We start from the raw sequence: 144,179 nt of genomic DNA on the forward strand, positions 1-144,179 counted from the left end.
GGTTGTGCCAATAGACAGCACCGTCGCATTGGGCCGGTTGCGCCAATCGACACCACCTTCGCCTCTGGCCGGATGCACCTATAGACACCACCATCACCTTAAGCCAGTTGTGCCAATAAACACCACCGTCACCAAGTCTCACATACACCACTACTATTCTTGTCTCGGGCTGGTTGCACCAATAGACACGAACGTCTCCTCGGGCCAGATGCACCTATAGACACCACCGTGGCCTCGGGCAGGTTGCGCCAATATAGACCACCATCACCTTAGGCCAGTCTCACATAAACCCATACTATGTTTGCCTCGGGCGGTTGCGCAAATAACCACAACCGTCGCCTCGGGCCGGATGCGCCAAAAGACACCACAGTTCCCTGGGGCCGGTTGCACCAATAGACACCACCGTCTCCAGGGCCGGTTGCACCTGTAGACACCATCGTCGCCTTCGGCCAGTCTCACATACACCCCTACTATGATTGCCTCGGGCCGGTTACGCCAATAGACACCACCGTTGCCTGGGGCCGGTTGCGCCAATAGACACCACCATCGCCTCTGGTCGGTTGCACCGATAAACACAACCGTTGCCTCAGGCAGGTTGCACCTATAGACACCACCGTCGTAAAGTCTCACATACACCCCTACTATATTTGCAACGGGCCAGTTGCAATAGTAGTCACCACCATCGCCTCGCACCGGTCGCGCTGATAGACACCACCATCGCCTCGGGCTGGTCACGCCAATAGACACCAACGTCACCTTGGGCCGGTCGCGCCAATAGACACCGCAGTCCTCTAGGGCCGGTTGCACCAATAGACACCACCGTCGCCTCAGGCCAGTTGTGCCAATAGACACCACTGTCGCCTCGGACCGGTTGCGCCAATAGACATTACTGACACCTTATGCCTACTGTGCCAATAGACACCACCGTCGCAAAGTCTCACATACACCACTACTATGTTTGCCTCCGCCTGGTTGCACCAATAGACACAACCGTCGCCTCGGCCCGGTTGCACCCATAGATACCCCCGTCTCCTTAGGCCGTTGTGCCAATAGACACCTTTGTCTTAAAGTCTCACATACACCAATACTATGTTTGCCTTGGGCAGGTTGCGCCAATAAACACCACCGTTGCCTCGGGCCGGTTGCGCCTATAGACACAACCGTCGCCTCAGACCGGTTGCACCAAAAGACACCACCGCCACCTCGGGGCGGTTGCGCCAATAGACACCACCGTCACCTGGGGCCGGTTGCTCCAATAGACACCACCGTCACCTGGGGCCGGTTGCGCCAATAGACACCACCGTCGCTTCGGGCTGGATGCGCCAATAGACACCACCGTCGCATTTAGCCAGTGTCATATACACCACTACTATATTTGCCTCGTGTCGGTTGCACAGACACCGTCACCTCGGGCTGGTTGTCCCAATAGACACCACCATCGTGCCTCGGGTCAGCTGCGCCAATAGACACGACCGTCGCCTTGGGCTGGTTGTGCCAATAAACAGCATCGTTGCAATCGGACCCAGGACACCACCATCGCGCCTTAGGCTGGTTGCGCCAATAGACACCATCATCACCTCGGGCCGGTTGCGCCTATAGACACCATCGTCGCCTTGGGCCAGTTGCGCCTATAGACACCAACGTCACCTTGGGCCGGTCGCGCCAATAGACACCGCAGTCCTCTAGGGCCGGTTGCACCAATAGACACCACCGTCGCCTCAGGCCAGTTGTGCCAATAGACACCACTGTCGCCTCGGACCGGTTGCGCCAATAGACATCACTGACACCTTATGCCTACTGTGCCAATAGACACCACCGTCGCAAAGTCTCACATACACCCCTACTATGTTTGCCTCCGCCTGGTTGCAGCAATAGACACCACCGTCGCCTCGGCCCGGTTGCACCCATAGATACCCCCGTCTCATTAGGCCGGCTGTGCCTATAGACACCCTCATCGCCTTTGGCCAGTCTCACATACACCCCTACTATGTTTGCCTTGGGTCGGTTGCGCCAATAGACAGCCCCGTCGCTTTGGGCCGGTTGCGCCAATAGACACCACCTTTGCCTCTGGCCGGATGCACCTATAGACACCACCATCGCCTTAAGCCAGTTGTGCCAATAGACACCACCGTCACCAGGTCTCACATACACCACTACTATTCTTGTCTCGGGCTGGTTGCACCAATAGACACGACCGTCTCCTCGGGCCAGTTGCACCTATAGACACCACCGTAGCCTCGGGCAGGTTGCGCCAATATACACCACCATCACCTTAGGCCAGTCTCACATAAACCCATACTATGTTTGCCTTGGGCGGTTGCGCAAATAACCACAACCGTCGCCTCGGGCCGGATGCGCCAAAAGACACCACAGTTCCCTGGGGCCGGTTGCGCCAATAAACACCACCGTCGCAAGTCTCACATACACCTCTACTATGCTTGCCTCGGGACGAATGCACCAATGGACACCACCGTCGCCAGGGCCGGTTGCACCTGTAGACACCATCGCCGCCTTCGGCCAGTCTCACATACACCCCTACTATGATTGCCTCGGGCCGGTTACGCCAATAGACACCACCGTTGCCTGGGGCCGGTTGCGCCAATAGACACCACCATCGCCTCTGGCCGCTTGCACCGATAAACACAACCGTTGCCTCAGGCAGGTTGCACCTATAGACATCACCGTCGTAAAGTCTCACATACACCCCTACTATGTTTGTCTCGGGCCGGTTGCGGCAATAGACACCACCGTCGGCTGGGGCCAGATGCACCAATCTACACCAATGTCGCCTGGGGCTGGTTGCGCCAATAGACACCATCGTCGCCTTTGGTCAGTGTCATATACACCCCTACTATATTTGCCTTGTGTCGGTTGCACCGACACCACTGTCGCCTCGTGTCAGTTGCACCAATAGACACCACCGTCGCCTTAGGCCGTTGTGCCAATAGACACCATCGTCGCAAAGTCTCACATACACCACTGCTATTTTTGCCTCGGGCCGGATGCACCAATAGACACCACTGGCGCCTATTGGCCGATTGCGGTACTCCCGCCAAACGTTGCTTCCTCCTGACGGGACACCAACAAGTAACCCCTTCAGCGCCAGGCAGAACAAGCGTTGTAGATAGAAGGGGGGTTGTCGCTGCACCGTAGCTGCATTGGCACTGTGGCTATCCGAAGCTTAGCTACACAGCGAGGCTACAGCCCACCCCAAACATCAGGCAACACTCATGTTTAGGTGAAAACAGGACTCATTTATTAAAACCAAAGACAGAGCTATATATACACAAGTAAGAAAAGGGGCAAGACAAATATCACATGATCTAATTACCATGTCAGGAAGGAAGTAATTAGATCAAATCCTGCAACACAATATCCAGAGGAAGGACAGGATGGCACAAGACATAAATAATTACATTAACTGGGGACGTAGACGTGGAATGATGATAGACATATAATTGGCTTGAGACAGACAATGGCCAGGACACAGGGATAACAGGAGCTCACAGGATTAACAGCTACCTGTTATGTAATTGATAATTAGGTATGCAGCAGTGACACCTAGTCATACCTACAGGGGGTCTTAAGACAAGGGGAAACACTTCACACCTATACAATTAACAATGCAAAGACAATCAGCCTTCTTCCTACCACAGGATGTCCAGCTGATGTTACAGTTTTGAGACACTGAGTGCTAAAACATGGGGAACATCAGCAGAAACTGAACCCCTGTATTCACACACAGAAGTCTCTACAAGGCCAGGGCCCATAGTCGATAGGGAGGAAGCTGGCTCTCAGGCCTCTCCAGGGGCCCCAGTGATGGAGGGTTCTGTCACAACCACCGTCGCGCCTGGGGCCGATAGTGCCAACAGACACCAACGTCGCCTCGGGCCGGTTGCAACTATAGACACCACCGTTGCCTTAGGCCGTTGTGCCAATAGACACCACCGTCACAAAGTCTCATACACCATTACTATGTGTAACTCGGGCCGGTTGCACCAATAGACACAACCTTTGCCTTTGGTCGGTTGTGCCTATAAACACCACCGTGGCCTTTGGGCAGTCTTACACACACCCCTACTAACTCGGGTCGGTTGCGCCAATAGACACCACCATTGCAAAGTTTCACATACACCACTGCTATGTTTGCCTCGGGCCGGTTGCACCAATAGATACCACCCTCGCCTGGGGCCGGTTGCACGAATAGACACCACGTCAACTTGGGCCAGTTGCACCTATAGACACCACCGTTGCCTTAGGCCAGTTGTGCCTATAGACACCACCATCGCCAAGTCTCACATACACACCTACTATGCTTGCCTCGGGACGATGGCACCAATAGACACCACCGTCGCCTCGGCCCGGTTGCACCTATAGACACCACCGTCGCCTTAGACCGGTTGCGCCTATAAACACCACTGTCGCCTTTAGGCAGTCTCACATACACCCCTACTAAGTTTGCCTTGGGCCGGTTGCGTCAATTGACACCACCGTTGCAAAGTCTCACATATACCACTGCTATGTTTGCCTTGGGCCGGTTGCACCAATAGACACCACCGTCACCTCGGGCTGGTTGCACCAATAGACACCACCGTCGCCTTTGGCCAGTGTCATATACACTATATTTGCCTTGTGTCAGTTGCACCCACACCCTCGCCTCGGGGTGGTTGTCCCAATAGACACCACCGTCGCCTGGGGCCAGTTGCGCCACTAGACATCAAGATCGCCATTGGTCGGTTGCACCTATAAACACCACCGTCGCCATTGGGCAGTCTTACATACACCTCTAAGTTTGCCTTAGGCCGTTGTGCCAATAGACACCACAGTTGCAAAGTCTCACATACATCTCTACTATGTTTGCCCTGGGTCGTTTGCACCAATAGACACCACCGTTGCCTGGGGCCGGTTGCGCCAATAGGCACCACCGTCGCCAAGTCTCACATAAACCCCTATTATGCGTGCCTCAGGCCGGTTGCACCAATAGACACGACCGTCGCCTCAGGCCGGTTGCACCAACAGACACGACGGTCGCCTCAGGCCGGTTGTGCCAACATACACCACTGTCGCCTGGGGCCGGTTGCGTCAGCCACCACCGTCGCCTCGGGCTGGTTGCGCCAATATATACCACCGTCGCCTTTGGCCAGTGTCATATACACCACTACTATGTTTGCCTCGGGACGGTTGCACCAATAGACACCAACGTGGCCTGGGGCCAGATGCGCCAATAGACACCTCCGTGGTCTGGGGCCAGTTGTGCCAATAGACACCACCCTCGCCTCGGGCCGGATGCACCAACAGACACCACCGTCGCCTCGGGCCGGTTGCACCAACAGACACCACCGTCACAAAGTCTCATACACCACTACTATGTTTGCCTCGGGCCGGTTGCACCAATAGACACCACCGTCACCTGGGGCCGTGTGACGGAACCCTCCATCACTGGGGCCATTGGAGAGGCCTGACTGCCAGCCTCCTCCCTATTGACCCTGGGTTTGTAAAGACTTCTGTGGCTACCCCCAGCAGTAGATCATCTCATCACTGGCTGAGGGGATTATCTCCGGCAGACAGCCAGGATCTGCAAGCAGGGAGTGACCACCATTGTTTTAATTTAATATCAGACCCCTCCACCCTATGGTGCATTATTATGTTGTATAAATCAGCCCCCCCCACATTGTATTGTTAATCCCGTTACTGCCCCTGTTGTCTCTGGGAGGCAGATTAAGGGGGCGGTTTGTATCCCAATATCTTGTTTTATGCAAATGTGTGTTTTGCTGGATATATCCAGCCCTGTGTGTCTAAAATAAATCAGTCTTCGTGTGGTATTACCCTACACTGAGTGTCGGCTAGTGACTGGGGAACTGGGGAAAGTGTGTTGTCCCAGGCTAATGGAGCACAAGTCAGCGGAGGTAGTCGGTCGGACTAGCCAGATCCGTGACAGCCGGTTGCTCCAATAGACACCACCATTGCCTTTGGTCGGTTGCACCTATAAACACCACCGTTGCAAAGTCTCACATACATCACTACTATGTTTGCCTCGGGCCGGTTTGCGCCAATAGACACCAACGTTGCAAAGTTTCACATACACCACTGCTATGTTTGTCTCAGGCCTGTTGCACCAATAGACACCACCGTCGCCTGGGGCTGGTTGCGCGAATAGACACCACCGTCGCTCAGGCCGGTTGCACCTATGGACACCACCATCGCCTTAGGCCTTTGTGCCAACAGATATCACCGTAGCAAAGTCTCACATACACCACTACTATGTTTGCCTCGGGCCAGATGAACCAATAGACACCACCGTCGCCTGGGGCCGGTTGCGGCCAATAGACACCACCGTCGCGCCTAGGGCCGGTTGCGCCAACAGACACCACCGTCGCTTCGGGCCGGTTGCAACTATAGACACCACCGTCGCCTTAGGCCATTGTGCCAATAGACACCACGGTCGACTTTTGCCACTGTCATATACACCACTACTATATTTTCCTTGTGTAAGTTGCACTGACACCGTCGCCTCCGGCTGGTTGTCCCCATATACACCACGGTCGCGCCTCGGGTCGGTTGCGCCAATAGACACCACCGGCGCCTAGGGCCAGTTGTACCTATAGACACCACCTTCGCCATAGGCTGTTGTGCCACTAGACACCACTGTCACAAAGTCCCACATACACCACTACTATGTTTGCCTCGGGCCGGAAATACCAATAGACACCACCATCGCCTGGGACCGGTTGCGCCACAAGACACCACTGTTGCAAAGTGTCACATACATCACTACTATGTTTGCCTTGGGCCTGTTGCAACAATAGACACGAACCGTCTCCTGGGGCCAGTTGCGCCAATAGACACCACCGTCGTCTGGGGCCGGTTGCGCCAATAGACACCACCGTTGCCTCAGACCGGTTGCGCCAATAGACACCACGTTACCTCGGGCCGGTTGCAACTATAGACACCACCATCGCCTTAGGCCTTTGTGCCAACAGATATCACCGTAGCAAAGTCTCACATACACCGCTACTATGTTTGCCTCGGGCCGGATGCACCAATAGACACGACCGTCTCCTGGGGCCGGTTGCGGCCAATAGACACCACCGTCGCGCCTCGGGCCTGTTGCGCCAACAGACACCACCGTCGCCTCAGGCCGGTTGCAACTATAGACACCATCGTCGCCTTTGGCCATTGTGCCAATAGACACCACCGTCACAAAGTCTCATACACCACTACTATGTTTGCCTCGGGCCGGTTGCACCAATAGACACCACCATCGCCTGGGGCCGGTTGCGCCACCTGACACCACCTTCACCTCGGGCCGGTTGCACCTATAGACACCACCGTCACCTTAGGCCGTTGTTCCAATAGACACCACCATTGCAAAGTCTCACATACATCACTACTATGTTTGCCTTGGGCCGGTTGCACCAGTAGACACCACCGTCGCCTGGGTCCGGTTGCGCCAATAGACACCACCGTTGCCTCAGGCCGGTTGCGCCAATAGACACCACCGTCACCTCGGGCCGGTTACAACTATAGACACCACCGTCGCCTTAGGCCGTTGTGCCAATAGACACAACGGTCGACTTTGGCCACTGTCATATACACCACTACGATATTTTCCTCGTGTCAGTTGCACCGACACCGTCGCCTCCGGCTGGTTGTCCCAATATACACCACGGTCACGCCTCGGGTCGGTTGCGCCAATAGACACCACCGGCGCCTAGGGCCGGTTGCACCTATAGACACTACCGTCGCCTTAGGCCGTTGTGCCACTAGACACCACTGTCACAAAGTCTCACATACACCACTACTATGTTTGCCTCGGGCTGGAAATACCAATAGACACCACCATCGCCTGGGAGTGGTTGCGCCACTAGACACCACTGTTGCAAAGTGTCACATACATCACTACTATGTTTGCCTTGGGCCTGTTGCACCAATATACACCACCGTCTCCTGGGGCCAGTTGCGCCAATAGACACCACCGTCGTCTGTGGCTGGTTGCGCCAATAGGCACCACCGTCGCCTCGGGCCGGTTGCGCCAATAGACACCACCGTTGCCTCAGGCCGGTTGCGCCAATAGACACCACTGTCACCTCGGACCGGTTGCGCCAATAGACACCACTGTCACCTTAGGCCTGTTGTGTCAATAGACACCACCATCGCAAACTCTCACATATATCCCCCACTAGGTTTGCCTCGGGCTGGTTGCACCAATAGACACCACCTTCGCCTCGGCCCAGTTGCACCCATAGATACCACCCGTCTCCTTAGGCCGGTTGCGCCAATAGACACCACCGTCGCCTTGGGCTGGTTGCACCAATAGACACCACCGTCGCCTCGGGCCGGTTGCACCTATAGACACCACCGTCGCCTTAGATCAGTTGTGCCAATAGACACCACCATCTCCAATTCTCACATACTTCGCCTCGGGCTGGTAGCACCTATAGACACCACCGTGGCCTCGGGCCGGTTGCGCCAATATACACCACCGTCGCCTTAGGCCATTCTCACATACATCCCTACTATGTTTGCCTCCGGCGGTTGCGCAAATAACCGCAACCGTCGAATGCACCAATAGACACCATCGTCGCCTCGGGCCGGTTGCGCCTATAAACACCACCTTCGCCTTCGGGCAGTCTCACATACACCCCTACTAAGTTTGCCTCAGGCCGGTTGCGCCAATAGACACCACCGTCACCTTAGGCCGTTGCGCCAATAGACACCACCATTGCAAAGTCTCACATACATCACTACTATGTTTGCCTTGGGCCTGTTGCACCAATAGACACCAGCGTCGCCTGGAGCCGGTTGCGCCAATAGACACCACCGTTGCCTCAGGCCAGTTGCGCCAATAGACACCACTGTCGCCTCGGACCGGTTGGGCCAATAGACACCACTGTCACCTTAGGCCTGTTGTGTCAATAGACACCACCATCGCAAACTCTCACATATATCCCCCACTAGGTTTGCCTCGGGCTGGTTGCACCAATAGACACCACCTTTGCCCCGGCCCAGTTGCACCTATAGATACCACCGTCTCCTTAGGCCGGTTGCGCCAATAGACACCACCGTCGCCTTGGGCCGGTTGCACCAATAGACACCACCGTCGCCTCGGGCCGGTTGCACCTATAGACACCACCGTCGCCTTAGACCAGTTATGCCAATAGACACCACCATCGCCAATTCTCACATACTTCGCCTCGGGCTGGTAGCACCTATAGACACCACCGTGGCCTCGGGCCGGTTGCGCCAATATACACCACCGTCGCCTTAGGCCATTCTCACATACATCCCTACGATGTTTGCCTCCGGCGGTTGCGCAAATAACCACAACCGTCGAATGCACCAATAGACAACACCGTCGCCTTAGGCCGGTTGCGCCTATAAACACCACCTTCGCCTTCGGGCAGTCTCACATACACCCCTACTAAGTTTGCGTCGGGACGGTTGCGCCAAGAGACACCACCGTTGCAAAGTCTCACATACGCCACTGCTATGTTTGCCTTGGGCCGGTTGCACCAATAGACACCACCGTCGCCTGGGGCCGGTTGCACCTATAGACACCACCATCGCCTTAAGCCGTTGTGCCAATAGACACCACCGTTGCAAAGTCTCACATACACCACTGCTATGTTTGCCTTGGGCCTGTTGCACCAATAGACACCAACGTCGCCTAGGGCCGGTTACGCCAATAGACACCACCGTCTCCTTTGGCCGGTTGCGCCAATAGACACCACCGTCGCCTCAGGCCGGTTGCGCCAATAGACACCACCATCGCAAAGTCTCACATATAGCCTCCGCTAGGTTTGCCTCGGGTTGGTTGCACCAATAGATACCACTGTCTCCTTAGGCCGGTTGCGCCTATAGACACCACCGTCGCCTTTGGCCAGTCTCACATACACCGCTACTATGATTGCCTCGGGCCGATTGCTCCAAAAGACACCACCGTCGCCTGGGGCCGGTTGCACAAATAGACATCACCATCGACTCTGGCCAGTTGTGCCAATAAACACCACCGTCACTTCAGGCTGGTTGCGCCAATAGACACCACCGTCGCCTTTGGCCGGTTGCGCCAATAAACACCACCGTCACCACCGTTGCGTCATACACACCACTACTATATTTTCCTCATGTCGGTTGCACCGTTGCGGCGGGCTGGTTGTCCCAATAGACACCACCGTCACGCCTCTGGACCGTTGCGGCAATAGACATCACCGTCGCCTGGGACAATAGACACCACCGTCGCCTGGGATAATAGACACCACTGTCGCAAAGTCTCACATACATCTCTACTATGTTTGCCCTGGGTCGGTTGCACCAATAGACACCATCGTTGCCTGGGGCCGGTTGTGCCAGTAGACACCACCGTCGTCTGGGGCCAGTTGCACCAACAGACACCACCGTCGCCTCGGGCCGGTTGCAACTACAGACACCACCGTCACAAACTCTCATACACCACTACTATATTTGCCTCGGGCCGGTTGCACCAATAGACACGACCGTCGCCTCAGGCCGGTTGTGCCAATATACACCACCGTCGCCTCAGGCCGGTTGTGCCAATATATACCACCGTCGATTAGGCCACTGTCATATACAGCACTACTATGTTTGCCTTGGGCCGGTTGCACCAATAGACACCACCGTGGCCTCGGGCCGGTTGCACCAACAGACACCACCGTCGCCTCGGGCCGGTTGCAACTACAGACACCACCGCCTTAGGCCGTTGTGTCAATAGACACCACCGTCACAAAGTCACATACACCACTACTTTGTTTGCCTCGGGCCGGTTGCACCAATAGACACCACCGTCGCCTGGGTGCGGTTGCGCCAATAGACACCACCATTGCCTTTGGTCGGTTGCGCCTATAAACACCACCGTCGCCTTTGGGCAGTCTTAGATACACCCCTACTAAGTTTGCCTAGGGCCGGTTGCGCCAATAGACACGACCGTCGCCTGGGGCCGGTTGCGGCCAATAGGCACCACCGTCGCGCCTCGGGCCGGTTGCGCCAACAGACACCACCGTCGCCTCAGGCCGGTTGCAACTATAGACACCACCGTCGCCTTTGGCCGTTGTGCCAATACACACCGTTGCAAAGTCTCACATACATCACTACTATGTTTGCCTCGGGCTGGTTTGCGTCAATAGACACCACCGTTGCAAAGTTTCACATACACCACTGCTATGTTTGCCTCAGGCCGGTTGCACCAATAGACACCACCGTCACCTGAGGCCGGTTTGCCTTGGGCCTGTTGCACCAATAGACACCAACTTCACCTGGGGCTGGTTGCGCCAGTAGACACCACCGTCGCCTGGGGCCGGTTGCGCCAATAGACACCACTGTTGCCTCAGGCCGGTTGCGCCAATAGACACCACTGTTGCCTCGGACCGGTTGCGCCAATAGACACCACTGTCACCTTAGGCCTGTTTTGTCAATAGACACCACCCTCGCAAAGTCTCACATATATCCCCCACTAGGTTTGCCTCGGGCTGGTTGCACCAATAGACACCACCTTCGCCTCGGCCCGGTTGCACCTATAGACACCACCATCGCCTTAGACCAGTGTGCCAATAGACACCACCATCGCCAGTTCTCACATACTTGGCCTCGGGCTGGTTGCACCTATAGACACCACCATGGCCTTGGGTCGGTTGCGCCACTACACACCACCGTCGCCTTAGGCCATTCTCACATACATCCCTACTATGTTCACCTCCAGCGGTTGCGCAAATAACCACAACCGTCGCCTCGGGCCGGATGCACCAAAAGACACCACAGTTCCTTTGGGCCGGTTGCGCCAATAAACACCACCTTCGCCTCAGGCCGGATGCACCAAAAGACACCACAGTTCCCTGGGGGCGGTTGCACCTATAGACACCACCGTTGCCTTAGGCCAGTTGTGCCTATACACACCACCATCTCCAAGTCTCACATACACCCCTACTATGCTTGCCTCGGAACGAATGCACCAATAGACACCATCGTCGCCTCGGCCCAATTGCACCTATAGACACCACTGTAGCCTTAGGCCGGTTGCGCCTATAAACACCACCTTCACCTTTGGGCAGTCTCACATACACCCCTACTAAGTTTGCCTCGGGCCGGTTGCGCCAATAGACACCACCGTTGCAAAGTCTCACATACACCACTGCAATGCTTGCCTCGGGCCAGTTGCACCAATAGACACGACCGTGGCCTCAGGCCGGTTGCGCCAATAGACACCACCGTCGTCTGGGGCCAGTTGCACCAACAGACATCAGCGTCGCCTCGGGCCGGTTGCAACTACAGACACCACCGTCACAAACTCTCATACACCACTACTATTTTTGCCTCGGGCTGGTTGCACCAATAGATACGACTGTCGCCTCAGGCCAGTTGCGCCAACATACACAACCGTCGCCTCAGGCCGGTTGCGCCAATAGCCACCACCGTCGCCTTGGGCTGGTTGTGCCAATATATACCACCGTCGCCTTTGGCCACTGTCATATACAGCACTACTATGTTTGCCTTGGGCCGGTTGCACCAATAGACACCACAGTCGCCTGGGGCCGGATGCGCCAATAGACACCACCGTCGCATCGGGCCGGTTGCACCAACAGACAACACCGTCGCCTCAGGCCGGTTGCAACTACAGACACCACCGTCGCCTTAGGCCGTTGTGCCAATAGACACCACCGTCACAAAGTCACATACACCACTACTATGTTTGCCTCAGGCCAGTTGCACCAATAGACACCACCGTCGCTTGGGGCCGGTTGCGCCAATAGACACCACCATTGCCTTTGGTCGGTTGCGCCTAAAAAACACCACCGTCGCCATTGGGCAGTCTTACATACACCCCTACTAAGTTTGCCAAGGGCCGGTTGCGCCAATAGACACCACCGTCGCATGGGGCCGGTTGCGCCAATAGACACCACCGTCGACTTTGGCCACTGTAATATACATCACTACTATGGCTGGTTGTCCCAATATACACCACGGTCGCGCCTCGGGTCAGTTGCGCCAATAGACACCACCGCCGCCTCGGGCCGATTGCACCTATAGACACCACCGTCTTCTTAGGCCGTTGTGCCAATAGACACCACCGTCACAAAGTCTCATACACCACTACTATGTATGTCTCGGGCCGGTTGCACCAATAGACACCCCCATCGTCTGGGGCCGGTTGCGCCAATAGACACCACTGTCACCTCGGGCCGGTTGCACCTATAAACACCACCACTGCCTTAGGCCGTTGTGCCAATAGACACCACCGTCACAAAGTCTCATACACCACTACTATGTTTGTCTCAGGTCGGTTGCACCAATAGACACCACCATTGCCTTAGGCCGTTGTGCCAATAGACACCACCGTCACAAAGTCTCATACACCACTACTATGTTTGTCTCGGGCCGGTTGCACCAATAGACACCACCGTCACCTGGGGCCGGTTGCGCCAATAGACACCACCGTCGCCTGGGGCCGGTTGCGCCAATAGACACCACCGTCGCCTCAGGCAGTTGTGCCAATAGACACCACCATCGCAAAGTCTCACATACATCACTACTATGTTTGCCTTGGGCCTGTTGCACCAATAGACACCAACGTCGCCTCATGCCGGTTGCGCCAATAGACACCACCGTTGCCTCAGGCAGTTGTGCCAATAGACACCACCATTGCAAAGTCTCACATACATCACTACGATGTTTGCCTTGGGCCAGTTGCGCCAATAGACACCACGGTCGCCTTGGGCCGGTTGCGCCAATAGACACCACCGTCGCCTCGGGCCGGTTGCGCCTATAGACACCACCGTCGCCTTAGACCAGTTGTGCCAAGAGACACCACCGTCGCCAAGTCTCACATACTTAGCCTTGGGCCGGTTGCACCTATAGACACCACCGTGGACTCGGGCCGGTTGCGCCAATATATACCACCGTCGCCTTAGGGCATTCTCACATACATCCCTACTATGTTTGCCACCGGCGGTTGCGCAAATAACCACAACCGTCGCCTCGGGCCGGATGCACCAAATGACACCTCAGTTCCCTCGGCCCGGTTGCACCTATAGACACCACCAATGCCTTTGGCCAGTGTCATATACACCACTACTATATTTGCCTTGTGTCGGTTGCACTGACACCGTCGCCTCGGGCTGGTTGAGAGAGATGGTTTCTCACTCCCCTCCCCGCGATCCCCCTGCACCGATCACACTGTGATCTCTATGCAGGTCCTCACAGCGTCACTGTGCCTCATCGGAGGGCAGGATATCCCCACAGGGGATATCCTGTCCTCCGATGACCTTCCGGGTTACGTCAGCAGTGACGCAACCCGGAAGGGAATGCCCGATCGCGCGTTTGCAACTGCGCGATCGGGCACTTTCAACTGTAACAGCTTACCGGCTTTCATGCTGGAAGCTGTTACGGGAGATCGGGCAGCAGAAAGCCGGCGATGCCGGCTTCTGCTGCCAGGGGGGAGTCCAGGCTGTCAAACGACAGCCTGGTCTCCCGTGCAGCGGCAGGGATGTGTCGCTGACGCTGCACGAAGGGCTGGACGTACCGGGACGTCCATAGGGGTTTCTTAGTGGCCGTTTTTTGGACGTCCCGGTACGTCTATACGTCTTACATTTTTTTTTATTTTTTATATTTTTTTTACACAGAAATGGTTAGAGGTCCTCCTAGGGACCTCCTGAACATGCCAGTGATGTCACAATGACATCACAGCTCACATTATAATTTTTTTGTGTATTATTTATATTATTATTTTAATGATTTACTTAATATTATTTTTTAAATGAATTAACTTTTTTTTTTTTTCTGCTTTTCTCTTTCAGGACGGGAGGGGGAGTGAGAGAGATGGTTTCTCACTCCCCTCCCCGCGATCCCCCTGCACCGATCACACTGTGATCTCTATGCAGGTCCTCACAGACCTGCATAGAGATCGCAGCGTCTCTGTGCCTCATCGGAGGGCAGGATATCCCCACAGGGGATATCCTGTCCTCCGATGACCTTCCGGGTTACGTCAGCAGTGATGCAACCCGGAAGGGAATGCCCGATTGCGCGTTTGCAACTGCGCGATCGGGCACTTTCAACTTAACAGCTTACCGGCTTTCATGCCGGAAGCTGTTACGGGAGATCGGGCAGCAGAAAGCCGGCGATGCCGGCTTCTGCTGCCAGGGGGGAGTCCAGGCTGGCCTGGTCTCCCGTGCAACGGCAGGGATGTGTCCCTGACGCTGCACGAAGGGCTGGACGTACCGGGACGTCCATAGGGGTTTCTTAGTGGGCGTTTTTTGGACGTCCCGGTACGTCTATAGGGGAATGAAGGGGTTAAGTGACAAAAATAATAACGCAATTAAAAAAGGGTAAATCTCCGGGTACTGATGGATATATCGCTGAATTTTTCAAACCTTAGATAGTAGTCTGACTCCTTATTTGTGCAATATGTTCAATGAAATAAAAAATCATCAAAAATATCTGCGAGAAATGTTACAAGCACAAATATGTCCTATTTTGAAACCTAATAAATCTGCAATAGCAAATAGGATTAGACCTAACCTAGAGGTATTAATACATAAAGACCAAACACGTTTTATAAAATCTAGATCTCCTAGCGACAATGTCAGGAAGATAATAGACATTTGTAATTATGGAAACATTACCCAGGGCCCCTTACTGGAGCAGTTGCCCCACGCGGCTCCATTGTCGGGCCGGCCCTGAACGTGGCTCTATAAATTTAGAATGATTCCGGATGTTTTACCTAAAGACTGGATAAATCTAATACAATCAAAACTAATGAAATTCATATGGCGTGATAGACATCCTAGAATCCAAAAAAACTCCTTGTTTCTACCTAGGAACCGAGGAGGACTGGGTCTTCCTAAAGTACTTAATTACTCGCAATCATCCATGCTATCTCATATATACAAGATGCAACTGTTGCAATCTAAGGAGTCTGACTGGCATTTAATTGAAAAATCTATCCTGGGCTTGAAAGTTCTAGAAATAGCCCTCTGGCTGCAGAAAAAAGATCTAAAGAAATATGTGAAACATCTCAAAGGGACATCACTTAACTCAATTTTATTATATTTAAGAGTTTTAAGAAAAAAATTGGCTTTAATGATCTCATAACCAAGAAGGCCCCGTTAGAGCTTCTAAATAAAAATATTTCAGATATAAATCTTAATGAATGGAAAAATTCCGGGTTAAACAGAATAGAGGAATTTATGATAGGAAAAAAACTTAAGGACTTTTCTACCTTGAATGCTGAATATGGTCTTACTAATAAAGAAATATTTAATTACATGAGAATAAAGAACTATTTATAATAATTAACTAATAATAATTTATTGATAATCAGACCAAACAGAAAGCCCTAAGACTCTGTACAGATTTAATTTTGGAGTTAGACGGCCTTAAATCCCCACTAGCTTGGAAAAAATGTGAGAGAGATTTAAATATAGATAACGCTTCCTTTATAGAAGACCGCTGGACAAAACCTTGGAATCAAGTTATGAAGAATATTCACTGTTTAAACTTACAGGAGATTTATTTTAAAATTGTAAATAGATGGTACATGATCCCAACAAGGCTCCATAAGATAAATCCAGCAAAACAAAATTTGTGTTGGAGATGCCAAGGAGCCGAGGGAACATGGATTCATATCTGCTGGTCATGCACTAAAATAGCTGAGTGCTGAGAAAAGATCTTTATTATTATATCTTGTTAAGTAGAGAAACAGATAGACAAGTCACCGACTAGAGCACTACTACTCCAAGATTGGGAGATGATCCCGATAAAACAAAAAAACGTAATAGATCATGTGATTCTAGCAATGTTGGTAGTTATAGCTGGAAACTGGAGGCAAAAAAGATAATTTCCTGGACATATGTTAAAAAACAGATTCTTAATCAAAAGATTATGGTTCTATAGAGCTAATGGACTTATGCACAAATTTTGGGAAATATGGGGAAGACTTACCCTATAAATACTTAGAAATTAGAGGAGAAGAGGATCACTTTGGAAATTTCTATCTGAATAATATCTTACAGATACCATATACCAGGGGCGTTCAACATGCGGCCCGCGGGACCTCGAGGTGGGCCCGCGTGAGATCGGCAGCCAGGATCACAAGAGCCCTGCTGCTTACTTGTGGGAGGGTCTATTGTACTGCACAGAGGAAGCGGGAGGCCACGCCCCCTGCTGAAGTCTGTAAGGGGCATCGAGAGCTGTAGTGCAGGTAAGGGGGTGGGGGAGGGTGTTTGAATGAGTATGCGTGATTGAGGGAATGAATCTGTGAATGAATGAATTTGTGTGTGTGTGATAGCATGGATGTGTAAGTGCTGGAACCTAGGCATGATGGGACGGTGATTGCTGTTAGCAATCACACTCCTATCCTGCCAAGTCAGCCAGTACATGCTGAAACCTGGCTAGCTGCCCCCTTGTGTATTGATGCTGCCAGCAGTATGGGGTCTGCACTTACAGCCACCCTGTACCAGCATGTACTGGCTGACTTGGAATGATAGGCGTGTGATTGCTAACAGCAATCTGCTAACAGCAATCACAGTCCCATCATGCCTAGGTTCCAGCATTTACCTGTTGTATGGGTATAAAAAGAGTGTGTTTGCTGTTAGCAATCACACTCCTATCATGCCAAGTCATATTGTTGATTTTTTTTGTCCAATTGCGATGTGTTAACGCACTAAAATTGGACAAAAAATACAATAACTATTAATTTATATATGATTGTTGACAGCAATCACACTCCTATCATGCCCAGCCAACCAGTACATGCTGGAATCTGGGTATGCCTGAGATTGCTGTTAACAATCATAATATATACCGTATTGGCTCGGATATAGGCCGCCCCCGTATATAGGCCCCACCCTAAAAGAAAGTTTTTCTTTAAAAAAGCACCAAAAAAACATGCTGCCACTCTGTCTCCCCCCCGAGATATGCTGCAACCCCCCCGAGATATGCTGCCACTGTCCCCCCCCGAGATATGCTGCCACTGTCCTCCCCCCCCGAGATATGCTGCCACTGTCCCCCCCCCCCGAGATATACTGCCACTGTCCCCCCCCCCGAGATATGCTGCCACTCTGCCCCCCTGACTTACCAGAGCAGACTCCCGGGTGTCTTGCGTGGCTGGCGGGGGACATCTACGCAATACGCGTATACAACTTCCGGTGCCGGCACTCAGCGGATGTGCCGGCACCGGAAGTTGTATACGCGTATTGCGTAGATGTCACCCGCCAGCCCCGCAAGACACCCGGGAGTCTGCTCTGGTAAGTCTTGGGGGCAGAGGTAAAACGCATCGTGCGGACGGTCACCGGTGACCATCCGCACGATGCCGGCACCCCCCCATGGAAAGTGCTGGCAGGGGAGGCTGTCTGAGCGTATCGGAGAGTAGGATACAGGTCCCCTGCACCGCTGCGGGGGATATGTATCCTAACCCCACTGCCTGCCCAGCACCCGGGACTGCATGGGCGTCGGGCGCTAGACCCCGAATATAGGCCGCACCCCCACTTTAGAGACTTAAAGTGGGGGAAAAAAGTGCGGCCTATATTCGAGCCAATACGGTAATTTTTTTGTACAATTTTGGTGTGTAACTTACTTTTATTAAAAGTGTGGGATTTTTTTTATTATTTTTAAAGGTGGGGGGGGTCATTTTCGGTTTCGGCTAAGTAAACCATGAATTTTCGGTTTTGGTCCAGAATTTTCATTTTAGTGCATCCCTAAAATAAATATAACAATTTCATTTTTACTTATCCAGAATCCTGAATTTGTAGTCACTAGGGTTGCAACTAACGATTATTTTCATAATCGATTAGTTGGCAGATTATTTTTTCGATTAATCGGGTAAAAAAAACCAATATGCACATTTTTTATTTATTTAAAATAAAAACATAATTTACAATGGCATTTCACGATTCGCCTTCTTATTTTATTGACATAATAATAAAAGCTATATTTTAACAAGAACCCAAAAAATACCAAAAAAAGCTTTACTAGTAAATATTCATGTAAACTATTTTTGCCCAGTCATGCACATCTCACCCCCAGCTTGCCTCTCTGTCCCAGAAATGCCTTATACCCCTATATGCTACTCTGCCCCTATATATATGCCTTATACCCTCCTATATGTCAGAGATGCCCCTGTGGCATATAGGGGGCTATAATGCATATCAGGAGGGGTATAAGGCATCTCAGGGGACAGAGTGGCATATAGGAGGTATAAGGGGATACCTCCTATATGCCACTCTGTCCCCTGATATGCCTTATACCCCTCCTGATATGCCTTATACCCCTCCTGATATGCCTTATAGCCCCCTATATGCCACTCTGTCCCCTAATATGCCACTGTGCCCCCTGATATGCCTTATAGCCCCATATATGCCACAGTGCCCCGATATGCCACTGTGCCCTCCTGATATGCCTTATAGCCCCCTATATGCCTTTTACCCTTGATATGCCACCATGCCCCGATATGCCTTTTACCCCCTATATGCCACTGTGCCCCCTGATATGCCTTATAGCGCCTTCATGCCACTGTGCCCCGATATGCCTTATAGCGCCTTCATGCCACTGTCCCCCCTGATATGCCTTATAGCCCCTTTATGCCACTGTCCCCCCTGATACACCTTATAGCCCCTTTATGCCACTGTCCCCCCTTATACACCTTATAGCCCCTTTATGCCACTGTCCCCCCTGATACGCCTTATAGCCCCTTTATGCCACTGTCCCCCCTGATACGCCTTATAGCCCCTTTATGCCACTGTCCCCCCTGATACACCTTATAGCCCCTTTATGCCACTGTCCCCCCTGATACACCTTATAGCCCCTTTATGCCACTGTCCCCCCTGATACGCCTTATAGCCCCTTTATGCCACTGTCCCCCCTGATATGCCTTATAGTCCCTTTATGCCACTGTGCCCCCTGATATGTCTTATGCCCCCCCGATATAAGAAAAACTGACATCACTAAAATAGTTTTTTTATATTTATATTTATTAAACATAGACAAAAAAAATACACAATACAATATAAATATATATAAATATATGGACAATAAATCAAATATTACAGACATCAAAAAAAACCAAAAAAACACAAATGCACATAATTAATAGATCCCGCAAAAATTCTACCTGCCCCACCAGGGGTTAATATATCTACAGAAGAAACACAGGGCAAATGAGCATAAAAATAAAGATAATACTTACCCAGTGCTGCTTACTTGTCCTGTTTTTCTTCTGTTGATAAATTAACCCCTGGTGGGGCAGGTGGAAGTGGCAGCGAGATGAAGTAGCGAGGTTGCGCACATCGCGCACTAAAATCCAAATTCCCTGCACCGCTGCACGGGACCTGGATCCTCTCCGGCAGCCGGTAGGGGTCTGTTCGATGCGCGCAGACAGCCGCTTCCGTTGGGGCTTCCATGATGGAAGCCGCACCGGAAGGTCACGTGACGCCGGGTTCAGTAATAGAAGCCCCGGCGGAAGTGGAGGGGAGAAGCGGAAAGGGAGGGGAGAAGCGGAGGATATCTGCGCGTTTTGCACAGACCCTCATCGGGTGGCAGAGAGGATCCAGGTCTCCTGCAGCTTTGCGGGGGGTCTGGATTCTACAGTTATAATCCGATCTCTATTTGAGATCGGATTATAGAAGGACGGGAGTTTTTCAGAGCGTTTACTCTGGAAAACATAATTTTATAAATCGATAAAAATCGATTCAACTAATCGATTATGAAAATCGTTGACAACGATTTTCATAATCGATTATTATCGATTCGTTGTTGCAGCCTAGAAAGAAAACTTTCTAGGCCCAGAAATCAGTGAGAGGAAAAGTAAAGGTTTTGTGTCATTTACTATATTTTAATCTGCATATTTTATTAAAGGCCATATTTTCTCACAGTGAAAAATGACTGCGGCCCTCGCACGTATACAATTCTGATGAAGCGGCCCACTGCAGAAAAAACTTGGACACCCCTGCCATATACTATATAAATGTTCATAACGTTGTCTGTATTTGTAATGTGCATGCATAGATAATTTGTAACCAGACTGGATTTAGAAGATCACATAGACCTCTATATATAAAGAGACCTATAGATGATCAGCAATATCCAATATCTCATGGTGCTATTGTATTGTAAGTTATTGCCCTTTATATGTTTTTTGTAAGATTTATGTATTAAAAAAAAAATTAAAAAAATACACCACTGCTATGTTTGCCTCGGGCCGGTTGCACCAGTGGACACCACCGTCACCTGGGGCCGGTTGCGCCAATAGACACCACTGTCACCTCGGGCCAGTTGCACCTATAGACACCAACGTTGCCTGGGGCCGGTTACGCCAATAAACACCACCGTCAGCCTCGGGCCATTTGCGCCAATAGACACCACCGTCGCCTCAGGCCAGTTGCACCAATAGACATCACTGTCGCCTCGGAACGGTTGCGCCAGTAGACACCACCGTCGCCTCGGACCGGTTGCGCCAATAGACACCACCATCGCAAAGTCTCACATATCCTCCACTAGGTTTGCCTTGGGCCAGTTGCGCCAATAGACACCACCGTCGCCTCTGTTACAGGGTTACCGTACCCAAGGCTGGATACCCCTGTTTTAAGGCTGAGGAATCACCAGTCAGTCCCTCATACGGATAGCTCCTGCTATCCACGGATCAGTCAGACCACCATTCGTAGTAAAACAAGAACTCTTTATTTACCAACACACAGAACTCATATATCCCCCTAATTCAATGTGCACGAAACCCAACCCACAATCCCATCACCCACATCCCATCACAAATCCCATCAGTATACAGGGGATGTATCAGGTGAGGGGATTAAGGAATACAATGGGTTCCCCCACCTGTGTTATTCCCCCTGTAGTGCGGGTGCCGTCTGGGCAGACAGGGCTGTGCTGGCTGATTAAGAACCCTAGCCAGGTTACAGGATTGTCTCTTTGAAGACTGTCGCCTTTGGCCAGTGTCATATACACCACTACTATATTTGCCTCCTGCCTGTTGCGCCTATAGACACCATTGTCGCCTCGGGCCTATTGCACCAGCAGACACCACCGTCACCTCGGGCCGGTTGCACCTATAGACATCACTGTCCCCTTAGGCCGTTGTTCCAATAGACACCACCGTTGCAATGCCTCACATATATCACTACTATGTTTGCCTTGGGCCGGTTGTACCTATAGACACCACTGTTGCCTTAGGCCGTTGTGCCAGTAGACACCACCGTTGCAAAATCTCACATATATGTCTACTATGTTTGCCTTGGGCCAGTTGCACCAATAGACACCACCGTTGCCTGGGGCCGGTTGCGCCAATAGACACCTGCGTCGCCTGGGGCCAGTTGCGCCAATAGACACCACCGTCGCCTTGGGCCGGTTGCGCCAATAGACACCACCATCGCCTTTGGTCTGTTGCGCCAATAAACAACACTGTCGCCTTTGGGTAGTCTTACATACACCCCTACCTAAGTTTGCCTCGGGCCGGATGCTCCAACCAGGAAATGCTGGAACCTAGGCATGATTGGACTGTGATTGCTGTTAGCAATCACACTCCTATCATGTCAAGTCAGCCAGCACATGCTGAAACCTGGCTAGCTGCCCCCTTGTGTATTAATGCTGCCAGCAGTATGGGGTCTGCACTTCACTTACAGCTACCCTGTACCGTGCCCCCCCCACTTACACATTCATGCTATCACACTCATTCATTCATATACTCATTCAAACACCCACCCCCTTTCCAGCACTGCAGCTCTCTGGATGCCGCTCACAGACTTCAGCAGGGGGCGCGGCCTCCCTCCGCATTCTCTTGTACTGCACAGAGGAAGGAGCAATGGAGTTGTGATGTCACTTACATTCATGTGACTCTGCTGGGTTCCACTTCCTCTGTGCAGTACAAAAGACACCTCCCACGGGTAAGCAGCAGGGCCCTTGTGATCTCGGTTGCTCTGGCTGCGGATCTCACGCGGGCTGCACCTCGAGGGCCCGCGGGCCGCATGTTGGATGCCCCTGGCTTAGACCATACGCTGCACACTGCATCAAATTGGTCTTCATGGCTGTGGTCCCAGAAGGAAACCTCTTCTAAAGATGATGCACAAGAAAGCCCACAAACAGTTTGCTGAAGACAAGCAGACTAAAGACATGTAAAGTTTAAATCTTCAGGCTGACAATCCTTGTAAATATGTACAGATATGCAGCCTGAAGATTGTGGGTATAGATCAAATAAAAAACACATGGAAACAGCTTTTCAGGTATTGATGAACTGAATAAGACAAACGCTGTATTTGCAGGTATACATAAATAATGTATAGAAACATAGCATAGCACATATGGATCAATAGAATAACACACAAACCCAGCTTTGCAGGTATAGATCAATTGGAATTTACATAAAAACTTAGCAGGTATAGATAAACCCCCTAAACTACAGGTATACCTCACAGACAGCACACCCCAAAGCCAGCCCTGGCATCCACACAGAATCTGACCAGCACCCAGATTACACACATAGGACTTGCCATCGTTGTCCCCAAACATCCCATCATGAGTTAACTTTGTCCCCAAACAGCCCACCCTGTGCCATCTTGGTCCCCAAGGCTCCAACAACCTGCTTGTGTGATCTTTGCCTTTCTATAAATCTATTATACAACTATGATACATACAAAACCTTTTACAGTCACTCACTAATTCAGACTTTCATTCACATAATTCATTCAAGCAATAATTATTCTTTTACTCATTCACACATTAATTCCTTCTCTCACTCACTCTTTATTTATTTCAGTATTCTTACGACCCCCTTTCTCTCTAGCTACCTCACCTCCCTTTTCTCACCATCTACACCTCTTTGTCTCACTATCTACCCCCTCTCCTCCCTTCTCACTATCTACATTCCATATATATATATATATATATATATATATATATATACATACATATATAGATATATAGATATATATAGATATATACAGTCCTTACAACCCTTTCTCCCTATGTCTTACCTTTGTCATCTCCTATCATCTTCCATCATCTTCTTTCTTCCATGCTGTCATGGAAGTGCGAGGTCTGTCACTCCAGGCGTCTGCTTTAGTGCTCCCTCATCATTATGCGCCGGCTATTGATGCAAAGCGCAGGCGTGACGTCATATCCCCGCGCTCTGCATCATTTGCTGGCGCGTAGTGGTTAGGGAGCACGGAAGCCGAGGTCTGAATTGACCCCGCGCTCCCTAATATTAGGGTTGCGACTAGTTCCTATCCGGTAGAAGGACCATGTCCTTTACAGGGATAGGAAATAGCTTGCTCAGTGTGTGTGAGCTATTTTCTATCCAGCAAAATTACCTTTTGCCCCCTAGTGGTCAGGTCCTGTACAGGGATAGGAACTATCCAACTCATGTAAAGAGAGCTAGTTTCTATCCCTGTAAAGGACCTTTTCCTCAATCGTGGCCAGGTCCTGTTAAAGGATAGGAACTAGATGGTTCATGGTGAGAAATCTAGTTACCATCCAGCTTAAGGACCCTTATCACTCCAGCTCACACAGGTCCCTTACAGGGATAGGAACTAGACGGTTCATAGTAAGAAATCTAGTTTCCATCCAGCCAAAGAACTTTTAGACCTTCAGCTCACACAGTTCCTTATACAACTAAGAGACAATTATACCTCCAGCTCACACAGGTCTCTTACAGGGATAGGAACTAGACGGTTCATAGTGAGAAATCTAGTTTCCATCCAGCTAAAGGACTTTCATACCTTCAGCTAACAATGGTCCTTTACAAGGATAACAATCCCTAGTTCTCATACTGCAAAGGGACTCATATCTCCAGCTCACACAGGTCCCTTACAGGGACAGGAACTAGACGCTTCATAGTGAGCAATCTAGTTTCCATCCAGCTAAAAGACTTTTATACCTTCAGGTAACAATGGTCCTTTACAAGGATAACAATCCCTGGTTCTTATACTTCAAAGGGACTCACATCTCTTGCTCACACAGGTCCCTTACAGGGAGGGAAACTAGACGGTTTACGGTGAGAAATCTAGTTTCTATCCAGCTAAAGGACTTTCATACCTCCCGCTCACACAGGTCCCTTACAGGAATAGGAACTAGACAGTTCATAGTGAGAAATCTTGTTTCCATAGTCTTGCCCATAGATATTCCTAATAATTGTTGCGTTAATGGGTACCGATGTGTCCTTTTTATGACTCCAATTGTCTTCCATCTGTCCTGGATTCACACCTTAACCCTGTGTGGTCCCTAATCACCTGAGCAGGAGAAAGACATAACCAATGGAGCCTTTCTTGGATATTCTCCCTTGTGTATGGCAGTCCGACGCACACAGCTGAGCTGTTCCCATTGCCTTTGCACTTGTCCGCTGCACAATACTCCATGGGCAACACCTTATGCCTGGCTCCTATTCCAAAAAGCCACCACCATGAGGACGTAATCTTAATCTACCCATGTCACTAAAAGGTTAATGTTTTGTGAGTGGATGAGATAGACTGTAGAAGAAGAAAACAGTATAAACATCTAGTTATGTTCATTTAATTATTCGTGAACATATATTATTATTACTATTATTTTGAAACATATACAGCTGTTGCTTTATTTTATCACATTCTCATATACATTGTGAAGGTCTCAATTACAGACATGGCATTTAGTCTATAACAAATGAGTCTATTCACAAAAAAATCTCCCTCTCGAGGCGAGCGCACACGCTCTCTCTCTCGATGTGCCAGTGAGTGTGTCTCTCTCTGGAGGTGCCAGGGAGTGTGTCTCTCTCTGGAGGTGCCAGTGAGTGTGTCTCTCTCTCTCTGGAGGTGCCAGTGAGTGTGTCTCTCTCTCGGTGCCAGTGAGTGTGTGTGTCTCTCTCTGTGCCAGTGAGTGTGTGTCTCTCTCGGTGCCAGTGAGTGTGTCTCTCTCTCTGTCTGTGCCAGTGAGCGTGTGTCTCTCTCTCTCTCTCTGTGCCAGTGAGCGTGTGTCTCTCTCTGTCTGTGCCAGTGAGCGTGTGTCTCTCTCTGTCTGTGCCAGTGAGTGTGTGTCTCTCTGTGCCAGTGAGTGTGTGTGTGTGTGTGTCTCTCTGTGCCAGTGAGTGTGTGTGTGTGTGTCTCTCTCTCTCTCTCTGGCACAGAGAGACACACACTCACTGGCACCGAGAGAAAGACACACACTCACTGGTACAGAGAGAGAGACACTCACTGGCACAGAGAGACACACACTGGCACAGAGAGAAAGATACACACACACTGGCACAGAGAGAGAGACACACAGACTGATGCAGAGAGAGAGACACACCACTCACTGGCACAGAGAGAGACATACACACTGACACAGAGAGAGAGACACACACACACTGACACAGAGAGAGAGAGAGACACACACACACTGACACAGAGAGAGAGACACACACACACACTGGCACAGAGAGAGAGACACACTCACTGGCATCGAGAGAGACACACACTCACTGGCATCGAGAGAGACACACACTCACTGGCATCGAGAGAGAGACACACACACTCACTGGCATCGAGAGAGAGACACACACACTCACTGGCACCGACAGAAAGACACACTCACTGGGACCGAGAGAGAGAGACACTGGCACAGAGAGAGAGAGAGACACTCACTGGCACAGAGAGAGAGAGAGAGAGACACACACTCACTGGCACTGAGAGAGAGACACACACACTCACTGGCACAGAGAGAGACAGAGACACTCACTGGCACGGAGAGAGACAGAGACACTCACTGGCACGGAGAGAGACAGAGACACTCACTGGCACAGAGAGAGACAGAGACACTCACTGGCACGGAGAGAGACAGACACTCACTGGCACAGAGAGAGACAGACACTCACTGGCACAGAGTGAGACAGACACTCATTGGCACAGAGAGAGACAGACACTCACTGGCACAGAGAGAGACAGACACTCACTGGCACAGAGAGAGACAGACACTCACTGGCACAGAGAGAGACAGACTAACTCACTGGCACAGAGAGAGAGAGACACACACACTCACTGGCACAGAGAGAGAGAGAGAGAGAGAGACTCACTGGCACAGAGAGAGACAGAGAAAGACACTGGCACAGAGAGAGACAGACACTCACTGGCACAGAGAGAGACAGGGAAAGACACTGGCACAGAGAGAGACAGACACTCACTGGCACAGAGAGAGAGACACACTCACTGGCACTGAGAGAGACACACACTCACTGGCACTGAGAGAGACACACACTCACTGGCACTGAGAGAGACACACTCACTGGCATAGAGAGAGAGAGACACTCACTGGCACAGAGAGAGACAGACACACTCACTGGCACAGAGAGAGACAGACACACTCACTGGCACAGAGAGAGACAGAGAAAGACACTGGCACAGAGAGAGACAGACACTCACTGGCACAGAGAGAGACAGACACTCACTGGCACAGAGAGAGAGAGACACACTCACTGGCACTGAGAGAGAGAGACAGACACTCACTGGCACAGAGAGAGACAGACACTCACTGGCACAGAGAGAGACAGACACTCACTGGCACAGAGAGAGACAGACACTCACTGGCACTGAGAGAGAGACACACACTCACTGGCACTGAGCGAGACACACACTCACTGGCACAGAGAGAGACAGAGACACACTCACTGGCACTGAGAGAGACACACACTCACTGGCACAGAGAGAGACAGACACTCACTGGCACTGAGAGAGACAGACACTCACTGGCACAGAGAGAGACACTCACTGGCACAGAGAGAGACAGAGACACTTACTGGCACAGAGAGAGACAGAGACACTCACTGGCACAGAGAGAGACAGAGACACTCACTGGCACAGAGAGAGAGAGACACACTCACTGGCACAGAAAGAGACAGACACTCACTGGCACAGAGAGAGACAGACACTCACTGGCACAGAGAGAGACAGACACTCACTGGCACAGAGAGAGACAGACACTCACTGGCACAGAGAGAGAGAGAGAGAGAGACTCACTGGCACAGAGAGAGAGAGAGACACTCACTGGCACAGAGAGAGAGAGACACTCACTGGCACAGAGAGAGAGAGAGACACTCACTGGCACAGAGAGAGAGACAGACACTCACTGGCACAGAGAGAGAGACAGACACTCACTGGCACAGAGAGAGAGACAGACACTCACTGGCACAGAGAGAGACAGACACACTCACTGGCACTGAGAGAGAGAGAGAGAGAGCGAGAGGGACACACTCACTGGCACAGAGAGAGAGAGAGACACACTCACTGGCACAGAGAGAGACAGACACTCACTGGCACAGAGAGAGAGAGACACTCACTGGCACAGAGAGAGACAGACACTCACTGGCACAGAGAGAGACAGAGACACTCACTGGCACAGAGAGAGAGAGACACACACTCACTGGCACAGAGAGAGAGAGACACTCACTGGCACAGAGAGAGAGACACACACTCACTGGCACAGAGACAGACACACACTCACTGGCACAGAGAGAGACAGACACACACTCACTGGCACAGAGAGAGACAGACACTCACTGGTACAGAGACAGACACTCACTGGTACAGAGAGAGACACTCACTGGCACAGAGAGAGACAGAGACACTCACTGGCACAGAGAGAGACAGAGACACTCACTGGCACAGAGAGAGACAGACACTCACTGGCACGGAGAGAGACAGAGACACTCACTGGCACGGAGAGAGACAGAGACACTCACTGGCACAGAGAGAGACAGAGACACTCACTGGCACAGAGAGAGAGACAGACACTCACTGGCACAGAGAGAGAGACAGACACTCACTGGCACAGAGAGAGAGACAGACACTCACTGGCACAGAGAGAGACAGACACACTCACTGGCACTGAGAGAGAGAGAGAGGGACACACTCACTGGCACAGAGAGAGAGAGAGACACACACTCACTGGCACAGAGAGAGACAGAGAAACTCACTGGCACAGAGAGAGACAGAGAAAGACACTGGCACAGAGAGACACAGACACTCACTGGCACAGAGAGAGACAGACACTCACTGGCACAGAGAGAGACAGAGACACTCACTGGCACAGAGAGAGACAGAGACACTCACTGGCACAGAGAGAGACAGAGACACTCACTGGCACAGAGAGAGACAGAGACACTCACTGGCACGGAGAGAGACAGAGACACTCACTGGCACAGAGAGAGACAGAGACACTCACTGGCACAGAGAGAGACAGAGACACTCACTGGCACAGAGAGAGACAGAGACACTCACTGGCACAGAGAGAGAGAGAGAGAGAGAGAGAGAAAGACAGACACTCACTGGCACAGAGAGAGACAGAGACACTCACTGGCACAGAGAGAGAGAGAGAGAGACAGACACTCACTGGCACAGAGAGAGACAGACACTCACTGGCACAGAGAGAGAGAGAGAGACACACACTGGCACAGAGAGAGAGACACACACTCACTGGCACAGAGAGAGAGACACACACTCACTGGCACAGAGAGAGAGAGACACACTCACTGGCACAGAGAGAGACAGACACTGGCACAGAGAGAGACAGACACTGGCACAGAGAGAGACAGACACTCACTGGCACAGAGAGAGACACAATCACTGGCACAGAGAGAGACACAATCACTGGCACAGAGAAAGAGAGAGAGAGACTCACTGTGAATTATTTCTCAGATTCACGTTTCCTTCTGCCTCCATAATATTCTGTATTTTCAGGAGTTCTGTTAAAACTTCATCCTCACATCCCACGTTATTGAAAAAGAAACAGCAGCCCAGCACAGCCCATTTGCACGTCCCGCGCTGCTGCTTCTTCATCTTCCTGTAGTTCTTTGTACCATGTGACCAAACAGTCACATGGTCTGCTGACATCACCAGAGTCCTTCTACTGGGTAGGAACTAGCCGCTACCCTAATATTAGGCTGGTGAGAGGGGGATTGTGATCTCCCCAACCAGCCCTGCTCATCGGACACCTCATACCCAGAACAGCGCAATGCCCACAGGGCGCCCGATGAGCAGGGCTGGTTGGGGACAGCACAATCGTGCAGCTACCTCTACGCCCCAGGGGAGGTGGCCTCTCTGATCGCCCCTCCCTATATAGACGCTTCATGGTGAATCACATTGCTGGCAGCAATGTAATTCACCACGGGGCCCCTAGAACGCTGGGCCCCTGGGTAACTGCCCAGAGTGCCCATGCATTTACACGGTTTCCTAAATGTTGGGCTGGTTAGGGAGATCCGTGATCTCCCCAACCAGTCCTGAAGGCTGCAGCTGCTGATCGGGTGGCTGTGCGCCCCCTCGCAGCTGACTCACCCTCGCTACGGCCCTTACTCTAAAAGATTAGAGGGTGGCATTCTGCCTAAAAACCCAAAACCGCTGAGGCAATTGTTGACTAGTGGATGGCTGGGCTCTATGGTGAACACTTTCAAGACTGTGGTGAGCTGGACAGGACAATGTTGATACTTTCATATTAAACAAGCATAATTAATTCCATAAAGGACCAGAGTATTTGACTAGAAAGTATTTCTAGAAAGATAAGAAAGTACCACGCTGTTACCTACTGAGCTATAATAACTTATGCTGTACAGTGTGTACGTGTATACCTGACTCTTCACCTTGCGGGCATTGATTTTTCTTTAAAAAGGTGACTGTCCTTGGGAATCTTATCACCATCTCATCTTTCAAATCAGCAACTTGTCATCAGAGATAAGAAAATAATCCAAAAGAAAGTGATCTAAAGTCGAGTAAATGTTTTAACCCACAATACTATCTTCCCAAGGCTTTATTTTGTGTGTCAGTAGAATACAATGTGGAGTTGTACACAAGTCCACCAAACACACAATTCACCACCAGAAATCAGATGCTTTTTACGCTCCTCCCTGTTTGTGTTCAAAAGCACACATAGACTTTACTCCATGCTGTGTCAGTAAGTTTGTGAGTCTTATAACCCTTTAGGCACAGCTCCTGATGTGTTAGTTTGTTAGTTTGGTGAGAGAAGTTTGTATTCTTCAAAGCATGGATAAAGCGGGCAAGCAAAATCTAACCATTGTTGGAGGGGGTTTGGTAAGTGAACTATAGACTACAAATATGATATATTTGAAAGATTTAATACTACACTTTTGCTTTTGTTTCTCAAAAATAAGCATTTGTATATAAGGGCTGTTGTTAGTGTAGTTTCTCTTATTCATCACAATCCCGAATTAAATTGTAATATAAAAGGTAGAGAAAACACATTGTATACAGTAATGTTTTAATGATCTAGTACATCTCTGCAGTTGTATATGAAAAGGGATTGTACTTTTAGGTACAATGCATTTTATTTGGTGCAGATTAGTGCATCTTCTTTTATGAGAGAATAGTAGAATTCCATTTCCACTGAAAGCAGGCCACATACAAAATACTTCATGGATAAGTCTTGCCATGTTATGGACACTGCATACCTCTGCATGGCTGGGCATTTAACTCTCTGATTGTTGTAATGATTCTGAGGGTTTATCTCTGAAACTCAGGATTTTCACTTTATTCTCAGGGTCTCAAAATTAACTGATACATTCTGAGAGTCACATAGTTTGATGATAAATCCTTCATATTCTACTGTGATTTGAAGTGTTAATATTGGAAAGAGTCTCAGGGTCAGTTATTTAGAATGCTCTCAGGTATGTTTATGTCACCGTGGTTTGCTTGAATATTGTTTCCACATAGAGTCGCACAATATGATTTCATCTCCTACATACAAACAAGCATTTACATGTTTGACCTATGATTTATGGTTTTATCTTGATTTCATGATTAATCAATGAATGCTATACATGAAAAAAAAAATTATATTAATATTGTGGTTTTTGTTTTCAGGTTGGTAGTTTAAATGCATGTTTATTTGCTAAGAAAGGCTTTCATGTTGACCTCTATGAAGCAAGAGAAGGTAAAGACCTACCACTTTGTGACATTTTAGTGTTGCATCCTGGGCCAATTAAATGCAATGGATATTTTATCATGTACACAACCTCTACAAAGACTATTTCAAAAATGGCATTATATCAATCATTTTGATTTCTTCATTTTTTCTATACTGTGTTCATAATATTATCTACTTGGCATTTAATTGTATTTGTAGCTTTGCTACATATGGACCTCTTACACAACTAAGCTAATATACAAGTACAAATCCATGGTCATTTTTTTTCAGGTTAGGAGCCCCATTGCTTTGTAATTGATTTACAAGTTTTAGCTATGTGCAATACTGTTTTTTAGAATAAGCATAATTACAGGGATTTGTAACAAACCACTCTTAGTTGAGGGTGCTGACCTTGAAGTAATATTAACTAAATGTTAAATCCTGGCATTCAGACAACAACCCAAAATGTATTATTATTACTATAATACTCCTTAATTTTTTAAGTTTGGTGAAAGTGGAATAATCTCTAGCCTCACACAAAAACAATTTTGGTAAAAGTGGCAATTTTTCTTAAATTTTTTTTTCCTATATTAAATAATGAATACATAAATAATTTATAGACTGGTTAATTGACAACATTACTTTACAATAACAAGGAAGTACATTTTTGAATTTATATGACCACATAGTAGTTTGGCCTTTGCATTTTTTCTTTAAATTTGCTGCTTATTTAAAAAAAACATGTATTGTCAATGTTTTAAAATAGGCATGCTTTGATTGCTAGCTTTACAGTTGTGATATTTTTTGTGTTTTATTTTTCAAATTAGATATTCGAACTGCTAAAATTGTTAGTGGGCGAAGCATCAATTTAGCACTGTCTTACCGAGGACTACAAGCTCTTAAAGCCGTGGATCTTGAAGACAGGGTACATTGAAATTTTCTGTTTATTATAATTTTTTAAACCATGTTTCAAATGTGGGATTTAGAGTGGTTGTGGCCTTAGTGGGGCCCTATCATACAGATGTGCATGCGTTATAATAACTTCCGAGCTCCACCTCTCCATCAAAGAGATGACAGCAGCCACTTGTGTTTTAGGCAATCCATAAAACAAAAGGTCCATGGCAGGGATATGTCCAGAGGGTGTTTAGGCAGATAAATGGACAGACAGCCTTTGAAATCCATAGCTCAACAATTAGTCAGTACGAGTATCTGTGTGCATTACATAATAATTATTCTGGGGCTCCTTCTGGTCCCATAATAATGTCATCAAGGATATGGGACAGTTGGCATGTTAACCTCATTAGAATTGAGGTTTCTCCTGTGTGCATTCATGGTACTGAAGTATGACATCATATTTTGTCAATGGTGTGTCTAGGATATGCAGGACGAGGTGAAAAAGTAGGCTGTATAATATGTGGTTATACACTGATCCTCCATAACTTAACTACCCTTTCAGGCACAAAGCCTGCCTCTTCAATCCTCCCCTTTGACCTTTTTTTATTGACTTAGAGAAGGGTGAAGGAAATTATCTCAAAGCAAATATAGATCTATTCCTGATATACTACCAGTCCATAGTGATATTATTGTATACATTGACAAAGACTGCTGTATATTTATATATTGTTTCCAGGTTAAAGCTAAGGGCATTCCTATGGTTGCACGGATGATCCATTCATTATCTGGAAAAAAATCTTCAATTCCATATGGAAAGCACAATCAGGTATTTCCCTTTTTCAACCTCGATAATGGAGAATAGCCTAACAGTCTTGGATTCGGTGATTTTGCATCACACTTTGCACACATTGAATTGCAATATTATGATGCCAAAATGATGTGCCCAAGTAGACGTTATGTATAAAGAGACTGTCAGGACATCTGCCCATTGCTGGGACTGTCCCAATTAAGCCAGGATGGGTAGCAACTGTATAGATGCTTTAAGGTAATTTTATAAGTAGGTCATTATAGAAACACATTCTTTATGTAGATCTATGAATTTATTTCACAGAAATCTGAAATGATACATTGATTGATTGTTGGTATCACTACCATTTAAAAATGTAAACATTTATTTGTTTTGCTGCTGGGATCTTCTTTTGCTGCTCTTTAGCAACTTGATTGCTTCCAATGGGTCGCTTTGGAAGTAGTTTATGGTATTTTTTAATACTTTGCTTATGATAGTTGTCTTATGTTTGTTCATCAAGAATGATGAATCCATCAATATGTCTTAGTATTATAAGTATTAGTATGGAAGTTGAAGAAAATTAAGCAAGGAAATATGTTGGTAGCAGGAGACTTTAACTGTTGTGGATATTACCAATGATAAATAAACCTTCAAATATGTGACCCTTGATAAAAGGACCAAGTACCAGACCAACCAATTGGTTAGATTGGTGAAGAAGGCAGGTTTAATAGATATATGGTATGCTTTCCACTCACTAGACAAAGATTATACATATTTCTCTAAGAAACATTGCTCTTATTTGAGAATATATCTATATTTAGGAAATGGGTTAATCATAAGTAAAATTAGAAAAGTGTTAATGTGGAGGAAGCCTGTCACTGGGTGAAATGGGACTTTATGAGTAATACTTTGGAGGCATTTTCTGAATAAGTTTATGGCCCTTTATCATGGCCCTTTATTCAGTTCCAACCACCAGAACAATAGAACTGGGGATCCAATCAGACTGGTTTAAAGTCTCTAATGGAACGAGACAAGGCCACCCCTTATTGACCCTTTTATATCTATTTTCTATTGAATCTTTAGTTAATGAGATCAGGGGCAGCTGTTGAAATCCTGCTGGTGAGACAAAAGTAATATAAGCCTCTATATAGTCTATATAGTCATTACATTGGTTGACCCCAAGTCCTTACTAATTGAATTCCTGCAAGTAATTGAGAAATATAGTATTTCTCTCAAATTATAAAATAAATTAATTTAAGCCTAAAATGTTAAAAGACCTTATAAAATCAGAAATCTCCTGGCTAGGAAGAATAAACATGATAAAATCCTATATTCTTTTTAGATAGGGTTACCTATTCAAGACGATACCCTTGAAAGTCCCAAGTAGCTGGTTAACAATGTGTAACTTTATATGGTTAGGGAAATTAGGTATCACATACCTAATATTCATAGGATAATATTAATATTCATTCAAAGTTCTGATTCCTCCTCTATGGTCAGTTAGCAATAGGTTTAACAAACAGAGGCATGAAAGATCACTTATAATGGAGAGTCTCATGGGGTTTTTGGTACAATTTAAAGAAAGGAAATAATATTCTAGGTAAGATCTTTGATTTCCTTTTCTGTAGATATATAAGACTATATCATTGATGACCTATGCCTTAAAGCATGGGACTACAATGGGATTATTCCTCTGGGGTGCATTCGGTTTCAAATCATTCGGTCAACTCCAACAGGAATTCTTATCTTTTAATAAACAGTACTATAGCTACGTAAGGGTAAAACCCCTTCTCGATAAACACTTGGTGTTTATCCAGACCAAGAAAATGCATTTATTTTCAGTTATTTAACCAGTCATAAATGCGAATTGTCTACAATTCATTAGTAGCTACGAGAACACCCTTAACTTCACTGCTTCTAGGGGATGGGAAATGGATAACTTTCCAATATCTAATTTAGATTGGATTAGGTCCATTCAATGAGTTAATAAGTTCACACACCGTCTAAACCCAGTACAAAGTTGCAAATATATGGTACCTAGTCTCAACAAGAATGGCAAAGATGTACAATGCTGTGGACTAGTAGATAAGGAGTATTTACATATATGGTGGTCCTGTCACAAAACTGGCATAAGGCTAATTAAATCACCTTGCTTGGTTATCAAGACACCATCACCTTTTATTGACTCACTAAAATAACCATTGCCAAGTATTGGAAATCCTCAGAAATTCAATTTCTGCTGGTCATAAATAATCAAGTTTTATACCAAAGAAAAATTTTGAGTGGGATACTGCTGCAGGAAAACTATTGTAATAGGGACAGCAAACTGGATTTAAAAAACTGGACCAAAAAATGGAAGGTCTAAGCCTTAAAACTGAATATAAGACTATCTAAAGTTCCAACCAGAGGGGCTTAATGCCTGCATAAGATGATGACGGATGACTTCTTCTTGAACTAGAACAGCAATGCATTCGAACAATTTGTGAACAATATTACCTGTATGTTTTAAATAAAAACATAAAAAAAATAAAATTTAGTTAAGATCATATAAATGATCACCCAATCAAACATATTATATGTTTATTTTCCATTTTAGTACATTCTATCAGTCGACAGAGCCAATTTAAACAAGGAACTACTAAATGGTAAGTTTTATCTATGTTGTACCTATGTTTTCTTTATTTTTTTTCCTGATATCGTTTAATACTTTTTTCACTGTTGAATTTTTTCTTTTAATAAAGAATACTTTAAAAAAAAATGCATGGTCGCAGCAGCTGTTGTCTGTTCAGTAAGTGGGAATATGGGGAGCAGTACTGTGATATTAGCCAAGAAGGCACTTCCTCCTCACAATACATTCAGCCCTAACAAGAGAAAAAGGTGAGAGGCATTTACAAAAATTGTTACCCCAGAAGGCAGGGGCGTGGCAGCCCATGCACAGGTAGCATCACAGCCTTCTGGAGGGCTAAGAAGGCCAAGTAGCTGAGGCACAGAAACAAGAGGCTGGGCATCTGTGACTCAGCAGAGTGTGACTTGTATGGAAACATTAGCCCCACAGAGATACCCCAGTGATTACACAATCCTTTGGATACCTGCCCCAGGATTTCTGACAGGCTGGGCGTACAGACATTCTGAAACTACGGCCAGGACTGCTACCGATTGGCAAACCAGCCCCAGATGAAGGCAGACTCCGGCTGATCCCTGTGCACAGACACTATGGCCTTAGCTTCGTGTCTCTGTCTTGCTGGACCGATTCCATTCTTGCATGCCCATGTTACCAGTTAGTCTGCATCACCACCCTGTTTATTGCGTAAAAACAGTGTGGGGTGGCGCTGTCTCCCTTGAACATCTGTGTATCTTGGAGAACATTATCCTGCTAAAGCTTCACTTCCGCCTTGGAGCCCCCATCTCAACTTCTTTTTGCAGCACTTCACACTTAAACAGATAGCTGATGCGGAACCTTCTAATGGGGACCTTACCAAGCGATTGAAAACTCTGACTGTAGTCAAAGACATTGCTGTACTGAGCCTAGCTGTTTATACTTAATTCTTATTCTCCCTCCTGATTGCCATTTGCTGCTTGGCTGTTGCAGATCGCCTATTATGCCATGATATGTAAGGAGACACTGGGGGCTACACTTACCACTAAAGGTGTGCATGGACAAGATTGACTTACTTGTTACTTTAAACCTAAATTCCATGCACCAAAAAATAAATAAGTGGTACATTTTAACATAACTGTGTAGTCTAAGTCATTTACGAATACTGCATCTAAAAAAATAACTCAGACACATTAGAAATTAGTATGTGATATTATGTGTGATAACATGTGATAGGTACATGACATTTTTACATAGTAAATATTGTATTCCAATATTAATATTACCTTATGTTAAAGTCTGTGTATTGTAACTTTAGGTACACAGACAACCTATTTTTAGTACACCAATGTATTTATAGCATGCAAATGCATAAGTGACGTTCTAATGGTCTTACATGTTTTTCTTTTCACATTCTGGTCAATTGTGCTGAGCTTTTGCAAGTGTTTACCAGATTCCCACTATATATTTTTGTTCGTAACTTTTATCTGCATTTCAAATCTATAAATATAATTTTACAATATTTATTCCTAGCTGCAGAAAAATATTCTAATGTCACGTTGCACTTTGAACAGAAGTTAACCAACTGCAATGTTGATTCTGGAACAATGACGTTTGTTGGGTAAGCAAACTTTTTTACTTACTTAGGAATGTATTTCAAACATACCCTCACCCACTACACAATAAACTCACCCACTACACAATAATGTTTCCTTAAAACTTTGCGTTGGGGGACAGCAATTTTCTAAAATTTTGTTTTACTTTTTATTTTTTTAACTATTTAAAATATATTGTATCTGCCCCCTTCCCATTGGCCAGCCTTTCCCTGACCATGCATTGCTTATTTTGCTTATTTTGTTTATCCACATGAAAGAAACAAAGGGGTTGGAGCCCATTACATTGTCCAGCTCCTCCATAACTGTGCTTTTTCCTCTCCCGGCCTAATATCTAGTAGCCAAATATCTGTGTCTATCTTGTTCAAATGAATGCCATCTTTCCAGAAATATCTCACATTATCACACTCCAGGTCTGTATGCCCCACCACAGTCCTACCAAAACTTGCGCTAGTGTTCCATGTGAAACATCCTCCCATCTAAGACCCCTGAAACCTAAATCTAGTGCACTCCCAACGGCTGATCTTCTTTATTATGGAGCCCTCCGTCCCCCATCTGGCTGCTTTTGTAGCTCCATCATGCCGCCCCTCCACTTATTGTTTCTTAAGAGTGATATAGGTTTATGTAAAAAAGGCAAATATTTTATATGGGGGTCTGGGCATTTAGAAATGCTAAATAAGCTACATATTTTAAATTCTTGTTTTTACAAAAAGCTGAACATGTCTCTAAAGAAAGAAATAACGTAATGTGTTGTGGGCCATATTTATAGGAATTTGACTTGATAGCATAATAAAACTGTATTGTTTTATAGACACAAGGCCTTTCATTGCAATCACACTTAAACTTGTCTACACATTTTTCGTCAGGAAAACAGGAGAAGAGATTCATATAAAATCAAAATTAATTGTGGGGTGCGATGGAGCCTTTTCTGTTGTCCGAAAGCAATTCATGAGGCGGCCACGGTTCAATTATAGCCATGTGTATATTCCTCATGGTTATAAGGAATTGACAATTCCACCAAAGAGTGGTGAGGTAAGATGCAAATAAAAAGTTCCCTCAATTTTTTATACTTTAAAATATAAGAATATTATGGAAATTATTGTAGAATTACAAAAGTATTAATTCAAAATGCCACAGATAGGAAAAAGTAAAGATGTAGAGGGGAAGTTTATCTATTACTCGACTTTTGAAATTTACATTGGCGTGTACACTGCTGTCATTTCTTCTTCATAAGTGGAAGCATTCAGCACTTATATATATGATCATTGTTGACCCAGAAATCCTTGTGGTTGTGGCAGCACCATGGGATTTCTGGGGAAAAAACATATATACCGTATTTGCTCGATTATAAGACGACCCTGATTATAAGACGACCCCCAAAATCTGAATATTAACTTAGGAAAAAAAGAAAAAGCCTGAATATAAGACGACCCTAAAGGAAAAAAGTTTTACCAGTAAATGTTAAATCATGTAAACTATTTTTTTTAAATAAAAGCTATGATTGAGAAAAATATTTTTTTTGTTTTTATTTCCTTGTATTTTCCAACCTGTCCCCCAGTTACGCACATCTGCCCCCAGGCTTGCCACACCAATATGGCACTGCGGCCCATGATATGCCTTTTAACCCTCTATATGCCACTGTGCCCCATGGTATGCCTTTTGACCCCCTATGTGCCACTCTGCCTCCAGAAATGCCTTATACCCCTATATCCCATTCTGGCATTTAGGGGGTTAAAATGCATATTATGGGGCAGAGTGGCATATAGGGAGGTATAAGGCATTCCAGGAGGCAGAGTGGTATTAAGGGAGTTAAAAGGCATTGTATAGAGCACTCTGCCTCCAGAAATGCCTGATACCCCTATATGCCACTCTGGCATTTAGGGGGTTAAAAGGCATATTATGGGGCAGAGTGGCATATAGGGAGGTATAAGGCATTTCAGGAGGCAGAGTGCTCTATTAAATGCCCCTTTAACACACACTTACCGGTGCTTCCAATTTCCTGCTGTATTGCCGGGGCAGCGGGTTGACGTCTCCTTCCGCTGCAGCCGGAAGGAGGTGGAGTTGGCAGCGGGGGTTTGTCTGCGTCCGTCGCGGATACCTTCCCCGGCTGTCAGAGATCAGAGTTCCCCGCACCGGTGCTGATCTCTGACAGTCGGGGAAGGTATCCACGACGGACGCAGACAACCCCCGCTGCTAGCCACACCTCCTTCCAGCTGCAGCGGACGTTGTCTATGCGGATCGCGTAGACGTCAACCCGCTGCCCCGGCAATACAGCAGGAAGCACCGGTAAGTGTGTGTGGGGGGTGAGACAGGAGGATCCAGGTCCCCTGCAGCGGTGCGAGGGATCTGGATCTTAGTCTCATAATCAGACCTCTATTTGAGGTCTGATTAGAAGACGACCCCGATTAGAAGACGAGGGGTATTTTTCAGAGCATTTGCTCTGAAAAAAACCTTGTCTTATAATCGAGCAAATACGGTATATATTTATTTTTTATATATTTATATATATATTACACACACATATATTACATAACATTACATATTTATATATATAAGTCATATTCTTCTTATTTTTCTTTAAGTTTGCAATGGAAAAAAACTATCTGCATATCTGGCCGAGGAACACATTTATGATGATCGCCCTTCCCAATTTGGTATGCAAATTTATTCTTGATTTAAGAAAATATAATTGTTTTTATGAAAATGTCTATATGTTGTGCAATGCTGGCCAACTCTTTTTATTAGTCATTAGCTTTGTGAAATTATTATCACATGCTCATGCTTCTGTTAATCCAAAAGAATATGTTCAATCCATTTGTGGAACAATAAAGAAAAGGTACTCATTTAATGCTAAACCCGTTGTAGTCAACAGGCTCCTTTGTTGAGAACACAAGAACCAAACAAATGAAACAGAGCGAGAGCAATTGCCCTAGTTTGTAGCTAGTGGGCTGCTGCCAGACTTTATGGGGGTCTTTGAAATCCCACATACAGCCACTGGATTGATCCATATTTAAGCAGGATTTACATCCTAACTAACATACCTGGGTAGTTGGATATAGAACACAAAGTGGGCTAAGTGATACCAGCCTTCCCCTGGAAATAACCCCTGTTGTATATACAGACTAGACAACAATTGGACAGGGTGTCTATAGGATTTTGGGACCCTAATTGATCTTCGATGCAGCTAATAGAAATAATAATTATAACCATAAATTTAACCACTGGTATATCTTAAGTGAAATATGTGTCACACTTGTTCGGATATCTACCCCTTATGTTGTAACAGGCCTCTTAGAGGCCATAGGTATCTGCTTGATCTGCCTGCTAATTCCCTTTGCTGTTTAGGATGTTCTACTTCATAAATACTTCATAATACTTAAGCCATTCTTTGTTTTTTTTCCCCCTTTGCCTTATCTTGCTATAACATATACATTAATGAAGTTCCTGTTAAGGGGTTGTCCACCCCGTTTTTTTCTTTTTATACATAATCATAATCACTTTTTCTGTTTCACCAACATTTTTATAAAAATAAAATGTTTTGTTACAGCTATACAATGTTTTTTTGTATGTGTTGAGGTGTGTTGCCTTGGCTCAATCATCTAGACAAACACACACACAGCACTGCCCTGTAGTTAGCAATAGAATATCCCAGTCTTAATAACCCAGAAGGACCATTTAACTAATTAAGGTCTGTGGAGAAAGGAACTTCATTAGCACAAGCAGGACTTTGTTAGCATTCCCAGAAAGAATCAACTTATGGCGTTTTAACAAAACATCACATGATTGCAACCGTGAACCCAAAATGTGCATTATCAAAATGCATTGAAAACAAACCCAGTTCTAATTAATCTATAGTACTGTCTGCAACATTTTATTTTAAAAACAAATATTTTCCTAAGACTTTCCTTTTAATCATTTGAAACATACATGATATATGTACCGTGTAAATAGTTCTCATAATTTTCATGTATTTAGAGTTCATTGCTTTTTTTATTATGGTTGTTTATTTTGATGCATTTTGTCGTGTTGTCTTGCCGTCTATTGTGAAATGAGTGATATGAAAATTACCAAATTCACACAAAATCGATGACAAGCGATACTGTTTAATGTATAAATGAGGCTGGTGTAATCATTTGAAAGCAAAAACTCACTTTATTTAGGTCTTTAGTCCTTCATTAAAACATCAACAAATAAATAATCAGCAGTGATAGAAGGATGGTACACAAATATATATACAATAGCCAAATGCTTAACGCATTTCGCACACAAAAGCCTCCCAGAAAATGGTGACCAAACACAAATGCATTATATGCAGAAAAACCCAATTACAAAAACCTAAAAAACAAAATAAAACAATGAAAAAAATAATGCAGAACTTTTATTCCCACTAGTGTGTGGATGGCCTCATCAGCAGCCCTAATCATATAGTAATATGCAGTTGTGAAGCATAATGTGTTAAATGGTTATACAATATATGTAAATAATGTATAGGGAATATACATGATGCCAACATAGATAAGAACAAAGGAATAAAAGTACACTATTTTGTTATTTATGGTTATAACTTTGGTTGCATAATAAAGGTCATGGTTTCAATTATATTGTCTTTCAAGAGACGCTATTTAAACACCATATACAGTAACTAGGCAAAATACTGAATATAACCAAATTACTGTATATGAATTCTTGGATGTAAATTTCATTAAACAGAGTATTTTTGTTTTGTTTTCTTTTTATATTTACCTCATATTCAACATGAAATGTTGCATTTTGTCTTTATTCATGAAAAATCTAATTTACAAATCTCTGTTTGACCACTTCAATTATGATTATTCCAATAGGATAAATCATTCACATGCACACTCTTCATGCCATTTGAAGAGTTTGAAAAGATAACCACGGCAGAACAAGTATTGGATTTCTTCAAGACCTACTTTCCAGATTCAATTGAATTAATTGGAGCGTATGTATATTATTGAACATATTACATTACATTTAATTTATAGAGTCGCAGCAGATTCTGGGGCGCTATTAAAATAGGGATAGAGTGGAAATTGTCAATAATGCCAACACTTGTTAAGCCATACTGGTACATATGGAGAAGAGGGCCCTGATCTTGTGATTAGCAAATTATGGAGGAATGTGTTAGAAGATTAGGGACTGCTTTGGTTTGGATGATTTTATAGTAGCAAGGGTGATGTGGAGAAGTCATAACGTAGATATCTCAAAGATGTGGAGATCATATGGTTTTCTTTTAGGATGCAGAATGTGGGTATTAGGAGGATAGATTGTATGTATCTTTGAATAGATGAGTCTTTAGTGAGTAAGGCCACTAAAGGGTCCTGTTCCTCCTACTGCTTAATTTATCACTGTTTTCCAACAGGGCAACATTAGAAAGTTATTAAGCCTAGTTATTGCTTCTCACATTTTCTGCTGGCACACTTAATTTTCACATGACACAAAAAACAGGTACTGTAGGTTGTTGCCATTGAAACTGAAGACACTTCTTAAAAGTCTCTGTATCGTTTTATATATGATTAAAGCTCCAGAGGAAACAATAAAAAACAAACATGCTAAGGTTTATTTGCTTAAAATGGTACAATTAGTGTTTTGGTATGTGGCACAGCAACTTATTTGTAGCATTTTTTTATAAAATAAATTGTTAAATGTATGTATATATGTAGCACAATTATTGACACCCTAGTCAATACTACAGTGCTACCTCATTTTGCAAAGATAACAGCTCTGAGTCTTCTCCTATAATGCCTGATGAGGTTGGAGAATGCATGTCAAGGAATCAGAGACCATTCCTCCATACAGAATCTCTCCAGATCCTTCAAATATTGAGGTCTGTGCTGGTGGACTCTCCTCTTTAGTTCACGTTACAGGCTTTCTATGGGGTTCAAGTGAGAGGACTGGTAGAGCCTTGATTTTATAGTCAGTAAACCATTTTTGTGTTAATTTTGATGGATGTTTTGGATCATTGTCCTGTTGGAAGATCCAACCACGACCCATTTTAAACTTTATGGCAGAGGCAGTCAGGTGTTCACTTAATATATGTTAACATTTGATAGAGTCCATGATCCCATGTATTCTAACAAAATGTCCAGGTAAGCGGAACTACTATATTTAATCGTGGGCATGAGGTACTCTTCCATATGGCTACCTCTCTATTTTGGTTTCATCTAGAGTTTTTAAGTTTTGGGATAAGAGTGGAGACTGTTTTCTCGAAACCCATCCAAACAACTTGTGATGATGTAGGTGATGTCGGATTGTAGATTTGGAAACATTTTGACCCCAAGTTTTTTTAAGTATAAAAACTGGCAAAATATCAGATTTTTTTTTTTTCAAGATTTACCTGCATCAGACCTTACATAGTACGTATAAGACATCAGTTAGTAAGGGAGGAATGTAAGCCAGAATGAAGTGACTTGTATCTTTGTATTTGGGGCTGTCATTATACACACATTACTCTGAACAGTTCTGGTTTTCGCATGGCCTGATTTTTGCGGCAACTATCCAGCAGTGCCTCGTGGCTGCCCTACATTTTTTTGTGGGCAGCAGGGTGCAGTGACCTGCCCAGGGAGGTGAAAAATCAATGAGGTTTGCGCGGCAACAGGTCACAGTTTGCCTCTTTGCGATGCTAGCACCCACTTCTAGGGTTGCCATACTTGCCTCTAGCCACCAAAGGTAAGGGTGGGCCCAGGGTAGAGGACTGCATTGGGAGGCGGGTCCCGCGGGAGCAGGCGGTCAGGCACTGTACCTGCGGGTCGCGGTAGTCCCGCGCAGTCCTGTAAGGCTGCCATCTCGCTGTTCCCTTACAGTGTCTCCTCTCTTACTCCGCCCAGCAAGAGAAGAGACGCTGTGAGGGAGCAACTCCAGGGTAGCCTTGTGGGACTGCGCGGGAAATCTGCAGTTCAGGTAAGGAGGTGGGCTTGATTGGCCACAAATCTGGCGGGAGTGGAACACCCACATTGCGGGAGCGGGCAGGATTGGGCAAAAAAACAGCGGGAGTGGGATTAAAAAAGCAGTCCCGCGCAGGGCTACTGTCTTTTTACCCAATGTTAAGGACAGCCCTGTTCATGTACATTATCCTGTTTATATATATTGTGCGCTTTGATAAATGATTTTAATATCTGATGTTGCAAATCCCATTCATATATTCAATATCAGTTATCATCTGTGAAATAAATGTAATTACAATGCATGCTGTATTTTTGCTGTTTTTTAAAGGGATAAATTAAAGGAAGACTTCTTTTTGCTGCCACCACAAGCCTTGATTTCAGTAAAGTGCTCTTCATTTTGTGTAGAAAACAAGTGTGTTCTAATGGGAGATGCAGCCCATGCAGTTGTGCCCTTCTACGGACAAGGAATGAATGCTGTGAGTTGACCTTTTGATATATTTCAGTAGAATGTACTGTAGCATCAAACTAATATACATACTATAATGTGTATAGATGTGAACAGATACTTACAAAATACATCAATGTGTATATTTATTTTGTCATAATTCAGAGCTATGTCACATTATGATAGAGAAACTTGCAGCTCATGAACAACCTCTGGGACTAAAAATAGACCCAGTTTGGCCAATGCTTGACATGTGTCCCATATGGCAAATTTTGACCTGGGCCAAAGAATGTTTGTCCACAGAAATTTTTCCAGGGTTAGGACAGAAGACCCCCATGGGTGAGGCATAGGCAGGTTGAGGTGGAGCCTGGGTGAGGCTTATATTGGTGGTAGCACCAAAATAATATGGAGCGTTGGCACTTTAATTACTAGACTGTTTAATGATTCTGAATATTTCCTAGAGTGAGGCAAGGGCCTCCTCTTGCCCCCCTGCAGACACCAATGGCACAAAGTCGCATTTGCAGAACAATGTATAGGTAATTGTTTTAAGTGTAATGCAACAATACTTACAATACTTAGATTTCCAGTAAGCTGCATTGTGTTTAACCCATGAGGATCAGCGTTGACTGTTACAAATGCTTCATGTCCTGACATATGAACAGTTTCCAGCAGAAGTACCATATCTGTACAGGTTCAGAAGCAACATTTTTTTTTAAATATATTATTATATATAGGATACATTATTTGTATTCCCAAACAAGATATTAATGAAGTTGGAACTGTAAGCTATATGGTGCATGACTTTACATGTGCATGACTTCACCACCAAACATCAGTTCACCACTGTATATAATAAATAGTAACAAAAACCCCTATATAATTTGTAGAGCTATATTAACTATGAAAAGGCAGGTAATATAAATAGTAAATAGAAATAAATGGAAATAGAAAATGATTTACTATTATTGTATATTTTAACTATATATACCAAAAATAACTAATAACAAGTCTTTGGGAAATAGTACCAGTAATGTAGTACACATTCTTTTCAGTTAAATTTAATTTTTTTCTCATTGGCTTCATATAACTTCAGGATAGATTATGACCCTGAATCGCATCTGTATTTTGCAGGGATTTGAAGACTGTCTCCTGTTTTCTGAATTAATGGAGCAATACAACAACAACTTTGGTAAGTATTTTTAATACCGTATTTTCTGGCGTATAAGACGACTGGGCGTGTAAGATGACCCCCAACTTTTCCAGTTAAAATATAGAGTTTGGGCTATACTCGCTGTATAAGACTACCCCTCTACCCAGTATACAACAACCAGCCAATCACGGCAAGCGATGTACCTTACCGGTGATTGGCTGGTTGTTGTATACAAAGCCTGCTTGGATTGGGTGGGTCAGCTCTCCCTAACATATGCCTGTCCACACACACATGTATAGACATACACTGCCCTCACACACCCCTTCCTTTACACACATATACACGTACACACCAGCTTACAAACACACATATACACATACACTGCCCTTACACACACCTGTCCATACACATACACTGCCCATACACAGACATATACATACATACACTGCCCTTACACACACACATATATATATATATATATATATATATACACACACACCAGCTTACAAACACACAAATACCTACACTGCTCTTACACACACCTGACCATACACATACACTGACCTTACAGACACATATATACACTGCACTTACACCCCTTTCTCCCCATCTCTTACCTTTCTCATCTTCTATCTTCCATCCAGTTGTGGGAGCATGAGGTCTGTGATTTCAGACCTCTGCTTTACTGCTTCCTCATCACTATGCGCTGGCAATTGATGCCGAGCGCCGGGACATGACGTCATCCCCGTGCTCGGCATCAATAGCCGGCGCATAGTGATTAGGGAGCACGGAAGCCGAGGTCTGAAGTGCCAGACCTCGAGCTCCCTAATGTTGGGCTAGTTAGAGGGAGGTCGTTAACTCCCCAACCAGCCATGCTCATCGGGCACCCACTGATCAGGGCTAGTTGGGGAGATCACGATCTTGCACCTACCTCGGCGTGGCCCTGAAGACCGGCCCAGGGGAGGCGGCTTCTCCACTCGCCCCTCCCCTGGAGATAAGCTACAGTTTTAGGGGCTTCGTGGGGAATCGTGATTCTCCAGTCCGGCTCGGTAAGTTTCAGCACCCGGCATATAAGACGACCCCCGACTTTTGAGAAGATTTTCATGGGTTAAAAAGTCATCTTATACGCTGGAAAATACGGTATGTTATTTGTGAAAAACATAATGGATACCCATTATATGATGTATAGTTAGTATTACTACATTGACTTTTATTTACGTCTGTAAATTTGGGCTTCTTGGTTTACCTTGGATAAGTAAGAAAGTCAGACTTTCTATTTCTATATTGTTTGGGGATATAGATATAATCTATATAAAGCATAGTATGCATACAAATTGTGCAGCTAACATACAGTATACAATACATCCTTTCTACAATAAGAGCCCATCTTATAAACTTAATCACAACCAATCATAACATAAACAAAACATATGGTTTTAAAAAAGGTTCCTACACACATATTGTAAAATGTGCATTACAAGTCATAAGAGGGATTATATATTATTTTATGTTTCTGTAAGGTTTTGTAATGTAACAACGCCTCCCTTTGTTTTTTTGTTTAACATCTTAAAATCAATAGCGATATCAAGTCCTGTTTCTACGAAAAAGACATAAGGGAGTAAGTGAGCAGAACTAGCAATCAGGGCCACCTTTCATATTAAATGACAAAAACATACAAAAAACAAGCCCAAAAGTACTTGTCACACTTCTCACCTTCTGACCTTAGTGTGACTTCACAATACTCTGCCAATCTCATAGTAAATGAATGGTGCGGGTCTGGCGAGTGACCCGAAATGGACATGTGCGTCATGATCAGGCCCCCATAATGCATCAAGTGTACTAAAATGTTTTTAATGTGGGAACCCCATGATATAGGTTTATTAACTTTAAAGAACTTTAGCATGTGGGTTTTGGGAAAGTTACAGTACAGCTTAAAGCCAGTGTCCCTATGACTTGTCTGTTCAATAATACCATACCATAGTTCATAGAACTATGTACGGTTGTAAGAAGTTGCCTTTTGCATCTGTCACTTAATAACCTTTAAGTGGTGCCCTAGGGGAGAGGGGTGTAGAATCTAGGAAAAAAATATATGAAGTACATTTAATATATAAAAATTTTTTTTGTAGATATTTGCCTTCCTGAGTTTTCTAGACTAAGAGTGCCGGATGCTCATGCCATTTCAGACTTGGCCATGTACAATTACAAGGAGGTAGGCATGGGAATGTGTTTTAATCAATGTTGTTTTAATTAATTACTTTAAGTATATTAACACATTGTATATCTAAACAGATGCGAGCCCATGTTAATTCGAAGTGGTTCATATTCCGAAAATATGTTGATAATATTCTCAACACCATAATGCCTTCAACTTTTATTCCGTTGTACTCAATGGTAAGTAGATACGTTTTATACTTCTTTTTTGTAAAGGCCTTCAGAGAGCAGGATTCTAGACTAAGTATAAAGTTGCATATTTTCGCCCGGTTACAAGGGAGATCTCTGCTCTATAGCATGCAGTACCAAGCGCATACTTCTGAGAGCAACGCTGGCATATGATGTCATAGCCAATGCTATGTTGGATGTACAGCAGCTGAGGGAAGCCGTCCTATATATGCCTGCATATCTCATCGTGGGGAATATCTATATCGATGAGGACACAGTTTCTCAGAAATAATATCCCCAAAAACCTGCATGACTGTTGGACAGCTACCATGCTTCTCAGAAAGCACTGGTTTCCTAGTAACAGAGTACAAAGAAAGTACAACAGTATACTATCTTCTTAGTTGTATGCCTTAGGTAGTGCCTTATGGACTGAGCTAGCTGCCTAATAAGACTTATTTTGTTGCTTATGTCGCTTTTCAGTAAGGTTATTTTCATGCAGAAATTCAAGAGCCTCTGGTTTTTTGGATGCTATCATTAGTAGACTGTAACCTAATCACTGTGTACTTAAAACTAGATGCTTGTTAGATGCACTTTTTTTCTTATTATTTTAATAGGTAACATTCAGTAGAATAAGATATCATGAAGTTATAAAGCGTTGGAAGTGGCAAAGTAAGGTAAGAAGTAATGAAACATTATAGAAATATGAAAAAAATGAAAAAATGGATATGCCAATTCATAGTTTGTTCTGCTGCTTTCTGTTTTCATTTGAATACTATAGATGTCCAATTCTTTGAGACCACTGCACAGGGGGATAACTAGAAATTAAAGTTCCCCAGTGCAAAAATTGCCCCAGGGCCCACCAAACATCATGAAGCCACATGTCCCACAGTGCCACCTTTTTCCACAAACAGCTTGTGAGTGCCACCTTTGCCCCAAGCAGCTTATGAGTGCCATCCTAACCCTCAAACACTGTCTGTGGCATATTTGTCCCCAAACGGCTTGTCTGTGCCATCATTACCCCCAAACAGCTTTCTGTGCTTTCTTTGCCCCTTGCAACATACACTGTGGCACACATACGTAGACACACTTACACAAATGTACACATCAAATGCTTACACATACACTGAATCATACTCTGAATGCTCCCTCTCACACTATATATACACATTTATGCTTACACACAAACAAAACACATACACATCCATGCTAACACAAACACTTACACACCCGTGTTAACACTTACATACTCATGCTAACACATACTCCATCTCACATCATTTGCTCATACACAAACACATACAGTACACATCTATGCTCACACACAAACTTACACATTCATGCTCAGACATATGAATGCTCTTCATAGAGATTCATGTAAACACACACTTATACATAGACATTCATGCTCATATACACTTTTACATAAACATTCATGCTTACATGGACATTAATGCTCATATACAAACATAAATACTCCCTCGCTCCCACACCCCCTTACTTCCCCTGCATCTTTCGGTGTTAGCATGGGGTCACGTGAAGTCGGAAGAGCCATTTCTGAACAACAGCGGTCACCCCCTAGAGAGATGGGCTCCATTGCCACTGCAACTGAATAATAATCTCTATTAAATACAAAAACCCTTCTGCATTTATAAGTGTGAATATGCATTTGCTTACGTACTGTTAGAAATAAGAATATAAACTCTCTTTCAAATGTGTGCAATAGCTTTAAAAAGGACTTGGTAAATTCATAGGGAGCCTGATTTCTGTATGATTCGGTGCCTGTGCTGGGCAAATCCCTGTGAGCCATTTTTTTCCCCTGCCATTTTATATTTACTGCTGATATGTCCTTTCTCAGTTCCTGATATAAACCGATGATTTTTGTGCTGTTTTAAAATGCGTTCTATGTTCATGCTTTTTATTTTCCATATTCAGGTCATAAACATAGGACTCATAATTTTTGGCACAACCATATCAGTAAGCAGTGCATACATGGTTATAAAGTACCTACCTGCAAGAATAAACAAAGAAACCTTAAGTCAACTGACAGGTCATCTCAAAGGAATCAATTTGCCATCATTGCTCAAACTGAATTTCATGGCCCCTACAGCCACCGTTACAAGTGCCTCCTGTACCATGGACAATTAAGTAGCCTATTTCAGGACTTTTCATGTAACAAAAACTCAGTGGATCATATAAATATCACGTCTTGTATAAACTTCAAATTATACTCCTTTTAGTCAATTTTTGGGAAAGATGTCACAAACCACTGTTTATGCTTCTTGTGTAACGCCACAAATAAACCTCTGCAATGACATGTTTAAGTATGTATTTATTTGTAATGCACATCAAGCAAAGTAATATAATCTGAAAAGAATAGCAGCTTTTAGACACTCTAGCCATCATATGAACTTTAATACATATAATAGCTGAATGGTTCCTTTAATGATTAATTCCCTCTTGCAAACGCATACAGGGATTTTTACGACCCCGAGCTAAACACATCTGCTGGTTACCTTTTGAGGCCACCCTAGGCCCGACCTAAGGCAGCACCCCTAGTTGCCGCTTCCACCATGGTCCATGTCCAAGATGCAACAAAAGTTAGAGAGAGATGATGTCTTATCCCAGGGTGCTTCATCTTGTACCACAGACCATACATACAAGATGTTTAACAATGGTTTTAATGACAAATCCCACATTTTCTCCCTGGTGAGCCACCAAACACGAGTAGAGAAACAGCTACCACATTATCTATTATAGGAGCAGTTGAATGTTGTGCAGTTTTACTAATTCCAGGGACTGCTGAAACTGTGGAGATCTTGAAGCTTAGCTCTTCCAGTATGTGTTTTGCATCCTACTTTGCAAATCGCGACAGGGTCAGTGGCTATTAAGCTGACCCTACAGTTTAAAAGCATACTGTAAAAGCTTACATTAGCATCATAGCTAATAATGAAATACAACATCAAATACAAAAAAAACACAAAGCTTAGACGAGGGATTCCTGAAGGAAAGAAAAATGAATGTGCCAGATTCCTATGTTTTTGGAGCCAAAGTCCCACCTCAGCTACGCCTCCTGGAGTTGAGAAAGAAAGTATGATTTCCTACCTACACGGCAGGCCTTTGTTTCTTTACCCACCCTAAAATATTGTTGCTTTCATGTGTCCATAATTCTAGTTCTTGTGGTATGTATCCTATTGGGGAAATTATAGTCATGCTCAAATGTCACACATTTCTCAAAGTCTAGTCTTACTCCAGTCCCATTCTATTCTCATCACCCTTAACCACCCAAAGCCAAAACTTTCAGTTTTGACTATTCTGTTAAATATCCCCTAGAATTTTTCAATTTAACCCCTTCAGGACCGGGATTTTTAAGCTAGGGTGTCGCTAAAGGACCGGAGCCGTTTTTGTGTTTTTGCCATGTCTTTCTTCAACTGTAATTTCTCTCTTATCAATTGGTGCACCCACACAAATCATATATTGTTTTTTTCAGCACAAGTAGGGCTTTCATTTGAAACCATAGTAAGCTGGGTAGTACATTGTTTTGTTTGAAAAAAACTGGAAAAAGTGGGGAAAAAATGAAAAAAACCGCATTTTTTACAGTTTTGTATACATACAAATTGTACACACATTAAACCAATGGGAAAAAATTATCCCAAATATATTCATTAACTTGTCCTGATTTGGAAACCACCCAACATGGCCAGGATTTTTATCTATTTTGACCAGTATAGGGCAAATATTGCAAGGCATGCATCACGTTTTTGAAATGTAATTTTTTTCAAATTTGGCATGGTAGTCTAATAACTGCAATAGTTGTCACAAATACTGATTATCCCCCCAAAATTATATGTTTATGAAAAGTAGATAAGTCAAGGTGTACAACTAGGGTCATTTTGACACTTTTCAAACAGGGATTTTATCGCCAATTGCTGCCAAATTTTGAGGTATTTTTATATTTTTGGGGTTTTTTTTTGCATATGTTGCAATGTTGCTTTAGATTTTATATTATATTTTGTATAGAATATGTGCAACTGCAGAACAAAACACCAAATTGTGTTCACCAACATCCCCTGGTTCCAACAAGGCCTCACATGCATGGTTCATGCATTTTTTGAGGAAGCTAGAGGGCAAAACTGGAACATGCGCATTTTCGTTTTCACATTTGGAATTTTCAGAAATTGGTTTCCTGGGCCCATATCCCATTTGGGACATTTTGGAAGCCCCCTGCTGTAAATTACCCCATAAAAGTATATATTTATGAACAGTAGACAAGTCAAGGTGTTCAACTAGGGTAGTTTTGACAGTTTTCAGCCAGCCATTTCTTCACTGATGTCTGCCAAACTTCACAGGGAAATTATTTTATAGCGTTTTTAACGCATACATTTCAATGTTGCAATTTATTTCTTGCACAGCATATGTGTAACACTGGAAAAAAAACACCACATTTTGTTCACCAACACCCCCCGGTTCCAACAAGGCCTCACATGCATGGTTCATGTATTTTTTGAGGAAGCTATGAGGGCAAAACTGGAACATGTGCATTTACATTTTTTTAAATATTTTTTTTCATCAGATTACTTGTAAGTGACAGGTTTAGGCCGCTGACATCAATCAGGGAGACCGATCAATAATCAGCGACTTAAAATGTCACCGACAAGTGATCAGGTAATAATTATGATTTTTTCATTTATTAATAATTTGTGTTTTTTCATAATTACCCTAGATGACCCCTCTCTCTTTGTAGAGCAGGGTCATCCGTGGGCTGCCATAATGATCCGATCACTCCTATTGGCCAGGAGTGATCTGATCAGCCCAGCATTTGACCTGGAAGCACCCTGGACTTTCAGGTCAGTGCTGTTATTATTTTTTTATTATTATTATTATTTTATTATTTTTTTTTAATTTATTTATTTTTTAAAAAACATTTTTAATTATTATTTTTTACATTATTTTTTTTAACTCTTTCAATGCTGATGCTCCATTGAAGCACAGCATTGATTGATATTTAGTCCCCACAAGCTTGTGGGGACTAATATTAACCCCTGCAATGCTGCGATGGGGGTCATACACAATCGCAGCATTGAAGGGGTTAATTGAGGAAGAGGGGGGTAGGGGTGGGGGAGGTCTGGTCTCCACACTCATGTGGAGACCAAAGAACCCTGTCTCCCTGTCCCTGAAGCTGCCTCTGGCAGCTGGGACACAATCTCCAATAGACTGGAGATTGTAGGGGAGGAGTCTCTCTGATCAGTCCTACAGGACTGATCAGAGGACTTCTGGGGGCTCGTTTTTGCTGTTGCTGGTCTGCCTGGGCTTCCAGGCAGACCACCAGCAGCAGAACCCCCTAAAAAACGGGAATTAACCCCTTCAATGCCGCAATCGCGGCATTGAAGGGGTTAACGCTGCACTGACGCTCTCATGGAGCGATCAGGCAGCAGGGGGGTGTTGGATCAGGTCCCCACACTTGTGTGGGGACCCATTCAATACCCCCCCACCCTTCCCTGAAGCTGCCTGTGGCAGCTGAAACCGCGATTGCAGATTTTTCTGCAATCGCAGTTTCTGCCTAGAGAATCACTCCGTGGGAGTGATCGTGGGCTTGGGGGCGGGCTTAGACAGGCTGTGCTGTCTGCCCAGGACTCCTGGGCAGACAGCAGCAGCGCCCCCACGATCACCGCGATTGTGGTGATGTGGGGGCGTTTTTTGGAGGAGACGTACCTGGTACGTCCCGGTCTACCGGTGACTGTTAACCAGGAAGTACCAGGTACGTCCCGGTACTGAAGGGGTTAAATGGATTAAAAAACAAAACAAAAACTACCAACACTTTTTGGAAAAAATGGTTTTACTACAATAACGTTTGTTTTGTAAACCAGTCATAAGTATAGCCGTTCCTTGTTGAGTCAGGTTACATTTTACATCAGATATATTTAGGTCTAACCTACTAGTGAAGAAATCAGACACATGATCAAATGTTTTCAATTTTATTTTAAGAAACATTTTTGTACTGAGAGTATGTAAAATCATTACATTATTTTAGTTGCCTAACCACATACAAGGAGCAGTTAAAGCAGCCTTAAAAACAAATTAAAATGCTTAAAATCCTACAGGAAGTAGCATCAGCTCTCTGAAAACCCACCTTTTCCAAGAAGCATACAATCTTTCTTCCCAATACTCAGCCAGCATCTTAATCAAGCCATCATCAAACAACCTCTACAGATCATCCTGACTCGATCAACTCCTTCCAAGCAGTCCTCTGCTTTTGTTTCACTTCCCCCTCAACCACTGACTAGATTGTAAGCTTGAAGAAACAAATGGAGGCTACAATTCCATATAACTTCAAATAATAAATGTACGCGTAGCTGGGTGCTGCAGCGCCAAAAGGACCCGGTCCAGGTTCCAAATTGTGACGCAAAAACAAATAGTTGCACCAGCAATTCACACAATGATATCCATGAACGTATTAAATTAATTTATTACACGTCCGTGGACAATAAAATCAAGGAGGGCAACAGAACAAAAACACGAACAAAAAGGCTAACCCCCTTGATGCGTTTTGCACAAACTGTGCTTAGTCATAAACAGCCAGTAGTTTGTAAGCTTGCATAATCACTGCCCCCTTTTTTAAAGACTCTGATTGTAACAGTGATATGGAATCTCCTGGCGCTTAATGACTAAATGCAATGTAAAATGTCAATTAAGCAAGATCCGTAAAATGTAAACAGTGCATAAAGTGTGCTTGGATGTCCAATGGTCAAAGTTATCAGCCAAGTCAGTTGCAAGTATGCACCCATACCATCATACTAAATGCCATCATATCATGTGAATCAGCAGATTGGCAATACCACCTTCCCGCCACAAAATATTAAGAGGTGTTTCTACAATTAAATGGGGTGGTGTCATTTTTGTTATTTTAAAAAGTCGTCCGATAATTTTACATATTGCTAATAAGCAAGTTTTTTTTAATCATTATCGTGTAATGACATGGCATATCACAACTAATATATAAGTAAATTTTGTTTATAAGGAAAAAAAAAAAACTGGACTGAAAAAATTCATACGCAGGCTAAATTCTGTTTTTTTATTAATCTGTAAATTAACATTCTAGAAAAAAATAGAAAAACCAAAGTATTGCATATTAGCCTTTATGTTTTAGTTATCTATTTGATAACAGTTTATGCAGAAGGTTGGCACACAAAAAAAAGAAAAAAAAACAAAACATGAAAGGTTTGGTAAACAAAAAAAAATCATATTTTACTACATATACAAATCCTTTAAAAAGATGTTACATTTATATTTCACAATAGTTTATTAAATACAAACATTTCCATTAATTAGTCCTGCTAAAATTATATTATGTGCATTAATAAGCCTGAAGTATGTGGCCTATTATTTGCTTCAACATAGGGACAATTGTTGCATTTGCGTTTTTGTTTTTTATTTACCCATTTACAATTAAAAAAATTATATTCCTCTCTGTACAAGCATTAAATTTGTGTAATTAAAGTTAGACTATTCTAAACTCCTACCAGTAAACACAAGTCAGTTGACCTGCCACAATACATTTACACAATCTGTACCTGAAAATGGTACAAAAAATATATATATTTTTTTTATTACATCCTGGAACAGAATACATCTCATCAGTTCATTTTTCAGCTTCTTAAGCTCAACTTCGCTTTCTGTAAAAAAAATTAAAAAAATTAAATACATTAATACTAAATAAGGATTTTTTCTTTATGTAAATAGGGGATTAGCTATATAATAGATGTGTCACCATTAAAAATCTTGTCAATGTTGGGCATTACACTATAATTGGGCCTTTTCTTTATGTCCTGCTCAGTGAGAGCGAGGGAGAGTTAGAGGTTTTTTATTTATTTTATTACTGAATATTAGGAATTATGGTGTTCCCCCTAGATATAGACCTCTTTCCGTCCCAAATTGTGAATTTCTAGTGGGAAAAAAGATGCATTCTTGTACGGCTGGTCCAAAAACAAGGCACTATATACCTTTCTTCCATTCATGATGATTCCTCCGGTTCTTAAATTTAAGTCTCAAAAGGCGACTTTGCTTATTGTACGCTTTAAACGCTTTTACGCTAGAAGAATTTATCCTTCCTTTCCATTGCTACTGGCAGATATGAGAATGAATCAACATGTTTTGGTCAAACCTGGGAAATTTGACTTTAATAGCATGGTTTATTAAAATCTTTGTTCTAGGAACTTTTGTAATCAGCTCCGTTAAATCTTAATCAGTTTACAGAGTGATGCTGATTGATATGGCTTCAAATATGCACTTTAATACATTTATGTTCTAGCCCCCTTGCAAGAGCAATATTTTTTTTTAGATTGAAGTTACACATTATAGCCAGGCAAAAATCTTTTTTTTTTTTTTTCTTTCAAAAATAAATTAATCAGTACAAAGGGAGTAGTAAGAGAAAACATGCTCTTCAGAATTTGACGGCTGATAAGAACCATTTGGCCCATCTAGTCTGCCCATTTCCTGATGTAATCACGCCTTGATCTCCGCTTAGGTTCAGAATACCCATACGCCTATCCAATGCATGTTAAAGTTCCCTCACTGTATAAAATATATATGAACACAAATACTTACAATTCCAGACTCATGTTTTGGTTTAACAATAATGGATTGCTTTTCCTTCTTTTGTTTGTATACTTCTTCAACTTCTTTTAACCTGTAAAATAAAATGTGCATATTAGGGTATTTTAAGTCTAATTCAAAAGGCAGAGCTTTATGGAGCAATAGAACAGCTAAGACATAACTTTTACATAAGGAAAGTATACTCAGGCATTACTAATCCAAAAGTTTCTGACAGAATGGCTATATACATATCCAAATCTTTATCTATAAATCTGTACCTATAGATATTTTAATATCTTGATAAAACGGGTCTAGTAGATCCATCAATTTTGCACCCCCCCCCCCCGTCAGCAGAAGTTAATGAGAAATATTTAAAAAAAAAAAAAAAAAAAAAAGGTACACAAGCTGCCTACCTTTCTTGCAAAATTGCCTTATTTTCTTTCTTCCAACAATCTTTAAAATCAGTGCTAAACTCATGCCAAATACTAAAGAAAGAGTGTAGAGACACTTCTTTTTCTCCCAATTTTGGCTTCACGCAGAAGTAGGCTGCAGTCTCAATAAACCTGCAAATCAACCACAAAGATTTCAGTGTCTTATTCAATGACATGCGCAAACAAGAATACGTTGAAAAGGACACAACTGGTCTGATTCTTTCGAACAATTCACAAAAACAAAGGTTTTGTATTTCCCACTGACATGTTAATGTAAATTGTATAATACAAGTGTTGACATAGCGCATTTGCTTGATTATAAAGTGACCCCCCAAAATTTAAATAATTTTGGAAAAAAGAAAAAGCCCGAATATAAGACTACCTATAGGAAAAAGGTTTTACTAGTAAATATGAATTCACATGTAAACCATTTTGTCATATTTAAAACAAACCGATTAAGAAAAATGCATTTCTTGTTTTATTTCCTTTTATTTGCCAACCTGCCCCCCACTTATGCACATCTGCCTCGGGCTTGCTACTCTTCCCCCAGATATGCCTTATACCCCCCTATAGTCCACTCTTTCACCCAGACTTGTCCCCTGTCCTTTAGCATAGACAATGAGCGAAGACAACCTCCGCTACTACCCGGCCGGAGCACTGAAAGGTTATGTCACTCCAGCGCTCCGTCAGAGGCCCGGGCACAGAAATGTCCGTCACAGAAGTGTCGGGCAGCAGCAGAGGTTGTCTGTGTGCGCTCGAAGAGCCCCCATAAGCTTCCTGTATGATTGTTAGAGCTTAGATGTAGATATGTGTACGTTTACAACGTCTGATAATGTTGAAAAAACACTGTTTTAGGACGACAAATGCTCTGTCCCAATGATTTGGACAGGACGACAAAACATCAGGCATGGATCCTTATACATACCTAGAACGGACCTCTTCCAAAAATTTAGCTGTATCTTCATGTTCAACTTTGGCTGTTTACATATAAAAAAAGAAAATATTATTTTGCAAATATAAAACAGCAATTTTTACATGTGCCTAAGTGTATATACTCATTTCAGAAAGTGGGCCTGTTTTAATGATGAACGATTCAAAGTCAGAACATTGGAAAGAATTCTGCGTAATAAGTACATAAATTGTGATCAACTGTATATATGTTTTGCACACATATGATGATTGCTAGTACATATTAAAATCTAAGCCTTTATTCTCTATGCCTTCACTTGAAGGAAAAAGGAGACTTGTTTTGTGAGGTGTAGTTAAGTTCATTCAAATTTGAAAATTTAGTTCAAATCAACTTCCCAATCAGAGAAACACCATACCAACCCACATTTTAAACTTGACTTCAACTTGATAGCAGCTCGGATGTTATTAAATATTAAATACCAAGAGTTCATAATTTAACTCCACACAACTTTACTAAGAATGCTGAGGTTTGGTTAGACCATGTCAACTGTAATCTGGGGTCAGCGTTATTGACGAACTCATGCAAGTTTCCCAATCATTTTCAATAACATTTAAAAAAAAATGGCCAGAAGTTTAATGTATTTAATAAATAAGTTGTAGACAAAAATTAAATATTTCATCATTGCTGCTTGAACTTGGGCAGAGCATGATGTAATATCTTCCTGTCCGCTATGTATGAGGCCATCACCACCACATTCTTTCAGAATGGCCCAGAAAAAAAATTACACACACTTGAGTGGAGTTGAAAAAGGAGAATGGGTTGTCTAAAATGATACAGAAGAGAAAGGACAGGTGGGTGAACCAGCCAGTAACAGCACATGGGGAAAATCAAGCTTTGATCCTTCTCTGCATTACTCAACACCAGTTTGTCCACCTCTAGATGGGGCATATAAAATAGACCAAGCTGTTGGTGTCTGCGCATCCCTGTGCACATAACAGTTCTTCTTAAGACTGAGTTTAATGTTAAACATAAAAATGTGCTTCATCTTAGGCCACAGGGTTTATGATGAAGCCCTAGATGGACCTGTGGTCCCATGGACCCCGACAGGGACCACAACTGGTTAAAAGGAAACTAGGTTTTTACAGGAACAGACCCTTAATATAGTACCTCTGCTTAAAAACTCTTCCATGTTATTTTTGAACGGCTGCAAATGTTCTTCTAAGGATTTCTGGTAAACCTTCACTGCTTCTGTCTCACTTGCTAAAATAAGCAAAGAAAAAATATACATAAAAATTAAAGAATGAGAAAAAGAGAAACATATACACTTACATTTGCAACCAAATACTGGACATTTTAAAATTCTCATACTGCACTCATGTGTGTATGAAAAACAATAAACAAGGAAATATAGGATTATCAACCAGTGGTATTTTGCACTTAGGCAGGTATAAAAATTAAAGCAGGGACAGCAGGAAAACATCTTAAAAGGGAAAACATTTTTATTTTGCTAGTATCAAATAAAAAAGACTGCCTACAATAGTAGCCTACAGGTCAGCAGATAAAATACAAACATTTCCCAATAATTCCCAAAACTAAGTAAAACCAAAATGAAAAACATAAAATCAGCCCTGGAATTTGTAGACAGTGCATTGAATGGCCATTAAGTCCAACAGAAATATGTGGAATATAAGTATGTCAATATTCCAATTATACACAATAGGCTTTAGTCCTCATGTCATTTAGACACATATATTGTAGCATTTTATTCACAACATGATAAAGATAAAAAGAAAAAAAACATACCAAGAAGATCTTTTTTTATTTTGCGTACATCTTTGACAAAATCATCAAACTTCATCTGTGAGGCTTGGAAGAGATCTTGGGGTTCAGGTAGTGTATATACACAGTCTTCTTTTCCAGCATTCTAAAATCCAAGGCACAAGATAGACTTTTTACGCAACAAAAGATAAGGTATAGATTGGATCACAAAAAGTTTGTAAATATATGCAGTATTTTGTAGTAGTTTATTTGTAATATTTTTTTCAGATACAAACATGTTATATAATTACTTTAAAGCACATGGCTAACTGGCACTTATTTATACCAACTGCAGAGAACAGCGTTAGACACAAATAACAATGTCAGGTAGCTTTGTCAAATTGTAAGAGTTACCAACTACATGTAATATAGAGAGGAGAAAAAATGGGAGAAAATATAAATGGTTTCAGATCCCAGCCTGTCTAGAAGAGTCTGCTTATAACCCAAGCCCAAAATATCCTCTCTGCATGATGTGGATCTGAGCATTCAGCGATGATCCACTGACAGAAGGTGAGTAAAGGATGAAGGCTGCAGGCTCTGGCTTGAACCCCTACCCCTGCAAAGAAGAGCCAGGCACTCTCAAGTAACCCATTTCAATGTCTCAAACAAGTCTAAGAAGAATACAGCTCTACGCAGTTTTAAAAGTACAATAAAAATGCCACACAGTTAAAAAGCATGCATGGCAAAATGGGAAATAAAGTTCTATTCTAGACTGTACGTTTACCTCATCAAAATGTCGCAAATAGTATGAGACGATGTAAGAAAGTAGATTCCTTTTGTTGTCCTACAAGAAAAAGAAATTCTATATTAGATCACATTCTGGCTCTGATATAAAGTCTTATTGCCGATCTTGTATTTTAATTATGTGAAACGCACTAGCAGAATTATCTAATGTAAACACAATGTTAAAAGCTGGAATTTTATCATTGAGACAACCTGCTTGAACATCCAAAGTATACAAGGACTTTCAGACCAAATATTTATGTGTTTTTTACATTTTAAGGTCCATCTAGAAGTGCTGGAGTTTCGGGTCAGTATACTTTCTACTGCTGTGTAATGTATGCAGGCCCAGAGTTGAAGAAAGAAAAAACCTGTATAAATCATGTAGTAAGAAAATAAATATACCATTTTGAACACCTAACACATTCACAAATTTCATTCAAACATGTGCCCTGAAATGTCCTTAATGTTGTGATTATTCCAAAAGATATTTTACCATACTTTTTAGGACTAACAAATTGATAGCTGTTGCATACAAAAAACACACACTATAGTAAGAAATCTAAAACTAACAAGTGTTAAAGTACAATGGGAAAACATGGGTACCGAGGAATAAAGAGGGCTCCCAAGTCAGAAATTCTAACTTTGAAAAGCCAGGCTTTGCTAAAATTCTTTGCTGAGCTGTTTAGGTCAAGTTTTATGGGTAGGACATCAGATTCAATACACAAAATAAGTTACCTCAAAGCCTTCCATCTGACATGGAACACAAAGCCAAACAACCCAAACTGACAACAGTGTTGGTTGAATCTAGTTGTAAGCTTTTAACAATTGATTAGAAAATATTGTAAACAGAAACCAATATGGTTTCTACACAAAATGCAGTGAAAAATAGAAAGCTATATATTTTATTCGGAAGACAGAGGCGTCCTTTTAGAGATATAAAGAACATATGACAATCTCAGCTAAAGGGGAGAATGTGACAAATTCTCAAATATATAAATGACAAAGAAATACAGAAAACGTTGGACCCCTGAAAACAGATTTTATTTGTAACCAAAGTAACTGCCTCATTGCTTTGGAGGGAATTTATATCACGTTGGGAACATATCGGATAAAAGATTAATGTTTTGCCTTCTGCTACTGTATGCCAGACAGATATGGGCAATTGGGAAGGACTGACCATCATGGACACTGCATGTGTTTTTTTTTTTTTCTTTTCTTTGAACCCAAGGAACTCTAAATGGATACTTACATTGCTCTTAACATCTTTCAGCTTTGGCAGAATATCAAGTGCAAATCCATCTGCTTGTCCTCTGGTTCTGTTTCCTCCATTCATATAATTTCCAAAAGCAAGTACTAGACCCAAGACACGCAGAACTGCAGGGTCCTCTCTTAATGTCTAAACATAGAGATAGATTGAGAGTTACACAAAGGTCATCTGGTACAGTAAGTCAGTCTCAGGGAAAAAATTGCTAAATGTATTTTATGCAAGTATATATAAAAAAAAAAATCAGAAAAGAAAAACAAAAATCGCTCTGGTCCTTTAGTGTAAAATAGCCTGGTTCGTAAGGTGGTAAACAAAATATCAGTCCAACCACCTACTTAGGAAATGTTTAATTAGTACTCCAAGAAAAACTGTTTTGCTTTGTGTTAATTTACACCCTCTGTCATCTGGGCCCAAACAAGGGAAATGGGCTGTATAGTACAATGAGGGTGTCTTTGGCACATCAGGGAGACCCGACCCTATACATACGTATCGGTTGTACAGTACACCACTGATGGTAGCACTGTACACACACATACACTATAATCGGTGCATGCAATACAATGCTATTGTAATTGTACCCTGATTAAACATAAAGAACTAATAACTAACCCGACACACTTTCTGTAGTAATTCAAGCTTGCGGTGAATGGAGCCAATGCTTTCCGAAATAGTTGAATGTAGCAAGATGCAAAAAACTCGCTCTGAAAAATTTGGTATCGTTGTCAGTTCATAAAGGAACCTGGACAAAGAAAAAACAAAAACCAAGGCATTTATAATGAAATAAGCAAGACGCTTTCATGAGTCAACGTTACAAAAGCAATTATCCAAAATGTACTTTTACAAGACTATAAATGGATGAAGTGGTGACCATGGAGGATAAGATTCTATAAGATGACGTTCTTGGGTAGAGATCATAAACAAGACAAAACAAAAAAAAACCGGTAACACGTATATAAAAAACAAGGCAATTGATCTTTAGCTTGTCCTAGGTCGGCAGTTCCCAATCCAGTTCTCAAGTCACATGTATTTTTTTTTTGCCAATGACTTATTCCTGTCCTGTTAGGAAACCCTGCCCTAAACATATAACTAGGACAATATTTTCAGAATGTTAAATGTTGATTTGGGAGAGTATAATCTAACATGTAACAACAGGCATATTAAAAACTATTCCATAATGAAAAACTTATTTGATAGTGAGCTTTGTCTAAATTTAGTTTGGCGGACTTCTTTTTCATGAAGTGGAGCCCGCGCTGCAAAATGGATAATTAACACAGTGACTGAACCTTTTACAAGTAGCTAGCATTCAAGGGTAACTCAACTCTTCCTAATAGAGAAACTACCACATGGTTAATATTTTATGGTAAATGCACAGCTAGTTGATGAGATGAAGCAAGGAAACATCTCAAATCCGCAATTTGTTTACAATTACTATCACATATACAATGTCTGGCGATTAAAGGGGTTGTAATTATCCCCATCTCCTTATTTGGATAAGCAAAACTAACCATAATTTGTTCTTTTGTAGGCTTGGCACCTAAAAGCAAGTTGGAGATGGCAAACCTCTCGAACCGCGACAAACATTTGCCCACAAAGCAGGTAAGTGAATGCGTGGGGCTCATGCCCCACTATCCATTGATAGGGTCTCGTTTGAGTCACCTGATGTGCTCCCCTGAGTCGCGACTTGTGCACCACTCACATAGTCAATGGCAAATGTCCTCAGCCCATGTTAAATGAAAATCCAAGAGTGCTTTGCATTTATATCCCTCTGAAGACATTGGGAAAAAGAAGTCAGAGGCAGATGGCCAGAGTTAACCTGTTTGGCATTAGGCCACAGACAGGCTCCACTTGGCGAGATGGCTGCTGGACCCTATTTTGGAGGTTTAGAACTTTCTTTTTGACCCAGGTTACCCTACGGATGATTTAGAACTGAGGTCCATGAGCATTCATATGGACTGGAGGCACTTTCTAGTCCAAAGATAGACAAAGGGTGTATATTGGTCAATCATGACCTCTGATATTTCGGACCACTTAGCAGAGAAAAAAAGTCAGTTTAAATAGTTTACCAAGAACCTCTTTAAATCAAGCCATCTTAATAAATTGTTCATTTTGGTTCGTCCAGTGCCAAAATGCGAAGTCAACTTTTGCCTTCATCCAAAATTATTTCAGGTGGAGGGCCTACAGGATCTCCCAAATATTCAATCAGAGGGCTCTTGGATGGCCAAGGCTGACCTAAGGGACATTTTCCACTCTGTTCCAATGTATCCTCCTTATTGGAGGTTAGTAATGGTTTTCTGGAAAGGCTGCGTCTTCCAGCAGAAGCTAATTGTATTTGGTCTTTCCAACTCTCTGTATAATGTCAAACTTGATTCTTGGGGTCACAAAGAGTTCATCCAAAAAAAAAAACGGTCCTCGATCCAATTGGAGATCTCAAGAGCTCAACAAATCCATCCATGGGACCAGCTGGTTTTCCTAGATCATTGGGCTGTCAAGGATCTCAAAGTCTGGTCCCATAGGACTGTTCCTCATCCTTGGCTAATTCTGAAGCCCCTCATGTCTATTATGACAGATGTATCCCTTTAAGGGGAGCAAGGCGGTAAAGGATATCTGTTCAAAGATGGTGTGTCCTTGGGTGTGATACATGAACCTCTCCATTGGTCGCCTTCAGGATCATCAAAAAGACTCCAGTTTTTTGTCCATATTGTATGGGGAAACAAGGTCCAAACTACTTTGTCAAGTGCGGTTTAGCATTGAGGCCTCTGTTGGAATATAATTTGCTCAGAGTATATTCCAGGAGAACAAAACTAACAGACGGGCTTTCTCAGACAGACAATCTCACTCTCCATGATATCTCTCAAACAGGACAAGTTTATGTTAGTTACTTCCTGCATGGGTTCGAGAGCAGTGGACCTCTTCGCTTCACCAACAAAGCTTCCTCTTCACCTCTACAGAACTTGGTTCTGGTGAGCTTAGAAGATGGACCACTTCTCCTTCCCATGCACCCATATCCAACACTTTCAGGCATTTCCTTCCGGTCTCCACTTCCTAAAGTAATTCAGAAAGTACAGGATGACAGGTCACAGGATACCCTAGACTCCTGTGTTTCATCATATGAGCATCTCCACTTTTACTAGTCTGATAAAACAGTATTAAGGGGTTGGATCCTATTTGCAATGTATTCAGCCGGTATTGATACTTCTTTCTTTAGAGGACATTCTTCCTCGGCGCACTTAAAGGCCTTTGTTCTAGGGAAATAGGATTGCCAGCTAAGCGCCCACAGCACCCACCACTCACCCTGGGGATGCTTATAGGCTGTTGCCTGCTGCTTAGGGCCTTTAGGATTGTGGTTTTCTTCACTAACCCCTGTCTTTCCCACGTATCTTTATTTTCGGGACGGATGCCTAGGAAAAAGGCTCAGTGTTTTCCCCTTGTTAACTGAAGTTTGTCAGCTTATTTCTCTTCTAGAACAGTCCAGCATTCTCCTTATTTCCTTTTATCGAGTTGGCCAAATAATGCACACATCCACTGCACGCTGTTTGGACAAATGTTTTTCCACTGTTGTCTTTTGGAGGTTTGCCATCTCCCACTAGCTGTTGCTAGGTGGCAATCCTTATCCATAGAACAAATGAGGTTTGTAAATCATGGATTCAAGCAAACTCTGTGTGAAATATATTTTACAAATGCACATGTAAGACTACATTAATTAATCCGGACATGTAGTTAATTATTTAAGAAATTCCTTACTGCTCAGGTTTATCCAGTGGTTTGGAATTATCCTTATTTTTTGAAGACTTTACATGTTTTTCAATCTTCTCTTGTTCTTCTGACACAGCTCTCTAAACAAAACAGTTAAAAAAAACAAACATTTAAAATATTGTAATTGTTTCACATATACAACCATTACATAATATGAACAAGTGTGCGTATCTGGGAAGAGGCACATAAAATACTTTTAGAAATGTTGAAAAATATGTATGATGTGATTTGTCACAGTACACAAATGGCATGCATTTAATCTTGGGTTATTCAGTAGTAAGTTTAATAGACAACTTTGGTTATTGGCTGAGACAGGTTCAGCACACTATGCATGATGAAGGGCCAACCTTGGCCAGCTTCTTCCTCTGGAAACACTGAGCTGACCCAACATAAAAAGACAGTTTAGCTGGCGAGACGTCTTTTACGAGTTATACTGATTTCATGATGCATTATGCAGGGCCAGGTCATCCGTTCTTACCGAAGTTCACAAGGATTGGGCCTTCATACAGAAGGTGCAAAGGATGGAAATTGTTTAATATATGGCCATGGCAATAATCCCATTACATAGTCTTGTTGTTACGTTATGACAACAGGGTTAGGAAGTGTATCCATATTGTTAAATCTGTTAAATTTAAAAAAGAAATATATATATATATATTTTGTTACTTACATTCTCATACAAAGCCTGAATAGTTTCTAGGTCAACTACAGAATAGTCCATCTTCAGCACAGCTGTGAGAAAGAAATGTTGAAAAGCTGAAATTTTTAACCTAAACAAACAAATTTATTTATAGGAAACCAGAAAGTTTTTTTGTTTTTTTTTACCCAAAAGCCAGTATGCTTTAAGACAAGATGAAGCCATCTTAAAAAGGATAGTAACAATATCTAGAGGGGAAAAAAAAAACCTTAATCCCCAATAGTGAATCTTTCAAATAAACCCCTTACGCTACACAACAGCCAACGACAATCTCCAAGTAAAATCCATAATGAGCAACTGGGTAAGGCCAATACATCTCTGGCATCTCTGACAAACATCATTGGGTTCATATTACATGTTCACCCCAGCAAGTACATCACATGTCCTTGCAGGAATTACATATCGATTTTTCTTCAGGACAAGCAAGCCTTTCTTTTGAAAACATACATGCAAATGTAAGCCATTTATTCCTGAAAAACACAGGGAGAAAAAGAAAATGCCACTTTTCATCCTTTAACCTATAAATATTTACACACACACACAAATGCAAATGAAAAGAAAACAGACGAAAATATATTTAGGAATATGCCCTGAGTTTGGAAACCCCTCGTATTTCCATTCAGTTTGGTAGCTACAAGGCAGCACTATTTTTAACCCCTTGATGACAATTGCCGGTCCAGGCACGTCACGGAAAAACATGTCGTTAACGACAAATGACGTGCCAGGACCGTCATTTGTTAAAACGGGTAAAAAAAAAACTAAAAACAAAAAAACAAAAAACCTCGAGGCATTCAGCAATGCCACGATCGGCATCAGGGGCCATGTCTGGCCCCTCCCCGGGGCGTCAACATCCGCCATACAATGTATGGCGGCGGACGCCCGTTTTAAAAGCGTTTAGGAGGCGATTAACCATCACCTCCTAAACTTAAATGGTGTCGCTGGAATGCCTCGATCAGGAGGCATCCAGCGACACCAAACACTTACCTTAGTATGGACTGTGACCGCTCCGGAGAGCGGTCACAGCCGCAGCTGCCGGTGATCTTCGCCATCAGCAAGATGGCGGCGGCCCGGGAAAAAAAACAATAAAGACGAAAAAGTTTGCTAGAGGGTCTCCAGACCCTCTAGAGAACTCTGGCTCCACTTGCAGGTTGAATACAGGTACTGCATTCAACCATGCAAGTCAATGGAGCCCAGCTTTCTAATCACAGTGTGATTAGTAAAAATAAATAAAAAAATAAAATACAATTTATAATAATTAGAAAAAAATTGTAAAAAAAACAGTACAATGTAAAAATAATTTCCCTCTGATGTCACTATCAGGGGAACCTTCAAGCTGAAAAAAAAAATGTTAAAAATGTTTTAAAAATGGCAAAAAAAATTTAAAATATATATATAAAAAATATATTTTTGTGAGCAAGTCCTAAAATTAGCACATTAGCTTAAAACAATTCTCGCATGGAAAGAGTTAAAATACTGGCATATTAAATGCCCATGGGGTGTCTACTTTTAAAAAAATGTATGATTTGATGGGGTAAATTGAATTGGCCGGATTCAACAATGTCCCAATTAACACGGGGGGGAAGAATGGCCACACATCTAATTTCCAATTAGAAAAATGCACACGTACCAAATGTGGCCTTTTAGTTCCCCCAAAAAATGACAAACCCATGCATGTGGGGTATCACTGTACTCAGGAGATGTTGCTGAACACATATTGGGGTGTCGTGTGACAGCGGCATATACCAGGAGCTGTAAATTCATACATAAAGTAGGTGTGTGTGGGAAAAATACACACAAAAGAATACTACTGCAAACTTTGAAAAAATGCTGGTGGTAAAATGTGTGCATGCAAAGAGTTAAAATACCAGCATTTAAAATACCCTATGGTGTCTAGTTTTCAAAAATATATGGTTTTGTTGGGCCCACTGAAATGGCCCGGCTCAAAGATGTACCAAATAGGGCATGGGCAGTGGATCCCCAAATGCCAAAGTTCAACATTGAAAAATGTGCATGCCCCAAATGTGGCCCTTTTGCCCCCAAAAAGCCAGGCAAAATCATTCATGTGGGGTATCACTGCACTCAGGAGATGTTGCTGAACACATATTGGGGTGTTTTGTGATAGTGACATATACGAGAACTTTTTAATTCATACCTGAAGTAAAATGTGTGTGGCAAAACAAATGCAAAAGAATGACTACCACAAAGTTTGACAAAGACTGGTGGTAGATATGGTGCATGGAAAGAGTTAAAATACTAGCATTTGAAATACCCTGGGGTGTCTAGTTTTCAAAAATATATGGATTTATTGGGCATACTGAAATGGCCCAGCTCAAAGATGTACCAAATAGGGCATGGGCAGTGGATCCCCAAATGCCAAAGTTCACCATTGAAAATGCGCATGCTCCAAATGTGGCCCTTTTGCCCCCAAACAGCAAGGCAAAATCATTCATGTGAGGTATCGCTGTACTCAGGAGATGTTGCTAAACACATATTGGGGTGTTTTATGATAGTGACATATACCAGAACCTGTTTATTCATACCTAAAGTAAAATGTGTGTGAAAAAACAAATGCAAAAAAAATTACTACCATAAAGTTTGACAAAGGCTGATGGTAGAATTAAAATACTTAAAATACTAGCATTGGGAATACCCTGGGCTGTCTAGTTTTCAAAAATATATGACTTGATGGGGTAAATTGCATTGGCCGGCTTCAAAGATACCTGAAATGGCACATGGGGGGAAGAATTACCAGATTTGGAAAAAATGGCTTTGAAATAGCAAAACGCTACCTGTACTTTTTGCCCCATAATGTGTAGAAAAAAGCAAAAAAATATAAAAACATTGGGTATTTCTAAACTCAGGACAAATAGTAGAATTTAGCAGGTTTTTTCATTACCTTTTATAGATGAGTAAAAGATTTTTCAACTAAAAGTTAGAAAGTCATTTTTTTCTAAATTTTTCACCATATTTTATACTTTTTTTAATAGTAAATAATATGATACAATCAAAACAATGTCATCTAAAGAAAGCCCTTCTTGTCCTGAAAAAAACAATATCTAATGTGTGTGGGTTCAGTAAACGGGAAAGAAGAAAATTACAGCTAAACACGAGCAGCGCAGAAATGTTACGAAGGGTACAAAAAGTAAAATCAGCCTTTGTCACGAAGGGGTTAAATGGCATATACTGGGTGCTGGGGACCAATACCAGCTAAAAAAAAACAAAAAAAAACAAAGCTGCTAAACAAAAGTTTATACCATATTGCCTCGAATATAGGGCGCATTTTAAATTTTAAATAAATTATTAAAGAAAAAAATAAACCACATTAGTGGAATGGTAAAACAGCATTTCTTTAATGAACAGGAATACATGTATTTTAACATTTTTGGTATCTACCGTATTTGCTCGATTATAAGACGAGGTTTTTTCAGAGCAAATGCTCTGAAAAATACCCCTCGTCTTATAATCGGGGTCTTCTTATAATCAGACCTCAAATAGGTCCGACTATGAGATGACTAAGATCCAGGGGACATGGATCCTCCTGTCCCCCCCCCCCGCCCCACTTACCGGAGCTTCTGAGTCCCCTGTCATGCAGCCGGGGGAACGTGTAGATGTCTACACGATTCGCGTAGACCTTCCCCGACGCGGGGAATTCTCTCGCGTAGACATCTACACGCTGTCCTGGCTGCATGACAGGGGGTTAGAAGCACCGGTAAGTTTGGGGGGGGGGGGAGTGTTAAATGGGGGGCTTAAGGCATTTCTGGAGGCAGAGTGTTCTATGAAATGCCTTTTAACCCCCTTAATGCCACTCTGCCTCCAGAAATGCCTTTTTAACTCTCTATACGCCACTCTGCCTCCTGAAATGCCTTAAACCTCCCTATATGCCACTCAGCCCCATAATGTGCCTTTTAACCCCCTTAATGCCAGAGTGACATATAGGGGTATAAGGCATTTCTGGAGGCAGAGTGTCACATAGAGGGTCAAAAGGCATATCATGGGGCACAGTGGCATATAGGGTTAAAAGGCATATCATGGGGCACAGTGGCATATAGGCTATAAGGGGTATAAGGCATTTCTGGGGCAGATGTGCATAACTGGGGGGGGCAGGTTGGAAAATAGAAGGAAATAAAACCAAAATATTTTTCTCAATCATAGCTTTTATTAAAAAAATAGTTTACATGAATTAACATTTACTGGTAAAACTTTTTTCCTATAGGGTCGTCTTATATTCAGGCTTTTTTCCTAAATTAATATTCAGATTTGGGGGGTCGTCTTATAATCGAGCAAATACGGTATTACGCAGTTAGTCAGCATAGGTTATATACAAACAGAAAACCAATAGCCATTTTAGATAGATATGTGCCTCTGCCCCACCCCTGATATGCCACTCTGCCCCCCAGATATGCTTTATGCCCCCTAGAAAAGCCCACCTGACCCCTGGAAATGCTTTATGCCCCCTAGAACCGCCACTCTGCTTCTTAGAAGTTCAACAATTTAATCTGTGCCAAACATTGCAGTACAGTTTTTAACAAAAATTTCTTTCCAACGGCATGTGCAAGTACAGAAACCACTTGATTTGTATTCAGCAACACCCCCTAGGTATAGCAATATCCCATATGCATGGGTAAGTCATGTTGTGTGGATGTTGGAGGGTCAAAATTGGAACATGTTCAATCTTGGAATTTTGACAGATCACTTTACTGGGCCCATGTCTAATTTGAGGCAGAGTAGAGGTACCATATTTAAATTTAACCCCATAAGACTAAATTATATAATATCCATGAAGAAAATAACCTAATATGACCTAAAATAATAATATTAAAGTAGAAAAATGCTTAAGTCCTGCAAGCGCTTCTATTTTCTTCATGGATAATTGCGGTCGAGGATCAGTACCAGGGCAAGTAAATTTATGGATTAGAAAGTGCCTTTCATTCGTGGGGCAAATAAATAAATATATATATACACACACCAAAAACTAATTTAACAGAAATGCAAGTTATTGTTTTTTCTTCAGCCCTTTCACATTTTGGAGTCTTTCCTTTTTTTTCTTGCATACATGGCATGGTTTTTGCTCAGGTTCATTCCCTGGGTGTGGGGACATTTTTAATTTTCTGTGACTCAGTTTAGTGATTATATCCAGCGGTAAGGTCAGGTGATAACATAAAGGGTAATGATTTGTGAGTCTCTTCCAGATATTGCTAGCCCTGTCTGCAGGAAGTTCGGAATTCAAAACCATGAGCAAGAAATCCAAAGCAGCGTTACAATATGTAATTATTTTTTTTCCACCACCGAAAATCCTGGGCATAAGAGGGGTTTCCAAACTCATGTATACAAAGATATTTTGAGGTTTTGATTCTCATTTGCACTAGATGTGTACAACTTATAACAGGGTTTAGGGGGTTCAAAAAAAACATTCACTTCTTAAAAAAATTGAAAATGCCATCTTCTAGTGTTAAAATGTGTCTTCCTTAAGGGCTTAATTCTATCTAAGACTTTTGTACAATTTGACCCAAGGGTTAATATGTTGGCCTAAAGCTACCATCAGTGCCAGCTCTACCTCATAACCATTTTAGGCAGCTGTCCCTCTAAGAAATGGAGAATGATATATGGTTGCCAATGCACTTATATTACCATATTCCTAAGCAGTGTTCCCTCTAAGCTGTGCGCTTGTGTGCGCGCACATAGCTTTTTTAGAGAGCGCATATGTCCAAAAATTGTGCGCACAACAGTTTTTCCCCAAAAAAGAAGAAAATAATAATTTTTTTGAAACTTTATACAGCGTGGAGATTGTGCGCACCATATTTTTGCTCTGTGAAATTTTTTGCACAAGAGAAATTTTACTATATTTTTCAGCACTTGTACTGTATGTGAGCGCCTGTTCATATTTTGGCTTATATCCTTCTAAAAACCCAGAGCTGCCCCAACTAATGTGGACAAGGTTCTGGCAACTTTGATGCAACACCATGAATTTTATGAGCCATTTAGCTGTGTAGTGCATTATAATATAGCATAACTAAAAGACTCAATATAAGGGTAGCATTTTTTTCTTATTTTAATAAAACATACATTGCTATCATAAGACAGAACGCATACTGATATCTAGATATATAATAAATAATGTTCTTACCATGCTGAATGTCTTTCATGTCTAAATGGAGACTAGACATTAATATTCCAACTGCTTGAGATCTCTTATTGCTCAACAACTTGACAACCTATTAACAGAAGAAAAAAAAAGCTTAACATACAGTTAACAACTTTAAAGGAAAATTATGATCAACCACCACAAAATCTTTACCATGGTAGAGTCCTTAAACAGTGCCACTGAATCGGCTGCTGCTCTATAATAATATAATGTAACAACCAATCGCTCGCAAATATATGCACACGGCATAATTATATATATATTTTATTTTTTTTCTCAAGGACAGTAATAATGTGCCTTTGGGTAAATCTACACTGCCAATGACAACCTATTCAAACCTAACAATTTTAATTGCGTAGTTTTCTATGACAAAAAGTTAATCAGCTAATGTTTGCACAACAATTCACGTGTAGTAGTTGCATTATAGGTACTAAAGTTTCTATGTTTTTTTTTTTTATTTTATTGTATTTTTTGTTTTTTTAGGTACAGCTTTGCAGCTTGTAGTCTAAATTCGGGTACCCGAATACAACAGTAGCTAATATTTAGTTTCATTTATACAGCTGCTTAGAATTTAGAAAAGTCCACCCACCCTGCAGAAGCGGTCTATGTACTAGTAGTCGTCTCCTATTTCCTTTATCTAGTACTCTAGTGTGTCTAAGGCTAGGTTTCCACTTGGGTTTTTTTGTGCAAAAATGCCCATAATAACGCTAATTCAGCCACACGGCGTTTTATTAGTGAAAAAACGCTGCGGCCAGATGTTAGCTGTTCTTCAATAGGAAATCGCACAATGCCATATCCACTTGGCGTTTTTCTGTTTGGCGTTTTTTCAGTCCTCTTTGGCGTTTTACTGCTTTTTTGGGCTCTGTGGCAGTTTAAAAAAAAATAAAAAAATAAATAAAAATCGCAGAATGTTGACACTGGCGTTTTTTGCAAGGAAATCTTAGCATTGTGGGTTTTGAAAAAGCCATGTGGGTTTTGCCTTGGCGTTTTTTATGGCGTTTTTTTTCCACAGTTACAATGCAGAGGATGTACCCAGTATCTGTGTGTCCTACGAGAAATAGGCTGGAAACAAACAGTTTCACAAAGTTCATATTGAATTTTACACCATTTGGAACAAACATGCCATTACAAACAAACATACCCAACTGGTTCCTGCGTGCCAAAAGCAACAGCAAACAATTCGCATCCTCATTTGGGGCCAATCTTCCTAGAGGAGCAGACAGGGCCGGACTAGGACTGAAAAGCAGCCCTGGAAAAATTTGGAGACCAGCCCCATATAGTTTATCTCACGGTCAAGCTCTTATACCCACACGCACCCCTTATACATACCCGCGTCACACTATTCGCCATTCTTTTTATCTCATTATTTGTATTAAAATGCCAGAAAGCAAAAGTGTTAAAAGGCCCTAATAAATTAAATACATTACACATAATGGGATCAAAACATTTGCTACTGCGAACATTTTTAGATGAAAAAGTTCCATTTTATTCAGTGGAACAAAACACTTCTTCACGATATTCTGGTAAGAAACTTTTATTTCTTTATTAATTCATGTAGACTATTTTTTTCCATATTTAATAAAAGCTATGATTGAGACATGTTTGTTTTTTTTTTCCTTTCATTTGACAACCTACCCCCGAGTTATGCACCTCTGCCCCCAGGCTTGCCACTCTGCCCCCTTGATATGCCTTCTAACCCCCTATATGCCACTCTGCCTCCAGAAATGCCTTATACCCCCTATATGCCACTCTGTCCCATGATATGCCTTCTAACCCCCTATATGCCACTCTGCCATATAGGGGGTTAAAAGTAGACTTGCGCATTCGTCTTCGGGCGAACATGAAAACGAGCACGAAGAGGCCGTTTTTTTGTTCGTTCCGAAGACACGCCGAAGAGAATACAGTGCCGGCAAAACGTAGCGAAGACGAAGACTCACAACCACGAAGAATCGAAGATTCGTCTTCGTTTTTGCCGCGCAGCCGCCAAAATTTCAAACAGGAGTGAGCTGATCTCGTCTGTCCAATCAGCTCACTCTTGTGACGTCACGCTAAGGGTCTCGTCCAATGCCTGTGCTGCTGTTTTTTGAATTCTGAAGGCGCCTTTATAAAGACCAGAGCTTGCCTGAGAGATCCATTCATTTTTCGCTGTGACTGTTTTTGGCAACACTGCTGTGCTGCATCCGAGCGTTACAGAGAGATTGTTCTGTTCTGTGTGAGACTGGTAAGCCTTAGCCTGCCATTTCTCACAGTGTACTTCATCCTCACTTCAGTGCTACTTAATATAATTAATAATAATAATTTGATTAATTTAATTTTTTTTTTTATTTAATTTGTCATCAACTGTAGTGTAAGTGCTGTTGAGTTGACAGTGCACCCAGTGGGGTGCCCTTGCCCTGGGCTGGCACTAGTGCCTACTGCCTGTCCTGCTTAAATAAATTAAATAGAATTTATAAATAATAATTTAATAGAATCTATAATTTAATAGTTCATTATAATATTATATATATGTTACTTACCTGCCCCTGGCTCCCACGTTGCCGCCACGGAGGAGAGGGAGACCCCCCTCCAACACACGACCACCGGAGCCGCCACGGAGGAGAGGGAGACCCCCCTCCAACGCACGACCCCTGGAGCCGCCACGCAGGAGAGGGAGACCCCCTCCAATGCACGGACACCGGAGCCGCCACGGAGGAGAGGGAGACCCCCCTCCAACGCACGGACACCGGAGCCGCCACGGAGGAGAGGGAGACCCCCCTCCAACGCACGGCTACCACCGCTGCAGCCTCCTCGCAGGAGAGGGAGGCCGCCCTCCAACGCGGTGCCGCTTCCTCCGTCATCTGCAGGATTGCACCTCCTGGAACACGGCGTCCGGCACTCGCGCGCCCTCTAGTGGTGAACTCCCAGACTGCAGGCATTTATGAGGGGAGATTGCGCCACACTCATCATGGTGGCGATTCCCGGACATTGGTGGTGACGTCATGAGGTTTGGCGGGAGATTTGAACTTCCTCTTCGGTTCCTATTTAAACCTCCTCAGTTCTGTCTGACTTTGCCTTCTGTTGGTTGTCTATGCCTTGTGCTAGTACCCAGATTGCGTTTTCTGATTCCGTATTCCTGTGTATGATCCCGGCTTGTATGACTTCGTTGATTTCCTGATTCCTGACGTCAGCTACGTTTACGTTTATCCTGTTTTCCTGAATCCTGACCTCGGCTCCGTTATATGACCATCCTGCTCTCCGGAAACCTGACCTCGGCTTGTTTGACCTGTTCTGTCCTGGAGTCCTACCTGACTACGGTGTCTCCTAACTACTTGTACGTGACAATATATATATATTTGTCAGTCATATATATATATATATATACTATAGTATACTAGTGTAGAGTGTACTGTAGACATTCATCTACTAGTGTCTAATTTAAAATCAGTAATAATATAATAATTGAATTCATTATAAAATTATATATATATGTCAGTTATAGTTAGTAATAGTATGTAGTGTAGAGTGTACTGTAGACATTCAAGACATCTACTAGTGTCTAATCTAAAATCAGTAATATCAATAATTCTATAATTCTTTCTTATCTTAATAGTTAATTAAATTAGCTATAAATAAAAGTAATACTATTAATTACTACTAGCGTATAGTTCAGCTAATCTTATTAGTACTGGTGCTGCAGCTCTATAGTTTGTGCTTTGTTTTAGCAACAGCAAGAGACCAAGTCAATTTTTCTTAATTAATAATCTTTCATTTTATTTCATTTGTTTTGCTCACCTCAGTGCATCAGTGAAGTGAACTTGTTGGGCTAGTGAGTGCAGCCGCATAAGTGCTGTGTGTTTTTGTTCAGCAAGCAGTGACGCTAACTGTTTTGCTGTGACATTTTATTTTATTTCTAATTCTTTTCAAGAAAAATTGACTGTGACAAGCTGTACTAAGCAAAGCTTCAAGCTACTAGCTGTAGTACTAAAATAATGCTAATCTTCTTTAATCTTAATCTATAATATATTATAAATAATATATAACAATATAAATTCTAATTCATAATCTATAATATAAGTAATTCTAATTCTAAATTCTAATTCATAATCTATATTCTTCTATCTATAATACATAATATATAAGTAAATTATTTCTAATCTATTAAATATTATATAACTTAATATTAATTAATAAATCATATACTGAATCTGATTTAACCTCACTTTAGCTTAGTGGGTTTGAGAGCGTCTACCTACAGGTAGACTCATAGTAAGGAAATATAGCTTTAGGCTAGCATAGTAGTAGGCTAAGCTCTTAGGCCCGTGTAAATTCAAATTAAAAATAAAATACTGCTAGTTATTAAATAGTTAATCTTGAGTTAATAATTTAAATAACTTTAGCACTTTGGCAGATTGCACACAACAGCACAGTGCAGTAGTGCATAGTTTTACTTTTTAAGCAGTAGCACTGAAGAGAACTTCCTCTAATTTTTTTGTCTTTAATTCGTTTTTCCTTTTTTTAATTTTTTTTTTTTTTTATAGTTTTTTAAAACACTACACTCCACTACACTACACACACACAACACAAAATTTGAAATGGATCCTCCTTTTGGGACTAAGGAGGGACAAGCTCCATCTGCCACCAGCACCACCACCACCACCACCAGTTCTAAGATGCAGCCTTTGCGTCAGTCTAGTCGGCCAAGTAGGCCAAGCTCTCGCTTATCATTTGGGAAAGCATTGCTTGAAGGATCATCAAGTAAAGGAAAGGAACCAAAAGCAGGCAGTAGTAGTGCAGCTAGGCCCACAAGCTCTATGTTTTTTTACGGAAAGCCTAAAGCACCAGAAGCACGTTCAAAGTTAAAGGGTAGCACAAGTAGTACCAGCCCAGTGACTAAAAAGAAGTGCCTTTTGCCCCAAGCAGCATCTTCCCCATCCACAAGCAGCATGCAAGGTACCAAGCAGAGCCAAATTAGCAGCAAGACTCAGAGGGGTCCCAAACCAAAGCGATCTCATTCCTTTGTAGGGAAAACCACCACCACCACCACCACCACCGCCTCTACCACCACTAGTGCTGCGCCTACTGTTCCCACTGGTACCGCCACGCCATGTCCTCCTAGTACCTCTAGCAAGCCACCAAGTCCTTACAAAATTTTTGTAAAGACAGTTAGAGAGAGGGCTACACATAGTGGAACTCCACCTAGCGAGGTAGCAGAGGAGCCTGAGACTGAGAGGCCAAGTGCAGAGTCTATTCTTCCTGCTCGCACTACTACTAGTCACGAGTCTCACGACGATATCAGTCTTGGCTCCAGCCTAGCAGGAATTCCATTTGATCTGGCTAATGAAGAGCTAGACTATGAGCCAGAGGAAGTAGAGGAGATGAGTGGTCAGGAATCAGATTCCTCAAGGAGCAGTCTCCAAATGACTAGTGCACAATTTTCCCCTGAGCCTCCACCTTCTCCGCTACGATCATCACCATCACCACCACCACCAGCAGCAAAACCTAGCAAATCTAAAGCAATTAGCAGTCCCACTATGGCCAGTACTGTTACCACCAGTCCCACCACCACTAGTTCTGCCTCTGTTCATCCACCCCGAGCAGTAGAAGCAGCACCCAAGGCACACTCCAAGGTTATGCGCGCCCCAATTTGGGAGCACTTTGAAAATGTTGAAGAAGGGCGCTATGGAAAGTGCAAACATTGTGGGAAGCTAATAAGCAGAGGGAAAGTGTCTGGCCATTTTACCAGTGCTAGCATGAAGCATCACCTCAGCACTCAACACAACGCTGTGCTATTGGGGAAAGATGCAGAAGTAAAACTTAGTGCAGGCAGCATAGCTGGTGGCCGTGGAAAAACCCCAACAGCTTCTTCTTCTGAGCCAATAGCAGCAGCAGCAGCTAGTGCTGGCAGCCAGAGACCAAGGCAGGTTGGAGCACTGCATGTCCAGCCCACCCTGGAACAATTTGTGGCATTCCAATCCAAAAGGTCAATGCCCAAACAGCAGGCCAATAAAGTAACGCGACTGATTGGTCAGTTCATTGCTGTTGGAGGGGCATCCTTCTCTATGATCGAAGGGGAGCCTTTCAAACAATTGATGACGGCTGTGGCTCCACAATATACAGTTCCGTCACGTTCCACTTTCAGCAGGAACATTGTCCCCTCGTTGTATCGGTCCTGTATTGCAGCAGTGAAAGAGGAGCTTTCCAAGGCTGCTGGTCAGTCTGTTCATTTCACTACAGATTTGTGGAGTGCACCTAACGGCCAGCATGCCTTTCTTTCTTTGACAGCACACTGGTGGCAGCCCGGTGTGTCTAAGGAAGCTGCTGCAGCAGGCTACCGATCTTTCCTTCTCCATGCAGAAGTGATGGATGAAAAGCACACTTCCCAAAATATTCTGCATGCAATGAGGAAAATGTTTAGCCTTTGGGTGGGAGCAGAGGCGGGCACCAATGTTGAAGTTGGTTTTGTGGTAACTGACAGAGGTGCCAATATGGTGAAAGCGCTGCGAGATGGTCATATTGTTGGTGTGCGCTGTGCAGCCCACATCATCCATCTTGTAGTGAAGGCAGCAATGTCAGAAGGAACTAATGTGGCAGCAGTAGTTCTGTCCCGCTGCAGAAAGATCGCTGGGCACTTTCACCATAGTGTTAAGGCTAGCCAACTTTTGAGGGAAGAGCAAGAGAGGTCAGGTCTTCCCGTACACTGCCTACGTCAGGATGTCAGTACACGGTGGAACTCCACGTTAGACATGCTGGAGAGGATTTTGGAGCAGCAGAGGGCAATCCATAATCTTGCCTCAGAGCACAATATTGGGATTACCTTTCCATTGAATAGGGAGGATTGGACAGTGATCGCCCAGCTAGTGGCAGTCCTTAAACCATTCAGGGATGCCACAGAAAATTTAAGCTCAAACACTGCCAGTCTGGCCCAGGTAATCCCAGTGTTCTCCCATCTAGGCAGCAAGATGGATGTGTTCCTTGGAAACCGTGAGGCTGTTCAAGGTGGCACTCTACATCCTGACGTAGCAGCCATAGTCAGGAAGCTGAAGGATCTGCTAAAAGTACACCTTCAGAAACAAATGGAAGAGAGTCCCGAAATGATGCTAGCGTGCCTTTGCGATCCAAGAATTAAGGGAAAGCTAGCTTTGAAATTTAATGTTCTCAGTAGCTACCGGGAGCAATTGGTCAACAAGGTGCGTGACTGGCAGCGTAAAATGGGAATGCTGTCCGAGGGGGGAGAGGTGCAGGAGGAGGAAGAGATGATGTGGTCTGCTACTCCTAGCAGCAGCATCAGCAGCAGTGCCACAAGCAGCACAACACAGCTGAGTGGAGCAGCTGCGTTTTGGGAAGAGGCACTTGGGAGTATAGTTGGACCATCTGACAGAGCTAGCAGCAGAAAGGAGAGTAGTGCTGCTGAAATGGTCAAACTTTACCTCTGTGAAGTTCCTTCTGCGCCTAATGTTAGCCACTCTGCCATATAGGGGTTAAAAGACATATCATGGGACAGAGTGGCATATAGGGGGTATAAGGCATTTCTGGAGGTAGAGTGGCATGAAGGGGGTTAAAAGGCATATCATGGGGCACTCTGCCTCCAGAAAAGCCTTATGCCCCCTATATGCCACTCTGCCTCCCCGATATGCTTTATACCCTCCTATATGCTCCTCTGCCCCATGATGTGCCTTTTAACCCCCTTTATGCCACTCTGCCTCCAGATATGCCTTTTGACCCCCTATATGTCACTCTGCATCCAGAAATGCCTTATACCCCTATCTGCAACTCTGGCATATAGGGGGTTAAAAGGCATATCATGGGACAGAGTGGCATATAGGGGGGTATAAGGCATTTCTGGAGGCAGAGTGGCATATAGGGGGACACACTTACATACACACACATGCTGATTTTTTTTGTTTTTAACAAATACAAAAAAATATTATACAGTACAAAAAAATACATTGGTTTACTGACCTTCTACTTCTCTTGACTTTCATCCTCTGGTAGCTGCACACTGTTCTCCTCTATGCTGACAGGATGTCACTGACCTGACATCCGGTGCTGCAGCAGTCTGAGTGCGAGGGGGCGGAGCTTTCACCCCTCACGCTGCTCCCATCACTATGCAGCCATCAGATTGCTGGTAATGTAATCTAAACGGCCGCTGGGTGCTGATGCCGCCGGCCGGAGCTACTTTAACACTTTTTTATTTATATGGTAAGCTGGATCGGCTTGCCATATAAAGTAAAAAAAAAAGTATTAAAGCAGAGCCGGCCGGCGGCATCAGCACGCATCGGCCGTTTAGATTACATTCCCAGCAGTCTGATGGCCGCATACTGATGGGAGCAGCGTGAGGGGTGAAAGGTCAGTGCGAGGGGGCGGAGCTTTCACCCCTCACGCTGCTCCCATCACTAGACGGCCATCGCACACGGCTGCTGGGTGCTGATGCCGGCCGGCCGCATCAGCACCCAGCGGCCACTTTGATTAGATTTCGGGCAGCCTGGGGGGCAATTGACCACAGAAAAGAGACAAAAGGGTCCGCCGGGGCGTGTTTAAGTAGAACTCTACCAAGGACATCAGGAGGGGGCAGATACTTGCCATTTATCCTAATCCCTTTTAGCTGGGTGAAAATTCTAACGTGTAAAGGCTGGAAAAACTGCCTAAGGTCAAAAAAGCAATTTCCACAGAAAGGCTAAAACGCCAAAATGCAGTGGCAGTTTTCTTGGCATTTTTCATCAAGAAAATAACGCAGGACAAAAACCCAAGTGGAAACCTAGCCTAAAGCCAGAATCATGATACCCGGTGATTATGTACTACCATACATACCCAGACACCCACACAAACATACCCAGATACTTAAACTAACACAAGCAACACACACACTAACACACCCAGACAAACACACACTAACGTGCATGCAGCTCACCTACCCCCTGAAGCCTCACCTGTGTCTCCAGGAAGTTAGAGAGATAGAGGAAAGTCCAAGTGCCGGGACATAACACTTATCACAACTCCCGGACCATGCCTCAGTCTAGCTCGGGGTGGGGTAGAGTATGGGGCAATGGTGGTTATTGTCTCCAAAACAAAACAAAAAAAAACCAAAAAACACATACTTGTTTAGCCTTTGTCTTGGTTATTGTGTCAGAAATGGGTTTTTTCCTTTCTTTCACCGCAGTTTTAGAGAAGAGGTTTTCCAGTTCATAGAAATCTACATTCGGTTCAGTAACTGCTTCCCAGACAAGTGGGACACTGGAATCTCTAAAGATAATCAGAACCCAAATCAATACACATATATGTGTCACGCTACAACTATTTATAATATTTTTTAATAAAATGAAACCAATAAATAACCATAAAGCCAAAATGAAGTATAGCGCCTTAATGATATCTCATGCTTAATATATTATTATATGCACACACGATAAAGGTGGCATACTAAATGCACACATTTAGTTGTATCTATGCAAATTACACCTAATATTTCATTAGTCACTAGTTTATTACCAATAGCTAATGGCCAATAGATGGCACTACAGTACAAAGTTACACATCACATGGACCAACCTGTGGTACAAGGCCTTACATTAATCCGACAAGAACATAATATAGTACACAGTCATATTAACAGTGACATTTCTAATTAGAAGATGCTAAAATTGCAGGAAAATAAAGTTACCTTCTACCATGAATTTCTATTCTTGTCCAGTAGAGAGGTTTCATGGGTCTAGTTGGTTCTATAGCTGCTTTTCTGGTTCCTTTATCTTGACTGATCGAAAAGAATCCAGTAGACAGAGGTGGAGTTAGGAAACCAGACACATGTGCTGAAACAAATGCAGACCCCTGAATGTTGGGAGGTGTTGGAGGAACAGAGCCAGGGACTGGTGGTGGTGGTGGTGGCGGTGGAGGAGGAACCAGACCAGACCCTCCGAAGGCAGGTGGAAGCGGAGGGGGTGGTGGCGGCTGAGAGTTTCCCAAGCTTGGCAAGGATGAACCAGCACTCATTCCCAAAGGAGGAGGTGGAGGGGGTGGTGGCACTGCAACAGATGGTAGTGGTTTTCCCATTCCAGGTGGAAGGGGTGGAGGGGGTGGTGGCACTGCAACAGATAGTGGTTTTCCTATTCCAGGTGGAAGGGGTGGAGGAGGTGGTGGAAGATTCACTGCTGTTTGAGAAATACTCATGCCTGGAGGAAGAGGTGGTGGCGGCGGAGGTGGTGGCGCTATACCCATGCTGCAAGGTAAAGGAGGAGGAGGTGGGATACCTGAACTCAGTGTAGCATGGTTGAAATGAGGCAGGGGAGGCGGGGGAGGAGGAACAGAAGGGTATCCCATATTTACAGAAGGGAGAGGTGGAGGTGTGGGAGGCAGAGGTGCAAAATTATGTTGTGTTGTAATGGACAGATTAGATGGAAGTGGTGGAGGAGGCGGAATGCCTATGGAAGGAATTTTTTCCACCTCCTGACCAGGAAGGAGTATGTCACATGGAGGTTTGGATGCCAACACAGGTGTTGAGGTAGATACATGGCCAACACCCTCCTGCTTCTCAGGTGAATGATCTTTTGTTTCTGCTGCTGTGAAACAGTTTGAATCAAACTGTAGTAATTGTGGCTTTGGAGATAAAACCACAGATAGTTCAGAGCAATAAGTCAGGTGTGAATTAAGTTCCAATGTGGATGGAAGTGGTTTTATTGTTTTAGCTCCGTCAACTCCTTCAAGTTGCAATAATGTAGAAAGAGAAGGCACACCGTGTGTTAAATATTCCTCTACTGGTGATGTCTGTATTGATTTCCCTTCAACATTCTTCTTTAATTCCCCACCCTGGTCTACATGGTTTCCACTATACACCTGAGAACAAAACTGATTCTGGTACTGATTTGAGTCTAATGAAGCATTTGATTGTACGAATTGTTTTTCACGCTCTGCTAGCTTAGTCCTTAAATCTTCAATAGTTTGTTCAAGCTGCTGTATAATAATTACGTGATCTTCATGAAGCAAATTGCTCTTTGACTCAGATTCCTCCTAAAGAAATATTAAAAATATGAGACTTTAAGAAACCAAAAAATTAACAAAAGAGCACTACAGCGCCATATATCTCATGTGGAAATGTCACATAAATAACTTTATATAGAATAATAATGCAAAATTGTGTTAAATATTTTCAAAGAAGTGGTATTACAATTTCTATTATAGTGTTCTAGGTAAAAGTGAACTCTAAAACAAGTACATGCACAGCATAAACTTAAAACTAGCCTCAAATCCCATGAACTGGCAACGCCTGATGACGCGAGTCCTGAAAATGCTAGTTTTTGCCACTAAAATAATGTCTAATGCCTTAAACCGGCATCATTCAACAATGTACCCACAGCTAGAAGTGTGACTCTAGCTGTAAATAAAAGCATATAAGCACAACGAAAGTTTTACATTCATGCAGCTGACCAAACTCTTGTAGCTCTGGAAAATCCAGAAGGGTATGTATTGGCATAATTTTTCTTATTAATACAGATATTTTTAGGGACAAACTAACTGGTTGAAAAAATGCACATAAATACACAACTATAATTTAAATCATCCTGCAATGCAACAGAAGCCAAGTTTTCAGAATTTGTGAAAATACATTTTTCTTACTCAATATGTTTGCGTTTCTACCAGCAGAAGCTGCAGAAAAAGAAGTCATACCCTGTATGTTCTGTTTCCCCCTAGACATTTAGGATAGTAGGTGAAGCACCAACAACAGTTCAAATTTCTCATATAGAAGTTCTTGCCGTCACTATATTGTGTTGTGATTTCAGGTATGGTGACTAACAAAGCACAGACCTAGGACTGAAGAGATTTCTGTACATGACATATAAACATTTATAAATACATAAAACAAACATTTTAGATAACAGATGAGGAGAGAGGTGGTTATTTTTAATTTTAAAGTATGTATTTTTCATGTAGGAAAAAAAACGTAAAGATATATATTACCTTATGGCCGTTTAACGTTATTTCCTCCGTTTCTTCTTGAAGCTTATGTTCTCGTTCAAGCACAGGCTCCGGTTTAGCTTGGAGAAAGTATTTAAATTTTATTTTTAAATAATTTATTAGCATGTATTCTGGTTTGCTCTTAAGAACATATGTTGGGTAAACACTATGAATTGCTAGTTATTTTTGACACTGGATCCCAAGGACTGCCTCCCTACAATGTGCCATTTGCAATCATTATATAATATGTAGACATCAAGTTTTTTTAAAAGGGACCGTTTAGGGCTCCACCAACAACGAATACATAAAGTTCTTTGTAAAAGCTTTGATATACTCTTACCCAATCTTTAGCGGGAAAGCACTACCATTAAGATCAACAATAGCGCTTTCAGCACTACCGCACAACCCCAATAGACCATGTATTTTTTGCGCATGCCACAGCTGGCTAGCGGCCAATTTCCCCACCTATGCGATTAAGAATAGTGGAGACCAGTAAGGGTTTGTTCCTCCTAAAAGAACACTGGTCCATGTATGTGTACACATTAAGAGGACCAGGATATCATTTCTTAGGGCACTCAAACAAAGGTGTTATGCAGAGTGACAACAGTAATGCGAGTTTTTCAAAATGGTAAGGGTGCAGCCAAAAGTTTTTATCGGCAGTTCACACATATGTGATCATAATGATAATTAGTGCCTATATTACCTCATTAGGTCCATTATGTAGGGGCATAAAATAAATACATTGATGTCTGCTCCTCCTCTAAAGCTTCTGGAGCCATTCCCACACAGGGAGGGGGGGGCAACAGAATAATAAAGTATTTAGGATGGTTGTTTCCACAGGTAATGTTTAGATTTTGTTGAAAAGGAAAAAAAAAACAAAAAAACCCCAAACATTTGCTTGTACAAATGATGTGTATATAGATGCTTCTATAAGTAAGCTTGCGAGCAGGGCTCTCTCCACCAAATGTATCGGTTTGTCTTAGTCTGTCAATTCTTGTCTTGTCATATCCCTTGAATTTATGTATTGTATTAAGCGCTGCGTAAACTGTTGGCGCTATATAAATAAAGGATAATAATAATAATAATAATAAATAAATGCAAATACTGCAAACAAGTTAAATATATTTAATAAAAGTATTCTGAACTGTAAAACAGACTTGACAGAATCAAAGTTTTAAAACAAATTTCCCTTTTCTGTTTCAAGGACATGTGTTGACAGCATCGGTTAAGATGCACCAAACATGTATCGGGCATTTAATTAATATTATCAGTCACTTTTAATGAAGGTCAAAACTGCACTGCTCAGTGCTGGAGCAAAGAGTTTCATTCACTGTAAGAAAGCCACATGTACGGCAGTCATTCCAAGAGAGAAACTTGTTTCTGTCTCGAAATTACAAGAGCGTTGTAAATATAACATTAAGTTAAAGGTTCAGTGGGAGTTTATTAATTTATGCCGTAGGTGAAACTGGAGATTAATTTTGTCGAGTTCTCTCAAGTACTGTAGTTATAATTTGTCAAAGGCTGGATCTTCATCTTTCCACCAGCCCATGGAAACGGTACCATAGTAGCAGATTTCAATCTTTGCCAAATGCGATGACTGCTACAATTAAATAAAGGAACATGGAATTTGTAAGGAGGGAAAGTTTTAATACTTATTTTGATCCTCTACCTACCGCTAGGATTATTATGGAGGCCCACTGCAATTCTGAAATTATATGCAAAGCTTTGTTTTACACCAAATCCCTGAAAACAAAAAAACAAAATACCGATACTTTATTCATCTCCAAAATTCAAACAGGAAGCAAAATATACCTGTGTCTGCATCGGTTTCCTTGGAGACCGGAGGCCATGTTGTCGGAATTCTCTGTGGAAAATGACCTTCTAAGTAATCCAGAGAATGAGTTGGTTGATTAACAGCAGCCCACGTGTAAAGCTGGTCTTGCTATTGAACAGGGGTTATAAAAATAAATAAATGAAAAAATTAAAAATGGGGAGGGCGGTAAAATGAGCATTTGAGACACAGAAACATCTGAAAATGAGTTAGCTACCAATTAATAGGCCTAAGGGCAGTTTTATTATAACATTCTGCAGCTTTATTGTTCCATTTTTTTCGTTGGCGTAATGAACTAACCTCCTCAAATCTGTAGACCTGTCTCTGTGTCAGAAATGGGACACCTCTAAGCAATGATACACCATAGGCAATTATTTTTATTATAAATGCCTTTAAAATGGGAACTCCCACTATTTTTATTACTATTAATATTTGTCCATGGGACGCTTAATTGTGATAAATGTTTATGCCTTCCTGGACACCTTTTAGATTTTGGCCACATTCAATCAGAGTGGTGAAGGCGCTTTTTGTACCAGACCCATACAGGCCAAATTCAGCATGGCTGTACAGAACATAAATCCTGATGGGCGGACCACACAGGTTTTTTTTCCCCAAAGCCATTTTTTGTGGAATATCTTCTTTTACAATGAAAAATAGTATGTTTATGACATGGCATTCAAACTATATAACATGAAGACCTTTATGAAAGATGCAATGTGTCCACATCTGACTGGCACAAATAATACCAGTTACTTAACTTTTCCATTTGCAATTGGTGCTAAGGTGCAAATCTGATTTGGTGATTGCTCTCCCAGAGAGAATTAGAGATTAGTTTTTTGCATTGATGCATTTATTTTGTTGCATGTTGTAGGTTTTAAATAGCAAATGTAGTTTTTTACCGAATAAGCTGTACTTTTATTTCAAGCATGATATTGTTATATAAACTGCATTTCATGTTCCCAGTGTAACAAAACTACTTTTTCTTTAGATTACATCTAAGCCTCTGATCTGCTTAGTTCAGAGTCTCCTCCTGAACTCCCAATATTATATTTGCCTTATTTGTGGGAGAAGACTTGAGACCTGGTGGGGCTTAGCAGCAGTTTCTTAGTGTTTTTCTCTTTTATTAAATGGGGGGAGACGAGCTTCCAAGACTGTTCCTTTAAAACAACGCAGGATTATTTCCACCCTCTCTCTCTGAAAAGACAAAAGGGTTACACATAATCCTGTTCTGTCTGTTTTCATGGAGTGAGAGTTTCCACAACTGCAATTCTTGGACCAGCTTGGACAATTCAGAAGTTTTACTATAAAGCATAACCCCCCCTCCCCCAACTTTTCTTCAACTCAATTCACATCCAAAAATGCATGCATAGTCAAGGAGGTGGATTTCAGAGAATAACAACTGGCCTCTCAGAGTGGTTCTTGAATGATCTGAACAACTAGTAAAGGAACAAATCATTCTTGTGAAATAACAATCCATTCTTCACATGCCCGAACTGCAGGTTTTTCTGAATTAAGGTTTGTGTACAACTGGCTGCAAAAATACTAAACAGCAAGGGAAAAAAAGAAAGGTAAAGAATACATAAAAACTGCAAACTTACATTGAAAGTAGTTGGAATCTGGGGTGCACTCTTACTGCACTGTTCACGGAAACAGTCACTGAATGGCAGCAGCAGGCCCAGAGCAATAATCTGAGAACATAGTTTTTCTGCTTCTTCTGGTGCATTTGACTGTTGACTAAATAATTTTTCCAGCAAAGTGCGACCTGCGTTGAAATAAAATATTTTAATACAAGTTTTGGATTACCCTTGCATAGATACTTTAAGATATACAAGCGTGTGAGGTTATTATATATATATAAAAATATACACTACATGGACAACAAGCATTGGTGTAATGGTCAGGTGTCCCAACGGGGACATTTAGGACGACATCACATTCTAACTACATATACATGAATACGTAGTTGGTGCCCCCTTTGCAGCTATAAATCGCTTCCACCCTTCTGGGAAGGCTTTCCACAAGATTTTGGAGGAGTGTTTCTGTGGGATTTTTTGCCCATTTATCCAGTAAAACATTTGTGAGGTCAGGCACAAATGTTGGACGAGAAGACCAGGCTTGCAACCTTTGGAAGCTGTTATAGCTGCAAAGGGGGGTCAACTACATATTAATGTCTATGTATTAAGAATGCAATGTCATCAAAGTCCTTGATGGTGTAATGGCCAAGTGTCCCAATACTTTTGTCCATATAGTGTAGATATACATATACACACAAAATATATTTTGTATACTGTATTATACTATTCAGCACATACAAACATTTATAAGACAGTAGAAGGGAGATGTATGGGACCTCACAACTACTACAGATTATATATATTCTGTAGTAAGGATACGAATGGCTTCATATTGATTAACACTCAGCTACTAACATCAGTTAAACTCAACATAACAATAACCTCAATACTATAATCCTTCCAGATTGTATGTATCTAAACAGTAGGTCAATTAGTTTATTGGCTCTGCCTATATAGATTGTGGCAACGTGTTAAAAGGTTTATCATTGGAGACACCAAACAAATGCTCGTGCCCATATTCTTTAGGCAAGGTTTTAGGGTTTAAAGGCAGCCCAGCAATCATATGACCTGTAACACATACACAATAACTGAGTGGTCTTCATTGCAAAAAACCCCACAACTCATTGGCTTGCAGAACACATCTCCTCCTGCCTGTACCCACATTACATACTCACCAGGGATTGAAAGGGCTCCTATAAATTTTAGTGGGAGCGCTTTTCTGAAACTGATGGGGCAGCTTGAAGCAGCCAATCGATAGCAAGAAAGTGCTTCCATTGAAATCAACCGTAGCACTTTCCACCCCTGCTCCCAGCTGTCCCCAAGCCAGCTCTGGAGTAGACCGAAGGAGAGTATCACCTGCAGGAAGATGTGTTTATCCATCATTTATTTGCAAAGATGGACCACACAGCCATCACATACATTAAAAGTCTGGTTGGAGTGCCAGTTTAAAAAAAGAGCAGTGTTAACTATATATATATATATATATATATATATATAAAATATGCAGTCAATTGGTTGCATCCACTAACTAGGGAACCTCAATAGGCCAACATAAGAAAGAAAAGGGGAGGGACCCAAGTGAGGACATTACATCCACCTACCACATTTTACCTGTGTCATGATGTGCCACTCACTGCCCATCAATGGAACTTCACCCTGTTCCTGTGTGCACAGTGTCCAACTGTTGGTGGAACAACCAAATAAACTGGGCTCATGTTGAACAGTAAGGACTATTTCAGCAAATCTGGTGCAAACACTTTGAGCTGTGCCACCCCCCATTTAACCATTACTATTTAAATAAAGTGCAAAAACTATACACAGACAACCTCTGTCACATCTGTATTCTGTACAAATCAAAAACAAGCCAGGACATCGTGTTTGTAAGATAAGAAAGATAGATGCCACCTTCAAGAAATTAGGTGGAGGATCTGGCAAATTATTAAACTCCAACTGAAATTTCATAATTTTTCCCTACAACAAACTTAAATAGCCCACTCACATCTTTCTATTGTTAGTATCACATTCCTCAGACATCATTCACTGCCAACATTCCATCTAGCTAAACAACTGTCCACCAACACAACTGACAGAAGAGAAAAAGGGGACAATCGAGTAGCGTTAAAAATCCTTGGCTTTTTATTAAAAATATGATAATGCTAAGAAAGCTGAGAGAAGTTATTAAATCTGTGCAGCTTGTAGAAAGTCATCTCACCGACTGAACTATATATTATATAAAGCTAGCTCAGATGGTCTTACAGGAGAATTTTACCAGGGTTGGACCTTCATAATGCATTAACTACAAACTGTCCTGCAACCCTATGCTTTAGTGATAAAACCCCAAATTCCTGTATGGGTCTTATCCGTATGCATATATTTTATCTCAGTGGGTGTAAAAATGTTTTTGTTCAGTTATATTGATGACAACTTTTAAAATGGCAGGAAAAAAATAAGCTTCACACAGGTATCGTATTAAATATTAGAAGAAATCTGCTGTCCAGGACAGTGGTCAACAAGCACCTCTTAGAAGTAAATTTGGTCTCTTCAAATAGATTATATATACACACACAGTATCTCACAAAAGTGAGTACACCCCTGAGTGGAAATGTCCAAATTGTCAATATTTTGTGTGGCCACCATTATTTTCCATCACTGCCTTAAACCTCTTGGGCATGGAGTTCACCAGAGCGTCACAGGTTGCCACGGGAGTCCTCTTCCATTTGAGGATGCCCCACAGATGCTCAATTGGGTTTAGGTCAGGAGACATGCTTGGCCAGTCCATCACCTTTACCCTCAGCTTCTTTAGCAAGGCAGTGGTGGTCTTGCAGGTGCTCTTTGGGGTCGTTATAATGTTGTAATACTGCCCTGTGGTTCAGTCTCCAAAGGCAGGGGATCATGCTATGCTTCAGTACATGTCGGCATTCATGGTTCCCTCAATGAACTGTAGCTCCCCAGTGCCGGCAGCACTCATGCAGGCCCAGACGCCGACACTCCACCACCATGCTTGACTGTAGGCAAGACACACTTGTCTTTATACTCCTCACCTGGATGCCACCACACACGCTTGACACCATCTGAAACAAATACATTTTATCTTTGTGTCATTGGACCACAGGACATGGTTCCAGTAATCCATGTCCTTAATCTGCTTGCAGGCTTTCTTGAGCATCATCTTTAGAAGAGGCTTCCTTTTGGGACAACAGCCATACAGACCAATATGAAGCAGTGTTGCGGCATTTGGTCTGAGCACTGACAGGCTGACCCCCCACCCCTTCTGTCACGGTCAGGACTACTTGCCAAGCCGTGACTGTGTGGAGGGCGTGGGCATGAAGGGGTTAATAGCACCAGGCCTCTGGATTTACTAACTTGACCCCTTAACAAGGCATAAGCTACACCAAATTAACCCCCAAATCCTGCCTGTATCCCCCCAGGCAGTCTGCCACCACTCACGATTTTGATACCGGATTCGTGAGATATCCGAATTAGAACCTTTATCTCTCATATATATATCAACCCACCCCGGGCAACCAACATATATATATCCCGTAGAACTTAATAACAATACGGTAACGTGTTATCCTCTCTTAGGGTTTGTGGATATCAATACTAGAGCCCAAAGACAGACTTGGATTTTGAATATTTTAATAACAAAAAAATTTAAGGGGTAGTAGAAGTATTATTAAACACTCATCTACAGACACCAGACAAGCCAGAAGGCTTGCTTTTCCCTCAGAAATCTCATGGTGCTTTCACAACCACAAGGGATTCTGGGTAGGCACATGCAAATAAGGTTAACAATTATCACCTTTGCCTCTATATCCACTTAATACATGGATTCCTTGAAAGTAACTGCCCGCTGTACAAGACAGCCTTTAGACAAAACTCAGGAAGAGGTACAATAGCCAGATCACCACTCATGGACAGCTGTTTCGTCCTTCATGGGACTCGTCAGCATGAGGTTGTGATACTGGCTTAAAAGTTGAGGCTTGGGGTAACTAAGAAATATCATTACATAAGTTATGGTGGGTAAAAGGTGATGGAAACCCTTCCACTAAAATTTAAGGGGTAGTAGAAGTATTATTAAACACTCATCTACAGACACCAGACAAGCCAGAAGGCTTGCTTTTCCCTCAGAAATCTCATGGTGCTTTCACAACCACAAGGGATTCTGGGTAGGCACATGCAAATAAGGTTAACAATTATCACCTTTGCCTCTATATCCACTTTATACATGGATTCCTTGAAAGTAACTGCCCGCTGTACAAGACAGCCTTTAGACAAAACTCAGGAAGAGGTACAATAGCCAGATCACCACTCATGGACAGCTGTTTCGTCCTTCATGGGACTCGTCAGCATGAGGTTGTGATATAGGTAAGTGGATATAGAGGCAAAGGTGATAATTGTTAACCTTATTTGCATGTGCCTACCCAGAATCCCTTGTGGTTGTGAAAGCACCATGAGATTTCTGAGGGAAAAGCAAGCCTTCTGGCTTGTCTGGTGTCTGTAGATGAGTGTTTAATAATACTTCTACTACCCCTTAAATTTTAGTGGAAGGGTTTCCATCACCTTTTACCCACCATAACTTATGTAATAATAACAAAAAAACAAAGATTACACAGTGCCAGAATTACAAAAACAAGACATACAAAATAAAAATAAAACAGCAAACAGTTCTTAAAAACAATGGGACTTAAACACAGGACCCTCACTCACGAGTTTCTCCAATAAGTAGGCCTGTGGGAACTCCTTAAGTCCAGACGGTTTCTTATGATGTTGTTCTGATCAGAGTATATCATGGAGTTCTGCTTTGAGGTCGCTGCATTGTCCCTAAATCAGACTTTTGCAAGCAAAGGCCCCTCTGACCACATGACTGATTATATGACACCATCCCCAGGAATCGGGTCCCATCTTTGATGTGCCAATAAGTTATGGTGGGGTAAAATGTGATGGAAACCCCTCCACTTAAGATAGGAATGGAATTCCTATAACTAAGGATCCTTATCTGTTAGGCCATGAATCACCACAGGGGTCCTTCGGGAAGATGACACCTCTAGCCAGAACAGATACAGAGGGCATGCACAAAGAAACACATTAAATCAACCTCAGATTAACTCATTGAATGCTTAAACAAAGAAACTAACCACCTCTGCTGGGTTACCCTTCCATGCATCCACTACGTTATATGAGTTAATCATGACACCTTCAACCTCTGCAGCAATGCTGGCAGCACTCATACGTCTGGATATGACATTGCCATGTTGAACTTCCAGTGACCAGTACGAGATAATGTCAGAACGATAACACCAAATTTAACACACCTGCTCCCCATTCACACCTGAGACCTTGTAACACTAATGAGTCACATGACACCGAGGAGGGAAAATGGCTAATTGGGCCCAATTGGACATTCCAACTTAGGGGGCTACTAACTTTAGTTGCCATGGTTTAGACATTATTGGCTGCAGGTTGAGTTATTTTGAGGGGACAGCAAATGTACACAGTCATACAGGCTGTACATAGACTCTACCTTAGATTGTAGACGGAGAGTAAGATTTATTTTAATTGGAATTGCTGGTTTACCTGGCTGCATATGTAAAAAATATTTTATGCCCAGAACAGGCTCCCCAGTAGCCATCACAAATTTAATAATGCTGGTATTATAACTGCTCCTTAGTAAGTAAAAGGCATTTAAAGCATTTTCTTGAATTAAAATACACCTACACAAGCTATAAAAATACATTAAATGCTTTCAAGAAACATAGATGCAAAATATTAACAAGTGCATTAGGTTAGTGAACTAAATGTGACAACTCCATGTACACAAACAAAAAAATTTGTAACTATAGCAACAACATATCAGTGACTGTTCTTGTGTCACATAACAATTAAGTGTTCCTGTCAAAATTTATGGATAATAGAATTATCTCTAGTAAGGGTAATTTTGAACGGTACTTATGGATAATGTTGCATTTTAATGACAAAAGTGTACACTAACAAGAACTATACGCAATTTACACACACACACACACACATACATACACACAGTAAAGTGTGGAGCGCTGCACACTCACATCACACTCACGGGTCCTACAAAAAGTGAGGAGCAAGGATAGGTTAGAGTGACTCCAAGAATGGGGAGCTTATCCAAAACAGAGGAAACCGGATGGTGTAAAATATTTCCCACTTTTTGTCAATATTTCGGAGATAGAGAGAAAAGCACTGGGGCCCAAAATGTATGAAACAGGCAAATGTGTGTTTCATAACACTTTACAGAGGCTTAATTAGTCAGTATCTACTCTTGTTAGGCAAGCACATGACAGAACAGAGAACCGGGACTGAAGGGGCACAGTCCTCACAGCACTAAGCCTGCAGTTTACATGTAGAAATCGGATAGCAACTTTAGATACCATGTCATACTTACCCATAGTGGGAATTTAGATTTTACAGTGACATCACATCACATGAGCATTTTATGCAAAATGTCCACTACATTTCCCTTGGTCCCCAGGGATGAGCAACACAAGCAGGACTCTGTACTTTGCAAGTATTAAGGCATAAGCCTCTGGGACTAAAATTTTGCTTGCTCCAAAGTAACATGGTATGTGAGGTCACAACAGCAACTTACAGCTGCCACATACCGCAGTTTTCCACATCAAATCACAGTATGTAAACTCCGCACAACAAAAAGACCAGCACATTCGCTTTTATACATGAATACCAACAATCTAGAAAGCAAACGTTTCTTACCTGTGAAGACATTTGGAAGGGTTGGAGCGGGGACAAAGCCACTTGATGACTTCCTCGAAACACTTGGAAGGCTTTCTGTACACTTTCTCTTGCCATTTGGTCCATAAACTAGGAAATCAGTTGAACTCCCTTTCCTTAAATCTTTATTTTGGTCCCCGATCAATTCCTCCGTCCAGTCGGCAGATCTGCTAATATTTCCTGCCAAGCTACAAGACCTCTTCTTACTGCTCATCAAACTATCACGCTTAAGGAACTGGCCCTGTTTGCGATTTAACTGGGGGCTGTGGGAGGGCGACCCAAAAGGAGAATGATTAGGGGAGCTTAATTGCCTGGTGGTGGTTTTGATGTAGCACGGCTTAATTGTGGGGTACGGTTTAACTCCATTACTGTTTGAGAAAGCTCGATGCCGGCTGTGAGTCGCGAACGCAGCGTTCTCAGGCACATCTGCTGACACCTTGTGATTTTCGCTTGCATTGAATAAGCCATCTGTCTCATCGGATACCGAAGCCTGATGGACCGGATCACTCTCACCAGCATCGTCAGTGGATACGGCATCTCCATTGGTACTCGGCACTCCCGTATCCTCCACAAACACAGGGCAGGTCTCTGGACCAGCTGTAGGAGGACATGCCTCCTCGCTCTCTGCCTCCCTATTGGCTGACGCAGAGGGGACATCTACCTCACTTGGGGGTACCTGTATCTCCCCTGCAGGACTTTCAGATGCCTCTTTTCGAATGGCTTCTGGTTTAGGTTCACACGTGACCCGGTCATCCCTTTCAAGTCCGGCAGTCTCCCCATCCCGGTGCCTTTCCCGTGCCTGCGCTGCGCCCTGATCCGCCGGGAGCTGTTCAGCAGCATCCAAAAACAATGTTCGCGAAGCGGCAAGAGGCCCTCCCATGATCTTAGACAGGAGCTGATCTGCGTCATTTTCCCAAGCCCCTGGCTGCGAGTGCTGAAGCTTGATGGCCTGCTGGATGTCAGAAAGCAAATCGTCTTGCTCTGTGGCGGAATGGAAGCTATAAATATCAGTGTCAGAGCCCGAGCTGGCCCTTTGTCCTTCCTGTGCTTCGCCAGTCACAGCGGCAGCAACCTGGATGTCACGGGGGATGTCAAAATGATCCCCATCTGTATCAGACAGCCCCCCTTCATCTGCCGATATGCTGATGTCGGGGGTTTTTGTCGCTACTGAATAGGCACTGTCCAGCTCTCCTGTGTGCAGAGCCTGACTCCCCAGCACATCCTCCTTGGAATCACATGTGCCATCTTTGGCCCTGGACAGCGTTTTCCGAATCCTCAAATTGGAGAAGACAGATGCTCTAGAATCAGACTTGCTCTTTTTCTTACCGGGCTGCTCACCGCGTTTCCCCAGTGTCCTCTTGCCTCCTTTCTTTGTATTTTCTCCATCTTTGGGCCCAGCCTCTGATCCTTCCTGGACATCACCTGAGGCTTTTTTAAGCTTTCCATCCTGATTTCCCATCTTCCTCAGTAATCTGCAGTTTCTAGAGCACAAGTCATTACATTGCCGGAGTGCTGCAGAACAGAGGCTGGGTAGAAAACTGTATTTCTTTTTGTGTGCAGAGCGAGGTGCGAACGTTTGCTGTGCTTCTCTTCCATCTGCTGCCTGTGTGCATAATGAGCTGCTTTCAGGGTCCTCTAAAGAGACATGCTCAGTACGGCTCTGCACTTTGCAGACAGCTCCTTCCATAGGCTGCTTCTGACTCAGCTGCAGCCTCATACTGCACAGGCAGCCTCCTGCTGGAAAGCTAAAGCTGGGGCTGGGTGCAGTGAAACTGATTTCTGTAATTGCAGGGGTCAGGATTTCAAATGTATGAATAGATTGCATTGTGCATCAGAGAGAATCCCACAGCTTGATCTCCTATGAAATCAAATATAAACATTTTAAAACACAGACATATATGCATAATACACTTACCCATTTGGTTAATAAAACATTCATTGGGGGCTAGTATGTAAAAAGTAGTTTTTCTGATATACATAAAAGCTATGTATAGTAAATTAAAAATGACATCTTTAATGTGAAGTTACTTTATCTTGTAAGTGGTCATCACGTATTCTTACATAAAACACAATAGAACAATTTTAGCAGTAACCCTGGTAGACCATAAGAGGATTGCACATAAGCAGAAGTGAAATCCAACAGAAGGTCGAGAAGATCTTTAATAGTTTAACTACATGGATGAACTTTTTTTTTGTGTGCCTAGCGAAAAAAAAGTAGCCTACTGCATTGCCAGTGTTTCGTCGTCAAACTTTAATTTTAGAAAGACTGAATGATGCCGATTTTAGACCAGTAATATTTAAAGAACTGAATAGAGATTAACATGAACAATAAGCATATCTACGGGAGGACTCCACCTGCAAAGAGCTTCACTATTTGCCTCCAAAAATGGCCTCCCAGCAGTAGGTTAAAATAGTGCAGTTTTTAGCATATGTATGATTCCCCCTTCCCTTATTCAATAGAACTATACCACTTTTTTCATTTTTAGGACAAGCTTGGACATTTTCAAAACATGTTTCATGCTAAAGACAAACTGGGATACTTTCAGGTGCATGCATTTTTTTTTTTTTTTTTTTTACTTAGACTGGTGCACCAAACACTGTCTCCCTGTCGTGCTTCCTCTGTAGACTGATATAGTTTCCACCACCATCACTGAGCTACCAGAGCCATTATAAATATATCATGCCATTCAGTCTCTGCTATGTTTAAAATTACTTAAGGGTTTATTCCTACTAGTTTGTCGTATATCTTGATGGTCCACTCTCCTGACCTCATAAGCCATCGAGAACAGCTCAGAAGATGGCTTCTATGACGAGTACAATCTTAATGCCAAATCAGAAACGAGCTTGATGATTTCAGAAATCTTTGATGATTCCAAAATAGCATTCTTATATTAATCCCACTGGGTTCGAGATGACCCCTCCAAACTAGGGGACCCCTCCAAACAGGGAGCTCAACCACAGGGTCTGAAAAATCTGCAGAGATTGCCATGCTTCAATACTGCAATACATTGCAATATCCAGGACTTCTCCAACGTGATTGCTTCAAAGACTGCACTAAAAAGGGTGCCAATTGCCACAGCTGGCCTCCTGCTGTTGTATAGGCTGTTCCCAAATTAAAATGGGTCTTCTTTGTAGCTACTGTTCTCATCCATCCAAATCCAACCCAGTCATTTATTTTGGAGGTTTGATACCTCCAAGAAGGAGGAACATATAATGGCACTTATCCCTGTGGGTTCTTGAAGAAAGTCAACACCTGAGAGGAACTATGACACTGTGTATCATGAACTATTGGCAGTTGTCCTCACACCAGGGGAGTGGAGACATTAACTCAAATACTTACACATGCTAGCATTCTGACTAATCATAAGAATCACCAATATTTAAGCAGTACCAAGTGACTAAACCCGCTACAGGCTTGATAGACTCTCTTTTTGCTACCGTGTTTCCCCGAAAGTAAGACAGCGTCTTACTTTCTTTTTATCCCTAAAAGCCCCACTATGTCTTACTTTCGGGGTATGTCTTATATTGGGAAAAAATTGTCGAATTTAATGCTTTCCTACCTTTCCTTTCTTCTTTCAGCTTCTTTTCCTCCTCTTCGCTCCTCTTCTTCAGTTCTTGTCTCCTTCCGGGTCAGAGGGCACGGACAGCGGTGGGCGCGGCTTCAGTGTTGTGCGCCGGGATCTGACAAGAAACCCCGGCGCACAACAGCTGTTGCCGCGCAGATCACAAGGGAGCGGTATCGGAGGTCATTAACAGACCTCCGGCTCCCTTGAGTGATTTTAAGCCGGGTTGAACCCGGCTTAAAATCACTCAAGGGAGCCGGAGGTCTGTTAAAGACCTCCGATACCGCTCCCTTGCGAGCCTGCTCCTCCAGCGGCGGACATTACTGTCCGTCTCTGGAGGGGTGCCGGGTGCCGCAGGTTGGCACCCCCTGGAGTGTGGCGCCCTGTGCGGTCGCACACCCCAAAGGTCGGCCCTGCTCTAAGGGGCCGGCCTTAGGGGTCTGCGGCCGCACAGGGTTTAAATAAAAACATCGGGGTTTTTTTTCAACTTTATTTAACATCCTCCATGTTAAATAAAGTTAAAAAAACTTTATTTAACATCCTCCATGTTAAATAAAGTTTTTTTTAACTTTATTTAACATGGAGGATGTTAAATAAAGTTAAAAAAAACCCCCGATGTTTTAATTTAAATCCTGTGCGGCCGCAGACACGTAAGGCCGGCCTTGGTGGGGACTTCCCGGCCCCTTAGAGTGGCGGACCCGGTCGCAGGTGCGGCGGGCCTAAGGGGCAGGCGCCCCTTATGCCCTGCGTTAATGCGGCCGTAGGCCGTAGGCAAATCCCCCGTGTTTCCCCGAAAGTAAGACATATGTCTTACTTTCGGGGTACGGCTTATATTAGCTGACCCCTCTGAAACTCCCGATACGTCTTACAATCGGGGGTGTCTTACTATCGGGGAAACACGGTATGTTTGCATCATCTCAACCATTCTGGCATCAAAAGTTTAAAAGCAGATTCCCTCCTTTCACAAGATTTCAGTCACAGAGACAAAAGAGCACATATTAAACAGTCCCCACAGAATGCATTGTGGAATCAGTCACTAGTGCTCATCATGGACAGCATATGACTGGCACAGGCTACCATCCCCAGTTATGTTCCATCTGGCTGACAGAAACATCTTTTAAAAGCAAGGATCAGCTCTAAGGCCACCGGTCATCTAGGTTGTGACTGGAATAATCCGTACTCCGACTGGGTACACCCGCCAGAAGCTGCTTTCTTCTCTCCATAGCCACCAGGAATACAAGACTTCAATCTCCAGGAGAAGCTAGCATCGAAGACAGCAGGAAATACCACTCATCAGGAACCTCAGTGGCACTGTAGCATAGCAATATAGTGTTTTACTGTCCTGACAGGGACAGCACCAATACTAACACCAAAAACAAGACAGAACTCTTATTGAGGTTAAACAGGAGCTGACTTTATTGGGAACAGCATAGATATTTACACACACACACACACACACAACATAATGGGATCAAGAGTATAATCCCATCAATTAAATGACAGCCCGTCGCCTCCATACAGTTCTACGGCCAGCAATACCAATGGAGAGCTCAGGGTCAGAGGATGCTATGTTCCAAAAAGTGACTTGATTCAACATCAGGACCCTGAACAACAGAGTCAGAAACGTCCCCGGGAATAGTACGTGCGGTAACTTGGCCAGAGTTCCATAGCTGCGGCTGGGTAAACCCCAGTCCAAAAGATGGACAATAAAACCAGGGTTCCCAAATGAGCTCCCTCTCCGTAACCACCTCCAAGTGTCGCCTACCACACAGTTCCAATTGTCAGCAGTCATCACGTGGTTCCTAGCCTCTGTACAGTTCCATTAATTTGCGGCTAGGTCCTGGTCAGGGGCATTGACCGTTTCTGGGCACATGGAGCCCCCATAGCTGGGGGAGTCTGTCTAGGGTAGACCAGACGGGGTTTTTGGGTCATCCCGTGCTCCCTCAATGAGCACAGGGTGACTTAGATGTAAGAGGGGACCGGGCAGGCAGGGAGTCTCTGCAGGAATCCATCAGTGCCCTCTCCCAAACATATCTACCCCCATGTGTCCTCAGCTTCGGGGGGTTAACGTGACATTGGTGTTGCTTGGAATGTAGCTTTAATTCCCAAGACCTTCTGATTTTACTAATTATGTGGCTGCTTGTCAAGTATGTACAGCAATAAAAACATCCCCAGTCTTGACCTGTGGCTTACTTCTGCTACACAACAGTCCTGAGTCACATTTAACTATGGACTTACTTAAGGTTGGAAACTTACCACCTTCCAACCTTAAAAAAACCCTTGGAAAATACCTGTGAACATGTATCATTTAATTCTACCACTTGGCCTTTCCCCCAAAACTATGCCAGTAGGTACAATAAACCACCCAGTTTACAAATATGCCCAAACAATGCTTTATAAAACTGGAGAGCTGCCTTGTCCAGTCTGTAACTCCTGAAGCAGGTTTAGTAACTGAGTGTGCCACAACAGCTACAGAAATGGTAGCCTGTTGACTACCTAGGATGAATAAACCCCTTTAAAACATCATATACCACTGGCTGCTAATCAGAGAGAGGAGGGACAGCAGGCATGTCTCTAGTTTTCATGGACTCGGAGGGTGCCCTTATTTAAGCATTGCCAATATAAAGGTTAATAAGCCCAGCAGTGTACATTATTCATAACAATCCCTGGCAACTTTTGGTCACTCAGCTATTCATGTGTGTATAAATATGTCACCTAATGTAGGAATGCCAATTGCATTTTAAAACTACTTGTTTGGCAGAATAAAGTAACTGTTTCCCTGAAGTCGTAAGCAAAGAAAAACTAAATATCCATCACCTTCCATCTGTACGATTTATTTAAGCTTGTGTTGTACATCTCATTGTACCAATTAAACATTTGAGGTGCCAACACCAGACAGCCAATATAGTCCTGGACAATGGTGAATAAGTGCAGTGACGCATCTTAAAGTATCGATCCAGGTAGTGCATCATCTCCCATTATATTAGCTATGCATCCAACAGGGCCAACTCAGCTGTTTCTCTTATTTGCTTGTTTTTTAAATCACCCCTCACCTAGAACTTACCGATTAGTGCTAAGCATTATTTGCATTGGTTTTAACCCCCTCCCAAACACACACATACTCACAGTGCAGGAAGTAATCCCATTGATTCTAAATGGAGGACTTTCCTGACACTGATTGGGACCATGGAGGAGGTGGTATGCGACCACTTCTCCGAAAGGCAAGCGCTACAAAATACTTTGGATATGCATTATTCATTGGTGGAATTGTATCAGACACTTCACTATCCCTTTAAAGCTGCACTTAATACATAAAAACTCAATATAAATTAAAAATATATAAATAAAATATATATGCTCACAAGTTTGACATGCAGGTATATCAATGTCTTGGGGCATCTGCCCCTTTTAATATGCAATAATACTCTATGGCAGCATAGAAACAAACTACAAGTTTAGCTTTAAACTATTCAGTATATCTTTCTGGCACTCAGAGGGCTACAGCAATCAGTGAAACACAATACTAATAATATCCTGACCGCATTTAGCAGACAAAATACTATTAATACAGATGACTTACCGAATTCACTCAATTTAAATACCTGGTTCTTTTGGGTGTGCTGAAATCATTTTAAACCATGTTAACAAATGAGATATTTGTGCTGTACTTCTATGGGACTGTGCAAAACACCCTTTCCAAACTAGACATACCTGAAAACACTCATGGCTGTTTAGATTACTCTTTTGTCTGATTTAAATTGCTAGGGAGGTGTTGATTTTGAGAGGGTGTGGCAACACTCAAACAGAGGAGTTTTTACCAAATGAATTTGACTATTTTACTACAGATGGCTAGCTCCAAGCCACACGCTTCCAGTTTCTACCTGGATACACATGATGAGTCCAGAAAATATTTGGCCAAATGACATCTTAAGTAATGCCCTGTGGTATGTACAAACTCACAGGAGGGAATCTATTATTCAGTTGTACGCTTCCATAATCAAGGGTAGCCTTTTCCAACTGTTGTCTTGTAGCATGAGAAATGTACATTGTGAAATATGGAAGGTTGGACTAGGGAAACTGGCTACCAAATATGGATGTATAGAGGACACTGCTGAAGTATGATGATTCTTAATGAATACTGGTTTCTGGGATCAATAAAAAAAAAAAATGGCTTTTAGTATGTAATGTCACTAGTCAATAAGGATCGTGTAAGAGTTTAGAGGTCAGCAAAATGTATCCAAGGTTGGTGGCACCATGGTTGATTTCTATTCCTAGTCTGGTATTGGTATATTTTTAGTGTTTTGCAAATCTCTTCCTCTGATTCCCCACGTGTGACCCTGCTACGGGTGTCATTTTAAATATTTTAAAATGTGTGGATAATGTATCCAAAGCCCCTGTAGAAGCAACTGTGTCATACTGCTAAGGGGTTAATTCACTAAGCCTTTATCTCCTTTACTGCACTATTCATTCTAAATGGCCAGTACTAGAAACTAGCTTATATATATATATATATATATATATATATATATATATATATATATATATATATATAATGCTCCACTGTTTAAACCTTTACCACTTCTGCTGGATGGTTTTGTCACCTATTTATTACCACCTTACTTGAAGTGATCCTTCTTCATGTTACATTCTAAAATTTTAGACTGTGATCTCTTAGTCTAATCTTTCTGTGAGGCAGGCCTTCTTGTCATTGTTGCCTGACAAAATTCCTGGATACTCCAAAATCTGGTGGAAAGCCTTCCCAGATCAGTAGAGGCTGTTATAGGTGCAAAGGAAGAGGGAACTCCATACTAATGTATACAGAGTGAATATAGGTATGAGAGGTGGCGCGCAAAACAAGTCAATATTGAAATAATACATATATGAGGTGCAAAACATTAACTAACCTGTGCCCAACAGGTAGCAGCGTACACAATGTAATTGTAGGAGGTGCACACAAAAAATTAGAAAATGCTACCACAAAATATTGGTTTGCCATACAGAAAAAATGCTTTATTAAATAATGTATAGAAATAACAAAAGTGAAATATGCATTATGGTAATGATAAAAAAGCAAACACTTGCATAAATAAGATTGGTTGTGGCAGAAAAGCAAATGGTTTGTTAACATTTATGTATATAGATTTTTATTGGTAACATGGTAACAGACAACACAAAGAGTATGTATGTGACCAATCACAGGGATGACATAGCCGCAGATGATGACAATAAGAAACAGTGAAGTCACATTCACTTAAGTCTTAGAGCCCTCACACTATATATATATATATATATATAATAGGGAGATGGAGGATGATACACTGGGTGTCTCTAATACCGAGCTGTTTAACATCTTTGTAGACTTTTGTGCACCTCTTACAGCAGAAAACCCAGAGGTCATAACATTTCTGCACTGAAGGACAACAACTAAAAATAAGTGCAAGATCTCTAAAGAACATCAAACAGGTTTGCCAACCTGTGAAGAAGAAGAGAGAGTCACACGGTTTGATGGACAAAGGGAGAACGCATGATGGAGTCTGAAGAAAAAGCACAAGGCACACCATTTATTCTGACATCTGTATATATGTATGTGCTTAGTATAAATAAAGTTGGTGCCTTACACTGCCACCTAGTGGTGAACTTTGGCCATGTTTCTGTCAACTTCCTGTTCCAGGTTATTCCCCTGTAAGCAAGTCTGAGGAGAAGACAGAACAGTTAAGAGCTCTCCCTTTTTCTTACACACAGGCCTTGGAAATATAAGTCTGCAAGTAATTGTTTTAAATGATAGTACATACTTTCACTTATTTAAGTACTGGTTAATGTTGGTATATATTATTTTCATGTCAGTAAGGTGATATGAGCTTGGCTAGCTAGGCCTTTGTTTTCTTTCCGTTGACATTTGAATAGTCATGTATGCCTGTCACTTGTATGCATTGTAGTTTGAAAATGTGTACAAACAATGTTCTAATATATGTTCCTAATTCAGTATATTTTGCAGTTTTACAAAAATAAAATCAAATAAAAAGTAGTCAGTAAGAATCCAAACAGTACCCTTGCTTCCTGGGTTTTTATTGAGAAGTTGTTTGCTGTCTGCCAAAGCTTGTACTAGCAACACATCGTGCGGGCAGAACAGTAAAAAGACTTAATACACGGTGGGCCTAGCCACAGAAAAAGTGGATTCATCATACACGTTGCCTCTTCAGCTATCTTACGCTTAAGAAAGGCAGCCTATTCCACCATGCAGCAATCAGAGGGACAAAGTAACTCAGCAGTCATTCCTCAGCGTCCAGACATAGAGCAAAGCACATGTAGCATGCTGGGGACCAGGATACGACGCTCAAGCTCTAGAGTCTCTAATCAATCTGACCTGACATCAGCTAGTGCTGAAGCTGCCAGGTCTAGTCGCATTAGTTCTAGACATTCAACCCGCTCTAACCTGTCGTCCACTAGTGCCGCAGCCATCAAGGCTCGTGCAAAAGCGGAAGCTGCACGGGCACTAGATTCCTTTGCAATACGCGAAGCTGAAATTATAAGAGAACAAAGTTGCATAGAGGAGCAACATCATAGAGTTACAGCTGAAGTGGCTAGAAGAAAAGTAGAAGTGAAAGCATCTTTGCATATTCTCAAGCAAGAGAAAGCTGTTTCAGCAGCAATGGCTAAAGCCGAGGTTCTAATGGAAGCTGCAAAAGATGAGTACAGAGAGCCAAGCCCATTGATAGATACCCATATGACACCTCTCAGTGCAACACAATGCACGCGTGAGTACGTGCAATCACACTCAGCCATGTACACTGATCAACAGCCTTATGACACAACGCATTCAAAATTGGCAACAGTCCCATTGACAGAGGTTAACTCTGATACAGCAAGATGCCATAAGACTGAACCAGACCTCCAATATGGGAAGCTAAGTGGTCGTGAACGCAGAAACCTGCCTGCTGGTCCTTTGGGAAACCTGCATAATGGCAGTGTAATCCCCCCTCATCTGAATACCTTTCAAGGCTACAGAGGGTTCAGCCAAACACCCCAATTACCACTCCAGCCTCAGCCATACATTGTATCTGCCCCCAAAGAATACTCGCCTGATATAGTTGGAGCTACAGATGTAACAAAGTATTTAATACGTCGTGAAATGGTGAGTTCTGGTCTTCTTAGGTTTGACGACCGCCCTGAAAACTACTGGGCCTGGAAGTAATCATTCCTCAGTAGCACTCAAGAGTTAAAACTGACAGCCAGGGAGGAGCTAGATCTACTCTGTAAATGGCTTGGGCCTGAGTCATCAGAGCAGGCCAGGAGAATCTGATCAGTGCATGTCCATAATGCAACTGCAGGACTTACCGTGGTATGGCAGAGGCTGCAGGACTGCTATGGTTCACCAGAAGTAATTGAAGATGCACTTCTCAAGAAAATTGAATCATTTCCTAGAACTAGGGGACATGCTTCTAGAGCTGGAGGCAGCAAAAGATAGTGGATACCTGCTAGGCCTCTCATATCTGGATACAGCTCGTGGGGTCAACCCCTACAATTTACAGGAAAGATGGGTCACCCAAGCATCAAAATACTTCTTTGCGAAGTTCATCCTAAGTCAAGCAAAAATGCGCAATGACCCAAGTTTTGCCTTTCTAAACTTTGGATCAAACTCTGCAAAGATAGAGAAACACTCTTTGAAGCACAGTAAGGAACACATGTTACCAGTGTCTGTGCGGAAGACAGAAGTGTCATTGTCTGAAGCCAACCAAAATAAAACCCCAGAAAAGAAAGTTGATGACCCAGACAAGCAGTGTCCACTACACAACAAGCCTCATCCACTGAAAAAATGTGGTACTTTCAGGTGCAAGACAATAGAGGAACGTAAGTCCTATCTTAAGGACAAGAACATTTGTTTCAGATGCTGTGCTTCAACCCAACATCTCGCAAAGAACTGTGATAAAGCAATGCAATGCAAAGAATGCAATAGTGATAAACATTTGTCCGCACTGCACCCAGGGCCACCGACATGGAAAATGGAAGACTCTGCAACCACAGAAGAGTATGGCGGGGAGCACAAGGAGAGTACCAAAGCTGCAATAACCTCAAAGTGTAATGAGATCTGCGCAGGTACAGGTAGCTCAAGATCATGCGCCAAGATATGCTTAGTCAAAGTGTATCCTGCAGGCTACAGAGAGAAGGCAGTCAGAATGTATGCTGTCTTAGATGAGCAAAGTAACAGGCCTTTGGCAAGAACAGAGTTCTTTGACCTCTTTTCTGAAAGAGGTTGTTTAACTCCATACACCTTGAAGACATGTGCAGGAATTGTGGAGACATCTGGGAGAAGAGCAAGCAACTACATCATCGAGTCAATTGATAGCAAAATTCAGCTGACTTTTCCCACTCTCATACAGTGTGATATGATTCCAGACGATAGATCGGAGATCCCCACACCTGAAGTGACACATCATTTCCCTCATTTGATGCCACTCACAGACAAGATTCCAGCACTGGATTCAGACGCAGCAATTCTCCTCTTGTTAGGGAGAGACATACTGAGTGTGCACAAGGTCAGAGAACATTATAATGGGCCATACAACACACCATTTGCACAACATCTTGACCTGGGATGGGTCATCATTGGAAACATATGTCTAGATGGCGCTCATAAGCCAGCAAAGGTGAGCGTCTACAAAGCAAATGTGTTGCACAACGGGCGCACATCATGTCTTAGGCCCTGTACTAATCGTATCCAGATCAAAGAGAGACTGAACGAGACAATACAGCGACAGAGCGCTCAGAGCTTCATAGTCTCAGCTCAAAACATGGATGATCTTGGATGCAAGGTGTTTGAAAGAACACAAGACGATGACAAAACAGCCCCATCCATCGAAGATAACACCTTCCTTAAGATAATGAACAGGGAAGTCTTTTAGGATGAGTCAAACAGCTGGGTAGCTCCCCTACCTTTACGTTCACCTCGGTGTCATCTTCCAAACAGAGGACAAGCACTCAAGCGCCTCACTTCATTGCGACATACTCTGGACAGAAAACCAGGTATGAAGGAACACTTTCATGACTTCATGCAGAAGATTTTCGACAGTGCTCAAGCTGAAAAAGCACCACTATTGAAGGAAAGAGAGGAATGCTGGTACTTACCAATATTTGGTGTATATCATCCTCAGAAACCAGGGCAGATATGGGTAGTATTCGACTCCAGCGCAAAGCATGAAGGAGTCTCCTTTAATGATGTCCTCCTCAGTGGACCTGACCTGAATAATACACTCCTTGAAGTCCTCATCCGATTTAGAAGAGAATGTGTTGCAGTAGCAGCAGACATACAACAAATGTTCTATTGTTTCCTTGATCGTGAAGATCATCGAAACTACCTGAGGTTTCTATGGTATGAAGACAATGACTTCAACAAAGATATCACAGAGTACCGAATACAGCCCCTCTCCAGCTGTAGCCATCTATAGGCAAGCTGCTCAGGAGGTTGAAAACCAGCATGGCACAGATGCAAAACAGTTTGTCCTGAGAAATTTCTATGTAGATGACGGACTTACTTCATTTTCCAGTGATCAAGAAGCCATAAACACACTAAAAAGAACAAACGAAATGTTAGCTGAGTCTACCGTGAGACTGCACAAGATAGCCTCCAACAGCAGCAAAGTTATGGAAGCGTTTCCTCTAGAGGATCGTGCAAAGGACCTCAAAGACTTGGATCTAGGAGTAGATCCACTCCCTCTTCAGAGAAGCTTGGGTCTCATTTGGAACCTGAAAACAGATAGTTTCAAATTCCATGTATCTGAAGAAGAGAAGCATTTCACAAGAAGAGGAGTCTTGTCCACGGTCAACAGTCTGTACGACCCTCTAGGGTTCTTAGCGCCCATCACTATGCATGGCACAAACTTTATTGGAGCCTGTAAAGAACTAAATCTGAACATAAAAGACTCTGAAATGAATAACTAAGATCAAGGATGTACTTGGATCTTCCATCCGCCTCACGCATCGCATATGGGAGGAGCTTGGGAGTGGATGATTGGAAGCTGGGTCTATCCGTCTCATCCACGAAGTCCTTACCACACTTATGGCTGAAGTTATGGCAATCATGAACGTTCGACCTTTAGTTCCAGTGTCTTCAGATCCGGACATGCCAACAGTCTTTGTTGACATACAGTATACTTTTGATGCATATTAGAGAGCAGTTTCTCAATTCAGCACATTACTCAAAAACTCTTTATGGGTCAGTGGAATCCCACTTTTAGGATTAATTTTGCTATGTCCTTACCCAACACTTCCAGAGGAAGTTCCCAAGCTTGTTGGAGGCATGACTAATAAAGGCCAAATGGTCTAGGTGAACTTTTGGAGTTATTTTTGCAATGTCCTGACCCAACATACCTTCTAAATTTAGTATTAAAAATTACTTTTTTTTATAAAGATCCAAGCTCAGTGGAGGCCTTGCATGGCAAAGCCAAATGGCCCATGATCATACACACTATCAGATAGAAGGGCAGTGTAAAACACAGGCAAATGATAAAAATAATAAGAAAAAAGATCAATAATACAAAGTACCGTATTTGCTCGATTATAAGACGACCCCCGAAATCTGAATATTAATTTACGAAAAAAGAAAAAGCCTGAATATAAGACGACCCTATAGGAAAAAAGTTTTACCAGTAAATGTTAGTTCATATAAACTATTTTTTTAAATAAAATCTATGATTGAGAAAAATATTTTGGTTTTATTTCCTTCTATTTTCCAACCTGCCCCCCCTCCCAGTTATGCACATCTGCCCCAGAAATGCCTTATACCCCCTATATGCCACTGTGCCCCATGATATGCCTTTTAACCCTATAAATGCCACTGTGCTCCATGATATGCCTTTTGACCCCCTATGTGCCACTCTGCCTCCAGAAATGCATTATACCCCTATATGCCACTCTGGCATTTAGGGGGCTAAAAGGCATATTATGGGGCAGAGTGGCATATAGGGAGGTTTAAGGCATTTCAGGAGGCAGAGTGGCGTATAGAGAGCTAAAAAGGCATTTCTGCAGGCAAAGCGGCATTAAGGGGGTTAAAGGGCATTTCACAGAGCACTCTGCCTACAGAAATACCTTATGCCCCCATTTAACACTCCCTTCCCCCGCCCCCCCCCCAACTTACCGGAGCTTCTGAGTCCCCTGTCATGTAGCCGGGGCAGCGTGTAGAGCTCTACGTGATTCGCGTAGACAACTTCCGCTGCAGCCGGGAGGAGGTGCGGCTAGCAGCGGGGGTTATCTGTGTCCATCGCGCAGACCTTCCCCGACTGTCAGAGAGAATTCACCGCGCCGGGGAACTGTGATCTCTGACAGCCGGGGAAGGTCTGCGCGATGGACGCAGACAACCCCCGCTGCTAGCCGCACCTCCTCCCGGCTGCAGCGGAAGTTGTGTACGCGAATCGCGTAGAGCTCTACACGCTGCCCGGTGCTTAGTCCGGGCAGTGTGTAGAGCGCTACGCGAATTGCGTAGACATCTACACGCTACCTCGGCTACACACCGGGGACTCAGAAGCACCGGTAAGTGGGGAGGGGGGGAGACAGGAGGATCCAGGTCCCCTGCAGCTCTGCGGGGGATCTGGATCTTAGTCGTCTCATAGTCAGACCTAATTGAGGTCTGATTATAAGACGACCCCGATTATAAGACGAGGGGTATTTTTCAGAGCATTTGCTTTTTTTATCTGGAGAAACTGCAGCGCAAGTGTCCACCAAGGTCCAGTTTTCCGACCACTTTTGGCTGCTTAAAGCACCCTATAAGTCGCAAGTGCTTCCATTGAAATCAATAAGTGCACCTTCTATAAATGCAGGGAGTTCTACAGCTTGAAGTTGGTGACTATAGTGTACAGGCACAGTGGAAAGTAGGAGGTTCAAGTCAATGGATGGACTCTTGTTCATTGTATACTCCAATTAATAAACAGGTCATCAGATAGTAGTTTTAGTAAATTCAGTTGTTTCAGTTATAGACACCCCAGATATCTTTATGTGTGTATTAGGGAGCTACTTTTAGAGTGTCCTATTTGGAAAGGTAAGGTCATTTCCTTTGTAAGGGTAGTGTGAGAAGAAAACAAATTCAGGACAGAACTTTAAACTTTAGCTTATCAGATTCTGCTCTGTATTAGCTTCCATCAGATAACCTTTAAAGAAAATACCTTCTAAGCAATAACATTGGTTGAAAATAAAGTCCCTATTCTTCTTACTTTAGGCTTAGTGAGGGAGTATCCCCGACCATACACTAAGATACTAATAACAAAGGTAACTAAAAAAAGTTAAAACTTAAAGTTTAATGTTGTATTTTAAAAGAATAGTATTCATTAATTTTATTTACAGATCATTACATTCTTATTAAGAAGGGTCACTAGGAATTACTAAGCTAAGAAGGATCGCTAGAATGAGTGGGAGGTAATTCGTTTTAGTGTGTCTTTTTATAGTCCTATTAAAGTGGGCCCCGGATACACAACAATAAAAGAGTGGGCCTCATGATCAGGCCTGGATCATGCTAGTGGGGCATGATCACCCTGTGGCCAGTTCCCTATAGGTCAGGGTCATGGTGGGGTGGGGTTAAGAGGTCCTTAAATAGGGACGTTTTTCTATGGTCCTCTACCTTTTTTATAAAGCAGGAAGGAGAGGCAGAAATAAATTGTTTGCCCTCCCACCCTCCCCAAAAAAACATGCTGCCACTCTGTCTCCCCCCCCGACATATGCTGCCACAGTCCCCCCTCCCCGAGATATGCTGCCACTGTCTTCCTCCTCCCCCCTCGAGATATGCTGCCACTGTCCTCCTCCTCCCCCCCCCGAGATATGCTGCCACTCTGCCCCCCCCCGACTTACCAGATCAGACTCCCGCGGATCAGTCAGCGGATGTGCCGGCACCGGAAGTTGTATACGCGTATTGCGTAGATGTCCCCCGCCGGCCCCGCAAGACACCCGGGAGTCTGCTCTGGTAAGTCTTGGGGGCAGAGGTAAAACGCATCGTGCGGACGGTCACCGGCTGCGGCGATGCGGGTAAACAACCTCCGCAGCCGGTGACCGTCCGCACGATGCGCTTAGACAACCTCCCGTGCCGGCACCCCCCCCCCGTGGAAAGTGCTGGCAGGGGAGGCTGTCTGAGCGTATCGGAGAGTAGGATGCATGTCCCGGGCGTCGGGCGCTAGACCCCGAATATAGGCCGCACCCCCACTTTAAAGGCTTAAAGTGGGGGGGAAAAGTGCGGCCTATATTCGAGCCAATACGGTAAATTCCAGGGGCCAGGCAAAAGAGTAGTAGTTGGGGTTACAAGCAGGCAGTCAGGGCAGGCAGCAAACTACGAAGGTCAGGAACAAGCCGGAATCAATGACCAAATAGATAAAGCAGGTCAAACGCTAGTGTAGGCTATTAGGCACTATCACAGGCAAAGGTGTAGTGCAAAATGAGGGTTTAAATATCCCTCCACCAAACTGGATCCTCCTACCCACCTAATTAGGGGGAGGAGGAAAAAAGATACATTTCGCTTTAAGAAGTGGCATGAATATTCATGTGTTAGCCGTTCGCGCGCAACGTCGAGACGCGCGCCCAGTCAAGATCCCTTGATCACTGTGGGGACGTGCGTCTAGAAGCAGGATGGACCCGGCGGCGACTCCCGTCGACAGAACGAGCAGGGGGCTGAACGTGCGGGCTGCATCTCGCCACCCCTGCTCGCGGAGGAGACGGAACCACGGAGGAGGTAACAGTACTACATGCCTTTAAGATACAGCATGCGGCGATATGACATCATATTCCAGCACTTTTTTAAAGGTGACCAGCACCTTTTATTGTGCTGGAGAAGCCTACCATGGAGATGGAGGGGACTAGGGGCCATACCTTGCTCTCAGGGTTTGAAAATTAGTCTCAGGGTTTTCATTGCAATCTTGGTGTGGAGGGGCAGATTCTCAGGGCATTACTTAGTCATGCATTACTTACTCATGCATGTGAGGTATTGCTGTACTCAGGGGTTGTTTCAGAATACAAATCAATATGTTTTTTGTTCTATCACACATCCACAAGGTGCAGCTGCAAAGTGGATGTGAAAAATATTTTCCTTTTTTTGTTACACCAAATTTGGAAGGTGCTGGTGTGGAATCAGCTGCATGTGACAGGTCAATATGTCTCTATTCAGATTCCCTGAGCTTCTAGTTTTTGAAAAAATATAGTTTTATGGGGTTAAATTGAAATATAGGACCTCTGCTGTGTCACAAATTAGACATAGACCTAGAAAACTGATTTGTCAAGTTTCAAAACTGTAATGTGCATGTTCCAATTTTCAACACGCAGTGCCAAAGAGACATACCCATACCTGGAAACTCTCCGGGTTTGACCGGGTGAATCCTCTGGGTTGCGGGATCCAGGTCTTGACACGCTCCGCTCCCCACCCATTTTTACTTTAAATGGGGGTGTTTCCTGCTGCCGTCAGCGGGAACTCCCACGACCTCAGCGGGAACGCCCACTGTGCAGTCCTGGCCGCGTCCCAGAAGTACCCATGTATATGGGGTATTCCTGTACTGGCGGGGGGTTTCTGAATACAAATCACAAGTTAATTAATTTCACATACATGTACGGAAATGCTGTGTTTAGATAGAATGGGTTTGTTAAAAATGGAAAAATGTAATTTTGCTGCAATGTTTAGGACAGATTGGCACTAAAAATGTTATGTAAAAAGTTTTAAAATGCCCTTAGTAAAATACTTCAGGATGTCAGCTTTCAAAAAATATATAATTTTGTTTAGCAGTTTTTCTTTTTCTGGCTGCTATTGGTTGGGGCCCAACTCCTAGCATACCACATTTTTAACAAATCTTGTTTAGAAACAGAGATGCCTGTCATTCATATTTAACCCTGTAACTGCCAAAATAAATGAAAACACCAGGTGTACGAGGTGTTTCCAAAAACAGGACAAATTGTTTTTTTTCCCCCATTTGCACTGGTAATATATTGTTTTTATAGGCGAAACTGTGCCTTTTCCCCCCTAATTTTCCCCCACATTTTTATTATTTTTTGTACTAGATGATAGTATATATATATATATATATATATATATATATATATATATATATATATATATATATATATTAGGGCTGCAACTAACGATTATTTTAATAATCGATTAGTTGGCCGATTATTTTTTCGATTAATCGGATAAAAAAAATTAAATTTTTTTTTCAATTTAAAATAATGTAATAAAAAACGTACAATTTACACTTTCATCTCTTTATCACAATGGCCTCTCTATTCACCTTCTTATTTTACTGACATAATAATAAGAGCTACAAGAACCCAAACACAGTGTTTCTCAAACTAGGTTTTAATACAAAGTTATTAGTAAATATTAATTCATATGTTAACTATTTTTCATATTTAATAAAAACTATGAGAAAAAAGCCTTGTTTAAATTTTTTTTATTTACCAAACTGCCCCCGGTTATGCACATCTGACCCCCAGCTTGCCACTCTGCCCCCATATATGCCTTATACCTCTTATATGCCAGTGATATGCAAATGGCCCCCCTGATATGCCTAATATCGATATGCCTTATACCCCCTATATGCCACTGAGCCCCCTGATATACCTTTTACCCCAGATATGTTTTATGCCCCCCTGATATGCCTAATATCGATATGCCTTATACCCCCTATATGCCCTGAAATTCATAATACCCCCCATACACCACTATAACTCACCCATACACCACTCTGGCTCCTCCCCCTCCCATACACCACTCTGGCTCCTCCCCCTCCCATACATCACTTTGGCTCCTCCCCCTCCCATACTCCACTCTGCCTCCTCCCCCCTCCCATACACCACTCTGCCTCCTCCCCCTCCCATACACCACTTTGCCTCCTCCCCCTCCCATACATCACTTTGCCTCCTCCCCCTCCCATATACCACTTTGCCCCCTCCCATACACCACTCTGCCTCCTCCCCCTCACATACATCACTTTGGCTCCTCCCCCTCCCATACACCGCTCTGCCTCTCTACCCAGCTCCGTTACTGACAGGAACTTTCACTGCAGCTTCATAGAAGCCTCAGCGTAAGTGAAGGTGAGTAACGGAGACTGTCTGTGCGATGCAGACCCCCACCGACTGACAGAGAGGATGATCCTCTGTCAGCCGGTGGGGGTCTAAACGATGCGCACAGACAACCTCCGTTACTGCCCTTCACTTACGCTGAGGCTTCTATGAAGTCAGTAACGGAGCCGGGTAGAGAGGCAGAGTGATGTATGGGAGGGGGAGGAGTCAGAGGGGTGTATGGGAGGGGGGGAGAGAGACGGAAGTGAGAGACCGGCCGACAGTGAGGGGAATCCAGGTCCCCTGCAGCGTTGCGGGGGATCTGGATTGTAGTGTTATAATCCGATCTCTGTTTGAGGTCGGATTATAATTTTTATAATCGATAAAAATCGATTCAATTAATCGATAATGAAGATCGTTGACAACGATTTTCATTATCGATTTTATCGATTAGTTGTTTCAGCCCTAATATATATATAATAATAATAATTTCAAAAGAAACCCCTACTTGTCCTGAAAAAACATTATATAATTTGTAGGAATAAAGACATAGCAAAAACCGCTCTGGTCATTTAGTGCAAACATGGTAAACAAAACCCCTGGTCCTGAAGGGGATATTATTGATTTCTATGACTTAAGATGCGGATAGGTATTGATGAAGAGAGAAACAATACATTTGTACACTTATTGAGTGGAATGGAGAGTTGTTGATGCACAGTATCTTGATTGTTATTGAGAATTATTGATTTATATATATTTAAATGAAAAGAGATGTGACTGATGATGACATTTATAGTAAGGCATAATCTTGTTGAAATAATATATATAGTAAGTGATTACTTACTGATTGGTGAAGATTGATTGCTGTCATAGTGATCGAGAACTTGCTGGCTGAAATGTGTCTGTTCATTGAAGCAACATACAGCGACATCCGCCATCATGTTTGAGTCCAGAGTCAGATGTAGTCCCTCACTCATAGCCTGCAGTTTGTGGTTCCCTCTATGGCGGCAGCCTATAGGAAGATGGGGTCCAAATGGAAGGTATTGCTGAGTGAGGTTGAGCAGAGTTACAGAGGACACACATACAGGTGTCTTTGCAGATGTCCAACTACTTTTGGTCTGTTAAACCGTTTGTATGCCAAGTTGAAGGGTGTAGGTCTTCATTTGAGATTGTTTTGTTTCAACTTAGTTTTGCAATTCTTTGGGGCTTTATGCTTAGGCGAGTTACTGGGGCCAACATGCATTTTTCCGAGGGTTTAGATATGAGTCTTGAGGGCGAGTCAGTTGTCCTTTTGGTCTGGAAATTCAAAGGCAGAAAAAGTGGGTAAGGGTTTAAGGGCCCATCCTTTTCCATTACCAGGCCCTTGTTTGTGTCCAGTGGAATGTTTGAATGAGTTTTTACAGATTCACCCTCAGGTTTGGGGCCCATTGTTCTTACATGAGGATGGCACTACGCTATCCAGATAGCAGTTCATCTCTGTTCTTCGTAAATGCTTACTGGCAATAGGTTTGTCACCAAAGAAGTATGGGTCGCACTCATTCTGTATTGGTGCTGCTACACAGGCCTCCAGATCGGGTTTGGGGGATGATGTCATTATGAAGATTGGCAGATGGGAATCACTGTATTTTTGAAGTTTTGTGCACCCTCACATGTCTTAGCTTGTTCCCTGTGAGGGAGGGAGTGGGCTGTTGTTGTTACTTAACAGTTGGTTAAAATTTATACCGTATTTGTCTGATTATAAGACAGGGTTTTTTTAGAATGTCAAGCAATAAATAATGCAGTACTGCAATGTGGTACTGGTGCTGAGGTTTAATCAGGCCAATGTGTTTAAGTGAATGACTGGTGATTTTACAATGAGTTAACGGTCTGCGTTCTGAATCTATTCTGGTGGTAGGCTTGAGGACCCTGAAACTGCAGGGAAAACTGCTGTTAATATAATGTTGATATTTAAACAAGTAAAGGGTGTTTTACATTTGTGAATATATTTAATAAAGCCACGGCCGAATTAAAATCCAATTTGGTTCATTGTGTCTTTGTAGCTTTCTCATTTTATGGATCATGATGTTTTGGGAAGGGGGGGATACATTGACTCAATGTGGGCAGTGCAGGCGGTCAAGTGCATGGTGTTGGTTTGTCAAGGATAAGCATAGGGTGTTCGCTTTCATGTTCACCCGAAGACGAATGCACAAGTCTAATTGAAACCTAGCTTGAGAAATATTGTGTTTGGGTTCTTGTGGCTTTTATTAGCACAGTGTGTGCACAGAATGCAATGACACATGTTAATGTAAATTTTAAGTTTTTTATTCTGCAGTTTATTTTAACACCCAGTTTGTTCATTAAATTATTTTAAATAAACCCAAAATTTGCATATTGTTTTAATCGATTAATCAAAAAACAAATCATTATGAAAATAGTCGTTAGTTGCAGCTCTAATGTACACACAGAAATCAACAGCTGAGCATCTTCTTGTGTTAAAGTCTGGTATGGCTAGCTAACATTTTTGGTGTCACAAAACTATGTTTTGAATTTTAGATGTAGGCCAATATCCACACATCTCTCCTGAGAATTATATTCCCTTGTAACATTCATCTATCTGAACACAATACCACATGATTCTCGTTGTAGAAGTAAAATTGTTATATAAGTCTATATCTATTATCTGTGACTTCCCTATCTTACTGAATTGTTTTTTTCCTAGCATACTCTTCATTAAAATTTAAACTAGGACAGCATATGTGATAAGACAGAATCTCAATACTTTGAGATGAAGTTTAATATTTAAATCAATCTTTCAATAAATTTACGTGAAAAGAATATTTATATTCATTAACAGTTAATCTACTTCTTAATTCAATGCATCTAATTTATAAAATAAAAGTTAATTAATTAAATAAATGGAATAAAACCACAGAGACATATCTGTGTTTTGTGGAACTTTGGATTGGCACTTCTTTGGTTCTCTTAGCACAGGGGTGTCCAAGTTTTTTCTGCAGTGGGCCACTTCATCAGAATTGTATACGTGCGCGGGCCGTAATCATTTTTCACTGTGACAAAAAATATGGCCTTTAATAAAATATGCAGATTAAAATAAAGTAAAATGACACAAAACCTTTACTCTTCCTCTCACTGATTTCTGGGCCTTGAAAGTTTTGCGACTACAATTTCAGGATTCCCTAGATTTATTCTAGGGATGAACTAAAATGAAAATTCTGGACAAAACATTCAGGGTTCACTTAGCCAAAACCGAAAATGACCTCCACCTTTAAAAATAATAATAAAAACTCACATGTTTAATAAAAGTAGGTAACACACAATTGGACAAAATTAGCAATATGACTTGGCATGATAGGAGTGTGATTGCTAACAGCAATCACACTCCTATCATACCCAGGCAACCAGTAAATGCTGGTACCTAGGCATGATGGGACTGTGCTCGCTGTGATTGCTGTTAGCAATCACACTCCTATCATGCCAAGTCAGCCAGTACATGCTGGTACAGGGTGGCTGTAAGTGATGTGCAGACCCCATACTGCTGGCAGCATCAATACACAAGGGGGCAGCTAGCCAGGTTTCAGCATGTACTGGCTGACTTGGCATGATAGGAGTGTGATTGCTAACAGCAATCACAGTCCCATCATGCCTAGGTTCCAGCACTTACACATCCATCCAGTAAATGCTGGAACCTAGGCATTATGGGACTGTGATTGCTGTTAGCAATCACACTCCTATCATGCCAAATCAGCCAGTACATGCTGGTACAGGGTGGCTGTAAGTGCAGACCCCATACGGCTGGCAGCATCACTACACAAGGGGGGCAGCTGGCCAGGTTTCAGCATGTACTGGCTGACTTGGCATGATAGGAGTGTGATTGCTAACAGCAATCACAGTCCCATCATGCCTAGGTTCCAGCACTTACACATCCATGCTATCACACACACACACACTCATTTATTCATATAATCATTCATTCACAGATTCATTCCCTCAATCACACACACTCATTCAAACACCCTCCCCACCCCCTTACCTGCACTGCAGCTCCTCGATGCCGCTCACAGACTTCAGCAGGGGGCGCGGCCTCCCTCTGTCTTCTCTGCTAAAGCACAGAGGAAGTAGGATGTCACGTGAACTCCGCTTCCTCTGTGCAGTCCAGAAGACCCTCCCACAAGTAAATAGCAGGGCATGAGGTGCGGCTCGCGTAAGATCGGTTGCCCTGGCTGCCGATCTTACGCGGGCCGCACCTTGAGGTCTCGCGGGCCGCATTTGGCCCGCGGGCCGCATGTTGGACGCCCCTGTCTTAGCAGTTTGGTTACCAGAATCCTTTGGAATGTGTCAGTTCACTGATGTCACTGAATTATAATCTATCTATCTAGAAGAAGAAGAAAAACAATGACTTTGCTTAGGATAAACAAAAACTAATTACATTTTGGACACCTTGTTATAAAGTTTGCTTTTAATTAGGGATTTTATGAGATAAATTTGCCTGTGCGTAATACACCAGACAAGAGTGTCCAACACACTTTAGTTTGCTTTGGCACATGCTCTTTCTCCCCTTTGGCTACTTTGTATAGTGGCCAAAAAATTAAACTTTACTGCTGCCAATAAGTTTAAAAAGCTGCTCTGAAACAACTTTGCCTTGCTCTTTTTCCCATGCCTTTCTATATTGTTCATGCCCATAAGGTAAAAAAACAAAAGAACAAATAAGTCCTTTTACCCTTTTGACCTATATCCTCCCTACTTTTTTTTAGCCGGCAAATAGTGGTTATGCATATCGTATTATAGGGTTTAAAAATATACAGTGGTCTTTCTGTCCTCCTTCATATGAAGCTGCTGCAATTAATATTTAATATCACAACCAAACATTGTGACCCTGTTACTGCCAGTCAGGTGGCACAGTTTGAACCTTCCAATACTCCATGGCCCCCCTACATCTTGGTGTGCCCTCCAATTGAAACGCTGTGCCTTTTTTTTTCTTTTTTAGTGCAGCCGAGGGAGCACTGATTGACGCAGAGGCACCCCTCGCTCTCCTCTGCGAGGCCTCTAGCTTAGTTGCGGTGCCGGCATTTCATGCTGAGTGCCGGAATATGATGTCATATACTGGCGCTCAGCAGTTAAGCAGCGTGCAGAGCAGCAAGGCAGCAGGACTTCTGCAAGGTAAGTGAATTATAAAGGGGGGAGAGATTAGATAGTGAGAAGGTAGGGAGATGGTAGATAGTGAGAAAAGGAAGGAGAGGTAGCTAGTGAGGGGGTAGTAAAAATAGTGAGATAATGAATTCATGTGTGAATGCATTGTGTGAATGAGTGAGAGAATTAAATAATGTGTGGATGTGTGAGAGAATGAAATAATGTGTGGATGGATTGTGAATGAGTGAGAGAATGAATTAATGTGTGGATAAATTGCCTGAATGAGTGAGAGAATTAATGGATTTGTGAGAATGCATTAATGAATATGCTTGATTGTGCAGCTGCACAGGGCGCCATGGCAGCAGGGGCGTCAGGCAGCTGTCCCATCACTGAAGCCACGGCCACGTCGAGGCAGGTGCACAAGGTGCATGGCACCCAAGCAGCAGGAAGTGGAGGAGAGAGAGAGGCACCAAGTGGTCGCTCATGAGTACGTTTTCATCAACTGCTCGGCGCCCCTCAGTTGCCTCTGCGAGGCCTGTGTCTGTGCCAGTGCTTCATGGTAAGCGCCAGAATATGACATCATATGCTGTGACAGAGCAGCAACACAGAGGCCTTGTGCACCCACCACAGAACTTCAGCAGAGTAAACAAACTACAAAGGGGGGAGAGAGGGTAGATAGTGATAAGTGAGGGAAGGGGGAGAGGTAGCTTGTGAGAAGTGGGTAGTAAGAATATTGAAATAGAGTAAGAATTTCTTGAATAATTTGTGAGAATGCATTAATGAATATGTGTAAATGATTTGTCTGAATGAGTGAGAGAATAAATGATTGTGTGAATGAAAGTCTGAATTAGTGAGTGACTATAAAAGTGTTTGAGTATCATAGATGTAGAATTGATTTGTGGAAAGGCAAAGATGGAACAAGCAGGGTTGTTTGAGGACAAAGTTGACTCAAGCTAGGCTGTTTTGGGACAAAGATGGCAAGTCCTTTGTGTGTAATTTGGGTGCTGGTCAGGTTCTATGTGGGCAATGTGGACGCCAGGGCTGATTTTGGGGTGTGCAACCTGTGATCTGTGCCTGTAATTTAGGGGCTTTTAATGCTGCTGAGTGAATTCCAATTGATCTATACCTGCAAGTATGGAGCGGGGCCAAAGGAAATGCTTGCGTAGGGTCCAATTTTTTTCAATATAAAATGTATTGGCAGCAGGATCTAATATTTATATATATTGTGAGCAGTGTCTAATATTAGTATATATTGTCAGCAGGGGCTAATAGTATATATGGCAGCAGGCGCTAATATTAATATATATTGCCAGCAGGATCTAATATTAATATATTTTGGCAGCAGTGCCTAATATTGATATATAGTGGCAGCAGGGTCTAATATCAAAGAATGAAAACTAACTGCCAGTTCAATTGTTATTTTGAAATCATATTTCAGTCATGGTCTTTATTTCAAAGAGTCCATATTATGTGGTTAAAATGCATGTCTAACGCATATATATATTGTGAGTATATATATATACACATACACATACACAAAGTCTATTGCACACCATTCCAAATATTCCAAGCCTGGTGCTAGTAACCAGCAGTTTCCATACAAAGCACCCTCAAAGGATGGTCAGCACTCCAGGTCTTTAAGTTAACAACTTCTCTTTATTCAAACAAAGTCGACGTTTCAGTCATTGCTGACTTTCATCAGGACATGCTTTAATGTAGTGAAGGAAGAAGAGGTCAGAGGGTAGGAGGGTGCATAGTCAGAGGGGGGGTGAGGGCAGGGTGGTGACTGTGCAGATATGTCATCTCTGTAATTTTATTGTTGAAGAATGTGGCAAAGTCAGATGCATTAAGGTTAGTGGAAGGAGTAGTAGGGATCGTTTGAAGCAGGGAATTGAAAGTATTAAAGAGTCGTTTAGGGTTGAGACAGGGAGGAGATGAGGGTGAAGTAGGTTTTTATTTTAGCAAGGTTGAGAGCAGAGTAGTAGGAATGTAGCGTTAATTTATAGTGCAGAAAGTCAAACATGGAATGAGACTTCCGCCAACTATGTTCAGCAATGCAGGAAAAATGTCATAGGTGTCGAGTTATAGTCATGAGCCAGGGTTGGAAACGCCCATGTCATGGAGAGCAAGTAGTAGCTGGGGGATACATCCTCAAGCGCAGTTGTGAGGGTGGAGTTATGGAAAGAGGTAGCGTTGCTAGGGAGAGTAGATGGAGTAAATCAGTTGAGAATTTCTGAAGGTGAGGTCTCTGGTTAGGCGAGGTTGGGGTGCAAGGGAGTGAGAAGGATACAAGGATAGAGAGCGGTAGGAGAGTTAAGGGGAGTTAATATGTTGTGTAAGACCATAAGAGGAGGTCATAGAAATACATTTTCGAAGACATGAGAGTCAAAGTGGTGTCAGCTGGGATGTTGAAGTCCCCAAGGATCACAGAAGGAACCCATGAGGAGAAGTGGTCAAGAAAGATGTTAGCCGTTCAGTGAAGCAGAACGCACTGTGGCAGAGCAGAGAGACAGAGGCCTTGTGCTCCCACCATAAGACTTCTGCAAAGTAAGTGAAGTACAAAGTGGGGAGAGGGTAGATAGTGAGAAGAAGGGAGAGGGTAGATAATGCGAAGGGGGAGAGGGGGTAGATAGTGAGAAAAGGGGGAGAGAGGGTAGATAGTGAAAAAAAGGGGGAGAGAGGGTAGATGAGTAGAATGAGTGAGATAATTAATGAATTAATATGTGGATGAATTGTGAGAATGAGTGAGTATGAATTTGTGTGTGGAAGAATTGTGTGAATAAGTAAGAGAATGAATGAATTAATGTGTGGATGAATTATCTGAATAAATGAAAGTACAAATTAATGTGTGGATGAATTGTATGCATGAGTTAAAAAATCCCCAGAGCGATCTGCGCGTATCGAACAGACATCCGCCGGCTGCCAGAGAGGACGATCCAGGTTCCCTGTCAAATATTCTTTTGTTTGCCATTTGCACAACATCTCTTGGGAAAACAAGGTTGATGTGTTAACGCCCTTTCTTTTCCGGTTCTGATTCTGCATCTCCCATCATCCTTGAAGGGGAATACAAACACAATACACTTTTAATGATCTATAAGAAAAGCAGAAAAGCAATGACTTGGCTTTACCTGCCCCTCAGGCCAGAAGGTGCCTGCTACTTCCCTGCTACTGACTATTATACTTGTGCATTTGGATTCGTACAAACTTTTTTTTTTACTGTTTTATACATTTGTATACTCTTCGTAAACAAGAGTGATCCCGAACGAATATGAAAACGACTGAAATCTTGTTAAACTGGCTAATTCCTTTGTCTGCTATGAGTTATCTTAAACAAGCTATGATTAGCTTTTTTGGCAGCATTCCCAGAAAGTGTGGTTTGGTTCAAAGCAGGTACATGTGTTAAGCATTCAGGGCACAAAAGGTTACCTACAGCAAAAGAAAAAAAGGCTGTAGTTAAGCATTGCAATGCCAAAGACATCTATACTGAAAAAGTCATATCTCAGATCACTTGAAAATAAAATTTTTAATCTTTAAAAATCTCAACCAAGGCACCAATTTATATTAGCGAGATGCAAAGATCTCAACGATCTCATCGTAAACGTCTAATGATCTCAGAGCAAACAAACACTGTCTGCGGATACGCAGCCCAAAACTGCTGCAAATCCGCTTTAATATTAGCTATCAGAGCCCTGATAGGAACTGAACACAAATCATCCCCCCGACATGAAGCAGCAGGATCCGAGGCACTCCATGAATCTGAACGTGGCGCGACACCTCCCGGAAGACTCGATCCCAACGTATACCTCGAAAACCAAGCCACCGAACAACGAGAGCCCAGCTGTCTCCCATTCGGACACACCGCAGCCCGCCGTGCAGCCCAAAACACATAGGAGTGCCCCAGGATCCAAACCGTTGATGCAAGACAAGCAAAGAAACATGAATCGCAAGCAAAGAAACCACATCAAAACAAGTGAAGCCGAATATAGGACTGAAACCGACTAGACTCCCACCAACCCATCTTCATAATCACCTCCTGACGCAGCCCCCACCAAGCAGCCTCTGTGGCGGCCCCGATCCAAAATGAATGGGACCCATACTCACCCACAGCCAAACCCAGGCCCCCAAGAGCACATTTAAACAAGGCAATAAATTGAAAACGAGAGAAAGGAGTACCATCCATATGTAACAGCAGAGCCCCCCCTCTCTTGGTCGAACAGCCAAATAATCCTCCAGGCAACCGTACGGGCAGACAGAAGAACTAGGAAGATCCTGTAGAACTATAAACCGGCCCTTGCCTTCCTGATCCATCTTGGACCTCCAAATTGCCAACCGGACCCCGCCATCGACCACTAAAACGTCATCAAACAGAAGTCCCCCAGGAACAGCCTTGCTAGGGCTCAGCAATTCCCCTATAAGGAACGCCCCAAAGAAAGCCAAAACAAAAGTCAGCGGTCCAAACCAGCCACAGACACACCATTACTAAACCAATAAACCACCAACCATAACAGTCCCTCAGCCCTACTGAGACCCCTTTCAATGCCAGTGGCCTCCTCCCAAAACACAGACCATCCCCCAAACCTTATCATAAAACTGGCGCGTGGAAGGGACCAGCAAATGTTGAAGAAGGACCTCTACTCTGACTCTCCCAGACTCCACATCCAAACCGGAAATTCCACTCCCACTTTGGCGGCCTTGGGCACCAAACTGAAGAACCGCTCCCACTGTAAACGAGAAAGGGAATCAACTAAACCATTATCCATACCCAGAATATGAGAAGCCTTAAAACACATATTGAGTTGCAGACAACGTAAAACCAACCTCCGTAACAGCCGCAACACTGGAACCGAGGAAGAAGTAAGATTATAAACCGCCTGTACCACCGCCAGGTTATTGCACCAAAAGCGAACCAAAATGTGAAATAACTCCAAGAAAGTAAAAACCAACACGAGTCCAGTCATCCAGCCAACTCCCAACACACCAACTACACTGAAAATACGTACCGAAACCCACCGCGTTGTTCGTCGTAGCGCAGCCAAGCCTGACCACCGTACACCCGATATGCTTCGCCAATGGAATCAAGGTAACAAAACAAACCAGAGAAATGCTCCGGTGCCTTGTGCCCAATCACACTGGCCAAGATAGCAAAAGCTTGCAGCCAATTTGAAAAAGTACACAGAATCAACCGGTACTTCCTCCCTGGCCGTGTCCGCCAACCGAACAGAATCCACCTCCACACGTGAACCCCCTGCAGCTGGCTCAGCAACCACCCCACTAGAGCTAACAGTAACAGGCACTGGCGCCTCCTGTCCCCCCGGACCCCAACGCAACACATGCAGGTCCAGATGAGATGCCAGAGCGGCCCATAGCACTCAGATCACTAGCACCAGGCGCACCACACGACCCCCAAACTTGGGCCGGAGAAGCACCCTGACCCCCCAAATCACACGTAGCCACCAAATCCCCAAGAGCCACAGAGAGCAATTGAAGGTCCATCGCCGAACTATCCCCAGAACCCAGCGAAGTGTTAATCAGCAAACTCCCACTACTCCCAGCCAACCCACCAACAGGTGTAGGGTATGATGCAAAAACAAAGGAACAGAATGCTCACCCTGAGATGTTTGGCCCCCAGCGGTAGATGTAGAACACAGCAGGCGTGCTGAGCAGATCCTCTTCGCCTCAGTGGGTGGAGAAATTGAATGCCTGCCCTCCACCTGAGCCCTAGGGCGGGAAGGCAAGCGAGGCAAGGAAGCCCTAGTGTCTGGCCCTAGCAGGCAGCGAACTGCGCTGTTTTGTAGGCCCTGAACGGGGAGCAGGACGGCTTCGGCCAGACACCTCTGGGCTTAGCCTGTCAGGTGGTTGGGAAATCCAGGTGCGGCCCAATCTCGACGTCCTTGGGGTCACAGACAAATAAGGGGACGGAGTCTCTGCCAAGATACCGAACAGACGCACCCGAAGCCACTCTACGTCACTGCCGGCAGCAGACTGCAGCTCATGAAACAGGGACTCGATGGTGGAAGCCATCAGGACAGCAGACCTGCAAAGAGAAAGGTAAAAATTTATTTTACAGATTAATTACCCCTGCCCCACATGCCCCTTTATATACCCCTCGGTGAGGCTAAATTACCACCTCCCAAATCCGGCCTTGCTCGTGCAAATGGTGTATTAACCATTTCCTTGCCTAAATTTTGCTTAGTCATACCTTAACCCCTAATTCCCAACATTCTAAGGGGTACCTTGTCCTGCATTTCATTTATGGGGCCACTCCGTCCCATTCTTTCCCTCCAGGGCTATACTAGATCAGACCACAATGCAGACCTCAAAAGGTATATCTGAAAGTGATTACTCTTTGTTGGCTGTGTCTTGGTTTGTTAAAGCAAATATGTGAAAAAAACATAGTTATCTTCATATTCATGTAATAAAGGGCAGGAATAAACAAAACTTGTAACGCAGTATGGAGTTGAAAGTTAACATACAAGCAAATTTAATATACTCATCACAATCACTCAGATTTAACATTTCCAACCAGCCAGGAAGATTGAAGGGGCCTGGCGGTCCTTCGGAATCCATTACAGTGACTATTAGGACAACACTAAATTTAAAGCTGACTCTCTGCTTTCGCATGCTTTAAAGTACATATAAAGCCTGTAATATGTATCTTTAAGTTCACAAGTATTGTTATGTTGAGATGTATCAATATGTCTTTATGCTAAACCTCTCTTTTGGTACACTATTAATCCGGTATGGTGGTGTAAACATACAGAATCCAGATTCCTGCATTCCAGGCTATACTGACTAATGTATTCATTAACTGTTTTAGTGTGTAGCGTCTGGGTGCAGTAGCAATGACTTCTTAAGCCAGAATACATGGTGATGTTACCTGAAGGGCATAATGCTCCCATGCCTTCAAGTTAATTTATACATCTGTCACTGGCGTTACTACAGGGGTCACAGCGGTCACAGCTGTGACCGGGCCCGTGCCTCTAGGCGGCCTGGTGCGATCCCTGCGACCCCTTCTTCCTTTCTCCTAGTACTGGTTCAAAATAGTTTAGAAAGGGCCCTTCTGACATGGACCGCACTGCTGAAGGTTGGAAGGGCCCTTTCTTAACTATTTTGAACCGGCACAGGGAGACAGGAACCCGTGGGGAACCGAGGCCGCTCGCACACTGTGCACGAACAGCCAGAGGGAAAGGTGCAGGAGTGGTGAGAGGTAAGCGGGGGCGGGAAGTTGGATATATGTATATAAGTATGTATGTTTGTGTACATGTGTGTGTGTGTGTGTGAGCATGCATGTGTGTGTGTGTGTGAGCATGCATGTGTGTGTGAGCATGCATGTGTGTGTGTGTGTGTGAGCATGCATGCGTGTGTGTGAGCATGCATGCGTGTGTGCGAGCATGCATGTGTGTGTGTGAGCATGCATGTGTAATTTGTGTAAGTGTGTTTATATATGTTGTATGTTTGAAAAGGGCAAGGGGCAAAGAAGGCACAGACCAGTTTTGTGGGGACAATGATGGCACATACATCTGTGAATATCAACAATAAATGTAAAGACTGGAGAAACAGGCAAATAGTGGTACCAGGTGACAAGCGTAAAGGCATAGTGATACAGGTGATTGAAAGGAGGAAAGGATCACTGGGGCAAAGAAGATGGGTAAACTAGCTTCTCATTGCAGTTTCAAATCCATCTATATTTGTGCTTGTTCAAATAAAGTGTGCTGCTCTATAATAAGGTGGATATGAGTGGATTCACAAATAAAGAAATATGTGTAAAATGTTTTATTTTAGTTTCTATCGTTCCTTAGAAATTGTAGAAATATTTTAGCATCATACTAATATTAAACTGAATAGCATTTTCCTGACATATCACTAGATGGCAACATTATACCATGAACTATCTCTCCATCTGACTCACAAAAAACACCAGATCCATACAAACTTAATTTTTAATGAATTCTGCCTCATTTGTGCATTCATACCAATCTCCAAAATTAAAGAGGGTCCCCCAACAAAATAAATGAACGACAATGAAAATATTTGTTATTTATTCATTTTTTTACTCACCTCAAATTTCCTCTTCCTAACTTAATCATTTTGTATATGTTGGCCCAATAAAAGGTTTTAACCATTTATTGGGCCTTTCAACCAAGGACACAATTTTCTCTTGTGTTAATATGACTATATCAATTTTGTTATCAAGTAGTTCAAAGATATCTTATCTGTGCATCTTGTCAAAGCTTTTGCTCTATATTATAATATCAGACAATAGATAACCACATGTAAGATCCCCAATCCTGGCAAGACAATGTCTGTATGCCACAACTAAAAAACAGTTTCTTTACCTAATATCACAATATATACAAAAATTCTGGCAAGCTGCTTGAGCCCAATGCATCTTAATCAAGATAGCTCAGGTTGGCTTAGTAAGATATCAACGGCCTTCAGATAATACTCTGCACAATTTAAATATTCTAAATACCGGATTCAGGATAATGCCTCATTATTTTAATGTATTATTTATACTACATGTTGGGCTATACATCTAGTACCAGAAGAAAGCTCTATCTGTCCCTGGAAAAAAGTAGCCCCGCTGTAGAGATATTCCTTTCCGCTGAAAGCTCAATTGCTCAAGGGATTAACCCAGCGCCACAGCCGACAGAGTCACTATTTCAGGGTGATCTCGAGGGAGCTGCATCAATCCTGGGGTTCCAATGGTGAGTTCACGTCGGGACCTTGAGCGACAGCATCGGAAACTTCCTCAAGATTAGTCTGCGCGGTAGCCGGGCCAGAGTTCCATAGCCGTGGCTTGATAAACCCTGGTCCTAAAGACTGATAATAAAACCAGGATTTCCAAATTAGCTCCCTCTCCGTAACCACCACTGATTGTTGCCCACCACGAGCTTAATGCAGCCTCAAAAAAGTGATGTGGTGGGACAAAGGGTGTTCGTAGCAATGTTGTTCCAATTGTTGGCGGGCATTGCTGAGGTTCCTAGCTGCCGTACAGTTCAATGAATTTGCAGCTAGGTCCAGGTCAGGCGCATCAAGTGTTTCCTGACTTGTAGAGCTCCCATAGCCGGCTAGTACATGGGAGTCTGGTTAGGGCAGACCCGATGGGGTTTCCCGTTCACCCTTTGCACAGGGTGACTTAGACATGTGTCCTCAGCCTCAGGGGGTTACCATGACATTTCTCCCTCTTCGCAAGGAGACACAGGAGAAGACCCGGGGTGGGCTGGGCCAGGGGCAGGGGGGCAATTACCCTGGGCTGCCCTAAATCTAACATAAACGGCCGTGAGGGTTTTAAAGCGGCCATAAGACTGTCTCCGCTGCCCAGTGCCTCAGTGAGGCTCTCCGTCCCACCCCTTTGAAGACATGATGTGCCGCTCAAGGGGGCGGTTCACACGGAACAGTTCCTTGTGACGGGGAGAGCATAATCACGTCGGAGCAGAGCAGTCTGCAGGGAAGGAACCCAGGGAGAAAAGTAAGTATTTAACTTTGATTTGGGACAACAATTAAATAATACAATAAGGGGGTGGCTGGGGGTATAAGTACACAACAGGGTGGTTGGGGCATCACATAAATCAATACACAAAGGGGGGTGGGTGGCTGAGGGCAATACACATGTTTACATTAACCAGTACTAAAGAGGGCATCAATACACAAGGGAGGGGGGGGGGCTGAGGGACATCACATAAATCAATACACAAAGGTGTGGGAGCGTAAACGCACAAAGGTAGGACTGGCTGGGGGCAAAAATACACATGGGGAAATACACAAGGGTGTGGGGGGAATGTATTAAAACTAGAGAAGGGGTGGCTGGGCCATTAAAACACAAGGGGGAAAACACAAACAATAACCATTTTTTTATGCTTTGTGTAGCTTAACCCGTACTGATGTGGGTGTCGGTGTGGCAGAGCCTGTCCTGGTGTGTGTGTTTAGGTGTTGGGGTGGCCTGTCCTGGTGTGTGTGTGTTTGGGTGTTGCCATGGCATTGCCTGTCCTGGTGTGTGTGTTTGGGTGTCAATGTGGCAGAGCCTGTCCTGGTGTGTGTGTTTGAGTGTCAGTGTGGCAGAGCCTGTCCTGGTGTGAGTGTGTTTCGTCTACGGCTGCAACTAACGATTATTTTAATAATCGATCAGTTGGCCAATTATTTTTTCAATTAATCGATTAATCGGATAAAAAAATGCAAATTTTTTTAATTTAAAATAATGTAATAAAAAACGTACAATAAATGCACCACTCTGGCTCCTCCCCCTCCCATACACTACTCTGGCTCCTCCCCCTCACATACACCACATTGCCTCCTCCCCCCTCCCATACACCACTCTGCCTCCTCCCCCTCCCATACACCACTTTGCCTCCTCCCCCTCCCATACACCACTCTGCCTCCTGTCAGCAACGGAGGTTCACAAAACACCAGGGAGCCGGGTAGAGAGGCAGAGTGGTGTATGGGAGGGGGAGGAGCCAGAGTGGTGTATGGGAGGGTGGCTCCCATACACCCCTTTGACTCCTCCCCCCTCCCATACACCACTCTGCCTCTCTCCCGACTTCCTGGTGTTTTGTGAGTCTCCGTTGCTGACAGGCACTTTCACTGCAGCTTCATAGAAGCCTCAGCGTAAGTGAAGGGCAGTAACGGAGGCTGTCTGTGCGCATTGCGCAGACCCCCACCAGCTGACAGAGAGGATGATCCTCTGCAGGAGACCTCGATTCTCTGTCAGCCGGTGGGGGTCCACACGATGTGCACAGACAGCCTCCGTTACTCACCTTCACTGGCGGAAGTTGTCTGTGCGCATCGCACGGACACCCACCGGCTGACAGTGAGGGGAATCCAGGTCCCCTGCAGCGTTGCGGGGGATATGGATTCTAGTGTTATAATCCGATCTCTGAGGTGGGATTATATAAGGAGAGGAGTTTTTCAGAGCATTTGCTCTGAAAAAAAACCTCTTTTTATAATCGATAAAAATCGATTCGACTAATCGATAATGATTGTCAACGATTTTCATTATCGATTATTATCGATTTTATCGATTAGTTGTTTCAGCCCTAGTTTCGTCATCTGTTTCCTGGCACTTTACTTACTGTAGGAATACATTGAACTATTTAATTTTTACTTATCCAGAGCTAAAACACCCTCTTGAATTTGTAGTCACTTCAGAGGACAAAACTTTCTAGGCCCAGAAATCAGTGAGAGGAAAAGTAAAGGTTTTGTGTTATTTACTCTATTTCAATCTGCATATCTTATTAAAAAGGATAAGTGGCCCTAAATTATTAAGTACTGATTTACTTCCAGTCCCATCAAATTACATCAATATGCGTTAGAGAATCACAAAAAAATGGGAATGGGAGGTGGGCTGATTTGGTGGCACAATGGGCCACTTGACTAGACTTGCCCCCCAGGCCTTAGGCTCCCAGCCCTCCCCTGAGGAGACCCCAGACGGGTTGACACTGGAGCACTGGAAAGCCATTAATTTTTATTTGACTCCTTACAGAAACTCAGCTAATGGGTCGGCTCTTATTTGCTGTAGTGAAATAACTAAACAGTTCAATGGCAGTGTTAAGCAAGATGCGCTCAATGGCGCACTCAATGTTAATGAGCATCACTAAAAAGTCCTTCTTTTTCCAATTTCCAAAGCGTTAAGTGCTTAAAGTGATTCATACCACGAAAAGGAATGACAAGAAAATCCACCTTGGCAGCTACACTAGTAACCAGTTATCAAATATTCCCCAATGAGCACAAGGTGACTTAGAGGGGACTGGGCAGGCAGGTAAGAAGTCTCCCCAGGAATCCACAAATGCCCCCTCCCAAACTCAAATACACCCCCATGTGTCCTCAGCCTCAGGGGGCTACCGTGACAAAAAGATGAAAAGGGAGAATCATGGTTAAAGAAACATAATATGAAAAAAAGAGCTCTATGTTTTCTTTTCAAAATATCTTCAGTAAAGAAGGGGTTAACAAAAAAATCAGATATTTCCATGAATTAATATAGATAGTCTTTTTGGTGATGATTTCCCTTTCATGTCTTTAATGTTCCTTATCTAATCTTTGATAATCATGAAAATGAATAGTCTGATGGCCTATCTTCAGCTTTATCCATTTTATCCATAAAGTGCTGATCTCTTTAAGATTATTGCAGTGATATACACAGCTTTGAACCAAGATTTATAACTATGCAGAAAAATAAGATGATAAAAAATAATTACTATTAGGAGAGCAAAATTGTGTTAAATGCATGGAAATCCTGAGAAGGTACGTGGAACTATTAGCAGCATCTTTAACAGATAAATTGATTCAAGGTGTTGGTTATAAGATGTAGTGAAACACACACAAATGTTAGAAAAGATGTATGGGATTCAGTAAAAAAAAAGTGTATAATATATTATGTTCAGTATTTGGATGTTAAACAGTTCTGTAGTGAGGTCCTGTCTGAGACAGACTTCATTTGTTGACACAACAGGCTGGGGTCAAGCATGAAAAAGGAGCTAGAGTTCAGGTTTATGCCCACTATATATATATACTTACGTCTGGGGACGTGCCTGACTTGAACTTCGGAATTTACACCTGTAAAAAGATTCTGCCTTAGTGCAGCATCACCTTCCATTGTCTTCATTCTTTGACACTTCGCACGCCTCCATGGAAAGCTGTTAACCCCTTCGTGACAAAGGCTGATTTTACTTTTTGTACCCTTCGTGACAATGGCCGTTTTAACATTTCTGCGCTGCTCGTGTTTAGTTGTAATTTTCTTCTTTCCCGTTTACTGAACCCACACACATTAGATATTGTTTTTTTTCAGGACAAGAAGGGCTTTCTTTAGATGACATTGTTTTGATTGTATCATATTATTTACTATTAAAAAAAGTATAAAATGAAAAATGAAAAAACCAGGTAATGAAAAAACCTGCTAAATAGATTCTACTATTTGTCCTGAGTTTAGAAATACCCAATGTTTTTATGTTTTTTTGCTTTTTTCTATACATTATGGGGCAAAAAGTACAGGTAGCGTTTTGCTATTTCAAAGCCATTTTTTCCAAATCTGGTAATTCTTCCCCCCATGTGCCATTTCGGGTATCTTTGAAGCCGGCCAATGCAATTTACCCCATCAAGTCATATATTTTTGAAAACTAGACAGCCCAGGGTATTCCAAATGCTAGTATTTTAACCCTTTCCAAGCACTAATTCTACCATCAGCCTTTGTCAAACTTTATGGTAGTCATTTTTTTGCATTTGTTTTTTCACACACATTTTACTTTAGGTATGAATAAACAGGTTCTGGTATATGTCACTATCATAAAACACCCCAATATGTGTTTAGCAACATCTCCTGAGTACAGCGATACCTCACATAAATGATTTTGCTTGGCTGTTTGGGGGCAAAAGGGCCACATTTGGGGCATGCGCATTTTCAATGTTGAACTTTGGCATTTGGGGATCCACTGCCCATGCCCTATTTGGTACATCTTTGAGCCGGGCCATTTCAGTGTGTCCAATAAAGCCATATATTTTTGAAAACTAGACACCCCAGGGTATTTCAAATGCTAGTATTTTAACTCTTTCTATGCACCATATCTACCACCAGTCTTTGTCTAACTTTGTGGTAGTCATTTTTTTGCATTTTTTTTTTCACACACATTTTACTTCAGGTATAAATTAAAAAGTTCTCGTATATGTCACCATAGGGTATTTCAAATGCTGGTATTTTAACTCTTTGCATTCACACATTTTACCACCAGCATTTTTTCAAAGTTTGCAGTAGTATTTTTGTGTGTGTATTTTTCCCACACACACCTACTTTATGTATGAATTTACAGCTCCTGGTATATGCCGCTGTCACACGACACCCCAATATGTGTTCAGCAACATCTCCTGAGTACAGTGATACCCCACATGCATGGGTTTGTCATTTTTTGGGGGAACTAAAAGGCCACATTTGTTACGTGTGCATTTTTCTAATTGGAAATTAGATGTGTGGCCATCCTTCCCCCCCGTGTTAATTGGGACATTGTTGAACCCAGCCAATTCAATTTACCCCATCAAATCATACATTTTTTTAAAGTAGACACCCCATGGGCATTTAATATGCCAGTATTTTAACTCTTTCCATGCGAGAATTGTTTTAAGCTAATGTGCTAATTTTAGGACTTGCTCACAAAAATATATTTTTTATATATATATTTTAAATTTTTTTTGCCTTTTTTAAAACATTTTTTACATTTTTTTTCAACTTGAAGGTTCCCCTGATAGTGACATCAGAGGGAAATTATTTTTACATTTTACTGGTTTTTTACTATTTTTTTCTAATTATTATTAATTTTATTTTATTTTTAATTAATTTTTTCTAATCACACTGTGATTAGAAAGCTGGGCTCCATTGACTTGCATGGTTGAATGCAGTACCTGTATTCAACCTGCAAGTGGAGCCAGAGTTCTCTAGAGGGTCTGGAGACCGTCTAGCAAACCTTTTCATCTTTATTATTTTTTTTCCCGGGCCGCCGCCATCTTGCTGATGGCGAAGACGGCTCTTGCTGATGGCCATCTTGCTGCCGGCAGTGTTTGGTGTCGCTGGATGCCTCCTGATCGAGGCATTCCAGCGACACCATTTAAGTTTAGGAGGTGATCGTTGATCGCCTCCTAAACGCTTTTAAAACGGGCGTCCGCCGCCATACATTGTATGGCGGATGTTGACGCCCCGGGGAGGGGCCAGACATGGCCCCTGATTCCGATCATGGCGTTGCTGAATGCCTCGAGGTCGAGGCATTACAGCAATGCCGTTTGGGTAAAAAAATCGATCATGGATCGATTTTTTTTTTTGCCGTTTTAACAAATGACGGTCCTGGCACGTCATTTGTCGTTAACAACATGTTTTTCCGTGACGTGCCCGGACCGGCAATTGTCATCAAGGGGTTAAAGAGTGTCAGCCACAACTAACTGTTTCTGGGGCACATAGAATGCTCTAACATAAACCTCAGGAGAGCTCTATCCAAATCATAGGTATTGATTAGTGGTAAAAGCGGTGTTCACTTCGAGCTGAAACTTTCTAGATTGAGTAAGCGATGCTGGAACCATTCACATTCCACCCATACATTCCTTTTCCTTTTGAGTGTACAATTTTTCCATTTCTGTCAAGTGCTGTAGACAAAAACTGTGTCCAGTTCCCAGCCCATAACTACTTGCATCACCACTTACAGCAGTCTTTTTCATGGAGGCATAGAACCCTAGGGCCAGAGGTGACACCAACATTTTCTTATTTTGGACAAAAACTATTTCCTGAGCCCTTCCCCAGGCCCAGGATAAATGGTTTTGTCATTAAGTCTGTGACTAGGTGTAAAATTGATGACAGATCTGGCCAGGTGGTTGATTAGGACCAAAACGTGTTAGCGTTAGCCCACATTGGAGGGGCTGTTCATCTCTGAGACAGCTTGAATTTTACTAATATCAGGCAAGATTCCTTCACCACTAATCATGTATCCAAACTATTGCAGTACTTGCTTCCCAAAGCGACACTTTTCTTTATTTAATTTCAATCCAGGGTGTATGACAGTCTATAACACAGCCAAAGCGTTTACATTTTCTGCGCTGCTTTTCACTGGCAGGACATGGCGCCTTCACATTCTGCGTGTGGTTATAGCACAGGCAAAGGATCGGTTTTACCACCGATGTCAAGGCCTTTATGCGGCCTGTGGCCTACTAGTAATGCTCTCTCACTAATGGATTGGCTGAACTATATTACTCTGAGACCTCTGAGCTCCCCTACAGGTTGATCACAGGTACTGAGAACCTATAATATATAAAATACAAAAATTTAATATATAATTAAAAAAAAAAAAAGTATTAAAAATTTACAAATAGTTACATTTCTTAAAAAAACAATTAAACACTCCAGTGATGTCCCAATGAAGACATAAGGAGAATCAACCAGGGGAAAAAAAAGGAAAAATTATGTAAAAAAGGAAAACATAATACATACAGTGCTTACTGCACTTTTTTTCACACTTTTTTTAGTGTGATGCAGATATAGTGCTCAGGAGGCTTATGCCTTCTGAGGCCGCTGACTTAGCATAAGTTTTTGATGTTGGTCAGTTCCCGTTGGCTGCTGGGTCTCCAGCCACAAGTAGTTGTGGCATTGCTGCTGAGCGGTGAGTAGCGCCTAATCGTAATAGGTCAGCTATCCCTTCTTTTACTGCAATTCCTGGAATAAGTATTGTGATAACATGATTTACCCCCTTGTAGTTTGTGTAGCTTTTTCTGAGCGATGTCTTGGGAGACATTGTCTCCCAATCTCATCCTTACACCCAGCGGTTCTGTGTCGCTAACCTTACTACTTTTTTTGGGCAGAGCAGCAATGGACCCTCATTGAAATGCCAGAATGTCTTAAAATCTAGGCGCACTCAATGTTAATGAACATCTCTAAAAAGTCCTTCTTTTAGTGCATTTTAGTCACAGCAGCCCATGCCCCACAAGAGAGCAAACCCAGGCTGACAGGCTGTAAAAAATCCACTCCTGATTATTCATCTCCCTGCCAGGTTTGCAGAGGCTTGTACACCTGTAAGAAATATCCATGTGGATGACTCCTTGATAAAGTACAAGGGAATTGGGATTCAAGCAGTATATAGAACATCTTGGTAAATGGAATTTACCTTCTTGAAAGTTGTCCCAAACAGGAGATTGGCACAAGATTAACAGATGTCAAAATTCCAAATTGAAAACCTTAAATGTGCATGGCCATGTATGGATGGGTGTTATCAGAGTATTCAGGGGATGTTGCTGAAGACATATTGTAATGTTGTTTGGCAGTAACATATACCAAGAGTTGTAAGTTCATACCTGAAGTACAAAGTGTGTGAAACCTCCCTCACACAAAAAAATATTAATACCACAAACTTTGACAAAGGCTTTTGATAGAATTAATGCATAGAAAAAGTTAAAATACTACCATTTAAAACTATGTTTTCCAAAAATATATGGTTTGATGGGGTAGATTGAATTGGTTGGCTTCTAAGATGTCCCTAATAAGACATGCAAAAAGAAACTCATAAAAACATTAGGTATTTCTAAACTCAGGACAAATATCAGAATATGGTTTGCAGGTTTTTAATTAGTTTTTGTAGATGAGTAGAAGATTTTTGAATTAAAAGTCAAAATTTTCACCAGATTTTCTATATTTTTTTTGAAAGTAAATTAGATGATATGATGATAATAATGGTAAGGAGTTAAAAGTCCTCTGCAGCCCTGGTTCCGTGACATACAACAAAACACAAACACTGCAGAAATGTTAAATCAGCCTTGGTTCATAAAAATTAAAGGTGTTAAAGCTGAAGCAGAAGTCAAATTTTTCCAACTGCTGTAGACAAAAATAATGAATGCATGTATCAATTTACAAATAGGACAACAATGAGCACTTTGAGGCCAGGGTCCACCTGATGATGTAACTGTGGCCACTGGCTGGATAAGTAGCATGCAGCAGGACATGTCCAGCTGATAGCTTGATGGGGCACTGCCAGCCAGCAGCCCACCGGGAATTTACTTGGTGTGCCAAATGATATATTATCATTTAAGTCACTGAAACAATCACATAAACTAATTGATTAATGCTCCTTTAAAGTAAATATGATATATGTTTAAACATATCTACTATGTAACTAACTGTTGGTCCAGTAAGTTACAGAGTTTTTTCTCATGTTTCTAGGACAAATTACCATGCAAAGCATCAAAAATAATTTAATTTTGACCTCATTTCAATCTTTGTCAAAGCATATGTTTAATAGCAAAATAATCTATCATCTGCTCTTTAAATAAAACATATTGCACTCTGTTTTTAAACCTTTCTTGTCATAAATCTTGTTGGTATCCAAGTAAATTAAAATACATAATACAACTTTGGTTATTGTGTCCCTTTTATACCCTGTGAAGAAATTTGTAACTGTAAACTTAAGCAAATGTTCACCCATCTGCTCTAACTTTGTGTATACTACATTATAACTTTTTCCTCTCATTTCCACTGTAATTGGGAACCATCATATGCTTTAGGTACATATACACCCAAGTAGACTAATGAAAATATTACTCTTGATAACTGTCCAAAAACATACAATTACCTGCAAGGTGGTAAAGATACTGATACGTCTAAATTGTTTAATGTTTAAACTGAATTACTTGGGGTCAGATGTTGGAGCTATTGTTTTATGTGATGCTGTTGAAGATTTGTTTTTAAGTTTGAATAGAAGTTCATAAATCAACAGATGTTATTTTTGTTCATATTCTCTAGCAATGTACTGTGGTCAGACATAAAGGGCCCAATTTGATCACTCGATTAAACTTCAACCCTAAGTATGCAGGGCATATCAGGAAAACATGTAACCGGCCACCATTCCAAGATGATGATACAGGAAACACTGTCACTTTGCACTCAAATGTTCCTAACATATACATTATAAGCAACATGCATTCATATTTTCTCTTTTTTAATGCTAAATGTATTTCTGCATTCCTAATTTTGGAAAGGGATTTGTTTTTAATAATAGGAAACTCAGAATCCTAAAATACAATGTCTATAATGTAGAATGGAGTCTCTTAGCACCTTTGCGAAATAATTATATGACCCCGTAACATCGTTTAAATCACTGTATTTTTATTGTGTCCATTAATAAAACTAAGCCTTCTGCTTGTGAAAAGCTTTCAGTGCTAATGTTTACCAGGATTATTCTTTCCCCTCTATAAATCTACTATTCAGGACCTTGACCTTGATTTTGAAAATCTTCTTCCATAGTATAGTGCCTCTAATCCTTTCATATCATTCATAAGAAATATCTAGGTCTGGGCAAAAGACTGAAAGGACCATCTTTAATCGATCAAGTATTTTTACTTTCAGTTATGAATTCTAAGAATGTTTCTTTATCTTTCTAAGACGTAAACAAGTAAATTATATTCATTGATATAATGACAATTCCGATCACTACTACATCATAGTAAAGGTAACTGTACTGTACATTGGCAGTTTGTTTGGAATGTTCTGTTACTTCATACTGGCCCAGCAAAAAAAAGAATAAATCAGATAAAACTAACACTAGAGACAAGAAGAAATTGGTTAATTTAGCTGATGGTGATCGCAGGGTTTACATCATGCATCCCTAATTACTAAAGCCATGGAGGTGTTCTACACCGCATTAAAACCAATAATATTACTGATTTCAGTGGCATGAGATTGAAGAGAACATAGGTGCGAACAACATTGTACATTGATGCATGGTGCCCTTGTAAATTTCTTTAGTGGTCAACCACTAATATTATAGTTGTAGACAGTATTTTTGAAGTAAGGTTGAGAAGATGCAAATGTCTTGTACTGCCTTTGCTAACTAATGTTTTTCTTAACAGTTCCCTTCTTTATTCCGACTGTTAATAAACACAATAATTCTGTTTGTTTTAAAGCTTTCATGTTCATCAGAATTATTTATTTCCCTCTACAAATATATTATTTAGCAGCTATTTGATTCAGAATTAACTCATTCTCTGCTGGAAATTTTCAACTAGTGGATCAATGTAATCCCTCTGGGAGTTATATTTACGCATGTAGACTGGAGGTGGCATTTTTATTTACATATTAAGCTTGTTCAGAACTTTGTATTTGCATATGAGAAGCAAGATAAGGGAACTAGAAGTACATTAATATAGGCATGGAATGGAAAAAAATGATTTCCCTATAATGCATATGCTTTCCACTTCTTAGCATGTTTTTTTTATTGTTAACATGTTTTATATTGCATGTACCCACCATAAGGAAAAGTGTAAACACACATTTTTGCAATTTTTCATTTTTCATTAGGTAGGTGGCACTGATGAAAGCCTAGTTAATGTTCAGCAACATAGTACAATACCTTGCATGCATATGTTTTTGCAAAATGCTCCCTTACATACTACATATTTTTGAACTTTTTAATGTTTTACTGTATATTATAATTTTCTTTGGGGCCATAAAGACCTCAGTGTTTTTGATCAGCCTACAGGGGGCTCATCTCCATAAACCTTCTGGGAACTTTTTTACTTAGATCAAATGTATGTTTAACCGGCACTTGTGCTGGGCACTAATATGCCAGATCTGTCAGCACAACAGGGGATACCCTAGGCTGTAATTAGAAAAATGACGCCTGCAGGGCAAAAAGAATAGATGTATGGCTCCTTTTCTATAGAATAAAAACCTGCTTTAATTTGCGGTCAGTAGGATTGTTAAAAAATTTTGTACTTTCTGTTAATGAGGTAGATAACTTACTTAAATAACACACCTTTGAAATTCTCCTGAATCTGGGGCCTCTTGTTCTCTTATACGCAACTTGGCTCTTGAATCCTGCAATGTTGACAATCTGATACTTCCTTCTAGATTGTAAACTTGTTTTGAGCAGGATCTTTCTAACCTATTGTTTTTTGTGAGTCCAAATTGCTACGTAATAGACTACGTGTTTGCCCACTATACAGTTCTGTAATAAATAGTAATTTGGGCTATGCTGCATCCTAACATTTCAAGTGTCCATACTATGACACCTTCAGAGATGACTTAGAGGCCTTGGAGATGATATCTCTTTACTGGGACTCAATGTCACAGTTTAATCTCTGGCTATGCTAAGGGCCACAGGCAATAACCACTCCCCCTTTTCCTTTCCCTTTCCCTATAACTGGCTAACTCAACCCATATGCATGGCTAACCCAACCCTAAATGTCGACAGCCTAATTTCCTTTCCTAATAGGAGCAGGGGAGGGAGAGCTCCAGAGTTCTGGCCCTTGAAAGTTCTTGGGCACACACTGGCTTAGAAGTACAACCGGCATTGTAAAATGACTACAAAATGTGGTTGATTTTTGCAACACAAATTTATCCACACTTTATTAATGTTGAATTTATTCCCTGAAGGAAGAACCTCAGCAGTGCAGTTTTCTTTCTCCTCATATAAGCACAAAGTATGGCTCTTAAACTAGGACAAATAATAATGGACACACACTGACTGATTCATCTCTGTGGAAATTCTGGAAACATTCTAATGTGTCCTTCTGTTGTGAGATGTTTTCTCTTTATGCAGTGTGCATGTTAACTCAGATGCACCGTCTGCATTCAGTGGTGTGCATGTTTATATTGGCTTTTAGAGCCTAATGCTTTGAGGTTCATCTATGCTGAATCTCCATGGTTCCTGTTACCTAGTTACAGTGTTCCATAAATGATGTGCCTGATACTATCAGGCCAGCATAATGGCTTTGATGCTACCATGTGTCAAAGGTCAAAGAAGGTTATTCCTTTTTACTTAGCATGTTATAACAATGATTGTTGTTGACATATCATTAAAGAAGCCTTGCCATAAAAAAATTTGATTAAACACATTAATGGGTTCTTCCACATTCCAAAAATGCTTAATATACTTTTTGCTCCCGCTATATTTTTGCATTTTGTACTATAAACATTTTCCTAATTTGTACGTACGTACTTTATTTTCAGTTATTTTTAAATAATACATGTTTCGTTTTTTGTTAATGTAAATTAATGTGCAAGCTAAAAAATACTTTGTCAGTGTTTATAATTTATTGGTTTTTAGAGAAAAGTTGACAATAGGATTTCACAATACATCCTGCTTTAACCAATTAGATAGCAAATCCTACATAAATTACCAGGGCACCTAACCTGTGGCAGGCCATCAAGATTGTTTAGAAATACAATGTTTTTAAAATAGTTGTCATCTCTTATTAAACTTAGTGTTACGTTTTTGTTTTTTTTAAATAAATACATAATCACAAACATCATTCCAAATACCGTATTTGCTCGATTATAAGACGACCCTGATTATAAGACGACCCCCCAAAATCTGAATATTAACTTAGGAAAAAAGAAAAAGCCTGAATATAAGACGACCCTAAAGGAAAAAAGTTTTACCAGTAAATGTTAATTCATGTAAACTATTTTTTTTAATAAAAGCTATGATTGAGAAAAATATTTTTTTTGTTTTTATTTCTTGTATTTTCCAGCCTGTCCCCCAGTTACGCACATCTGCCCCCAGGCTTGCCACACCAATATGGCACTGTGGCCCATGATATGCCTTTTAACCCTCTATATGCCACTGTGCCCCATGGTATGCCTTTTGACCCCCTATATGCCACTCTGCCTCCAGAAATGCCTTATACCCCTATATCCCATTCTGGCATTTAGGGGGTTAAAATGCATATTATGGGGCAGAGTGGCATATAGGGAGGTATAAGGCATTTCAGGAGGCAGAGTGGCATTAAGGGAGTTAAAAGGCATTGTATAGAGCACTCTGCCTCCAGAAATGCCTTATACCCCTACATGCCACTCTGGCATTTAGGGGGTTAAAAGGCATATTATGGGGCAGAGTGGCATATAGGGAGGTATAAGGCATTTCAGGAGGCAGAGTGCTCTATTAAATGCCCCCTTAACGCCACTCCAGAAATGCCCTATGCCCCCATTTAACTAACACACACACACACACTCTCTCCCCCCCCCTCCCCTCCCCTCTCCTCTCTCCTCTCTCCCCTCTCAGCCCTCTCTTACCGGTGCTTCCAGCCGGGGCAGCGGGTTGACGTCGCCTTCTGCTGCAGCCGGAAGGAGGTGGAGTTGGCAGCGGGGGTTTGTATGCGTCCGTCGCGTATACTTTCCCCGGCTGTCAGAGATCAGAGATCTCTGACAGTCGGGGAAGGTCTACGCGACGGACGCAGACAACCCCCGCTGCTAGCCACACCTCCTTCCGGCTGCAGCGGACGTTGTCTACGCGGATCGCGTAGACGTCAACCCGCTGCCCCGGCAATACAGCAGGAAGCACCGGTAAGTGTGTATGATGGGGGGGGGGGGTGAGACAGGAGGATCCAGGTCCCCTGCAGCGATGCGGGGGATCTGGATCTTAGTCTCCTAATCAGACTCTATTTGAGGTCTGATTAGAAGACGACCCCGATTAGAAGACGAGGGGTATTTTTCAGAGCATTTGCTCTGAAAAAAACCTCGTCTTATAATCGAGCAAATACGGTACTTTTCAATGACCAGATATCCCAGAAAAAAATGACAGATCCACTGAGGTTTATTTCCCTAATATACTAGAGAGTATAATTAATGTTTTGTTTTTGTTTAGGTTGTAAGAGCACCTTGCGGTGATAACCCAGCTCATAGCTCCTAAATGTTTACCCTGGTAAAAGATTTCCAAAAGAATCCTAACAACTAAATAAATCCACATTATATGGAAATAAGAGGAAGTGACATGGCACAGAAAGCTTTCCTAAACTGCACTGTTGTTATAGATATTAAATCATAAAGCAGAATTGAGATCCGTTTGGCTATATACTCACTGTCAATGCTTGGCAACAGGGCCAAGCCTAGGGTTACTGCAGCCTGGGTGCAAACATTTTTGCACCCAGGCGTCAGTGACCCTAGGATCGGCCCTGAGCATTGCCCTGGGTAGGCCTAGGACAGCACCTGAGGTAAATACCTCTCTTTTCCCTGTGTTGCTCCATCATTTACACTTTAAGTTTGGCTCTCTTTCTTGAGAGTCTGTAAATCAGGGGTCTACAACAGGTAGCTTGGAAAGATTTAAAAATAATAAGACTTCAATCTTCTCTAGTGAGCTTAAATTGGGTACATTCCTACATCCCATTTTATTTAATAACTGTAGAAAAAGGTTTACAAAAATGTGTATCACAGCATACATTAATCAAAAGATAAAGTACTGCAACTCAGTGCAGCGTACAGGTTCACTAACAAACCTTGGGTACCCCTACGTGATCTTGGCTCCCAGAAAACTTGAATGGGTCAATATAGCAGAAGGACCAAAATGTACTGTCCTTCACAAGGTGCTCTTTGTAATTGTTAGAAAACAAACATTGGTTGAAAAGAATCCTTTCCAGTTCAGTAAAAGCACAGACACTACAAGCATGATTTACTAGGATGTTTACAATACCCACAACACGTGTAAAAAAAGAAAAACATGTCATACTGTATACACTAACCCACTGTTCAGTATCTTAAGTGATATTAATTGGCCAAAAGCCTATATTTTTTCTGTTAAGGCCAGCAGTCGTAGTATACAACTGAGTAAATGCTATTTTTTACTCACAGGCCATAATTTTGTAGGGTTCACTCTCAAGCCTCTGTAAACCTAGTGTTGCTGACTGCAATGAAATAGTCATATGATTCATTAAAAAACTCACTTTTGTTATAGTTTGACAAAGCATACACTGGTAACAGTAAAGAGGAAGAAGTAGGACATGTAGTAGAACATCTAGTTGTAGAAGGTATGGATGATGATTTCTGCAAATGATAAAGTTTGTATAGTATACCTTGTAATGTAGACCACATGGAGCACCAAGAAGGTTGAAGAGCACAAATAAATGAACAAACTATTACACGGGTTTAAAATATGCTTATGCTTTTATAATAAAAACATTGTTTTTCTTCCCAACAATTATA

General features: G+C 42.7%; 2 protein-coding genes across 2 annotated transcripts; one reads left to right on the forward strand and one right to left on the reverse strand.

The window, feature by feature from the left end:
• The first annotated feature begins 30,986 nt into the window (after positions 1 to 30,986).
• Positions 30,987 to 50,780, forward strand: LOC149283394 (kynurenine 3-monooxygenase-like). Its single transcript, XM_089497624.1, has 15 exons — positions 30,987 to 31,034; positions 31,824 to 31,893; positions 32,694 to 32,791; positions 33,497 to 33,586; positions 36,144 to 36,192; positions 37,677 to 37,764; positions 38,623 to 38,788; positions 40,339 to 40,410; positions 42,598 to 42,719; positions 44,990 to 45,137; positions 46,238 to 46,295; positions 48,383 to 48,465; positions 48,546 to 48,647; positions 49,250 to 49,309; positions 50,568 to 50,780. Exons 1-15 carry the CDS (start codon positions 30,987 to 30,989, stop codon positions 50,778 to 50,780), a joined length of 1,467 nt encoding a protein of 488 aa, XP_089353750.1.
• Positions 50,781 to 58,325: 7,545 nt separating this feature from the next.
• On the reverse strand, positions 58,326 to 96,510 carry LOC149283395 (formin-2-like). The gene is made up of 13 exons (XM_089497625.1): positions 95,034 to 96,510; positions 94,358 to 94,373; positions 82,600 to 83,151; positions 82,037 to 82,181; positions 72,945 to 73,032; positions 66,794 to 66,855; positions 66,112 to 66,203; positions 62,980 to 63,109; positions 62,356 to 62,502; positions 61,108 to 61,167; positions 60,369 to 60,489; positions 59,733 to 59,825; positions 58,326 to 58,432 (listed from the first exon to the last, which is right to left on the reverse strand). The coding sequence occupies exons 1-13, from the start codon at positions 96,508 to 96,510 to the stop codon at positions 58,326 to 58,328; spliced, it is 3,090 nt and encodes a 1,029-aa protein (XP_089353751.1).
• Positions 96,511 to 144,179: the final 47,669 nt, after the last annotated feature.

The sequence above is a fragment of the Sceloporus occidentalis genome, unplaced genomic scaffold (genome assembly GCF_023333645.1).
Source record: "Sceloporus occidentalis isolate IW3139 unplaced genomic scaffold, rSceOcc1.0.p SCAF_105, whole genome shotgun sequence".
NCBI classification, from domain to species: domain Eukaryota; kingdom Metazoa; phylum Chordata; class Lepidosauria; order Squamata; family Phrynosomatidae; genus Sceloporus; species Sceloporus occidentalis.

Bases quoted from the DNA above. Each gene is read 5' to 3' on its own strand.
- LOC149283395 (XM_089497625.1), bottom strand. From the start codon at position 96,510: ATGGGAAATCAGGATGGAAAGCTTAAAAAAGCCTCAGGTGATGTCCAG. The intron at 82,182-82,599 runs GTAACTTTATTT...GATTATCTTTAG, and splicing joins ATAGAAATTCATGGTAGAAG to AGATTCCAGTGTCCCACTTG. The intron at 66,204-66,793 runs GTAAGTAACAAA...TGTTTTGTTTAG, and splicing joins TTCAGGCTTTGTATGAGAAT to AGAGCTGTGTCAGAAGAACA.
- LOC149283394 (XM_089497624.1), top strand. From the start codon at position 30,987: ATGGATAAAGCGGGCAAGCAAAATCTAACCATTGTTGGAGGGGGTTTG. The intron at 42,720-44,989 runs GTATGTATATTA...TGTTTTTTAAAG, and splicing joins TCAATTGAATTAATTGGAGC to GGATAAATTAAAGGAAGACT. The intron at 48,648-49,249 runs GTAAGTAGATAC...TTATTTTAATAG, and splicing joins TTATTCCGTTGTACTCAATG to GTAACATTCAGTAGAATAAG.